Source organism: Tasmannia lanceolata, unplaced genomic scaffold, assembly GCF_043159265.1.
Source record: "Tasmannia lanceolata isolate RefF3 unplaced genomic scaffold, GAP_Taslan_0.1 ptg000037l, whole genome shotgun sequence".
In the NCBI taxonomy this organism is placed as follows: Eukaryota; Viridiplantae; Streptophyta; class Magnoliopsida; order Canellales; family Winteraceae; genus Tasmannia; species Tasmannia lanceolata.
Genome location: NW_027518714.1, coordinates 578091 through 722269, shown reverse-complemented (window position 1 = coordinate 722269; position 144179 = coordinate 578091). Strand labels below are relative to the sequence as shown.

Genomic DNA, 144179 nt, shown 5'->3' with positions numbered 1-144179 from the left:
CCCCTCCCCTTCCCTGCCCTGCATCCTTCGGGGATAATCACTTTACTTTCTCACTTTACTTTGTTAAATGTTAGGTTTAAAACTAAAGATTTGCTAGGGACAATCACTTCAGGCATGTTGCGGCTTGGCTATTGCATGTGAGAGTAGCCACACAACCCACACATAGGCTAAGATTTTGTCTTATTCATTTTATTAACATGGGGACAAAGGTGGTTGCTCTCAGATTCATTTAATTGATCAATAGTCCCTAGCAGATCCCTAATTCCCAATCTCACTTGCCAAAAAGTATTGTACGTGCCACACCATAGGAAGATCCAAACTGTCCATTTGATGGGCACACCATACTACCATAGGCATAGGATGATCCAAACCTTCCACTTGATGGGCACATTGTAGGATGATCCAAACTGTCCATTTGATGGGCCGCAACGTAAGTAGGTTGTGGCCCAAAAATCATTCCCATAGGATAATCCCAACCCTCTAATCTATAGAGGAATTGCATATTATGATACCTTCTATAGATCGGAGGGTTGCAATCATCCTATGGAAATGATTTTTGGGCCGCAATCTATTTACGTTGTGGCCCATCAAATGGACGGTTTGGATGATCTATGGTGTGGCCTGTAAAGTACTTTTAAATTGTAGCCTATCAAATGGACAGTTTGGATCATCCTATGGCGTAGCCCATACATTACTTTTTGAAAAATAATGGACTATACGAGCGCACACCATATAAAATCTCATCACTCATCAGAGATATGTTGCCTTTATTTGGGGGAGGGAGATTTTCAAAGAATTTAATGTTGCCTTATAGTGATGGTTCGATGGAGAGATTTTAGGGATTTCTAAGGGTAATATACTAATATAATGAGGGACAATGCCCAATGGATTATGGGTAAAAGAAAACATAAAAAGCTATTTTAGGGACAAAACTGTACTAATGGAAATTATGAAAATTTTGGGGGAATCTGGTAGATATGTTTTGATCCAAGGGGTTTCTAGTAGTTTTTCCAAATAAAAAAACACTTAAAAAATACAAGAAAAAAATGGCATTAATGCGGGGCGGAGCGGGGCGGGGCGGGGCCAACTCTATCCCTTTCTCCTCCCCTTCCCCGCACCGGGGAATTTTTAAAATCCCCTTCCCCTTCCCCTTCCCCACTCAAATCGGGGAATCCCCTCCCCAAGCGGGGCGGGACGGGGCGGATCCCCGCTTTCCCGGGTGAAATTGCCAGCCCTACTTGGAAAGTGAGCATAGGTAAGGTGGCTGCTCTCTCAGGCAACAGCTGTTCTGCGGTGGTCCCTAGCAAATGCCTTTCTATAATATAAGGGTATTTTGGTTATTTAATGAGCTAAGAGGTATTTTGGTAATTTTCATGAGAAGTGAGATGCAAAATGAATGTGGTAAGCCGCTGTGGTGATAATAATTTAATTTTTGAACCTTCTTTCTTAAGCCATTGACGATCGAGGAGCTCAAGGCAAGCTGCCATCACTACCGCCATCGATGAGGAGCTAAAGTTGCCATCTTCCCACACTACTGCCATTGACAAGGAGCTCAAGCTGTCATGTATTCTTCCTAGCTACCACCATTGACGAGAAGATCATCTTCCGCTACTACCGCCATTGATGAGGAGATCAAGGTGCCTTCTTCCCCTCCTACATCCATTGATGAGGAGATCAAGCTGCCATCTTTCCTCGATTTTGAAGGAGCAAATGTCAGTAGCACTTTTTGGGCTTTTTATTTCTCATTTGCCTCGTCACTAGCTTTCCTTTTCCTTTCCCGATTCGAGTCCAAAACCATTGGTGTTAAGGCACGAGATGCATACTCTCGCACTTACAAATGAGGCCCTATTAATTAGGTATTAGTAGTCTATCTGTTTCTATCAAGTGAAATTTAAGAAATCATCATATTGTAATTGTAATTGAGAAATTACAATAGAAAAAAGGAAAGTTTGTGATGATTTTGAAATCTTTTAGTACTAGATAATTTATTATCCTTACATATCAAGGTAATCAATTCAGGGTTGTGGTCGGTTAAAACTAAGGAAAAGTGATTTTTTTCTAGAATGAATTTTTATTTTTCATACTATTTCATTTTAGGAACGTACATTTTCATATCCAGTCGTAGAACCATCCATTGTTTGTCATATTTCCTTTTATTAGGAAATAGAAACATGAGTTTTGTCGAGCCTACTCACAAGGTGCTTAAGATAAGTAATTGTGTGATAGCTCGGGAATCGGGTCTCTACGGTTCAATTACTATCCTAATTCTTGAATTTATACGTAAATCAAGATCAAGGAAAGGTCGTCTCCGAATCCCTAATCATTGCATGAGCATATATTCATCCTCGAAGCATTTTTCCTCTGCAATATTTTTCTATCGGAGCTTTCCTCATTCCTTTTATTAAGCATAATGACATGAAACTCACGAATCGAGCTTTAATCAGCTCTCGAACCGAGAAGTGCATTGTTGGAACTAGGCTGGAACGCCAAACGGCCTAAGATTCACGATGGTCTTTTTGTCGATGTTGGAGATATAAATATGTCATTTCCTATGAAATAAGTGTTCTAGGATTTTTATTTTTATTTTTCCTATCTCTCATTTTTTTAGTTTTCAAATTCATCATTGATACGCAAATTTTATGTAAAGGTGTTTTGGTCATTTAAATGATATGGGGGTATTTTCATTAAATTCCCATGAGGAAAGGGTATTTTCGTTATATTATGAGATTGGGTTATTTTGGTCAGTTTCTATGAAATAATGGTGTTTGGTTAATTTTGAGAGATTTTATCCCACGTACACTAGCGAGGCATCCACCCTTTCTATTTGATCCAACGGCAGCCCACTTTTTCAACTTTTTAATTTCTCTATCTGAAAAATTATATGGTGGCCGACCTTGAAGTCCCGTCAAGGCAAGGTGGTACAACAGACGTACCACCCTTGATATTTGATCCAACAGCAGCCTCTTAAAAAGTGGGCTGCTGCTTGATCAAATATCAAGGTTGGTACCGTTTTGACAGTACTTGACAGTCGGGCACTATACAAAAACTCCGACAATAGAAACAACGTTTCTGTTTTTCCTGAATTTAAAATCAGAAAACTACGGGGTCATTTGGATACGCGAATTTTAGAATCCTGGATTTTCTCAAATTGTAGTTGGGAGATAAAAGAAGAAAGCGAGCAGCTGTCGTTTTCTGATTTCTAGCCCGCCCTTCTTTCTGACAGCAAGAGAGTTGGCGATCATCCCATGTTTCCAAGTTTTAGAAATCGTAGGATACGTGAGAGATTTCCAAGTTTTACATTGTTTTCAAGCTAAAACCTGGATTCTAAAATCAACGTATCCAAATGGCGAGAAATATGTTTACTATGTAGAATCAAGCTTAACTTTTTACAAGATTTACTCCGTATGCACAGAAAAATCGCACGGATCAATTGAATGTGAAATTTGCTTTCAAATTATTCCATGCAAAGCGTAAGATACACAGCTACTTAGGAATTGATAGACCAGGAAAAATACAACTGCTAAGAGTAGATGCCCGCAGAACTCAAAAAGGATATCCAGGCTATTGCATATCCTTACTCTTTTCTTCCATAAAGAATATGACCTCCCGCTGATCAGCTGAAAAATGACGTGAACAGAATCCAAGTGCCCATTATTGGGAAGGTGATTAGAGCAGAAGCCTGAAAACACACACAACAATTTCAGTCTACATGAAAAATCGGGGGGTAAAAAAGGAGAGGAACTGGAGTAAGAGTATACCACGAAGAATACCAACTCCTGGTTCACAAGAGCTGCAGTAAATTCATTCTGCTCCATCACCTCTTTCACATAACCTTGCAGCTGCAGAAATGATTGTTAATTTCCTCGGGGAAAGGTTATTTTTGCTAAACAATGATCTAAAGAAGACAATCAAATGGGTATTTATATTTCACAGCCATCATATTCTAGAGGATTCAATTCACACAAATTGGGAGAGTTTATAAGATTAGTGGCACTAGAAAATTGGTACCGAAGTGAAACAGCTAGAGAAACAGGAATTTCCAATAATTTCACCAGAGTATTCCCAAGAAGAAAAATAAAACTTAAAGAACAGGAGATGCAATGTTTGGATATCTTTTGGATAAGAAAAACGAAGGAAAAAGAATAAAAAAGGAGAGAAAAAATGTGGGAAAGCACTTTTCGTCTTATGGTTTTGTGAAGAATGTAAATTATTAGAACTTAAGGCATGAAGTGCACTGAGGATGAAATGGTGTTAGAATGTTGTAGGCTGGATTATTCCCTTAGCATTCAGAGTTTTGGGATACTCATATTTGGAGTCTGAAGGTACCAAGTCCATAAGACTAGTCCCTGAGGTTAGCAGTAGATTTGAGGAATACAATTGCAAGACTAAATACCTTCATTTAACACAGTTTCAATTGTAAGCCTAGATAACAACTAATCATTTTAGAGGAATTGACAGTTGAAAAGAAAAACATAACCAAGAGAATGGACATGATATATCACGTTTACTGAACCCCTCAAAAGAAAGAATCCTCAACTAACATATGTCCATGCAGTGATTAAAATTCTTCAAATAAAGCCAGCATAAAGGATTCTTCTGAAGGTATTTAGTCTTGCCATTGGATTCCTCAGTTGCAAGCAGAGATAACAACTCCAGTTACTTTGCAGGAATTGACACCTGACAACCCAATATCAAGAGATCATGGCTTATCATGTTTATTGCAGTAGTTAAAGAAATGACACTGAAACAACTAATGTGCGTTCAGTGATTTAAGTTCTATAAATAAAATGGAAAAAAATAAATTAATACTTAAAGAAGAAACAAACTAACAGCTAACAGTGGAAAAAGTAGAGGTTCACACCTCATGATGATATTTTTGGGCAGCTGACATAATTCTTTTGAATTGATGTGAAAACTGGGACAAGTACGGTCTCAAAACAAAATCGTCCCCAAATAAATTTGCATCCAGCACGCCAATTATTTTTTGGAGATGCCCTCCATGAAAGTCCTTGATGAACTGTATGTCAGCAGGAAGCATTAGGATAGATCTAATAAAGCCAAAGTAGCATTTTTCAAGCTTATAATATAAATAGACGATATTATAATGCAATACCAAGTCCACCACTGCTATCGGTACACCTACTACTGTCACTGCTTGCTCCTACTACTACAGTACTACTGTTAATGCTACTTTGCATGGATGACCTAACCTGGTTGCATGCTTACAGAGACAGGGAAAGGTAAGTCCTGTTCTTCCAGGCAACCGATCTTATTCTTACTCACATGTCACCGCTCTTATGCTTAGTCACATGCCACCAAGCCATAGTTGCATCAACTAGGTGTTCTGTACTTGCATGCACCTTAATGCGTGACCCGGTTTTTTATTTATATGCCTACCTCTATGAAAAGTCATGTGAATATGTTTCCCCATTTTTATTTTTATTTGAAATGGTATGCAAAATGAATATGTAGAAGCTTAGTGTTCAGGTGGTGATTGAGAAATGTCTTTTTTTTTTTTGAATAAAAGAGAAATGTTATTTTGATCTGGATACTCCAATTCAATAAGGATTATCAGGTGGTCACAATTGGTGTTTATCCAATCTTGAGGCAGGTACACAGACACAACCAAATTTTGCGATATTATTGCTCAAAGAAAAAGTTTGTGGAGCATGACTAACAATTTTGCCTCTAAAATTAAAGAATAATTTTTTATAAGGGTAATAGCAGTACCAGACTAGGGAATCATGGGCCAGGTGTCGACGAGCTTCTACTATGGCGGAAGTTCAAGCTATTCTACCAGGCATTCGCTTGCTGGATGTGAGGGAGATGGATCATGTAGAAGTGGGGGGAGATTCCAGAATGTCATTAACTGGATAGTCAATGGATCAAACTACCGTTGGAGGAGTGTAGACACAATTAAAGAAATACCGGATAGATCGGACGGGTACACAGTCAATTTCAGCATATTTGGAGATCTGAAAACAATGAGGCAACCCACTTAGCTCACTTTGGAGTTAACAGAAATGCCCTGGGAGTTTTTGATCCCCGCCCCCCTGGCCCAATTTTTATTTCTGCTTGTTTGTGTTGACCATCTCTTTTCTCGTCCGTTTAGCCTCTTTTTATTTGTCTAATGAATATAATTACCATTAAAAAAAAAATGAAGCCAGGCAATGAACTTTTTATGGCATTCCTTATGAGGACTTGCAGACTACATATGGGTCAAATTTCATCAGCTTTGAATCTCTAACAGAAGAATGATTTCATAGTGTAAGACTGCATCTTGTAGCCGAGGAGCTAGCGACCGGCGGGGAGAGCTGCCGGAGAAGACTACCGTCTCTCTCTCTCTCTCTCTCTCTCTCTCTCTCTCTCTCTCTCTCTCTCTCTCAAAATGCAGCCGAAGGACTATCGTGCACGGTTAGGGGCGCACAATAGCTCAAGGTCTTCGAGCGAGATTTTTGAAAATCGAAATCGCCAGATGGGATGAGGTGGAGAACTTTGTGTGGCATGGCAGACATGTTTCATGACTTGGTGGGGCCCACAAATATGAAAATTATGTTTGGATCCGATACAAGTTAGGCCATTGGGTAATGTAATGGGGGATGGGTAGCATATAACTGATATGTAAGCTAATCCTACTGTATGTAGGGGGACGTTACTATTGTAGCCTGTTAGGGGACAACTTGTCCCTTATTTGGCACCTTTTGGAATAATAAATGTCAATTTTCATTAAAAAAAAAGGACTGCATCTTGCATCTGTGTGACCCAATTTATAAATGCAAAGAACAAAACATTAGTTTTAAGTCTCCAACCAGAGAGGTTTGAGCTTCAAAGAGCTCACACCCTAAACTTATCCAAGGGATTACGTATGTGAGAACCTAAGTTGTCGATTTTTGTTTCATTTATCGTTTCAGTTTGGTTAGTGGAATGGAACATTTCGGTGTTTCAGTAGTTCGTTTCGGAAAAGACGCTACGATTGGAGATTTTTTTAATATTTAAATTTTTTTAAAAATCCAAAAATGAAAAATTGCTAGAAAAGTATAAGAAATTATTATAGGAACCAAATTTAACAAATTCATGTTTGGGGAGGAAAAAAAAAAGAAAATACCCTTCAAAGTTCAAACATTTATAAAACAGTCAAAACGACTAAAAATTAAGGGTAAACGGGTAAAAAACAAAAAAAAAGGCCTTTGAGGGGCAAAGCTGTAATTGTTTTTTAAAAAAATAAGTGTTTCGGCCAAAACAAGGACAACATAATGAAATTCTAGCCGAAATGGAACAGAAGGCTTTTCTGTTCCATTTCTCATGTCGGAACGGTGAGAACTAAGGAAAACCCAAGAAGGCAAAACAATCAAGAAAAAGTTCCATTGGGATTTGTTTTATTGTAGGTATGCTCCTGCATGGGTGCATGACTCAAGTCACTGTTACTTAGCCTTCTGATGTGCAAGCATTGAGAGCCACTGCAGTTTTGGTACATATCGAGTGTGCAATTCTTCAAGGCATACTCTCTGACATTGATACTTAGTCGTTTGAAGTTCAAGCCTAAAGAGCCACTGCAGTTTTGGAGCAATTTGAGTGTGCAATTCCTCAAGGCGTGTGTCATTCCTTTAAGTCTCCCATGAGAAGACAAAAGCATACAGGGGTTACATGGCATTTCATTGGGCTTCCTTTGCAAAGAGGATCAGACTTGGGTATCTTCATAAGGGTTGTTGACAAATATAGAAGCTACCATTTATATTCGAAGGAATTTTGCTGTTCTCATTTTCAGTAAAATTAATTCAGCCTATAGTGGTCACTGACAAAATTTACAGGCTCATATGTTGGAAAACAATAAAAGAATTAGGTGAGCTTGTTCCTAGAGATTCAGTACCCAGGGGTTGCAACCATGAGGCTGTGGGTTTGACCTATTTCTTCTAATATTGTGTTAGGATAGTGGTTTATATAATTTCTGGCGCATAAATAAAACATTTAGACGCACCCTTGACCATAGGCTACAGACTACAGTATTGAGATCATAGGTTTGATGTTTTGAACTTAGGATACCCACCACATACTCAACTCAACTCAACTCAACTCAAATCAACTCAACTAAGGCTTTGTCCCAAACCAGTTGGGGTCAGCTAATGAAACCTTTAGAAAATTTTCATGAAGAAGGTGAAAGGATCTACCCGGGTCAAATTGACTAAGTCTAATCCTGACACTAGTTGGGTTCGTCTGCATGGATCATTTTCTTCCATTCTCTCCTATCCAAGGTCATGTTCTCTGTTATGTTCCTAACCCTCAAGTCTTTTATCACTGTTTCTACCCAAGTTGTTTTTGGCCTGCCCCTACCTCTTTTTACTCCATTAACTTGGCACGAGTCACTTCTTCTCACTGGAGCATAAAAAAGGGAAAAAAAAGATATAACTGTCTGCCTGAAACAGCTCTGATGCGTCTATACAAGTCTGTTAGCAGCAATAAGATGAGCTTTTGTGAAACTGAACTCCAACAACTTATTTTCAGAGGAACTTTAATTTTCTCTTGTGGTATTGCTTCAGTGCATCAAGTAGAGAATGTAGTTTTCTGGCACATACATTGATAGTAAGTGAAAATAGAAATATTAGGGTTGAATTCCCAGTGCTCAGGATTATGCTAAGGCCACACAGTTTGATCCATGGATACCTAACAAATAAGAAAAGAAATACACTTTGCTAGATGCATGAATACACCTTTTCTGGCACATAGAAGAAAACAATCCAGATGCATGAATCCACCTTTGCTAGCAGCTAGAATTTAGAATTTGTTATATTGAACTAACAACTGTGATATGGCTAATTGGAACGACCCAAATTGTTGCAAAGCGAAACTATAGTTGTTATCATGGTAATTTAATATTCAAGTGTAATCATTTCATGCACATGTGGCAATCTACAGGGTATGCTTCTCCCAAATGTACTTGCAGAAAGAATCCTTGGAGGTTTCAACAAGGAAACATAATGAAAATTCTGGGACCAATTAAGTATAGTACCTTAAGGAGTATGAATTTGTCAGACTCTGCTTTCCTAAGAGCTCTTAACATTCTCACCTAATGGAAAAAATCAGCCAGACAAATGCACACAAGAACATTAATAAGCTCATGTAGTTTCAGACTTATTAACAACATATACTACACATATTTCAATTAGAACATACTTGTGTTAGTTGAAGTGCCTGTTCAAGTTGCCGAATCTGGATCCATTGCTCTGTAACAATGTTCTCCATCTGTCAATAAAAAATAACAACATGATGTATAGCCATAGTATATTACCAGTTTTCTCTTCATGACATTATATGTGAGTGAGGCAGTAAGCTTACCTGTTCAACCTCTGAAGCTACCGCTTCTAATTTGTCCTCAGCATCGCTTGCTCGAGCTTCTAAAATATGAAGTTTAAAATTGTTCTTTCTTGACACATCCCAGAGGTGTCGCACCTAAGCATTCTTGTTATCCACTTCCCAAATAAGTGGAATTTTCAGCAGCAACTAAAAGTTTGCCATCCTAACATTTATTGGAAGTAGAACAGGAATACTTTATGAATAAAATTCAATTAATGGAAGCACAGACAAACCTCCTCTTCTAGCTCTTCAACTCTTTCTTTCAAATCTGATGAGCCACCTACCAATTGCTGCAAATATATGATTGAGTCATGTAGATCATATATATAGGAAGCAATGAAGCATGATACAGATAATCAATATTAACATTAGACTCAAATATAGATCAATTAACTTTATATCCAAATAAAATCATATGTTATCCGCGAATGAGACCACAATAATTTTCGAAATCTTAGGATAATATGAAGGGGACTGTGGAGTGTGTATCAATTAGAAGCATGATACAGATAATCGATATTAACATTAGACTCAAATATAGATCAATTAGCTTTATATCCAAATAAAATCATATGTTTTCCGCGAATGAGACCACATTAATTTTTGAAATCTTAGGATAATATGAAGGGCACTGTGGAGAGTGTATCAATTCTGAAAGATATTTAGAGAGGGATTCATTTGGCAATTGTACAGGAATCCCACAACATTTACACAAAAGAATGCACGTATATTAGAAAATTTAAGAATAAAGTTAAACTTTCATAATGAATGTATATAGAAAATTTAAGAATTATGTTAGAATTTCATATTTCATTAAAGACACACATGCCTTGAATGCAACCACGCCTCTCTTTGACCAAATATCCACTCAATTTAACTTCCCAGTCTGAGTTATTTAATGCCTCCTAAGGCTTTGTTCCCAATTTTCTTTTAGAAATGAGCTCATTCATGCATCTTGTAGTTTCCGTCCACACCATTGACATAGAAGATTTGAAAAACCATTTATCTTGATCTTCACGAGAGAAAAAAGTATATAAAAACCAATCAACACACCAGCTGCAATGAAAATCTGATTCAATGGCATAAAGGTCCGCTTCAACCTATGGGGTCTTCCTTAGGCTGCATGCTCCCCTCTCAGTCTGTCACCTTCTGCTAATCTCCGAAAAGTGACAGTACCATATAAAATTCTAGACTCCCAAGGAATAACATTTCATCATGTCTAACCTGGTACAACTGACAGCTTGTTATAGACTAATATTAGCAACTGATAGCTTGTTATAGACTAATCACCGAAAAGTGACAGTACCATATAAAATTCTAGACTCCCAAGGAGTAACATTTCATCATGTCTAACCTGGTACAACTGACAGCTTGTTATAGACTAATATTAGCATTCTTTATAATGCATTCAATTGAGGATTTTTTTAATGATTGGGGCAGGGAGTTCTTCATAAATCTAAAGACAATCTTAAAGCACCCAATAAACCATTTATAAGGGAAGACAAACAAGATCCCATGTCTCATGCTTTTAACGCTAGCCGAATATTTTGTTCTGCACTAACAAATACTTCTAAGATAATGCCTCACACAGGAAGGGAATTGTCAAGAAATGAATAAAGGCAAATGGATCAAGGCATATAGAGGGTATTGTGGGGGAACAAAATCACTCAATTGTAAAATTGGAACACCCTACCTCTAGAAAAAAAAGAAAAGAATAAAGTAGGCCTGATTTTTAAGTAAGAGGAGCAAGGATTGCTGTCACTGTCTGACGACAATAAAGGTGTATGTAGTTTTCTGTTAAATTTTGACAATGTGATGTTTAGCTTAGTATTGATCCTCTGATTTTAGTTAATCATGTTCCTTTTCTTCGCCTTTTCACCAAAAAAACAAGAATCATTTCAACAATTACTTTATCTATTGTTATAGACAAAAATCTTGATTTAGTATGCACCTACTGGCCATCACTTGATCTTTGGTTTTTTGATTGAACCAACAAAGGAAATTTGGACATAAGGTTGTGGAGATGATTTTCACATTTATGGAACCATTATCATTCTAGAAGATGCGGGGTTGCTGGGTATTAAAGTTTAAAGCAGACCTGGAGGTTCAAACTCATCACTTCTGTTCTCCAAGTATCCAATAACATTATCACACATTAAGTTGTACGGGAGGGGAGGACTCTATCCAAACAAGGAAGGTGGACTTTCAATGATATAATTTGTTTTCTTCAAGGTTGGGGTTCATTATAGCTTCTCGCATTTGAAGAGAAGCAGATACATGGCTGATGAGTAAGGATATATATTTTGAATGAGTCATACATTCTGTGATTTAATTACTAGAGAGTAGTGTTCAGACAACCACTTAATACAGATAAACAAGACAAAACCTAAAGCTTCTAGTTACTCCATTGCCTTATTAAGAGCTTCAAAACGAGAATTTTCACTATGTGCAAGAATAAAATCTAAGGCACTAAGATATTCCCACGTGCACAAAAAAGAAGAACAATATACCATGTTCATAAAAGTAGGGCATTTGAAGCATATAGTTTCACATTGCGCCCTGCACTCTCATATCAATACCATTAAATGGGTAAAAAGAAAGAGCACTCTATCAGGGCTCGTGCGAAGGGGGAAAAAAAAGAAAAAGAAAAACAGAGTTCTCTATGCGAATACAAGATGACAAAAGCTAAAACATGTATCAATTTAGCCAAGACAAATTTCACTATAGCATCTCGGAATTGACAAAACAGACCTTAATATCGAGCAGAGCATTTTGAAGAAATTCAATCTTATGAGCCATATCCACAGTTAGCTTCTCTTTTGCTTCAAGATCCAGGGCTTTCATATTTAAATTTTTGGTGTTTTCCTCTAGGATGGATTCTGCATTACCATGTAAACTAGATATTAACAGCTAAAATCAAACAAAGAACATCCATAGGAACGGAGATAACAAATAATTTATCGCAATCAATTGGCCAACCGAATCCTAAAAACCCTAACAGAAATTTATGCCGTCGCATTCATTCATTGTTTAGATTAGGAAAAACTGAAATTAAAGAGAATAAGAAAAAAAGGGTAGGTAGAAGGGAGGGGGGAAAAAGGAAGAAGAATCACCGAATCGAGAGATCTTCAGCTTCGTCTCTTCGAGTTGGCAGGAGATCACGTCGTTGTCCGGATCTCTGCAGACAGCTTGAGGATGGTGGAGAATGGTGGGTTTGATCTCGAATTGAGCGAAAGCGGATCGGAAGACGAAGAGATGGAGGGGGAGAAGAACGAAGAGATGAAACCCCATCAATTTTTTTCTAAACCACTAGTTTGCTACTTCACTTCGCCGACTGAACGATTATAAGTCGGAAGTCATATATTCGCCCCCATTTCTTCCTTGGGACAGCCCACTCTAGTGAAAGTTGTCGTACTGGCGTTGGCGTTCTTGTCCGATGATGCATGGGTAATGGGCCCCAACCTACTATTGTTGTCGTCCATCAAATGGATGGTTTGGATCACCCTGTCGTGGGGGCTGTCTTGTGGTCCATCAAATGGACGGTTTGGATCACTATGGTGTGGTACTTTTTGAAAAATACTAGACCACAAGGGCTCACACCATATAAAAAGTCGTGGAATGGAGTGATTTTATGACTAGTGTTTGCACGGGGGAGTGGCCTAGGAAAGAAAAGAGAAACATGAGGTGAAAGATGGTGAGCCCCACAGCTTGGATGGAGATGGTGCCAGCCATCACATGAAAACATGAGGCATAATATGGGCCCTATTTGTTAGATAAATAATTCTGTATCTGTTGGAAAGAAAAAGCAGTAACCAGTTTGCTTCAAGGCGCGAAATCGCTTTCCTTAAGACAGATTTCGCCCCCACTAGAAGTGTGCAAAGGGGATCCGCGAACTGCCTCCAAGATACAATGAAGCCAGTAGAAATGTCCTACTAATTTGACGACGCTATGCACAAGCGGAGTCAAATCCGAAATGCCCTTAGAATCTTACAAGCCTGAGAGAATCAGTCTAATTTCTGTTACTGCAGTATAACAGTAATTAGATAAACAATAAGAAAATAGTTTAGTAAAACGAATTTTGGTGGGAGCAAGAAAGAGAGTAAAATGCACTAGAAGTCTTAAGAATTTATCCAGAAATGGGTAAATTCGATTGTACTTTGAAATGGTTGGGTTCTGCAACTTTTATAGAGCCTCTGGTGTCTTTTCAGTGTGAAAAGCACCCCTGTATAGAGTCTTTCCAGATCGGTTTGAATTCTGGCCGTTAGATCGCTCCCATACGCGATTCAACTAACCGTTAGATGATCCATCTATGGTACAGATCGCACCCCTTAGATCCTTGACCGTTGGGAAGGGACACAACCCAATGGATCGCACCCACTGACCGTTGGAGCACTGGGCCCACTGGGCCGACCGTTGTGCTCGAATCAAAGCCCAACCCAATCGAACTATTCGACACTGGGCTTGGGCTTGATGGGCCTTTGAACTATTCGGCCCACCCACTAGACCGATCCACAATCGTCTAGATCCAACGGTCCAGATCAGATCTGGAAAAATTAAAGGCTCCAATCGCTCCTCGCTACGATGCGGCGTGCGAAGTGCAAAGTGCGCCTAAAAAAGCGCCACTATGCGCCCTATAGCCCATTGCCCACGCCGCGCGTGCGTATGCGCGTGCGCGAACGGTGCGTTGCACCGTCCCGCGGGTCCAACCATGGGTTCAACCCAATGTGCAATCAAACAAGTAATAGAAAAGTGTAGTGCTTTATAAGCCTTTCTCTTTCTTTTCTCTCATCCGATTTGGGACTATCTTTTCAACTACATTACACTATTCTCTTTCTCTTGCAAAAAAGCAACTATTTCCAAAGAAAAGTTTTTCTTTTTCCAAAACACACTTAAAGAAAATATTTTCCAAAAATTGTTTTGACCAAAAACACTTGATTTTGAAAAATCTTTAACAATCCCCCACCATTTTCAAAATCAAAAAAAGATTTTCTCATCAGGCTTGGAATTTTTATGCATAAATAAAGGTATCTTTCGATTTGAACCTTTACTTAGTGAAAACATATCAAAGTTAACCAGAATTGCATAGTAGACATGTCTTTGAACTAGCGATTCTATTTGGTTAACCGGACACATCTCACACATAAGAATTTATCTCTTTAGGCAATTTCTAAAAAACCGACACATGAATTGGCCTTGTGTCTATATCTTGGTTTCATGAGTGCTCTAGAAACTAGCCAGGTCTCATAGGAAGCGGCACCACTCCCACACTCACATAGGTAGACTTATCAAGAGTGCCCCTGTAACTATAACACTCCAACACTTTGTTATAAGTCTATTAAGAGCTCAAATGCTCAGCCTTTCCCTTTTATACATTACAGGTACCAAGCACTTTACCTTGGGATGGAAATATAATATATATTATAGTGCTTGCAATCACTCCATATGATGTACTTTGACTCATTGAACTCAAGACTTGATATTTATTCAAGTGTTGAGTCGAGGTTCCATCATTGGTGACTATTTGGTAATGGCTTTAACCCCATCCCTAATGATGTTTTACACACCATATCTCTCGCAAGAGCTTTAGTAAATGGATCAGCCAAATTTTGGCTTGATCTCACAAAATCAATAGTTACTACTCCATTAGTAAGTAACTCTCTCACAGTACTGTGTCTAGGTCCTATATGCCTGGACTTACCATTATAAACATGATTATATGCCCTTGATAGTGTGGCCTGACTATCACAGTGGACATAAATCGATGGCATAGGATTAGGCCATAACGGAATTTCCAATAACAAATTCTGAAGCCATTCCGCCTCTTTACAACATGCTGCCAGAGCTATAAACTCTGCTTCCATAGTGGATGTTGAAATGCATGTTTGTTTCTTAGAGGCCCAGGAGACTGCTCCCCCACCAAGGGTGAAAATCCACCCACTGGTTGATGTATGATCTATACGCTCAGTTATCCAACTAGCGTCAGTGTATCCTTCTATTACAGTTGGATACCCACCATAACATAAACCATAGTCTATAGTTTTCTTTAAATATTTTAATACTCTATAGACTGCATTCCAATGAGAGAAATTTAGATTACTGGTAAACCTACTAAGCTTACCCACAGCAAATGCTATGTCTGGCCTAGTACAGGTCATAGCATACATAAGGCTACCAATCACACTAGCATACCCTAGTTGAGAAATAGTCCTTCCAGAATTAATATATAACTTCCCACTAGGATCAAAAGGAGTTGAAGCAGGTGAACAATCAAAATGATTAAACTTTTTAAGAACTTTTTCAATATAATGTGACTGGGTTAGAATCAAACTACTGTTATGTCTTATGATTCTTATACCCAAGATCACATCTGCTTCACCCATATCTTTCATATCAAAGTTTTGAGATAAAAATAATTTAGTACTTTGAATACATTCAAAATCTGTACTAAATATTAACATATCATCAACATATAAACATATAATAACACCACTACCACCTTTAAAGTTACTATATACACATTTATCTGACTCATGAATTCTATAACCATTAGAGACTAACACCTTATCAAATCTTTCATGCCATTGCGTAGGAGCTTGCTTTAGGCCATATAAAGATTTGACTAATTTACAGACTTTATGCTCTTGACCAGGTAAAATGAAACCTTCAGGTTGTTCCATATACACTTCTTCATCAAGTTCACCATTTAAGAATGTTGTTTTAACATCCATTTGGTGAATGTGAAGTTTGTATATGGAAGCAAGAGCAATCAAGACTCTAATGGTAGAAATCCTAGCAACGGGTGCATATGTATCAAAATAATCAATTCCGGGTTTTTGAGTAAACCCTTTGGCAACTAACCTAGCTTTAAACTTTTCTATAGTTCCATCTACTTTGATCTTCTTTTTGAAGATCCACTTACACCCAATAGGTTTAGATCCAGGTGGTAGATCAACTAAATACCAAGTCTTATTACCCATAATAGAATCCATTTCGTCATTAATTGCTTCTTTCCAAAAAGTGACATCCTGTGACTTTATGGCTTCCGTATAGGTTTGAGGGTCACTTTCTACATTTAAATCTAACATTATAGAAGATTTGAGTTTTTCTCTTGTCCCTTCTACTAGGTAAGTAACAAAGTCAGGACCAAAACTCTTTTCACTTCTATCTCTTTTACTTCTTCTTATTTCACTAGGTTCACCATCTTTTGTTTGTGGTTCTAAAGAAAGTTCCACAGAATTACTAGGCTGAACTTCTTTTGGAATTGAAGTGAACCTATTCTCATAGAAGAAGGCATCTCTAGATTCAATTATTGTATTAATTTGTAGAAAATCATTAGGTTCTATAACTAGAAACCTATATGCCTTACTATGGCTAGCATATCCTAAAAAAATACACTCTATACCCTTCTCACCTAATTTTCTTAATTTAGGTTTAGGAACTTTAACAATGGCTCTACAACCCCAAACTTTAAGATAATTCAAGTTTGGTTTTCTTTTCTTCCAAAGCTCATAAGGGGTTACATTATTCTTTTTACTTGGTACCCTATTCAATATGTAACAAGCAGTAAGTAATGCTTCACCCCAAAAACTTTTATTCAAACCAGATTTAACAAGCATAGCATTAACCATTTCAGTTAAAGTTCTATTTTTTCTTTCTGCTACAGCATTTTGCTGTGGTGTATAAGGGGCAGAAGTTTCATGAACTATGCCCACTGATTCACAGAAAAGAGGAAAATGGTATTCACCACCCCTATCAGATCTAAGGCATTTAATGCATGTTTCACATTGGTTTTCTACTTCTGTTTTATAAACCTTAAACTTTTCCAACACTTCATCTTTATGACTAAGTAAATATACATAGCAAAATTTAGTAAAATCATCTATAAAAGTAACAAAATACTTTTTACCTCCCTTGGTAGGAACACTATGTATATCGCATACATCGCTATGTACAAGGTCTAACAGATTAGAAGTTCTATCTACTGAGGGAAATGGTTTAGTTATTAATTTAGTTTGCATACATATTTTGCATTTATCTACTAAATCAATTTCACATTTTGGAATTAAATCTAACTTAACCATATCATGCATTTTCCTAGTATTAACATGTCCTAAACGATTATGCCATAAAGATAAAGAGTCAACAACATAAGCAAAGACATTCACTTTATTGATATTGAGTTTAAACATCCCTTCATACATATATCCCTTTCCAACAAAGGTACCCCCCTTAGAAAGAATGAATTTGTCAAATTCAAATACGAGCTTGAAGCCATTCTTGTTAAGAATGCTTCCAGAAACTAAATTCTTTCGCACTTCAGGTACATGAAAGACATCGGTAAGAGTGAGGCGCTTGCCGGATGTAAATTCCAGTTCTACTTTGCCTCTTCCTTTGACTTCTGCCGTCGACGAATTGCCCATGTAAAGGACACTTCCATCTTCAACCGTTTCATAGGTCGAAAACAGATTCCTGTCTTTGCAGACATGCCTCGTCGCACCCGAGTCAATCCACCAATCATTGCCATCTTCAAGAATATTTGCTTCTGAAATCATGGCCACAAACTTGTTGTTGTCTGTTGGTGTTCCCGACTTCTTATCTTTAAGAAGTCGACATTCACTCTTGTAGTGGCCTGGTTTGCCACAATTGAAACAAGCACCCTTCCTTTTCTTATTCTTATTATTCTTCTTGTCAGGGTGTTTGTTTCTCTTCCGATTGCCTTTCCCTTGTTGGTTTGGTTTATTGACATTTTCCACCAAGTGTATCTTAGAGGAAGAATTCTCATGATCATCTTTATGATCTCTAATCCTTGACTCTTCCTCAATCCTGAGGCATAGAGCCAAGTCATCAAGAGAAATCTCCTCTTTCTTGTGTTTAAGACTTTTTCTAAATTCTTTCCAACTTGGCGGAAGTTTGTCAATAATCGACGGAATTATAAAGGAATCATCAAGTAAAATGCCTTGCAAATGAATTTGACTCACCATGTGTTGGATTTCATGCAGTTGATCAATAACAGGTCTATCATCTACCATGCGATAATTCAGGAAACGACTCACAGAGAATTTTTTGCTGCTAGCATCCTCCGCCATGTACTTCGCTTTGAGTGCGTTCCAAATCTCACTTGCCGATCCCATTCCTGATATATGTCGAACAAAGTATCCGACATAGCATTGAGGATGTGCCCTTTGCAGATGTAATCATCTTGTTCCCATTTCATTCTTGCACGAGCCTGCGCTAATGTCTCATTTTCAACTGTTGTCGGCCTTGGGGATGTGAGAACTCGAACTACTTTGGGCGACGTAAGGATGAAGTGCAACTTCTTCTGCCATCGCTTGAAATTCCCTTTGTCAAATCGCTCAAGTTTGACAAAGTCTTGGGACATTTGACGGATTGAGTACAACGCCATTGAAGCAAAGATAAATCTGTCTTAAGATTGTTAGATAAATAATTCTGTATCTGTTGGAAAGAAAAAGCAGTAACCAGTTTGCTTCAAGGCGCGAAATCGCTTTCCTTAAGACAGATTTCGCCCCCACTAGAAGTGTGCAAAGGGGATCCGCGAACTGCCTCCAAGATACAATGAAGCCAGTAGGAATGTCCTACTAATTTGACGACGCTATGCACAAGCGGAGTCAAATCCGAAATGCCCTTAGAATCTTACAAGCCTGAGAGAATCAGTCTAATTTCTGTTACTGCAGTATAACAGTAATTAGATAAACAATAAGAAAATAGTTTAGTAAAACGAATTTTGGTGGGAGCAAGAAAGAGAGTATAATGCACTAGAAGTCTTAAGAATTTATCCAGAAATGGGTAAATTCGATTGTACTTTGAAATGGTTGGGTTCTGCAACTTTTATAGAGCCTCTGGTGTCTTTTCAGTGTGAAAAGTACCCATGTATAGAGTCTTTCCAGATCGGTTTGAAGTGCAAAGTGCGCCTAAAAAAGCGCCAATAAAGCGCCACTATGCGCCCTATAGCCCATTGCCCACGCCGTGCTTGCGTGTGCGCGAACGGTGCGTTGCACCGTCCCGCGGGTCCAACCATGGGTTCAACCCAATGTGCAATCAAACAAGTAATAGAAAAGTGTAGTGCTTTATAAGCCCTTCTCTTTCTTTTCTCTCATCCGATTTGAGACTATCTTTTCAACTACATTACACTATTCTCTTTCTCTTGCAAAAGCAACTATTTCCAAAGAAAAGTTTTTCTTTTTCCAAAACACACTTAAAGAAAATATTTTCCAAAAATTGTTTTGACCAAAAACACTTGATTTTGAAAAATCTTTAACACTATTTATCCATGTCTTTGAGTGGAGTTGGTGGGATCCATCCTATATTCCTATAAAAAAAATAGTGTTAAATGGTGGGCTCCTTTAATCCCAGCTTACCCATCCAAAACAAAGTTCATGATTTGATTAGGCAAGGCTTAATTTTTTCTCATTTCACTACAAAAAATTATTATTATTTCAAAACGAATTTTCTGCACCCACCACGCGCTTTCAAATTTGAAAAATGCAAGAAAAGTCAACAACACGAATCTGAAGAAGTTTATGTCTCTTCCCTTTTCAACGGTTCAACCCGGTTAATCCGCGGTCAAAAAAGGCAAACGGGAAAAGGACGAAAATACCCACACTCTTTCTGCTTTATGTACGAATTCGCACTCCTTATTCTGGGTAATTTGGTAATTGTAAAGTGCCCACGTTTGTTAGTTTGGGTTGAAGAGAAGAGAGGAGAGAAAGTTTTGGGAAGTTTCCTTCCTGAGTTAGACGACGGTTATCTGTCATTGACAAACACAAACAGAATTCCTAACCCCGAAAACCATATCGAGAAATATCAGAACGCGGTTTGCGGGAAGAAGAAGAAGAAGAGAAAATAGTGATGGCAGATTGCAGGCCTTTGGGTTTCTTGATCGGATTGCCCTTTGCTTTTCTCGCCTTGATTTTGGCCCTTGTGGGTGCAGTCATTTGGGTCCTCGGGTAAGTTTTTCTTCTTCTTCTTCTCTGCTTTATCTAATACGTACACCATCATTCCATGTAGAGTCCCACTCTTATCAAATTATGTTCCCCTGTTAAATTTCCATTACAGGACGGTGCTGAGTTGCTTGTGCCCTTGCTGCATCTGTTGTACTGGATTAGCGAATTTAGCCGTGGCTCTTATAAAGCTTCCTGTTAGGGTGATTAGATGGTTTACTCAACAGATTCCTTGTTGATTTTTCATTTTCTATTATTATGATTTTTAATATGTGACGATGTTGATTATTTATGAGTTTGATTGGTGGGAGATGAGAGGTTTATTGAATGGAAATGGCTTCATGGACGAAAGAGGAGAAAATCTTTGCCAAGGTTTACCATATAAATTTTCAAAATTTTTCATTCATAATAAGATTTTCAGTAGAAGGCATTTTTTGGGTCCTACATATATGTGATGAGATCAAGACCATTGATCTTGTAAAACATTCACAGAGGTCTTGGTCGCTCGCTTGATGATTTTTCTTTTCTTGGCGGAACCCTAAACGAGGCTTGATGGATCAACGACTTAGAATCATCCAACCAGTGTGTTCTCAATGGCATTTGGTCGCACTTTTATGGTTACAGTTGGGATCGACGGATCGGAAAATGCAAACTCCCTTTTATGCCTAAAAGATACTTATGCCACATTTCTGTCTTGTTTATGAGATCATATCTGTTAATCCAAACGATAATCATAAGGCTGGTCAAATGGCAGTTGATTCTGTAGTGGAATATTGGGTTGCCAAGGCCTCAACCTTAACCCAACCCAAAATTAAATCGGGTTTGCTTTTCCCAACCCAAATTAAATTTGGGTTGAACCCGTCATGTTGGGGTTGAGCCCGACCTAAGTTGCACCCCTACATATGTCGCATGTCCATTTTCTTTCCCAATTGCTTGTGGATTGTATGTTTCTTCTGTAGAGATGATCGTACACGAAAATGCTTGAAGGATTGATGCTGTTATGCTCCTTCCTACTTAAGAGACATATAGGGGACCCACTTTTGCCTAGTGTATGTAATCAGATCGGTTGATCCAAATGGCAAAGCTGTGGAGAACACCTTTGATCGGAGAAGCCCCCATCTCTGTTTGGTTGTTGGGTTTTTTTTGGTTCCTGGGATATATGTGGGAGGAAAAAAAATTCCCAACAGATTGGTGGGAAAAAAGTCCTAGAAGAATCCCGGTAAAATAAAAAACTCATATTTGGTTGACCGGACTATGGTGGGGAAAAAAACTTGTTTGGTTGCTTGAACTGTTGGGAAGAAAAAAAAATTTCTCAAGTTTATTTTTGGTTCCTGGGATTATTTTGGGATGGGATGAAAAGGCAATCATTACAAAAGTGGGATTAAAAATTCACCAAACAAGCAATTATTACAAGAGTGGGATTAAAAAAAACCTAGTGCTAAAAGGCAACCAAACATGGGATGGGACCAAAATTTTACTAAAACTGCCTGGGACAAAAATTTAACCGGCAACCAAACGACTTTTATGTTTGGCATGTAGACTCTGCCGGAAGCTGGGTTCCCGGAAAGCCTAGAATCAGGATTTTCAGAAGCTGGAGCCTTAAACGTACCTTCAGCTTCGGCAGGAAGAGGCTTCCGGGAAACCTAAATCCCCAAAGTCCGAAGCCAGAAACCGAAATCCAATATATACATGTGAAGCCAACAAAGAGAAAGGAAAAAAACACACAATTAAATAAAAGAATGAAAAACTACAATGACTTTTATGTTGCTTCTATTACAGAGAAGAAGTGCTTTTCTCTCGATACTGAAGATTAAATTACAAAGTCCTAATCACTATAATCTGAAGAATAGGATGGTGTACCTTCTTCATCCTCATCCCCATTCCCTTCTCCATTTCCATGCTCAATTCCATCATCATCTTCATCCATTAAATCTCCAACCTCATCACCCTCCACATTTTCTTCTCCATCCTCCTCTTCTTCTTCATCACCATCCCCATCCCCATCCCCATCCCCATCCCCATCTCCAACTCCTTCCCCAACATCCTCCTCACTGTCTACCATAAACCCTACTGACTCTCCATTATAATTTCTGGTATAGTCTGTTACATGATCATCATCATCATACTCATCACCTGACGCTTGAGCATTGTTGTCTGAATCAGACGGTCCTGCACTGTTTTCATCTCCCTCGTCTATATACATCTTTTCAGTTTCTTCAACATCCCATTCCTCCTCCTTTCCTGAACTTCTTGGTGATTCCCCGCCACTCATCTGCTTGGAATAGCCTATATCATTGAAACCAAGCAACCCCAAATCTGACACCTTTGGGATCACCTTATTCTCGGGCCTCCGTCCTCTCCTGACCGTGCGGCGACCACGCCTACGGCCGCCTCGTCCACGTGTCCGGCTTTTTCTCCCTTGTCTCTGCACAGGCTTTGCACTATTCCCAGCGTTTCCTTTGAGAGATTCAACTCTTAAGCTAAGAATTCCTCTCTGTGGCCTTCCACCACGACCGCGGCCACGACTTCCCCTAGGACGACCACCTCGCCCACGTGCCAAGCTGCGTCCACTGCTCCCAGGATCAGCCCAGTTATCTTCGTGCTGATATATAGGTTGGTCTGGTGTTTCGGCAGGTTCAAGCTCTTGGATATTCTTAACAACGGCATATCTAGACGGTGTTTTCTGTGAATAGAAGAGGAGAAAATACCATCATGCCGTGACCATTAAAAGATATCTCAAGTTAAATAAATAAAATAAAATAAAAAACAAACTATGACAAAGAACAGCCATAAGAAACCTTTAAAAATGACTAACCTAAAACTTTCTACTACACTTCTGCTTAAAATGGGAAGATGGCATTAAAACAATGCTCAAATTCAAAAGCTCAGTGATGAATTCGGAACTTGGTTTTCCAAGGATCGAGAGTGTGAATTTCAATTCCCACTAAATAAAATTTCATGCCCAATCATTGTGTAAAAATCAGAAAGTTCTCCATTTATTTGGCCAAGGTAAAGTTAGGTTACTATATGTTTTGAGATATTGGCCTTAAAATTTGATAACAAGCACATGTTTTTCCCTTTCCAAAAAAAATACAAAAAAAACAAGCACATGTTTTTTGTATGTACATCCTATGGTTCTTAGGTCCAGTGAAAACAGCCAAATTTTGTAGTGGTAAAAGCGCAATTGCTATTCGTATGAAAATGACAAGGCTGTCGGCAGCTCTGCAAATCTGAAATGTAAACAAAAAAAAATGGAAATTTCAGAAAAATCAGCGCAACTGTTTTTTTCCACCACCTCTTTTTAGCTAAAAGCCATTTTTGAACTCAGAGCAGTTATCTAGAATTAACAACAATACTCACAATGAACTCTCCAGCTTCCCTGTCTTTCTGAGAATCCACCTTCATGTAAATAATGGATGCATCGACTTCCATGAGCCTTAATCCAACAGCAGCTGAGGTTGATGGTACCCACGGGAGCACAGGGACAATTACAGGGAGAAGAGAATCATCAACAGCATACTCCAGTGTAGAGGAACTCATAAGTTCCTTGGTTGTTTCAAAATTTGAAGACAAACAGTCACGTTTGACAGCACCTTCCAACAGAGTCAGGAGCTGCAAGGACAATTGCAAGTATATATCATCTTATCTTTTGAGTTTATACGCCTGCTTGCGACTTAAGTTTAAACAAGCTCGTAATTATAACAAACTAATCAATAAATGTTGAGCTAACAAACACAACACTAGCATTGGCATCACTAATTTTAAAAGATAATGGAGAATGATATTTAAAAGAGGATGATACAAAACAAAAAAGGCCAAGATAGTCCCGCAAAACAGTAAAAAACAACAAAGATCTACAAAATTAGACAAGTGAATCTTCAAGTACTCAGCTTAGACCCCGATACTCAAATGACGGCATTATAAGTCCAACGAACCAAAGTGCATTCAAGAGATTCACTTACGAAATACGAAGGCTGGTTAGACCCATGAAAGAAGCTCCAACATTACTCCAATCAGACTCCAGTCAAGTGAGCTAGCGGGGTGCAAAGTGATTAATGCAAGGAAGAACGCTAGGCCTTCTCAAGGAAACACACAGGAGAGGCTTAGAAACCAAAATGAAAGTCTCCCATTATTTAACACCAATATGAGCAAAAGTATCAATTTGGAGGGTTTTTAATTTCAGCGTCAATTAGAAGTTTAATTAGAAAGTTTCTTCTCTGTATTCGGCGGTGTTGCTGATTTCAACGAGGAACTTTGTTTTTTAGATAAGTTATATAAAGGTTTGGCTGGTAAAAACACATTACTTTTTTTTTCTTTTGAAAGAGACTTAAATAAGACAAGAAAAAAAATACAAATTTACATCATCAGGCAACATCTGCCCATAATACAGTTCTGCCCTTCTAACTCTCCCCTTTGTTTGCTTATCAGCTCCGCCTTTCCCACTTGGGTTTTTGCTAGCTTATCGGCAATTTCATTTGCACTTCTACGAACAGGACAGGACCCTTCAACCACTCCATTCATTTATCACTATCTACTTAATATATTGACCAAGACTTGGTCTGGTTCACAAGGCAACATTGAAGCTGCAAAATTTGTCAGGAAATTGGAGAATTATTCAAGAAGAGTATTCGAGGTTGCAGGTGTATATATACATGGATCAGGTGCAATGCTCATATATTATAATGTGCATATCCAGTATCAGTATGCATTTCTATAAATTATAATGTGCATATCCCTATATTGTGTACATTGGCATGCCAAACTTTTCTCCCCAAAAAAAAAAAAGGAAAAAAAGGAAAGAGCAGGTACAGCATTTGTATGCATTTCTAGAAGTTTTAACATGTGAATTTATGTATTGATGGGTAGTAATTCTGGAGAAAAAATCTATCAGATAATAAATGAAATCCAGCCAAGACTTTGGTCTCAAGTTGGATTATCTAAATCTTGTTGGATTATCCAAACATGTGTCTATGCACATGTGAGAATGTATCCATGCCTGTGCAACAAGTGTTGCAAGTCATTGTATATTATGCGCCTGGCATGGGTACATGAAGCCAAAATGGAGTGTCCTTGCAACAGAGAATCGTTCTACACTTCTGCAGAAAGTAGACATATCATCCGTCAGAGTAGAGAGGTTATCTTGAAAATTAATTAATCATTCTACAAAAATACTTTCTTAACTTCTCCTATAGCACACATCTGCTATCTCGGAACCTCCTCTTTGGTTTTTATAAGGACCAGCTTTAGGGGATACCCAGGACAGTATCCAAATATCCACACTACCCAAAGGTCACAAAAGAAACAAAACAAACTGCGTGAACAGTCTAGCACTCAAGTACATGATCAGAAACAAACAAATGTGTGACAACCTTCAAATTAGTAAAGGGTCGTTGTTGCAAGACACATTTCAATTTATTTTGAACATAATTAACAACAATAGTTGAATACTTGAATACATCTCCCACAGATTTAGAATAAACAAGAAAAGCCAACACACACACAAAAAAAAAGCAGAATTTCAGTGATTAAGCGATATACGTGATCCAAAAAATAATAAAATTAAGCAAATACTAGCACACAAATAATGAAAACCTGAAAAATGTCCTCTGCTGATGATGAACACTGCAACTTTACACCCCAGTGTTTGCGATAGAGTTCTGTCCAAAAAGGTTGAAGAGCTTCTGGGGGAATAGAAGCCTGAGAATTAACGAGTATAAACGCAGTTTATTCTCAATTAGAACTTGGAAAATTTTACACATAAGCAAGAAAAGACTTGATATATCAATGAAAAGAATTTCCCCTCCCACCTCAATTAAAGACAACTGTGCCTTGAGCATTTGGATCCTCACAGGAAGCGAAGAATTTGTAACATGGAAGTTCCAATCAGAATTCACCTTTCTCTTTTCCTCACATTGAACCACATGTTCAGGAAAATTCACTTCAAAATTATGAATGGTCTCAAATGTCTTATGGCAAGAAGGGCAGTGCTTGTCCTTGAAAAGGTACAAATCGTGACAGGCATCACAATTAGCCAGCAGCTCAGGGCATCTTTTTTTTCCATATTTCATGGCACATAATATTAAAGGATTAAAGCATTCTTTCCACAGCCATTTCTGCAAATCTTGATATCTCTTCAAAACATCACTCTTCTCACTCTCATTCCTCCCGAGCTCAATTCTGAATGATGCTGACTGCTCCAATATGTCAGAATTGAGACCGCACACTGTACTGCTAGGGCTGTCAATTCCCATTGGGCAGTCAGGACTGGAAACCATTTCAGCTTCTGCTTTATGGGCAACACCAGTTGGGTCCAAAGTGTTGGTGCAGCGGAAGTACCTTCTAATAGTCTCTCGGAAAGACATCTCTATTTTTTGCAACATCATATACAAATGGGATTCTCTAATGCCACGTGTATCCAAAGAAGCTAAAAGTGCATCAAATGCCTGCATGTACAATAAATTAGGAAATGAATAAACAATGAACTCACACTGTCTCAAAAGAAGCTAAGATGGCATGAGGTTGAAAAATGGCCAAAAAAGGCTCCAATATGAAGGCCTTTAACCAAAAAGTTTTGAACAAAGTGATATATAATAAGTCCAAGACAATATCATATCTTCATGTACAAAAATTTTGGAAAAGCGAAACTACACTTAACGCTTCACATTTTTCTACAGATGCTTAGGTTAGCAGCCTAGGATGCTGCTTTCTTAAAAAGAGTAAGGAATATAACACCATTAAAACAATTAGAACTTAGGCTTCAATGCCACAAAACATTCCCTTTTTCTTATACTTGATGGGTTTCTCTAACATCTAATAGATTTTAAGATATCTGAAGATAGCATCAATATAGTACATCAATTGTGTAACATACGCTGACAGGAAGAAAAGACCATGTTTCTCTTCTTTTTTTTCTTTTTTGAATGGTAGAAAAGACCATGTTTCTCATTCTAACTATTAATATTGTGTATGGAGTTAGTAAACCAAACAAAGAATGCACAGAAAACACTAGCCTGTTGATGAAATAAGTTTAGTGTTATATATTTTTTCATTTTTAAAAAGATAAGTTTAGTGTTATTACAATACAATTCATGCAAACACAATTGGAACTAGAACATAAATATATATAGTAAACATTTCAACATAAACGAAAAATGCGAACAAGTATATTTGGTTCTCCAGGTTATTGCCCAATGCAATTGCACACTATTCCCAATCAGAGAGAGATATAAGGTTGTTGCCCAGATCTATAATAAATAAAAAGAAATTTGCGTGGCCCCTGAGGTTATTTAAAACCTTGTAAATATGAAGTCTTCCTAATTATTAAACACCTTATAAATGTAATTTTTTATATTGCTATTAAATAACAAATATCTTAACCTCTATAGCTATTAAATACCTTACATTTTTAAGCTTTGGCTCTATTCTACCACAAAAATTAGGCAAAAAAATATGTCTTTTTCATATGAATAATGTCCGTGCATAGCGCATGCCATTTTCTTGTATTTTAACCCAACAGATGCAGGATATTGTTTTTTATTCATCATTTCAAGTACAGAGCCGCATGTGAATAAGTCAAAAGGTATAAAAGATACCTCCTCTGAATCTATAAGCCTCCAGCAACCATCTTGGGACTCAAAAAAGATCCTTCCAGAACAAGGATCACTTCTAGAAGAAGATGTAGCAAACTGCCAGTAACGATTACGCCTACGATCTTGACCTAGAGGCAGAGACCTGTATACATACATCTCTTCTGCCTTGTGACCAATATAAGATTTTAACTGTGAACGCGACTTTTCTGCTGTGTATCCATATTGTTGAAAAGAGGAATTATCTGCAGGTGTGGAGAACTCCTGCCCTAACAAGTTCCTCTCCGTAGGCACATTACTAAGATGATTATGGACATTGAGGGGATCAAGAATTTCTTGCATGGTTGCTGGGTTAAGGCATTCATCGCTACCCTTGTTATCAACACCAACCAATGGGCTTTGACTGCCTTCTACTGCAGAACTAGGCAGGTTGGTTTCAGCCTTGATCCCTGTAAAAGATGAATATTGTAACTTTGTTACGTACTCTTCTTTCATGCGCCTTTTATCCAATTGTGCCTCAGCCCACATTTGTTTTTTAAGGGCATTTGCTGCTTCCAAGCGTTCCTGCAGAAGTCATCAGTTTATGTTACAGATGCCAAAATGGAAGCGATCTGATAATGTATCTGAAAAAAGGTCAACAACATATATCGAAAGATTAGCTGAAGGTATCTTTCAAAAAAAAAAAGATTACCTCAAGGATAATGCGGATTGAGTTCCCTTCAATGGCCACACCAATTAAAGCAACAAGGGCATTAAGGCGCTCCTCAACAGTAAGATCAGAATATTCTCCTTCCATCAGCCCCTGAACCCATGGTTCACCAGAGTTGCTTTCATCAATTTCTGTGTCTTCTAGATCAGCAGTACTAGTCCCATGGCAGTTTCCAGCAACATCAAGGGACTGACTGTTGATGGCTCCTGACCTGTGAACATCTTTCGAGACTTCCAATGGAAATGGAGATAAACTCTTCCCAACATTAGCCAGCCCACTTTGCGGAGTTTCTCCAACCTTATCACAGACCGTTTCCCCTTTCTCATTTTGTGAGCAAGCTGCTGCTTGAGCAATTTTTATTTCACTAGAATAGAGCGCCTCCTTGCTTGGACTTCCCATCACTCCTACATCAATTTCAGGATCATCGGCACCATCACATTCAGAATCTTCGTCTCTTTCAACATCATCAGCATCTTCTGTGTCCTTTTCAGCCTCTTCCGAGTCTGAAAGGCCACTTTCAAATATCTGAATTTTCTCCCTGGCCGCTGAAAGTATTGCATCGGCATCAGTGGGATCCTTCCTGAAAGCAGGACGCACACAATACGTTGAGGGAGCCGTCCTTTCAAAAAGGGTTGTGTCCCTTGACAGCGCTGCAGCAATAGATGCCTCTGGTGTCTTGCTTGTTGTAAGGTCCCGAAGTCCAGATTTCTTACAATGAAACAAGTATCAGGGTAACAACTCAAAGAATGTGAAGAAGGCAACCGTAAAATCAAGGTGAATTACCTGAATCTTGTCTGCAACTTCTAATATCGTTAGGCCCTTGCTTCCCTCGAGAGATAGAACATGAAAAGCCGCAAATTTGACTGTTCCAGGTGTCAAGCGATGCCTGGATCTACGATGGTTAGAAAAACCCTTTACTTGCATCACAGCAGCAGCATTTTCAGCGGCTGCACCATTCCGTAAAGTAGAAATTATATCTTCACCATCCTGACCCTGCATCCACAAGAAAGTTAACCCGCCTATGTAGCAGCAAAATGTCATAAATTTACAGATGACATTTAGAATTTTCAGAGGAAGTACATTGGAACAAAGAGACAAAAGGTAATGAAATATTCCTGCGAATTGCATCCTCAAACACTAAATAGAACAAGCTCAAAAAATTTGAAGCCTTCTCTAGTCTTTCGTATTTTCTAAAGTTTTATCACCTAATAACTCAACTTAGTTCTTCGATGGAATCAAGAATAAATTTAAAATAGGTCAATTATTTGACCAACAGTAGCCATGATAGTTAATTACATTATCATAGAATTAGTAAGACTGCAAACTTAGATTTAACTACAATGGAATCAATAATAAATTTAAAGTAGCATTAATAAGACTAGTATTCTAAGTCATAAATGCAAATATCAGACATTAACAAGAAAAAATATGATTGTTAATTTGAATAGAGAGACGTGTGCCTAAAACAAGATAATTAATTGACCAACAAAAGTATACATGAAGTATTTGTGAAGCATCCGAGTATCATGCCACGTCAGACAGGGTACGTTTGGCCTCTAGAAGTATTAAAGTATCATAAGTTTAAACACCTCAAAGACTGCTCTCTCGACCAAGGAGAGAGCTAACTGATCCTCCTCACTATTAGTGGAGTGGGTACCATGCTGGAAAGACGGGTCATGCCGGAAATCCATAACCATCTTCCGCTTCCAATCTTATTGTCGTGTTCTATGAGTATTCTGATGGTTTTGCTTGTTTTGGATTTCTTCATCGAATGGTTATGAAATTCAATTCAACTGAAATCAGCGTAGGTAAATTCCCGCATTACTATTCAGCACAAGATTGGAGAATAAATACACGCTGATCAGTGAATCTGACAACAGTAAGAACTGATTGCTGGAGTTATAAGCTTCTGTTCCTTGATCACAAACACAGGCCAAAACCTACTATAATGATAGAAATCTCTTGTTCGAAATAGGTTCCAAGCTACTGATGGGGCTCAAAACCTTCACATGGGATTTGTAGAACATACACAATGTTTTATCTGTTACATGTGGGGTACGGTTTTAATTGTTGAATATAAATAAAAATTGCTTGATATAATATGCAAACACCTGCCTAGATGTAGGCTCCCGGATTCTTGAGTGAATAGAAATGAATTCAGAATGATTTTTTTTGCCTTACAAGATATATAAAGAAAATAGAATAAGTGCCCATTTTCTAAATCAATCAAGTTGAACATCATAGGAAATCAAATTTCAAACAGATAAAATGCAATAAGAGAAATTCAAAGTAAAATTATTACTTGCTACAATATCAAAGAAACAGATGAACTCGTTAGCATATTCTACCAAACTAAAAGCAGCATCATTGGCAGAAAGTGCAGAACAATATGATGTCTGCCAAAAGAAAAAGGGCCGCACCTCATTGTCATCGCGATAATATGCCCGTTCGACACTCTGTTTCTTCAATAGTGGCCCAAATCCTGCAGAAAGTGCAAATTGTCGTAATATTTCAGGCCAAGTCAATGGATTCAAGTTGCGCTGCCAGCTGCATATATCAAAGCCCCATGCATAAGCCTGCACCAGAAAATAAACTTTTAGCATTGAGATCCACACAGGAAACAGAATTTAGAACAATATATAAATGAATTGATGAGTAAGATGAAGCTGCAGAATACAACGTACCCCCTCAACAATCTGTGGATGCCCACCTCCAGGATTGGCGGCACAATTTTGGTTGGCTCCCAATCCAATAGAGGGTGTCCTTGCAACATCTTCAATGTCTTTGATAATGGATTTCAGAAGAGCAACATGTATCTCACCCAACAACCTTGGATCCTGAAATATGGTAAGAGCAGTTTGAATACCAAAAATCGATGGATGCAGAAAAATCTGGAATGAAGTCTGTAAACAATTAGAACGCAGATCTGTAAAAGAACTTACATAGTCATGAAAAGCTTGAACGAACTCATCGAGAGTAAATGGCCAAAGCCCAAGAACATCAGCAAATGTAATTAAAAACCTCCAAACCTGAAATTCAATCAAAGTCCTAAGGTTTGCCCCAAAAAGAAGTAACTACCAACTAGCACATGGGTTTAACTGAGACCTTGCCAACAAAAAAAAATTCTGTCCTCAGAAGTGAACAAGAGATATGTTGAAACCATCGTAAAACTATAAAACTAAGTCTCCAATGTACCAATAAAATAAACAAAATGTAACATATCCGGTAATTTAGATGCAATTTTGTAAGCACTACCAGACAGCAACATATTTAAATCATTGCTGGTTTGAATATTCACAAAAGTAGGAAGCTTCTTGTAGAAAAGTGACAAACAACGTCATGCTTAATGAATAAAGCGACAAACAACGTCATGCAGGATAAAAAGAGATACCATCAGAAGGTTTCCGATGTTTTCCTCAGAATCTGTCCAAGGCTGAATTGCGAAAGGCCTTCTTAACTTAACTGACTTGGGAGGAAATGTACTCAACATATCTGAAGCACAAAAAACGTGTTATAGTTGTTGATCAGAAAACATGAATTCTCAGGATGTGGATGCCAAATGAAAAAGGAAACCAAAAGCAAAAGATAAAGAAAACATTCAGCATAAAACACACAGGTTCATCAGCAAGACTACACAATGAATAAACCCAAATACAGATATGCAACATGTACCTCTGAATAACTCAAGCTGATCCAAAGTGTCACTGTCAAGGCAAACAATTGAGGGAAGTCCTTTGCTTGACGCAGCGAACTCCATAAGTTCTAAGCGTTCATCTTCAATAAGCTCTGTAGATTCTTTAGCAATTCTACGAGCAGTAGCCCTCTCATTAGCAGCTTTGAGTCTTGCTGCCTCCTTCTCACGTCGCAATTCTTCTTTCTGCCTCATTTTCTCAGCCTGAATTCATTAAGGCAAAGATTATGACCCTAAATCCTTAAAAAAGACATTTTTTTAATCACAATAGTATGTTGTGGTACTCTTCTTACTCTCAGAGTTTCTTTCTGCAAAAACCTCTCCCTTCGTTCATTTTCACGCTTTTGCTCCCGTTGGAATCTCTCCTCCTCTCGTTGCTTTTCACGCATCAACCTCTCCTCTTCTTTCTTTCTTTCACGGTCATGTTTCTCCATTTCTCTCCGCAATTGCTCTTCTCTCTTGAGATACAGAATTTCCAATATCAGTTTGCAATCAATTCACTACATATAAAATAATAAGTTCGGGTTAGAGAAACACCTTTCGCCTTAAAATATCTTGTTTTTCGAGCTCTTTTCTGATCCGCTTTTCATGAGCTTCGACTTCCTTTGCTATTCTTACTTCTTCATTCTGCACGTGCCAAAAATATTTCTGCAAATGAAAATCCAAATATTTGGTTCAAAGAATAGATTTTCTTCTTAAATACTACAAATACCTTTCGCTTTCTCTCAATCCGAGAAGCATCTTCATCATGGCCAACTTGCTTGTCGGATGATACAAATGGACTTTCTTGTCCAACGACTGGGTGAGCAACAAACTGAGTATCAGTTCCAATGTCTGTAAAGGAATTCTTGCGTGGAACACTGTCATACTCTGTTGAACCTGAAGAAAAGACATGGCCTTGTCTTCCTTGTTGAGACAAAAGACTTATATTTGATAGCTGACCTTGGAAACCATAACCTGTGGCCACCTGTTCGTTTCCATGCAGAAATGGTCCTCCAGTGGACAATGAGGAAGCCCTGGCATTTGGAGTATCAACTGAAGAGTCATAAAAGTGAGACGGGGCAACTCTTTCGTAAGTATCAGATCTGACTGGCTGCTCAGGAAGAAACTGATATTCATGGAGAGCTCTTGCACCAGAGTGAGAGTGAACGACATGAACACTTCCAACATTTTGCTTTCTTTTCACACTAGAAGAACTTGGTACAAAACAGTGTTCCATATTGGGCAAGATTGATGATGTCTGCAAACCAGATAGCAGATAAGGTAAATCACATTCACCAGAAAATTAGAAAGACACTTGCAAATAATAGAACTCAAAACCCATCTTAACTATCATAGATAAAATGCCGCAATGCTGCTCACAAGTTAGAGAAAGAAAAATAAAAGATCATAACTATGGTGGCCTAAAGTGCGGCAATTGTAGTAGCATGAGAAAAAGAAGTACTAAATGATAAAAGGTTCAACACAATGTCTTCTGAGAAAGAAATGGAAAAATAGTAACAATGTGGTCACCTTTGACCACAAGTTCTGCCACCATTGCGAACAAGTTTCAAGTCACAACCAATCAACCATGTTTTGATAGAGGGTTGCACATTAGGGTCTGTGTCTGAAGTCTGAACATACAGGTGCAACTTCGATTGCCCAGGGCTTCTAGGCCCATTTTCAAAGACTCACCAGTCACCACCAGTGCTGCATACCCAACAGCGTCCACTGAAGCTTACCAATTGTTGGGTGATTTGCACCTTCACAAACAGAGAATTTCATCTATAACAATGGATGAACTTTTTGATATTTCAGGAACACATATCTTGAACCTGAGTAGTTTTAGACAGGCTTTTGGATCACATTTGGGGTGATTACTGAGTCATCTCAGTACCTATAGAGGGAGAAAGCGATGCAGTGTCTCCACTCATTTTCCAACAAGGAAAATGTTACATATGGTCCAAGCATAGCACTTACTAAATTTAGATTCCTAACCCTTCCCAATTCAAAAACCAAATAAATGAAAGCTTCCCTATGTTATCCTCTAGCCAAGACACAAATTTGAGCCCAACTTGTTCACCAAGCCAATAGTTTTCAATAATAACTTCACAAACACCTCCTGAACAAAGCTTGGTTATTATTATTGTCAACCTTCCAAATTATAGTATCACAATGACAGCTGCTTAGGCCACGCAATAAAGAACTAAACATTGAAGAGAGACACCGGTGTATTGCTATTCAAGGTCTGTTAAAAAATGCCCTACGAATTCCATATAGAAATGGTTTCTTTTCTTCTTCTTTTTCTGAAGTTGGACAAGTGGGACTGTTTTGTTTATTTCTGTTTGGTTTTACGGGCCATCTTGTTCCATCTTAATGATGTGAGCAAGGATAGATACAATGGAGCCCTTGCATAAAGAGCGGCAAAAGGGCTCGTGATTGGATCCACACATCATCAAACGTAACTAATTTTTCTTTTTCAACCAATTTTAAAATGTAACTGAAAATGAAGTGGATCCAATGAAGAGCCCTTTTGCCGCTCTTTATGCAAGGGCTCCGTTGTATCTATCATTGCTCTAATGATGTACAGTTCTTTTCTTATTCTTTGAAAAATCTGTTTTGCTGTAAATCAACGAAAATTTAAAAGAAAAAATCAAAACATCAGTGGTGCACAGCATGCATCAAATCAAATGTGCAAAGAACATAAGTTCTAGGTAATAGAATGAATGCTAATAAAGAATAAGAATAAAGGCTAGTAAATAAGGAAATATAAAAGCTAGAAGTAAAACTAAAACTGAATCAAATGTAAGTAAAACTAAAACTGAAGCAAATGTTATCAAAAGGAGAAAACGAGGGTCTGCCGAGCTCAGTCACGTCAGCTTGTAACCCGAGTGGGGGCCTTAAGGTGTTGTGGACGATTCTTCCCAGTTCCGATTGGGTAGGGTCTGAGTTGCGGTTTTCTGACTCGCCCGTTCCAAGTTGGGTAGCCGAGTCATGTGGCTCGGGTCATATATCTCGTAGAGAGGTGGGTAATGCGCCAGGCTGGTTTCACAGAGCAGCGAAAATCTTCCGCTCTCAACGGTGGAAGGATAGCGAGTCTGTGTGACTCAGTCCCAACACACCCTCGGTTCTGGACTCGATTGAACCACCACTTTTGGCGGTGATCTTCTTCTCTGGCGATTGATGGGTGGCTGGTAAGAGCTTCGAAGAGATTCGGAGTTGGGTGGAATTGGAGTGGGAGTCCTTCTCAGGCTAGCCGTTGTAGCTTGGTCACCTTCCCTAGTTCTCTCCATTTCAGCCTCGAACTCTTCCCTCTCAGACCCTGTTACTGAGGCGGGGAGAACGCTGATTGTGTCCGATAGTATTCCTGGTAAAGAGCTCTCTATTCAAAGTTCTATAGATGGGGCTCTCAGGTGGATTCTAGCTTCAAGAGAAAGAGATGAATAAGAAGAGATCGCTATAAAAGACTTTGAAATTTCTGGGGCTGAAAGATTGGGTAGGAATGAAGAGAGGCGGGTCTCATTTCTATCTGATATTGCAGGGGTTTATGCAGATGAAGCAGGTGAAAATCCATTTAATGTGGATATGGAAATATTCAATGCCATTCAAGAAGCAACTCCCTCGACGGTTGACCCGGAGATCACCGAAAGGGAGATAGGGGAGGTGGAACCGGCGGACATTAGGAATCAAGACTATCGTGCGCTGCATGGGGCGCAGGATAGTGGTGCTATAGCTGGCGGAAATTTTGAAATTCAAAAATCCGATTCCCAGAAGGCTACATATGGCGGAGTGTGTGTGGTCCTGTCAGTGACGTCTCTTCAGGGGAGGGGCCCACTCTTCTGGTAAACAGCTTTTACGATATTATCTCTGCCTTATCCCCAACGACTAGTCGGGATGCATCTCGAGGCACGGGATTTAGGGTGTCATTAGTGGGCCCTCTAGATATTCTTGGAAGCGTAGATATTTCATCAGTAGGCCCTCTAGATATTTCATCTGTGGGCCCTAGAAGCCCAGAGGAATCTAGGGCCTCTTTTTCTCCGGTCGCTTTCAATTGGCCTTGGGCATGGTCTCATCCGGAGTGTGCAAGTGGGCCTGATATTCTCTCTCCTTTTGCCTTAGAAAAAGGTTCGAGCCCTTCCCAGTCTTTTATTCACGATAGAATCCGGGATCGAACCTATGGGTCTCCAGCTGATTATTTGCAGCTTGCAGTATGTGGGGAGGATTTTTCATATGGTTCTCCTTCTTCTTCCTTGAAGGGATCCATGGCTCAGAGGTGTTTTCATGACATAATTCTAGCGGATGTCTTTCGAACCAGATTGAACTTTGAGATAGAAGAGACGCTTGAGGGGGGGGAAGCGATAGGGAGTAGCCTGGTGGAGAAAAGATGAGAGATCAGGATTTCAAATTTTATTCTTCCTGTTGGAAGTTCATTACTTCTTTGCTTTATGGGTTACAACAAGGTGTTGATTGATTACAGTGGTCTTGGAGGGCTGGTGAATTGTTTCTCTGGCTGCGAAAGGGAGCATCCTCTTCGATTTCTAGTAAGGATTTCGCTCGGAAGATTCTCTCATCTCTCTTCTATGAGGTTGTGTAGCAAGGCGGCGTCCTTTTTACTGCCTCTCGTTTCGGAACTTTCTCCTGTTTTCTGAGAGCGTTTTTGGGTCTGGCTCTCATAAGGATGTTGTTGATCTAATGGTTGATCACACCTTGCAAATTAGTAATAAACTGGGCTTAGTTTTTACGGGACCTGAAGAGGAGTACACATGATCTAGTATCAAGGAGGTTGAGCTCAAGGAGGCTGGGGGTGTTACAAGTTGAAATACCCATTTTGAAGCAAATTTGAAAAGGAAGGAAAGAGAGCTATTAAGATTAAAATCTAATATCAATTATGATTCAGGGTGGCTCGGTAAGGGCCCTAGCACATAGAAAAAAGGGAGAGCCTTCGGTGTTAGGGTGGGGAAGATTACCTCTGTTTAAGGTTTCTTCATTATTATCCTGGGATATTAATGGTTTGGGTTCCCAGGAGAAAAGAATCCAAATTAAAGAATTGCTTAAAATTTGGAGGCTTGAAGTTGTGTGCCTTCAGGAAACCAAGTTGGCGCACGTTAGCAAAATAGACATGAGAAGCATAGGGTTAAAAAATGAGTGGGATTTTGCTTTCTTAGCTTCTAAAGGAGCTTCGGGGGGCATTCTGATGGCTTGGGACAAGGTTAAATGGGTCATTAAGGATGTATGGTGTGGAGTTTTTTCTCTCTGTAGCTCTTCGAAAGACGAATGACAATTCCGATTGGTTATTCTCTGGAGTCTACGGTCCTACATTATCAGCTGACAAGAGTCTTTTTTGGGAGGAATTGGCAAAGATGAGAGATCTCTGCTCTTACCCATGGTGCATCGGGGGAGATTTCAATGAAATTTGAGAAATAGGGGATAGGTTGGGGTGCCAGCGAGTCAATCCAGGTATGAGGAATTTTTCTGACTTCATTGCGATCAATGAGTTGGTGGATCTGCCATTGGGCGGTGCATCTTTCACTTGGGCCAGAGGATCGAACAGGAGCAGGCTCAATAGATTCTTACTTTCGGGAGACTGGTTGGCAATAATTCTGGAGGTCTATCAGAAAGCTCTAGCTCATTCAGTTTCTGATCATTGCCCTATTCTCTTAGATCCTAAAATGGAGTCGTGGGGTCCGGCTCCTTTTAGATTTGAGTTAGCATGGTTGGAAGATAACCTTATGGAGGAAAGATTAGTAAGGTGGTGGTCTGAATGTGACTTTGAAGGACCAGCTGATGTAATCATTGGCAAAAAATTAAGATTCCTTAAGTAAAAATTAAAAGAGTGGGCTAAGGAGAAGAAAGAGCTTGACCATGGCAGGAAGTGGATCCCGGAGGATAGAATGCTGGAGCTAAATGCCCTAGAAGAGTGTGGGTTGTCGTCGGAAGAAGACTATGAGGAACGAGGAAGGTTAAGCCAAGAAGATAAAGGGCTGAGGGCTGCTCCTGCATGAAGAAATTTCTTGGCGTCAAAAATCCAAAGTCAAGTGGTTGTCTGAGGGCGACAAAAACACAGCCTACTTCCATGCCATAGCTAGTGCCCGAAGGAGAAGAAATAGATTAGTGGTGGAGGGGGTCTGTGTGACGGACAAGGAGAAGATTATTGTAGAAATTCTTGATTTTTTAAAGTCTTTGTACTCAGCTGATGGGATGCTTCGTCCAATTCCTCAAGAGATTCTGTTTGACAGTTTAAGCTTGGAGGAGTCTGCTAGGCTGGAAATTCCTTTCTCTGAGGAGGAAATTTATGAAAGCATTGTTCTCTTTAGCGAAAGATAAAGCTCCTGGACCAGATGAGTTCTGTCTGGCCTTTTTCCAACTATGTTGGGAAGCTGTTAAAACTGACTTACTAAAAATTTTCATTAATTTTTTGAGGGAGTAGTTCTCGACAAAGGCACAGGCGCTACTTTTATTTCCCTAATTCCAAAGATAGAAGGGGCGTCAAAAGTTTCAGGTTTTTGTCCAATTAGTTTGGTGGGTAGCCTGTACAAAGTTCTTGCTAAGGTTTTGGCGGATCGCCTCAAAGTGGTTTTACCATCGATTATTTCGGACTGTCAAAGCGCTTTCATAAGTAACAGACAAATTCTTGATTGCTCATTGATCGCTAATGAAGCTATCGATTATTACAGAAGGAATGGGGAAGGAGGGATTCTTTGCAAGCTCGATATGGAGAAGGCTTATGACAGGGTGGACTGGGGAGCTTTAGATTATCTGATGGGTCGAATGGGCTTTGGTGATCGATGGAGATGGTGGATCAGAAATTGTTTGGCGTTCGCTTGGTTCTCTGTTCTGATCAATGGCTCTGCTAAAGGATTTTTCAAATCGACTAGAGGTTTGAGGCAGGGGGACCCATTGTATCCTTTTCTTTTTGTGATTGTAGCAGAATCCCTTTGCAGATTGATGAAGAAAGGAAGTGAGTTGGGTCTCTTTGAAGGATTTCTAATAGGCAACAATAGGGTAGAAGTATCGATTCTTCAATTTGCGGACGATACTCTCCTATTTTGCTCTCCGGTTGTTTCCCAGATTTTAAATCTTAAAGCAATCTTAAGGTGTTATGAGATGGTCTCGGGCCAAAGATCTAATTTTGCGAAATCCATGCTGTATGCGATCAACGTTCCCGAGTGTGAAGCTTCCTCCGTTGCAGGTATCCTGGGTTGTGCCTTAGATTTTCTACCTGCCTCTTATCTAGGCCTTCCCCTAGGAGTGGGAAGACCGAACAAAAATTTATGGATCCCCATTATTCACAGAATTGAGCGGAGATTGGACACCTGGAAGCGCAATTTGGTATCCAAAGGCGGTAGGCTGGTTCTCAAAATGGCAATTTTATCAAATATTCCGATATATTTTCTTTCTCTTCTTAAATGTCCTGTGAGTGTAGCTCAGAGAATTGAGCAAATCCAGAGAAGATTTTTGTGGGGAGGATCGAGTTCTTCAAGAGGGATTCCTTTGGTTAAATGGAGTGCGGCGTGTCTCCCTATAAAAAATGGAGGATTGGGTCTTAGGAGGGTAAAAGGTTTTAACAATGCTTTGTTGGGAAAGTGGCTATGGAGGTTTGGCGAAGAACAGTCTTCTTTGTGGGTTAGAGTTTTTTTATAGAGAATTAAATTATCTTCAAGGATTCTTGTCTCTAATAGAAGCTTGCTATATCAAGAAAACGGGAGCAGATAGCCGAGTATGGACTTGGGGCCCTTCTGGCTTCTTTTCAGTTAAAACCTTTTACCATCACATGATTTTTAGTGAAGCGGAACCTCTTTCTTCCTCAATATGGAAGTTCTTTTGTCCGCCGTGCTTTCTTCGGATGGTCTGTTTGCAGTGGACGTATTCAGACAATGGATTTTTTAAGGAAGCATGGAATGTGGCTGGTGGATCACTGTCCTCTCTGCTTATCTGATGGCGAAACAAATGATCACCTTTTCATCCATTGCAAGGTAGCAAGAGACATTTGGGGTCTCATTTTTGCTCGTTTTGGGGTCTGTTGGGTCCCATCCAAAATTATGGCTGACTTCATTAGGAGTTGGGAGTGGAATCCTTGGAGAAAGAAAGGCAGGACTCTCTGGAAAATGTGCCATGTGGCTACTTGGTGGTTCTTGTGGAAAGAGAGGAATGCGCGAGTTTTTGAAGGAGAGGCTAGGTCACCTTATTGGATTTATGTAAAGCTGGTAGCTGCCGTAATATCCTGGGCTAGGAGCCTCCCTTTGTTTCGTTTAATTTCAGCTTTTGACCTTTGGGAAGGATGGGCGACCATTTGCAGGGAAGGGGTCAGCAAAGAGAAAATCATCCAATCTTGACATCCTCCTTCAGATGGGCTAATGAAGCTTAACTTCGATGGTTCTTCTCTTGGTAATCCTGGAGAAGCAGGAATTGGGGGTTTATGTAGAAATGACAAGGGGGAAGTTCTTTGGGCTTACTCGGGGCCTATCGGAGTAGCGGACTCAAATGAAGAAGAGGTAAGAGTTGTTCATAGTGGGATCAAGTATTTAGATAGCTCGGTTTTTTATAAAATCATAGTGGAAGGGGATTCCTTAAATCTAATTCGCTGGCTTTCGGGTGTGGCGATCCCTCCCTGGAGATTTTTGCCTTTTTTCGAGGAGATTGAGGACCTGGTTCAGGGGTCTTCTATTGTGTTTGAACATGTAAGGAGAACTGTCAATGCTGAAGCAGATTCTCTAGCTAGGGGAGGTGTTCTTAGAACAGGTTTAGAGTGATTTGATTACCTTCCTCCTTGACTTATTGTATTTCCTTTTCTTTCCTCTTTGTATCTCTTCAGGACCATCTCGGTTCTGTTTTTTATTATAATTCTGCCTTATTCAAAAAAAAAAAAGGAGAAAAAAGAGATTTGTTTAAATATACATTGAAAATGAAGTCTTAAGATACTCTTGAGCTCCTAGAGAATTTCAAAGATATAACTAGTGGCATGTCAATAAAGGCTGAACAAAGAGCAATACTCAGAACAGAGAAGTAAATAACCAACTTTGATAGATTTGGCTTCTTGTCTCTCAAACACTTTGCTTTCATAAGGCCGTCCAGTTAGCTTTTGCTGCCCCGTGATTGCTGCTTCACAGATTGACAAAAAAGTGAGGAAAAGAGAGAAATTAAAACTCAACTAAAGAAATTACTTGTGTGAGCCGAAATAAAATGTACAAGTCAGTGTACTTTAATGACACTTCAACAAAAAGTCAAAGGAATATCCATGCAAGTGTCCATAGCAATTACTGAATCAAATTAGGACCAACTAGAAGGTCGACAAGCATGTAAGCACCATTAAAGAGAAATGCATGAGAATGATGTGTGCAAGCACCATTAGAGAGAAATGCATGAGAATGATGTGTGTAAGCACCATTTGAGAGAAATTCATGAGAATGATGTGCCAAGTCTCTTTTAAGTGAATTTTATTTATTTTTATGCGAAGTAGTGTTAATATCTTTATACAGACAAAAATACAAGTTTCTAGGCAATATATTGTTTACCATTAAAGAGAGAGAAAAATAAAAGCAACATATGTGACCAGTTTGATCATAACATCTTGTTTTTCTACCATCAATCAAACTCTTCCCAGAAAAGTGTAAGAAAAAACATATAAAGGGCATTTTATGAAAAAAGAAGAATGAGGATGAAACAAGTAAAAGAATACAGAAATAGAAAATAGAAGAAAAAAAATATTATCGAAGCATATCTCCTAGCAAAAGAAAGGACAAAAACCAAAACACAACCTGCCTGCTAAATAATGCATCCTGAATTGAAGAGTTTTTTTTTTGGGGAAAACAAAGAACAATATGTGCCACCGTAATGTTTTTCTAAGAAAAAGAGGTAACCGAAATTCCTATGAACTCTTTAAGTACATTCATGATTGAAGACCTCTGATAAAAGGCCATAGCAGGGACAGTTGGTTATGATGAAACGTAGGAGGCTAAGTTATTGATTCTGTTTCGTCCAGAAAACCGGAACAAAACACCGCCATATTTCATTTCATCCAGAATTTCATCCAGTTTCGATCCGTTTCGCCTTAAAAGGGGGTGTTTCGTCCTGTTTCCGGGGGTTAAGGGATTCGAAACAGGGCGAAATGCTGAAACACTCCCTTTTCTTTCTTTCTTTTTCCTTCTCTTCTTCTTGCTTCATATTAGTTTTAGTCCCTTCTTCTTTCCTCTTCTTAGTATTCGCATGCAAAGTTATTTAAGTAAATGCCATTTACTTAAGATTTACATGTAAATAAGGGAATAATCCCCATTTGGATTTATTAAAAATAGTTTCAAGGCTCAATTCTGAAAGGATAAAAAGTCAACTTTCCGGTTCTAGTATAAAATTCAACCTTCTTCAGTCATTTTGGACCGGGTCAGAATCTTAACTTCAAATGATGGGTCTTTTTACAATTTTAAAAATTCATGAATTTTATCATGTCCAAACATTATTAAATCCAAAAATTCCGGTAAAAAAATCTCATAATTTGGTCTCTAAAAAGTTTTCATCTAGTGAGGCACTCGTCAACACAAGAATTTCGGACGGTGAGTTTCCTTTAAGTAAATGTTGGATCTTTACAGCCTTGATATTATGATGGATTGGGTTGCATAGGACGACCCTGCTGTTCCAATTTCTAGCAATTTCTGATTTTTCGGTTTTAAAAAAAAATTAACTATTAAAAAAATTTCGGCCACCATAATGTCTTTTCCGAAACGAAACACCGAAATGGCCGACATGCCGAAGCGTTCCTTTCCATTGGCCAAAACGAAACAGCGAACGAAACGGAATTCATAACTATAGTAGGAGGCGAGACTTCAATGAGCATACTCCACAGATTTTCCAAAGATCTCAGGGAAGTCCAAAATCAGATACACGTTAGGATTCAATTAGGATTCCTAAGAAAACTAATGGCGTTTAATTTAATGTCTTCAATTTTTCTCTATGGAAAATAATTAGGAAAGGCTACGTAGCTCAAAGAGAAAATACGAGAAAGTATCCTAATGCAGCGAAAACATGCATAATTACACTAGAGAAGTTTATCAAAATTCTCTTTAGTGATCCATTATTGCTCCCCCATAAGCCTTTTGGTCAGACTCAAAACTATTAAGGCCATACAAGCTTGTGATTTTTTGTTGTATGCACTTATTAAGCCAGACAAACATAGTAGAGAAAATAATTATTGAAGAGATGAGCCAATTTGTGTTATAATTATGAGTCTACGAGGACCTCGTAGGCTCATAAAATACTCTAGGCAAAGATTCCTACAAATCCTTAGCAGTTGGAAGACATGATGGTACTAGACCTAAAATGAACTGAAGCTCATCCCACCATAATCGTAGACAACTTTGAGGCTCACTTGTCGTCCCTCAGCATTAGCCGAATCTGGGCCTACGTGGCCTTACCATCATTCAACTGATAGTGTCTGCATGTGTTGTTTCAACTACTAGTCTCAGCCACAGGGCGGAAAAGAACTCCTATAGCGAGCGGTAGTGGTCGGCTGTTAACTAACTGGTCATAGATTCGAAAGAAACCCCCAGGCCCTGGCATTCAAGAATGAAAAAATAAATAAATCAAAAGAAGAAAGAAGATAACAGTACCATCATACTACGCTCAGGGGCGGAGGCACATAGAGCATGAGGGGGGCCATGGCCCCCCCAATGACTTGGAAAACCTCTTTTGTGGTTTTTGGCAGTACAAGCATTATAAGCTAGTTTAGTGGCCATGGCCCCCCCAAATGACCAATGCAGGCAAGTATAAATTAGTTTGGCCCCCCCAAGTGTAAATTCCTGGCTCCGCCCCTGACTACGCTCATAGTATGAGGAGTGCTTTTTTCTTCCTAAGAATATGGTTGAAGCTGTAAATCTAGGAAGGGATCGTCAAGTAATAAAACAGCCTCATCTTCATGATTGTGCATCATGCTGGACCTTGACATTGTGACTTGAGGCCTATTAGCCATCCACGAGCCTACATGCAACCTACAGCGCATTTGAGCCTGATATTGTCTCTGTGTGGCCCTCCCAATACCATGGCGTCACTCGGCCTTGACGCAACCGACTCCAAGCTTGCATGACCAACACCCCCCTCGCAACCCACGCCCACCCAAGTTACATCTCGAACCTATGGGCTGCTGTAACATGTATCCAGCGTCAACAAGATGTGGCCTACAACTTCCAAATTACAGTCTTAATAATCTTATTGATCTTCGGTGATAAAGAGGCATGTTGGTGTCTATGATCTTGCCAAAAAGACGACATGAAGAGTACCCTTAAGCAATTTTAGTTGTGGTACTAATGAGACGAAAAAATAAAAAAATAAAAGAAATACAAAACAAATATCAAAAGCATGCAGTTACAAACCAATGGCAGGAGAAGTCATGATACATCATAACACGCGACAATTGCCTTATTAATCCAAACAAAATAATGTGAACACTCTTAAAAAAAAGAATGAAGAAGAAAAAATTGTGATACCTAGCGGTGCCCCAAATGCATCCGGAGGCAAGGGATCAAACTCGACACCGAGGATGGGACCATCTTCCCTCAACGGCTCCCCTAACTGCGACTCAACAAAGGCAATTGCCCGCAATTCGGATATAGAGTGTGGAGGCTCATAATACCTCTTCATCATGGGCAGATCACCTCCGATCCTCGATGCCCCTCGAACAACAACTTTCCGTGGATCGCTATGACCAAAAGCGCTCGAACCCGAACCAGACCCACCATCATTGACTGGGTCACCCATCATGGCCTCGTCTACAGCCGCCACCGTCTCCTTCCTCTGCCTCTTAGCCGGTGTAACTTTCCGGTCTTTCAGCCGCCTGTGACAAAACCACATCTGCAATTGCCGATCCGTAAGCCCTAGCTTCGTCGAAAGCTCCGCCCGCAGAGTTTCCGAGGGATATGCCTCCACTAATCAGAACAAGAAAGAAGAAAAATCAACACAGCAACATAAAAATTAAAAAAAAAAAGGGAGGGAAAAAACACGAATTTCACGAACAAGCATAGGTTTTCTCGAGAAGCTCCAACTGAGAAGGCGTCTTCATCTTTCTTTTGGTGGATTTATCTTCTTCCGGAGGCTTTTTCTTCTCTGCTTCCGCGACCTCCATTGAATCGGTACTGCAAACCCTAGAAAACGGAGGGGGGGGGGGGACTAGGGTTTCATAAGAAGAAGAAGAAATAAGAAGCGAATAGGAAGATTAAGAAATCCCCAATTTATTTTATGTGGATTTGGAGGAAAAGGAGATACGATTTGTGTCGTGAAGGGTAAGAAGAGATAGGGATGGAAAGGGAATAGATGTGCGGTGCGATTTGTTTAGAGAAATATGAGAGAATAATAATAGTAGGAAGAGTAATAATAATAAGAGGAGAGGAGGATTGGAATTGTGAGGAAAGAGAAAATAAAAGAGATCGTGTTGATTAAAGAGAAAGAGAAACTCCATCTTTCTTCTCTCTTTCTTCCGAAACGTTACGTGATGTGAGGTTGTAATTTTTTTTTTTTTTTTTTTTTTTTTTTTTTTTTTGGGGGTGCGTGTGTGAAGAGCTGCCTTCAAATCGGAAGAACGACTTCGCGAATCCTTTTTTTCTTTTTTTTTTCTTTTTTTCGTGTGTGTGTTGTCGTTGGCCTTCGCTTTTCTTTCCTTTTTTTTTTTTTTGCTTTGTTTTTCCAGGACGGGGTCGGTGTGTTCGAAGATCTTTGATGCGTGTTTTGATAAATAGGAGTTTCTTTTGTTGGAAATCATATATCCGACCCCTTTTCTTCCCCGGTACACCCCCTTTATTGTATTTATGAGTTATGACTACTCTTTTACCGCCCGAGGGGTTGTATTCCCTTCCTTTTTTTTTGCCTTTTTTCTATGTTTCTTTTGGATTGTTATTTTCTGGCTGTCGTTGCTGCTCTCTACCCTTCCATTTGTTCCAACAAATCTAAACCCCTCGTTTCTCGTTTTTATAATTTGTTACGACGATCCGGTTATGTTCATGTCCGTCTCTCAGGTGGGCCCCTCCCTCTCTCTGCAGTAGACATTCAGTCTTCTAAGAAAAAAAAGTCCATGAAAGAATAAAGGATTCAAGGGTCACCCCCTTTTCTTTCTCCAGCCAGCCACCCACCCACCCACCTCTATCGTATTTATGACTACCTCTTTTTACACTACAAAGGGGTGGTCAGGAGAAGAAAGGAGGACTAATAGATCATTTCCCAACAATTACTAATTCATGTAGTCTTTTATCTAATGCACAGTATGTCTTTACGTATGAAACTAAGGCCATGTGGCTCAACTAATGATGTTCTTCAAGATCAACGGTCTTGATTTCATATGCATGTCTCCCCGTGGGAAGCCATAATTGCCTTTTACATTGCGTGGACAGTAGTGACTTTCTGCCAGATGCGTATTTCTGGTTATGTTTTTTGTCTCATGGCCAATCGGTAGATGTGCTCACAGATGGATGATTCTGGCCACCGAAGGGCCACGTGTGTGATGGAAATTAGGCAAGTGCATTGGCTTCTGTTCCGAGGAAATTTTAGGGCATCGTGAATCAAATTGGGCGGCAATCCCTACACTTACGAAGTTTGGATTTGGAAAAATGGAGCGAGGCAGAATTGAAATTCCAAGGAAATTTGGAGAATTATATGTAGGAAAAGTGGGATAAAAAAATACAAATCAATGTTTGGTACGTCTAATTCCTAATGGGTTTCATGAGATCAATTTAAGATTGAGAAATATAAATTATTGGATTGTTTGGCAGAAAATTGTGCTTTTTTTTTTATACATTTGTTTGTTTTTATTTTTTGATTTTTTTATGGGTAAGCTTGGGTTTGGAGAGGGGGGACACCCCTACCTTTTGCATTTGGAGGTTCGTCCTATTTTAGAAAGAAAGAAAAAAAGTAAAAATAAAAGCTTTTTTCAATGAACCCGAGCCATTTTTAAAAAATTTAAGAGTCCATTTGTTTCGTTGTAAAATAGTGATAAAATAAATTGGCTGCTGAAATATGCACCACGATGTTTTGATAATGAGGTGAACTTACCTTTTTTCTTACAATTCTAGCAAAAAAACTCTCAACGGTCATTTAAAAAAGAAAATACCGGGCAATTTCACGAAAAGCTATTTCACAGCTGACTTTTGAAGCCGCGAAATGGTTCTCTGCGAACTTGCCTAGCAAATCCCAAATTAAAATGATTCAAATGGTATCTCATTTTTTAATGCTATGCTTGCCAAATATTGTAACTAAATTTTAAGTCAACCTAGCCTAAATAAATTATCAAACAAAATTAAAAAAAATGCAACATCTGCATGAAGGAGGGCAGGCAAGACCTGACGTCAGAAGATATCAAGCCATACAATAGATCTTCGCATGTATGCCCAATGTCGAGATTAATATGTTCCCCACAAAAATAATATTAAGTGCTCCAAGCATATAGTTCGTCACCATCTATTGCGTTAACATTCCTATGATCAAAAGATTTGTGCTTGCATGTCAGTTTTGTTGGGCTCATGTTTTTCAGTTAACCAAGGGATAAATCATTCCTTCCCCGCCGCGCGCGCGCCCCCCCCACACACACACACGACACACTTTTTACCAAACTTTTTACCAAACTTTTTTTTTGTGAGTGAACCGGGGTTAGGCTGGACCCCTGCCTGAAATTATTGAATAAGATGAGAATTACAATCTGGTGAAGGCAACCCCATGTATAGCCTATAGGAGTCCCTATGTACAATGTTGAGAACGGGGATGGATAAACAATAAGGGGATATCGCTCCCCTGGCATGGACAATCAGGGGGGTGGGATAAAGAAGAAGGGGATCTCTCTCTCTCTCTCTCTCTCTCTCTCTCTCTCTCTCTCTCTCTCTCAGCATCCATGTTCTTACCAACCACTCACGATTGTAAAACAGTGTTAATTTGCTTTTCTCGCCAAGGTGACAACAACGACTTGCTTTTCCCATTTTATGACTGAGGTAGCGCCAGATTTCCATGCCTTACTTGATAGTTGAGAGGCTGCAATGAATGAACCTCACGAACTTTGGCCTGCACTTGTCCTCCTAACACGCCCCAGTTGGTTTCGAGTTCTACATCATGTTCTTTGGAGCGTTGATTCTCTATACTAATTTCTCACCCTGGCTGTTTACATTCCTGATATCCAACTTGTTCTTTGCCACCACAACTCACCATTTGATGGGTCTCACGTGTATATTTCAATTCCTCCATAATTGCAATGAATGAACTTAGCCAGTAGCCATGTTTTGGTCTTAGTCCGCATTTTGCCCTACAAATCAATCAAAATTCCTTCGACTCCCTTGATTTATGACCGCGCCAACTAAGTACCTAGCAGCGTCAACCTAGTACTAGGCCGAGGCACACAGAGCTGCGCCCACTAAGTTTTACTCTGGCTGCATTTTGATCCGCATCCATATTTTAAAAGACTGATCATTTCCTCTCTCATCTCGTGAAATAATACAGGAATACCGTGGTCGCATTCTCTACATCCGGATTTCAAGATGACAGTTCCCATCAGGGAACCCAATCTCAAGATCGAAGACAGTTCCCATCTCCCTTAATTAATTATTTCTGAGAATTGACCCACCATTCGTTTTCTAACATTAGTTGTCAGTTAGCCACTATATTAGTCGCGATGAGCAAAAGTCGCGACTAAATGTATCACCCGAAATATAGTACAGACTAGGGCTGCAACTCGGGTCGGGCGAGTCGGGTTTTGGAGAACCCAACCCTACCCGAGAAATATCTCGGGTCGGGTCGGGTCGGGTTGGGTTTTTTTCCGGAAAACCCACTATTCCCAAACCCGGCCCTACCCATGATGAATCTCAGGTCGGGTCGGGTTTTTTCAAGTTGACGCAATTTTTTAAGGAAAATTCTTGTTTGGCAAGGCAACTCAACTCATAGAAGCAGAAATTACACTCACATTACACTTGAATCAAACAATGATGTAATTACACTCACATCACACTTGAATTAAACAATGCTGTAATCAAACAATGTTGTAATTACAATCAAACAATACTGAATCAACTCAACTCATAGAAGCAGAAATTACACTCACATACAGTAACAGTGGGTGCGTGGGTTTTCACTTTTAACTTTTAATTAACAATAGAAAAAAATGTACATACTATAACTTATGTAACTCGGGTCGGGTCGGGTCCCTTCAAACCTGGCTCGACCCGAGATTCATGCGGGTTTTTGAATGCTCAACCCGGCTCGACCCGAAACCCATGAAACCTGAACCCAACCCAGGCTATTTTTGGGTTGGGTCAATGCGGGTCGGGTAAAACCTGGCTCGAGTTGCAGCCCTAGTACAGACGGTGGCCTAGGAATAAAAGGGGTGAATAATAAAAATAAGTAGAAGAAGTTCAACACTAAACAGGGACAGGGTGCGCAATACGTACTTGTGAAAGTCTTATTGGTAATTCGTCCCTGGCTCTTCGAATGTGCCGGAACTCGATTTGATTCCGTGAGTGTTTTTTTTTTTTTTTTGGAAAATTACATTTACACGCCCTCTAATTTCTGACACATACACTTCTACCCGTGTGGTTCTAAACGTGACACCTACACCCCCTGTGGTTCCATTGGTTTTTTAAAAAAACTGGATGGACTAGACGGCAAGATGGAAATGACCAAAATGCCTCATCTTCCCCAACTGAAAATTAGTGTTTTCAGACTTGAAAACTAAAAATTAGAGTTTGATTCAAACCCTTGTTTGTTTATCAACACAAAGCCTCGATTTAGGAGTTTTATTTGTCTTCATTCACACTAGGGTTGCAACAGGGTCGGGTTGGGTCGGGTTTTTCAAAACCCTAGCCCAACCATGGATCCCATTATCTCGTCCCTAACCCGCCCTAACCCTGAGTCAGAGCCGAAAAACCTCAACCCATTGCCCGCCCTACAGGGTCAGCACGGCCCTGGCCCGCCCTGATTGGGCAGGGCCAGGCCGGGCTGGCCCTGATTGACCCTAGTGCAAATACTTGTTAAGAGGGTCAAAAATAAAGCAACCACATATCATATAGAACAAAATGATCAATAAACAAAGAAATGGAACAAAATAAGGCAATATGAATTCAACAACATGACGGGCCATCAATCCAAGATAATAGAAAACATTAGCAAAAGAAACATGCACAGATGGTTCAATTATATAATAGAAAACTTAGCGTCGGGTCGGGTCAGGGTGATCTGAGGCATTAACCCAGAACCCGACTCGACCCTGAGTCAGGGCCTAAAAAATGAACCCTGACCCGCCCTTATGGTTGGAAAATCCAGCCCAGACTCTGTTCGGGCTCAGGGCCGGTCAGGGTTGACAGGGCCAAACTTGCACCCCTAATTCACACCATTATCATGATTTGCACATAAACCCTAATATTTTAGGGTTTTTTTTGTTTGTTTTTATCAATGTTTTTTTCTTGAAATGTGGGTTTGATGTAGCCATGGGGTGGGGTTTCATTGTCTGTGGTGGAGGTGACGGCGGTGGTCGGAGATGGCGACGACAGCAGTGGCCGGAGATGGCGACGGCGACGGCGACGGTGGCCGGAGGTGCGACAGCGGCGGCGGGAAATGGTGTAACCCTAATCCCTCTGCAAAAAGGGTATTTCTGTCCTCAAAATATTAACCATGGTTAGTTCCAGTCTTTCCGTCAGGTTAAACTGACGGACTATTGACGGACGGGGTGTACTTGTCACGTTTTGAAACCTCAGGGGGTGCACTTGTCACATTTAGAACCATAGGGGTAGAAGTGGATGTGTCAGAAACTAGAAGGGGTGTAAATGTAATTTCCCTTTTTTATTTTTGCCGTTTCCCTTATTCGTCTTTCCTTTCTTTCGTTCCCCTGTTACTTTTACCTGGATATCGAGAAACCCTACAGCTGCGAAGCCTTCTGTAAAACAGACACGGAAATGGAAACCCTACAAGGAAACGTAGAATTGCAGAAATTTCAACAGACAAGGAAATGGAAATCAAAACAAGAAAAACCTAGAATTACAGAAACTCTACTAAAAAACCTAGACGCTGAGTCTTTTGTCAATCGTTTACTCTTATTTCGACTGATTATTTCCCCCACTCATCTAGTTTTTGGGTTCCGAGTGATGAAATGCATGTAAAATACGAAGTTTGATCACTGTTGGTTTGAGCCTGATATTGTTGTTTCTGCATGCATTTGTGTGTCCATCTTACTTGCATACTTTAATTGTAGTTTAAAATCTACATTCATTGTTATTAAAATTCTATCGTGTATAATGTTACGTGCCCACTTGGAAGAAATAAGTTTGTTTAGATTTTGTTGCTTTTGGGATTTCCTTTTTAGTGTTTTAGATAAGTAGGAGTGTTATTGATAAGGGTTAGTTAGATTAGAGATTTTCTATAAGTTTCATGTATGCAGACTTTTTGAGGAATGAAGAAAATTGTTCCACTAAGTGTCTTGTGCACACAGGAGGACGAATCCTTCCCTCGAAGTGGATCAAGAGGCTGATCTTCCCTCTAAGAAGATCAATCCGTTGAGAACCGATTTAGGTTCGTAACATATAATTCCAATATTGTGTATCAAATGATTCGGAATTCATTTTGATTCATATCTGACAAAAATCTCTTACATGCACTCACAAATAGATTGGTGTTGGATTTAGTTTTTTTTAACCGTTTAAATTAATTTTCATCTCATGGACTGAAGGGAGTTGAAATATCATTTCTGGTGACATACTAAGACCACTTGCTTTCATTGACTGATGAATCAAGATGCTCTAGATAAATATCTACAGTAGAAAAAATGCCAAGGATTATTAGAACTTGGCTTGCATTTAATGTGGAGATGTAGAAATATTCCTGATTTGGGATGTTTTATTTATCATTCGTCATGTTATGTTCAAGAATTTTAATTTAATTGTTTCATCATAAGTGATGTAGAATTGTTCCTGATTTGGGATGTCTTTTTATGGTTTACTATCTGGTTTTATCATCTTTTCATGTTATTATTACACAAACAATTTAAATTTCAGATTGTCTGTACCTGTAGTGTATCCTTGTAAGCCTAGGTGGCTAGGTGATCTTCCTGTCATCCTCGTCATTGTTTTGATAGTATTATTCTGTTCATTATTTTATCACCATTGTAGTGCACTAATAGTATTAACCTTACATTACTGTCATCATTTTCGGCATTGGTGCGACTTTGCTATATCTCACTACACGCAGGCACACTGAGCTGATAATGCTAGTTTTTCAAAACGGGTGCAACTGGTTACCCAAAAAGAAGTGCTTGTTTTCTACATGAATAAAGGGAATTAATGCAGCAGGTTCTGATGATTGTCTAGTTCTTAATTATTTTTTCTTTTTTCCTCATGCATATGCTAATAGAATCCTATTCAAAATTTACATTGCTGTTGATTCTAGATGACTTGTGAGTGGTTGAAGCTATTTTCAGTCACTTGGTGTCTCCCTTGAGAGTTCATGAATGGTTGTTCAGTAATCACGAGAAAAAACAAGCTTTTGGAGAATGTGCAAAAAATGGTAATCAGTGAAGACAACTTTTTCTTTAAATGGTGGAGTAATCCAATGAATACTTGTTGGAGGATGGCTTTTGAAATGAGTCCTAAAAACAAGACCCTTTTTCTGGTAATTTCATCTGAAATTTCTCCTGTGCTGGTTAGTTCCGGACTACCATAACCTGAAAGAAGGCATTTTTCACGATCAAATGGTCAAAGCACATCACCCCATTCCAAGTCTACCAGCTGAGAAGAGCAAAACTAGGCCCAAGGGTTCAACCTTGGCAATCTTTTAAGTTATGTTTTGATGGTTTCAAACAAAATTTGACAGCCTATATTAGTTGTTTGTACTAATGTGTTTTATGTGTTAGCAAGCTAATTGAAAATCTTATTAAAGAGCAAAGTCAAGGAGCATGGATCAACGGCTTGGATCGATTTGAAGATCACTGGGGCCAAAGGAAAGTGAAAGTGATCCATGGAAAGGAAAACTTGAAGACGTTAAGAAGAAAATTGAACCCAAGTCAAGTCTTAGTGTCATAGAATGTAAAAGACTGCTCCATCAAGAATAGTGGAACCACTTGTATCCCTGTTTCTTATACTTATGGTACTTTAATTAATGGGCTGTGTAAACTGGGAAACATTAGCAAAGCACAAGAATTGTTCAAAGAAATGCGTGAAACAGTTCGAATCATTTCGATAATAATCAGTTTGATCTGTTTTACCGAGAAAGTCTACGGTTCGAGTCTGTATAGCCCTATACATTTTTGCATTTTTGTATAGTTTTCGTTTCCTCATTAGTGCGTGCTTGCAGATGGCCGGTGGGTTGGTCCATAGAAATGGAATCCTTAAATATCAAATGATTAATCACGACCCGAATCCGGATTTTTTGATTATTTATTTGAAAATTTTCAGAATTCTTGCGAGGCAGTTATAGATGCTATAATGAAACTTCGTAAGAAAGTATCTCGAGAAATCTAATTGGGTCTCAACAGGAAAATCGATATTTTACTACCAATCACAAGTTTCATGTTGGAGTGGAAGGTTGTTCACCCATTGTTGTTCCTTACAGTTCATTGATACTTGGCTTGTGCTGTCTAACAATTGAGATGAAGCCGTGGAAATGCTCAAAGAGATGAATGGTAAAGATATTGAACCAAATGTTGTTACCTACAGTATACAGTTCTCTACTAGTTGGTATTTGCAAAGGTGGGCGATGTCCATAGGCCATGGAGCTGCTGGAAAATATGATCACTAAGTGTCATTTATACGAACATGATCACTTAAAACACATTAGTTAATGAACTCTGTAAAGAAGGAAAGCTTCAAGAAGCCTTGGGAAATTCTTGATAGGATGAAGCTTCAGGGGTGTAAACCAGATGCAGGAATAAACAATAAGCTCATAAACAGTCTATGCGATTCTTTAAATTCCACGAAACTGCAAACTTCCTTGATGAAATGATTCCAAGTGGAATTTCTCCTAATTGTGTTACTCAGAGTGTCCATGCTAAGATGCACAATATTGTGGTTTTGAGAATATTCCAGATCGAGTTTTTCATGTTTATCTGAGTACAAGAATTCAACGTATTTCTACTTAGTCAAAAGCAATTCTTCTTGCGGATTGTTTCTGTAAGAAGATACGCATAAAGCTACACGTATTTTTAATCAGATGGTGCTTGATGGAGGAATTCCTGACGTGGTCATATGGAACACCATTGTGGATGGCTTTTGGGGTCGAACGAAGTCGAGATAAGCAGCCGAGTTGATACACTCTGAGCTGATGAGTGAATTTCTTGGATCCAAAAAATGCTTTGAATTTTGATCATGGGGTTGGAACCCATGTTATCCGAGGCAACAACACTGGAATGTCATGGTACATTTTTTAGACTTTCAATATGAGTTCAACACCCACTTTGGTCTTGCCATTGTAGTTCGAACCCATGCCCGGAATCTTCATAACTTATTTGCTTAATACCGATTTCTATGTAGGGTGACATTGCATGAATGTTCCTTGCTCAGGGTGCCTCTCCTTCAAGGTACTACATATTTTATGGCCTGTTTCTCTAGACTGCAATTTTTTGATGTTACATCTGTTGGCACACAACTCTTCATAAACAGACCTTGTTCTATCTTTGCTCTAGTGGTCCACTAAAATGTTGAGTTTAATGTAATATGAATTACCTTCTAGAGGTATGGAGTATGGCAATACTTCTCTAAATACAATATGTCTGATGTTACTAGGAACCAAATGAATTATCATCCTCTTCCTCGTAAGAGAAATTATATGCACTTTGGTATACATATATTTGCAGATGGTGGAAGTGGCAGGGGAGAAAGGATATATCTGCTCATTTGCAGTGTCACCTGTTTCGATCCTCTATAAATGAGACATGAATGTGTTGGTTGTAAGGCGTTGGTGTGGCCTTTCAATCAATTTTTTCATGGATATGTTGAATACATGTTCATTTACAAAGAAATGATGTCGTTTTCTTTTCTTTCTTTTTACCCTCATCTCGGGCCTCAACTTGTATGGATGTAAATGATGCGTTGCATTGGAAAAGGTCTAGTCATTTCCTTTGCTCCCTTGAAAAGTTCCCCAATATATTAGATCCCACTCTATGGTGCCCTTCACACCATGGCAACAGAAACAACATGGGATTGATGGTGGGCAGATGGAAAGGAATGGGGGTTCTTAAGAGAGTCCTGAAGAGAAAGGAGATTGGGGACTATGTGTGACTATAATTAAGCAAGATGGTCTTAGAAGAATCTATTCATTCCACCTTGAGCAGGACGGGAGATAAATTGGGGAATTCATTGAGATGAAAGTGGCACTCTAGCTGGGGAGGAGCAGGAGGGATAACTCAGAGTTTGCCAGAAGGTCTTATAATTTCCAAAGGGGAATTTTAGCTGTCTCTCAGTCTCAGATTAGTGTATCGTTTCTTACGAAGCTAAAACTAATAACTAGCCGATGCATTCACTTATAAAAACAATAATTTCTGACACACAGGGATTGTGTGCAAGAAAAAATGCTTCTCAATGACAAGAAGGAGAAAGAGGACAGGGGAGCCTAGAGAGCACGTTTAAAACGACAGAATTTTTTTTCTCCAGCTTTTCTATAAGAACTTGGAAAGTAAATAATGAGGTTTTTATAAGGAAAAATTTCCGAGAACAAATTGTTAGAAGAGATTGTCCATTGATTTTTTGTTTTCCCATGCGCTACCAGATGCCAATTAATTTAGGCCCTGTTTGTTTTGGATTTTGACAACTGATTGTGAGCCCAAAACTGATTATTGGGCTAAAATTCATTTGAATTTGAACCCAATAATCAGTTTTGGACTCACAATCGGGAGAAAGTATATGGTGTTAAGGCCTTACAACAACAATGCCCCTGTACGTTGGAGGTACCACCCTTGATATTTGATCCAACAACAGCTTCTCAAAAGTGAGCTGCTGTTGGATCAAATATCAAGGGTGGTACCTCTACCATATTATTGTAAGGCGTTGCACCCTATAAAAACTCCACAATCGGTTCTCAAAATCCAAAACAGATTGGGCCTAAGAGTTTCTGGAAATGTTTTTCCTTTTCTGAACTTATCCTCAAAACCAAACAGGCTTAGTAGAGGACGGAAGTTGGGCTAGACCAACCAAAAAGCCCTAGTAACCAGCCTGCCTTGGGCCCATGTTTTGGCTAACTTCATGTTTACTCAGATTGGGTTTAGTTTATTTTAAAGCCCGAGTTAATCTAGCAAGTATGACATACAATTTTGTATATGTAAAAAGCCTACTGATATCCGCCCGACTAAATGGACTAACTCACCTTGTTTGACATGTTTTAACTCTTAATCACCTGTGTAAGGTGGATTCGATGGTTGATGCCCCTTCTTTTTAGCAAAACGGATTCCCATTTTCTTAGCACTGCTCTTTTGATAAATGGCACTACTTGCTTTAAACTTTTGGGAAAACACTTCTAAAATGGAATCCCGTTTTGCTAGCAGCCCTCAAACTTTTTTCGTTGGCTTTTAACTGGGGTTACAACATCTAATCAGAAGGCTATAAAACAAAGTGAGTAGTGCCATTGTTAAAATATGGTAGTGGGGATATCAGCTGCCCTTCTTAAATATATACTAGGTTGGAAGTCGAGACTAAAAATGGAAATTGAAAATCCTAAATGTCTCAATGTTGTTGATACGTTCATATCCTGTTTGATCCTTCGATCAATCTTTTGTATTTGGTGACTTCAATATCTTAGACAAAATGTCTTGATATTAGTCTCTCTATCCCCAAAATGTCCTCACGAATTATATTGCACAATTTATTTAAAAATGAGAAATGATAAACCAAAGGGTGCACTGGAAAAAAAAACCAGCTGCATGCCTGCAAGGGCGGCCCATTGGTGCATGGTACATTTGTAATGGCATTGAAAAAACACAACTACATTTATAATGGCACTGACTGATAAATGAGGTGGGGTGACGTGGATCCAATGGGATGCCCTTGCGGTTGGGCTCTTACAACTGCGCATTTCAGTTTAGCATTCCTTTTTAAACATTTACACCATCTATGATTTTATTTCCAAAGTATTCCTCCACTTGCAACCTTATTAATGCTATTATATATCTTCAAAATACTCTCCACCCATTAGATTCCAAATCTTCGCCCCTCTATCTCACTCATTCCTAGGGAGCTGAAACTCATACAACTTGTTTGAAAGATAGAGCCCTCTTTTGATTTACCATATTAGAATTTACCGCCATATCTCTCTCTCTCTCTCTCTCTCTCTCTCTCTCTCTCTCTCTCACACACACACACACACACACACTAGATTCCAAATGTTCAAGCAGGACCTTGTAAATAAACTTTAGAAAAATACTCATTCCAATGAATACTGTTTCTTTTGCTTTACAATAATGGACGGGCAGTGATAAATCGACTCCCCAAATGGATAAATCGACTCCCCATGTGTCTATCTCTCTCTAACCTAGAGGAGAGAGAAAGACACATGGGGAGTCGATTTATCAATCCCCTAATGGAATAGCAAATGAATAATGGTATCCATATAAATAATGTGTTTCCCTGCTCCTTCTGATTAATTATGGGATTAGTTAGCAGTCAATGCAGCCTATTTGAGATAATAAAGAAGAGTTGGTCTAAACTTCATCACGACCAAGTTTTGTTGCACAAAAATAGAAGGATTCTTGCTAGTTGACTAACCCCGCATTTCCCTATTGTTTCTTATAATTTGAATGGCTGACTTTGGTGCAATGGAAAAGAGCAGAGGCGACTCCGAGGAGAGCTTCTACTTCACACTTTGCTGGTAGAACTACATTCAACTGCTAACTCCTAAGATCTAAACCTTTGAAGGAAAGGGGTTATATAGTCAAATCTTCTACAAATAAATAATCTTGTTAGTTTAGAAAAGTACGACAAATGAACTCATTTTCTTTCTCTTTTCTCGTTTACAAAGGAAAGATTCTTGTTTCAACTGACCTAAGCCTAAGGGCCTAGGATAACATCAATTTCATTCATATTCAACTTTTTTCAGGGCTAATAGGTCTTTATTATTTATAGGCTATGCAAGCCATATGAAAATTGAAAAAAAAATAAAAGCAAAAGAAAAGAAAAGACAGTTATAAAAGTCCTTGTTTTAAAACAACTCTTAGTATAATTAGGACTCTTAATATACTAAGTTCTCATTAAAATAAAACTATTACATAGACTCTCCTTAATCCAAGCGAATTGAGACTCTTCAAATCAATTCAGACTCATATACTATTACTCGTCATGAAAAACAATCCACATTAAGTCCCACAAATACAAAGAATCCCTTATGTTTCAATGTGGGCTCTTGTGATCACTTTATAACGTAGGTGCTTCATTACAAATCATTTAAAGACTCACATTGCTTAAGACTTTCGTAATAAACATGTGGGCTAAACTTAATATACCTACAACTTAAAGAAACCAAGCAATATTAGTAGAAAAAGACACTGGTAAAGGACTTAAAAAGACTTATAAAGGGCACTTAAAAATTCAAACATGAGCCCTAAAAAGGTCTTCATCAGAAAGGCTAGAGCATTATCCTATTTTTAGTGATGAGATACAACATCAAATATGTTATTTTCCTCCAAAAAAACAAGAGCATAATCAAGAACACCCTTTGCTTTTGATTCTGTTGAGAAAATCCACCAGGCAATCCGATCCGATCGTGCACAAATTAAACGAAAAGTAAAATAAACCAAGCCACAAGATGAACACCAAGATTTACGTGGTTCGGCCAAGCCTGCTCCACAGGCGAGAAACATGATCTTCCACTATGAGAAAAAACAATATACAAGGATTACAATAGATTTAAACCAAAACCCAAAACCCGCAACCCTTTCCTTGCTTCTCAAACCAAGACCGTACCCGAGAGATAACCTGAGAAAAACCCAAGAGAAAGCCCAAGAGAAAGTACCCAAGAGAAAACCCAAAGAAAACACTCTTCTCTCTCTCTCACGCCCAAGGCTCTTGCCGACTCACTACTATTGGTCGTGCAAAAGGACCTCTTCTACCTAGGTTTTCTAAAAATCCCCAAAATGGCAATTTCTATTTCATGCCTTCTACTTCCCACCCAAGCAACCACCGTGGGTGGGAAATAAGGCAACTTTCCAACAGATTCAATTGCCAAAGTTGAAAAAATAGAGCAGCTTCCTCTTACAGTCTAAGAAATGCTCCCAACTCGCACCTTCCAGCCCATCTCTCACTTATGCCATCTTAATCTATCACTTGGAGTTAATAACACAACTTCTCTGGTAGGCTAGTGCGAACCACTTGTAGAAAGACGGCCTAGATTGGGCTTTGAGCTCACTGTTTCTAAGTGATTTCAAAAAGTAACCCCAACTTATCGAAAGTTATCACTTAAACACACCCCCCTGCTTTTTTTATTTGTAAGATTGGATTGAACCTCCAACCAGAAGATTAAAACCCAAATCCTTAACCAATTGAGATATCAACCCCGACTTTTTTTACCACATGAATTTTCCAAGCTGCTTACATGCCCCTTGCGCTGTCAGAATCAGGCCGAACTACATGTCAGAATCAGGCCGAGCGTAGTTCGGAGATCTCACTTAAAATCACTTAAAATCCTACTAAAACAAAAGCTAATGTGGGTAAATAGTTCCAAGTGAATAGTAAACTACATCCCTACGAGATAGATGCTACCAAATACACAGGCGTGCAGTAGAGAATTTAGTACCTAGGTAAAGAAGATTTATTGGCAGACTAGTCTAGCCCTTGATAGAACTTCTTCTTTTTTTTTTTCTAGTTTTAAAGATAGCTACAAAGTCCATTTTCCTCAGACAATAGAGGAGATGGGGGAGGGGAATGTAGATGATTGAACAGCATTTCTTCAATAAACTAGACATGCAATTATTGAAAGGAATAGATTGTTCTTATGCTGGTGGAGGTTTTCTTTTACGTTCAAACTCATTAGGTGACCTGGGTCCCTATCTCGTGCAACTTTTTGTGTCATATGACCCTCACCCACCCATTTCATATAAGCATTTCTTCACCAGCTGTGACATTATATACTTATTTGCTAGCCTGCCTGCCGTAAGTTTAAATAGCAAGGGGTCTACCTTGGCAGTTGGTCTGAACCATCACACATCTATCTGACGGTCTAAGCCGCTATTGCAACATTTGATAGACGATCGATTTTTATTTGTTTCCCTTGGCTATGTTTCTGTTGGCATACAACCCTCATTTTTAAGTAAAAAAATAACTAAATGGGCGCGTTTTACGTTTGTTTGTTAAGAGTTCAATTTAATTGGGTTGGTTCAGGTTGAGCTTTTGCTAAAAAATGAATTGAAATCAACCGGAATCGGACTCGATTTTATGAGCAAAGCTAAACCCGATTTCTCAAAAATCCAATTTTACATTGGAGAGAATTGTAGCCGTATCTTTTGCCTCTTTCGTCACACCAACCTCACATGCACGAGTGCTGAATGTTACTGTGAAAGCGTTGCAAAAGGTATCAGACACAAGGAGAAAATTATTCCAAAAGAGGGAGATAAAGGAGTTAATGAGAGCCTAAGTGTTTGAATTCTTTCGCTAAGCAATACAAAATGGGCCAACCTATATCATGACTAGCAATAGCAGTTGCCATCTCTTTTTACTTTTCCTTTTGTTTCTTGATGATGATGATGATGAAGATGAGTGGGTCTCAGTGTGTCACCACGAGTCCATGACCCATTCCAGGGAGAGGATGCATCAAAGTTAAGCTTTTTGGCTTTTCCGCGAATCCAGAAACGTGGGACCCAAAGTGAGCCACGGATTATATAAAGAGCTAAAGTAAGTGGGCCCACGTTAACTTCATTACGCCTTCCCAAGAAGGATTGGATTTCTGCAATCTCGTTTTCATGGGTTTAATGATTGTACCCATCGCGTGGTGACGTGACGAGGGCTCTCCTTTCAATTGATACTTCTATTGCTCCTGACTTCGAGCCTCTCTCCGCTTAGGAGATATTATCTAGCCATAACAATCTCTGTATGTAATTCAAGGTTTTAAATTTCGACCTCAATCCAAAATTTTGGACCCAAATTTAATTTCGGGCTTCGGTGGAGAACGAAATCAAAATTGGGTTAAATCGAAACGTTACAAAATTTTGATTGAAATTTTGTTTTCCCCAAAATTTTAGACGGGATAAAATATAAAGTTATTTGATTTCGATCGATTTTGTTCGAAATTTCACCTGAAATTTCGGTTTTGGTTTCGGCTAGGACCAAAACGCATTCCGAAACCAAAATTTAAAACCTTGTATATGTAAATAGGGATTTGCTAACGACCATCACATAAGGCATTTTGCAGTTCGGCTGTTGCACTTGAGAGCAGACAACAGGCTCGTATTTTGTTTTCTTCATTTAATTCATCTGGTGGCTGCTCTCATTTTGTTGCTGGGCTGTTGCATGTGAGAGCAGCCACCTGGTGGATGACTTAATGAATAAGACAAAGTATTAGCCTATTTAGTCTGCTCTCTCGTGCAACAGCCCAACCGCACAATTCCTTCTGCGATTGTCCCTAGCAAGTCCCATGTAAATAAATTAAAAGATTGCCTAAAGAAAATTAATTAAGGGCCCTTGAAAAAAATTTCATGGAATATCAACTCTCTAGTTATGAGAATGGGAAAGGAGGGGAAGGTGAGTGAGTGTTTGAGTAAAGAAAGTATGAGTAGGCTAAAAAATAAGAGAAAAAATGACGGATTTGCTACCTTCCATAGCAGAAGGCATTTCGCAGAGTGAAGGCTCACCCTTCCAAGTGGCGGGGGTTAGAACCTCCAATTCCACCTCTAAACTCTTGTTTTCTCAGCTTCCAATCGAATCGGGCCTTTCATTCAGAGAGGGGAGGGGATTACTGGAGGGATTACTGCTCGGCCTCGTTACTACCCTTAGGAGAAGTAATAGGTAGGGATGATCGGATTTGAACCCGTGACGTTTTGTACCCAAAAAAACGTGCTACCAAGTTGGATATGCGGAATCTGAATGGATCAGATCCAATCGGATCTAATAGTAGCTTTGGGTTCAAGTGTCGTACCACGACCGAAACATTCTATTGGATCATACGCTTAAAGAGCTTCGGTCGTCGAACTGCCCATTGCAGCTCCAGAGTTCACCTTGCATGCTCTTCTTTCAATGCCCTAGGATCAGATTCAATAGAAGCTAAGTCAATAGCTGGGATTCCTTCTCCCTCAAAGCCTATTCTGATTAACTTTTGCCCACAAGATTCTTTTTCGCATCAAGCCCTTCTCCTTTTGGTTTTTGCGATCGGCTATTCGTCAAGTAGGTTGGACGTCATACCTAAAAGTCATCCGCTTCTTCTGGTCCCATCGCGGCGCTAGAAGACATTCATTGGTGATTCCTCAGAAGACCCCACAGGGCACACGGTAACGGCTCTTATGCCTTGCCAGCAAAAATCAATCAACCGAGTGACCTTTGAATTTGAGCGGCAACACGAAAGAGCAATCAGTCTTCGTATCTATCTCTGTTGCATGTCAGAGTAGCTATACCAGCTCACTTTCCAACAACTTTAATTCTTTATTCACGAGGTGGCTGGTCTAACATGCTACAGACCATCTGTGAAATGCCTTTTGAGATGTAGGCTAGCAACTCCCAAAAAATGATAATATAAAGGGAGTATATCTTTTTCCGACTTTTTATATGGAGTAAGCAGGTGTAGTTTGGTTTTTTTCCCTGAAAAGTACTGTACATCTCACACCATAGGATGATCCAAACCGTCCATTTGATGGGTTAATAAATAGTTGTAGGATGATCCACCCCTCTGATCTAGACAAGTTTCCATAATATGCAGTTTTTGCTAAAGATTAGAGGGCTAGGATCATCTTATGGAAATGATTTTTTGAGCAGAACCTATAATATTGTGGCCCATCTAATGGATGGTTTGGATCATCCTCTAGTGTAAGCCGTACAGTACTTTTTGAAAATTATTGGACTCTATGGGCTCACACCATATAAAATCTCTTTTTTCCCTTAATTTTTCTGTACTTTTCGTACATATTTACTCCCTCTTAAGTCACTCACTCCCCTCCCTCTCCCTGGAGAGCCTTAAAAATATTCCATGGGAATTTTTATTTTTTTTAATGGGTGTCAAGCATGAAAGTGATCGGGACTGAAATTTTGGGGGCCATGAAAAGGGCATAAGAAAAATGTCGGGACCTTAGTCAAATGTGTAATCTGAACCCATTGACGGAAAGGGGACAATTTAATAGAAAATCTAGTGTATTTGCAATTGCAAGTGCTCTCAAAGTAGAGGGGATCTCCAAGTCCTGAACTTCCCTATCTTAATTGAGACCGTAGATCTTGTAGAACATGAGGCAACCCACATGAGCTTGGTCCCATTCCTACCACACATCTCATAAACGCAAAAAATCAATGGCTTAGCCTTTTTTATCGGGACCAAACAAGACTTAGATCAGAGGCCAGGACTAAACTTATGGTTGTAGTTGTTTTGGATGAACAGTGCTGCTCGGGAGTCCCAATAAGTGAATTTCTTTGTCAGTTAGAATCCTTTTATAGTACAAAAATCAAACGGGGACAGATCTTCTAGCTGGTATTTTACTACAGTGGGTTGGCAAACAACTCCAACTAACAGATACAAGAAGATTTGGTTTCTTCTTGTAAAAGCTTTTTATAAAATTTTACTTATAACACTTTTCACCAGATAATTCTAGACCTGTGTTTCCCAGCTATACACCGAAGATAAAGTATATATCTCTTCTGGTTATTTTTAATGATTTTAAGTCAGTGCGCAAAAATCAACGAGTGAGTAATTAGTAAGGGAGACGAATCTATGGTAATGGAGTAGAGTCATGAAAGGTGTCTTCTGGTGCGAGAGTGACTTGAGTACTGTGGTCTCGCGTGGCGAGCTCCATCCATGTCGCCCTCGAACCACCGACACCCATTACTAATCTTCTTCATTCTGTACTGGTCATATATTTTCACAAGGGAAATGATACACGCCCTTTAAGATTTGATAATGACACTCCTTTTCTAAATTTCCTGGTTAAAAGCCTGTAAACCATATTGGGTCTCACTTTTGACCTATCTGAACCGTTCACTTCATGGCAGCAACCAAGACCAACGATGTGGTTAATCTGGATGGATCGATGATAGTGCCCACCAAAGTAATAGAGGACTGGAGCATGCCGCACGCATCCCTGTCCGGTTCAATTTCCATTCGTATTTTCCTTTTTGGTGGCGTGCAAATGACATTGTGAAGTCTGGGGCCTCCTATCAGACGTCTATCCAAACTCCGAGTCAGTGGGGTCTACATGATCTACTGGGGATTCAAATAGAGGTGGATGCCAGCACCCGCTTCGTACTGAAAAGACACCATCATTCAATCAATCAATGCGGTGCTCGTCTGCGTGGCATTGCATTTCTAAAAGACTTGTAAAGTTGTTATTTATTTCATTAATTCATCTCTTAATCTGGGTCCCTGTGATTTGAAGCTACTTCGGTAGACAGATGAGCTATTAAATGTGCCACTGCTGGTTGTAAAATGACTCTTATATGCCTGCACCTAGTGTACTTTTTCCAGGTCACCTGAACTGCATTCCTCTTAGTATGAATGAGTAAAATAGCGTAAGTATCTCCTCCTCCTTAGTTTTAACGCTGCTCATTTGTTTCACATTATCACGTTCGAGGACAATTTTCCGATTGTGAGGGCCGTTCGGTCATGGAGATACTTCGGATTTGTCCAATTCATGGTGGGGCATACCACATACGTGATCAAGGGTCTATAACTGAATAAGGACTCCAAAAACAAAGTGATCCATTAATTAGGGTTTTGCTAACGAGTGTCCGGGGTGTTGTGGAAAGTTGCCTTATTTCCCTCACCACCGTGTTACTTGGATGGGAAGGCATAAGCAAGAAAATAGAAAGTGCCTTTTTTAGGTTTTGGGCAAACGTAAAACATATTAGGCAAGAGATGTCTCTCTTTGTGGGGTTCTTAGGGTGTGTCGGCTGCCTCAAGGAAGAGAGAAAAGAGAGAGAGAGAAGAAAAGGCGAGAAGGGAAAACAGAGAGAGATAGGAAGAAGAAAGTGTTTTCTTTGGGTTTTCTCCTAGGTACTTTCTCTTGAGGTTTCTCTTAGGTTTTTCTCAGGTTATCTCTTGGATACGATCTTGGGTTTGATAAACAAGGAAAATGTTGCAGGTTTGTGGGTCTATGATTAATCCATTGTAATCTTTGTATTTTGTTTTTCACATAGTGGAATATCGTGTTTCTCGCCCGTGAAGTAGGCTTGGCCGAACCACGTAAAATCTTGGTGTTCATCTTGTGGCTTGCTTGTTTATTTTACGTTTCCATTTAATTTGTGCACGATCGGATTGTTTTACCGGACGGATTTTCTCAACAAGTGGTATCAGAGCTCAGGTGGAGCGATCGTCGAGACCGGATAGAGTGATCGTGGGTGTTGTGGTTGGATCGCGATTTGAGTGATCTTTGGGAGTAGAAAAATTGTCCAGAAAAGATTCTCGTTCAAGGTGGAGTGCTACACCGTGAAGTGCGGAGTAATATGAGATGGCGGTAAAATCAAGTTTTACTCAATTCAACATCGACAGATTTGACCGAAAGGGGAGTTTCACCCTATGGCAAATGAGGGTGAAGGACATCCTAATTCAACAGTGCTTGGCTAAGGCGTTGAAAAGAAAGGATGGGAAGGCGGAGAAGATGACGAGTGCCGAGTGGGAAGACATAGAGTCGAAGGCAGTCAGCACGATTCGGCTATGTCTGACAGATAGCGTAATGAAAGAAGAAGATGTGCCTAAATTATGGGAGAAGTTGGAAAAGCTTTATATGTTAAAAAGCTTGGCCAACCGGTTGTATCAGAAGCGGCAATTGTATGGGCTGAAGATGCAGGAAGGCAGAAATCTTCTGGAACACATTACAGTGTTCAACGGGCTTGTGGATCAACTCTACAAGGTTGATGAAAAGTTGAAGGAAGAAGACAATGCCTTATTACTTCTTACTTCACTTCCTGATTCATATGACAACCTGGTGACGAATTTGTTGTATGGTAAGGATACAATAAAGTTAGAGGAAGTCATGCCATCGCTCTTATCGAATGAGATGCGAAAGAAATATGTTCTTAATGCAAAATGAAGACCAGGGATTGGTTGTTCATGGTGGGAATGAAAGAGGAAGGTCGTCTAACAGGAGATCTGAAAATGCAGGTCAAGATCCAGGGTCAGCAGAAAGGGCGTGAAATGTTACCGTTGTAAGGAATATGGCCACATCAAGCGAGAATGTCCAAAGCGAGCTGACCAGGTAGACAATGGTGCTATGAATGCTGCGGCAACGGTAACAAATGAACAGAGTGAAGATGTTGAATATGTTCTCACAGTATCTACAGGTAATCACACTTCTCATGATGAGTGGATTTTATATTCAAGTTGCTCTATTCATGTATGCTCCAGGAGGGAATATTTTAATACGTTCCAAGAGACAAGGGCGGGTGTAGTGTCCTTGGGTGATGGGTCTACTTGTGACATCACGGGAGTTGGAACGATGAAGATCAAAATGTTTGATGGAGTGGTTCGTACTTTGGGTGGTTTGGCGTTTGTCCCAAAGATACGGAGGAATCTAGTATCTCTTGGCCGGTTGGACTCCAGGGGTTGCAGGTTTTCAGTTGCAGGTGGAGTCATGAAAATTACACGCGGTTGTTTGGTTCTGATGAAAAGCGAGAAGTGTGGCGGATTGTATCGTCTGGTCGGGAACACGGTGACTAGTGTTCCTAAGATCTCGATGGCTAGTTGGAAACAAGGTAATGATGTGCGCACACGTAGGGTCTCTTTTGCAGTTGGTACAAAGACAGATTTCCGGATTGCAGACGATGGTGAGAGGATGATAGTACCTGCGTTGGGGAGGATGGATCGAGATCCATCTCCAAGGTTGACTAGGGGAGTCAACGGGTTGGCAGCTACACATGTGCATTAGCCGTGTTGATCGAATCGGAAGGAGTCAGAACCATGATTGATTCGAGGGTGTGTAGCTAGTACTTCGGAAGGCCAATGGCAGGTTTCGCGGTGACAGCGGACTGGTGGCGACATCATCAGAAAACTTTCAGGTGGCTGGGAAATAATCCAAGCTGGAGATTGCTGAGGAAAGTTGCCTTATTTCCCTCCTACCAGCGTGTTGCTTGGGTGGGAAGGCATAAGCAAGAAAATAGAAAGTGCCCTTTTTAGGTTTTGGGAAAACCTAAAACATATTAGGCAAAAGATGTCTCTCTTTGTGGGGTTCTTGGGGTGTGTTGGCTGCTTCAAGGAAGAGAGAAAAGAGAGAGAATAGAAAAAGAGAGAGATGGGAAGAGAGAGAGAGAGAGAGAGAAGAAGAAGAAGAAAGTGTTTTCTTTGGGTTTTCTCTTGGGCTTTCTCTTAGGTTTTTCTCGAGTTATCGCTTGGGTACGATCTTGGGTTTGAGAAGCAAGGAAAGGGTTGCGGGTTTGTGGGTTTGTGATTAATTCATTGTAATCTTTGTATTTTGTTTTTCTCATTGTGGAAGATTGTGTTTCTCGCCCATGGAGTAGACTTGGCCGAATCAAGTAAAATCTTGGTGTTCATCTTGTGGCTTGTTTGTTTATTTTACTTTTCCGTTTAATTTGTGCATGATCGGATTGTTTTACCCGGCGGATTTTCTCAACAAGGGGCACTCATAAAGGTGCATTGAAAATGTTAATGTACAATAAATGTTGGACTGAAATGTAAATTTACAATAAATTTACATGGCGTTTGAGCATTTTTTTTCTCAAACAATGTGTACATTGACATTTTCTGTGCACCTTAACAAGTGCTCCAGGGGCACCCGTTAACAAAACCCTAAGTTTAAATGCAGGTGGGTTATGTATATCCAATGGGAAGCCCTTGCCATTGGGTTTTTACATCTCAGACTTTACACCCATTTTTTCTTTTTTCTTTTGTCTGTGTCAATAATTTAAGGGGGATTAGCTTGGCTATTTCGAGGGAAGCCATTTTGCAGCTCACTTTTGTAGGAGACAACGAGAGAACAACCACATGAGCTCGTGTTTTAGCGTATAGAAATCCTAAGGGGGTGTTGTCTTGAGTCGTACCATAAAAGGGGGATTAGCCAGGCTCGTTAAGCTTAATGAGACGAGCCTGAGCTAGGACAGGCTCAGCTTGGCTCATTAAGGATTTAATATATTTAAATATATATTATATATTATAATATTAATATCTGCACTAAAAGGGTTGTCCAGGGAGTGAAAGGGGGAGGCAAAATATGCCACTTCTTTTTGGAACCCCATTTGTTATTTGGACCACCTCTCATGGTGTAAAAAGAGTAGTCAAATTACACTGGCTATCCAGGGAAGATGAGGGGTGTGAATATATCATTGCCCTTAATGTAACCCGAGCTCGATAAGGCTCGTGAGCCCGAGCAGAGCTCTTGAGCTTAATGAGCTGAGCCGAGCTCAGCTTGGCTCGTTTACACCCCTACCCCCCAAGTGTAAATTCCTAGCTCTGCCCCCAGTTGTACATGCATGATTGGCCAGTTTAGTGGCCGGACCCCCTAATGACAAATTCTTAGGGAGTGTAAATTAGTCCGGCCGCCCAAGTGTAAATTCCTGGCTCTGCCAGTGCATGCAGTGGGTTCGAAGAGCTAGGGTCATCCTAACCCTGTCATTATATTTGTGACCCCGTGTATTGAACCTGTGTCTAACTCGGGATTTGCTAGGGAGCATTGCATAAGCCATACGGCGGACCAACTATCGCATTAGAGAGCAGCCACATGCACTCATTTTTGTCTTATTAATTTAATTCATCTTACGTGGCTTCTCTCTCATGTAACAGGCAATGTCTTCTACGATGGTCCCTGACAATTTGTTTTGACCAAAAAGCCTTTTGAGGTGTACAGATGACTTAAAGATATTTATGTCAGTCAAGAGAATTCTGTGGGTGTAATAGTAATTTGGGTGACCCATAAAAGAAAAGAAAAGGAGGATGGAGGAATGAAAGCATGACACGTGCGGCTATTAGATCGGACGGTGGAACGTTGTTCTCGGGGGACGAGTGACATCCAAGGGTGGACAGTTCTCTCTCCTCAATCCTCAATCCTCATTACGAGAGCCGCCACCGTTGGAAATTTCAAATTATTGTAATCTTTCTCCAACCGCTTTTCAGTCATTCAAAGTCTACGAATTACGACCGGACCCACCAAACCTTACACGTGAAATAATCTGATTTCTCTATTTTATTTTTTTCTGTATTTTCTTACTAAAAAGACAAGGGAGAGCGGTGAAGGTGTCGGATGGAATCTATCTATAAAACTACTGAAATGTCGGGTTCCAAGCAAAACGGGACTCCAGTTTGGGAAAACAATACGAGAGCCTTTCTCGTGACACGTGCGCAGGAAGACAAAGAAGGTGGCACCACAGTAGTTTCCCAAAAATCAATTTCAAATTGCCCTAATCATCCGTTATTTCCACGTCTGCTTTGTTTTCTAAACGGGATCCCGTTTTAGAAGTCCCACATTGGTCTCATCCACCAAAACTGACGGCTTCAGAATTTCATGTTTCAGCAACGCTGTTTTACACTGTTTAAATGTCTGGAATTGTAATAGCCTTTCACCACCGGTCAATAATAAAAACAAGGTGAGTATGCTCCCGTTATCATTTACAAATCGGGGTGCAACTGGGGTTGATTTTTAGGAATTCGGTTTGAGCTTTTATCCTAAAATCGGGGCAGAGTTAACTTCAATTCATTGTTTTTAGCAAAAGCTCAACACTACCCCTACCCAAATTGCAACCAGTTATCAAAGGCTACCACTGTTGGCACTAGCAAGTTTGATAATAGCACTAACCTATCTTGTCTTCTATTATTTAAGCAGCTGTTGTTTCCACCATTTTTTAATCATCCTTTTATGCCAAAGCAGTTGCATGCCACTTGCCACTTTTCTAGAAGATGGAGGCAACCATTAGGAAAATGATAAATGCGCCCCTTTTCATCACAACCAAAGGGAGGCTTAGCCGACCGATTTTAACGAACAAATGTAACCTATAAAGACGATTATACTCCGGTTGTGAGGCTTCGCCGGCTGAGAACACAGGCCTCGCCGCTTGAGAGGAAAACAAACCTCTCCCTAAAACTCTTGTTTGCAAAGCTTTCCTCAAGTGAGTGAAGTGAGGTCCTTGGGGTTAGGGACTGAACTGAACGATCCAATCATAAAATTTTACAGTTGCGGTTTTGAGCTGCATTGTACGTGGCAATCAGGTCACTTCATTCCTTCAAGAAGTACATCAGCCCCTTTGCAGTCATAGATACACTGTAGCTGGGTCTTCCAAGTAATGAAATGGGGCGCATTTATCATTTCCCAACAATTATCCCCCAAGAAGGGAATGTGTGAATGTTCAAAGCTAAGGTGGGTGGTTATTGCAAATTCCCCTCAAAGGACATCTAGCGGTGGTGATCAGTTAGAAGATCTCCACTGAAAGACCTAGAGTAGTGGCAGGCAGTTATAGAAGAAGGCTATATAAAAGAACGACCGCCTCAGAGGAAGAGTTTCAGAACAAAATCAAAACATGTCTTAGCATTCATCTTTTATCATTTACTTTTCTGCACTGTCATTTATTTTTTCGAGTTGTAAGTGAGTCTCTCTCTCTCTCTCTCTCTCTCTCTCCTGATGATGATGGGTAAGCAAGGGTTTGGCAGGAACCCCAACCGGTTTATTGAATAAAATGACAGTACAATCAAGTGCGAAAAACACCAACCCTATCTCAAAGGTAGAGAGATAGGGGAAAGCAAAATGACTCAAATGATTCAATAACACTATTGACCTATGAGGAGACCGATGGTGCTTCCATTTTGCCAGGTATCCCTCGCACCGGTGTTTGTCTGTGTTATTCTATTAGTTAGCTACTCAGATGATCTATTAATCCTTAGAGTAATTTGCATTCCACTTGCATCGACAACATCGTTTGCATTATGCACAAATCGATGTTGCTTGCGAGTCATTCACATTATGTGTGCCTCGACATCCCCACATTTGACGTCACGTCATACTGGAAAAAGTATTTTCCATCTGTGTAAAGGCTATATAGCCCAAGGAAGAAGTGGCTTACCTCTTTTCTTCTCAATTGCCTGAAATTCAATCCAGGGGATTGAAACTTTTTGGTTGCGACCTCTCGAATTGAGTTTCTATTTGCCTCTTTAGGAGTTTGGCACGCTCGCGCGTTCACCATTCAAGCCCCCTCCCCTCGAGCACTCCCACATCAGGTGCATTGACAGACCATGCCGGTCAATTCTTCAGAAAGCTCATAGAATCCAATTAAAAAAGAAAAGACTAGTTGAGTTTGTGCAATTATGAAAACATGCTTGAGCGGATAATAATAGATATTTGCACTACCAAGTTTTGAGAACAAAGTGAACTTATCGTGTCCTTTATTTTAATTTGGATGGGAGCATTTTGAGAATTTTAATAGCCTTCGATGGTTGGTTAAATAATAAATGACTAGGCGAGTTTGCCCCAAGTATTGTAGTGCAAATTTCAATAGCCAACATTTTTCTTAGAGAAGAGATCCTACTCCCTAGAGTAGGTAGCTTATCTACTCCATGGGCATAAACTATAGTGGGGACCACATTGTTTGGGTGATCTAAAGCATTCATTTGATGGGCCCTCACATTGATAGGGTGTGCCCCAAAAATCAGCTCCATAAGATCATCCCAACCCTTCGATATGTGGAGGCAAGAAATGGAATAGCTTTTTAAAAGCATCGATGATCTCCCCCTCTCTCTATCTTAAGAGCGCTCTCACCTCTATTTTCAAAGGGTAAGAGCCTGTAAAAAGGGCTTGGGCGGGGGAAGGCGAATATAACTCTTTGTTTCCCCTCTTCTCTATCCGGGCCCCACCTTTCTATTCAATCCTATTTCCACGAGTCTTTTCTTCCGCAACAATCTCGCTTTGCTCAAACAGAAGTCAATCACTCATTTGTTTGGGGGCCTCCCCCGTCCATTTTTTGCCTCTACAAATCGAAGGGTTAGGATGATCCTATGGAGCTGATTTGTTGGGTACACGTTTTGTGAGGACCCATCAAATGAATGCTTTGGATCACCCAAAAAATGTGGCCCCCACTGTATTTTCAGCTCGTGGAGTAGATAAGTTATCCAGTCCAGGGAGTAGGAACCGTGGTTTCAAATTTTAGTTTGGAATGCATTTCGGTCCTCACAGAAACTGAAATTTTGAAATTTCGGACGAAATCCGAAAAAATACAATAAGGGCCCTTTTGGGTGCCGAGAAGATTTTGATTTGGAATTCTCACATTTGCAGCCCTTTTTGCGTTAATAGTTGGATCCTGATCAAATCCTTGAATTTCCAATTTAGTGACTGACAGTGAAAAAAATGAGATTTCCAAATAAGCTGTGGAAATAAGAAATTGGAAATCCACACATCTGGCAATTTCCTTCACCCTCTTGGCTCTTCAATCTCTCCCCTGCAGCAGGAATTACCCCCTTCCCTTGCTGTCTCCCTCAACATGACCTGGCATATCTATTCATTTGTACTGAAAACTCAATTCCAAATCCAAATACAAAATCTGAGGTATCCAAACGGGCCCTAAAAGAATATTTTATCTCGTATAGAATTTCGTCCAAAATTCCGAGAAAATATTCAATACTTATAAAAAAAATGTGAACTTTTATGAATGGCATCTCCAATGGCCAAGACCCATTACTCGATGGCAATGGTAGCCATCAGACCAATTTTTCAGAATCAATGCCCACATACTAAAGGATGAGGTCCAAAGCGAGATGAAATGTGAACTTTTATGAATGGCATCCATTACTTGAACCAATGGAATTGGTCTATGTTCCCACCGGAGAAGAATCCGTTGGATAAATGAAATATAACACATTTTTTCATTAAAAAGATGAATCTCTTTTCTGTCATTTCGTAGAGAGAGAGAGAGAGAGAGAGAGAAGATTTTTGAAATATTCTTGACAGTCTCGAACTCCGGGCAGTGCATACAGACTATACAGTCAATTTTCCTATAATAGCGTTTAAATAATACTGACCGTATTGACTTTTTAAGCTCTTGAGACTTGAACTTAGCGAGGACGAGGGTAAGAAGTAAGAAGCACTCTGTGCACTCTCGATCAGTTTCTTTATCCGGACACAAGAAAGAAAAAGAAACCTCCTTCCGATACCAACAAGTATAAGCGGTGCGTACTACACACACCCAACCTCCATGAACTAGTGTGTTCCAGTTTCAGTTCAAAATTGCAAACGCCCGTACACGGAAGTAGCTGCTCCCCACTAAAACTTTTCGTTTCTATTTTGTTTTGTTTAACCATAGAGATACAGAAAGAGTAAAAAAAAAAAACGCATGGGTGCATGCTCGCTTTGCATGAGCTTTATTATTCTATGTTTTTATTGCTCATAACTCTCGCACACCCCCAAAAATAAGATAAAATAAATAAAATAAATGTTAATGATTTGTAACACACTGTTTTGATAATGGCACTCCCCTCTTTATTAACAACTTTCCGGATAACCTAGGGAATTGTAAGAAAATGCTACAATAATAAACTTGGCCCTTTATCTACACCACTGTCCCTCTCAATATCATTCTTAAAGAAAGGGACCCCGAAGAGCCCCTTTTATACTCTTCCTTTCATCCTCCGCCACCACCACCACCACCTTCCACCTGTCTAAACTTGAAGACAGAACCTCTTCCTCTTCCTCTCCGTCTCTAACCATGTTTCTCCATTACTTCCTCTTCCTCTTCCTCTTCCTCTCCCAAGTTTCGTCCCTCAACCAAGAAGGCCTCTATCTCCAACGACTCAAACTGGGTCTGGACGACCCTAACAGAGTCCTCTCTGACTGGAACCCAAGAGACGCCACTCCCTGCAACTGGACCGGTGTCACGTGCGACTCGCTCTCGCATGTGACCCGCCTCGACCTCTCCTCCACTGCCATTACCGGCCCTTTTCCCACCCTCCTCTGCCGCCTCAACACCCTCTCCTTCCTCTCCCTCTCCAACAACTTCATCAACTCATCCCTCCCCTCCGATATCTCCACGTGTCAAAATCTCACCCATCTAGACCTCTCCCAAAACCTCCTCGTCGGAACCCTTCCCCCAACCCTCTCCCACCTCCCTAACCTCCTCTACCTCGACCTCTCCGGCAACAACTTCACCGGCGCCGTCCCCTCCACATTCGCCGGATTCCGCCGTCTCGAATCCATCTCCCTCGTTGCAAATCTCTTCAACGAAACCCTCCCTCCTTTCTTCTCCAACATCTCCACTCTCAAACAGCTCAACCTCTCTTACAACCCTTTTTCACCTTCAATAATCCCGCCTGAATATGGCAACCTAACTAACCTGCAAACCCTCTGGCTGGCCGGATGTAATCTCGTGGGTCAGATCCCTGAATCACTCGCAAACCTCAACAATCTGATTGATCTAGACCTTTCCCAAAACCACCTCCATGGCCCTATCCCTCCAACCATCACTTTGCTTTCCAATGTCGTTCAAATCGAGCTCTATTCAAACTCCCTCTCCGGCGAGTTTCCGGCCGGCATGTCGAAATTGGCGGCGCTGCGGAGGTTTGACGCGGCAATGAACGACCTCGAAGGACACATTCCCGACGAGCTCTGCGGATTGGAGCTCGAGTCATTGAATCTCTATGAAAACCGTTTTGCCGGAAGCTTGCCGGAAAGCATTACAAAATCGCCGAATCTGTACGAGCTTCGGCTTTTTGGGAACCGGCTGTCCGGGCCGTTGCCGAGGGATCTCGGCCGGAATTCTCCGCTGATGTGGGTTGATCTGTCCGGGAATCAGTTCTCCGGAGAGATTCCTGAGGGACTCTGTGAGAAAGGGGTTTTGGAGGAGCTGCTTCTTTTAGATAATTCATTGGAAGGGGAAATCCCCGCAAGTCTCGGTCAATGCCGGAGTTTGACCAGAATCCGGCTGAAAGGGAACCGGCTCTCTGGCGAGGTACCGGTGGGATTATGGGGACTTCCGCACGTCTCGCTGCTAGAGCTCGCTGGTAATTCTTTTCACGGTCAGATTTCTCCGGCCATTTCTGGTGCTTTAAATCTTTCCATGCTTGTTATTAGTGATAACCTGTTTACCGGAGTCATACCTTCCGAGATAGGTTCTTTGGAGCAATTAGTAGAATTTTCCGGTGGAAATAACCAACTAACTGGATCCCTTCCAGCTAGCTTAGGAAGTTTGATGCGGCTGGGCAGTCTTGATCTTCACAACAACGAACTCTCAGGGGAAATCCCTTTAGGAATTAAGTGGTGTAAGAAGCTTAGCGAGCTTAATCTGGCTGACAATGGAATTTGGGGAGGAATCCCTAAAGAAATTGGGTACTTACCAGTGCTAAACTACCTTGATCTCTCTGGGAATCGTCTCACTGGAGAAATCCCACTTGAATTGCAGAACTTGAAGCTCAATCGCTTCAACCTCTCAAACAATCGCTTCTCCGGGAAGCTCCCTCCCATGTATGCTAATCAAATCTACAGAGAGAGCTTCCTAGCTAATCCGGGCTTATGTGGGGATATAATCGGATTGTGTTCCAGTTCGCAGGAGGAATTGTCGAGGAATCGTGGATTTGTTTGGTTGCTTCGGTTGATCTTTGTAATCGCAGGTCTGGTTCTGATTGTTGGTATTGGGTTGTTTTACTGGAGATATCGGAATTACAACAAGGAGAAGATGGGCGTGGACAAGTCAAAATGGACGTTGACATCGTTTCACAAATTGGGTTTCAGTGAATATGAAATCTTGGATTGCCTTGACGAAGACAATGTGATAGGAAGTGGGGCCTCGGGGAAGGTTTATAAGGCGGTTCTTAGTAATGGAGAGGCAGTTGCAGTGAAGAAGCTTTGGGGAGGATCGAAGAAAGGTGAATATGAGGACAGTGATGATATGCGACGTATTTCAGATGACGGGTTCGAAGCAGAGGTCTGCACTTTGGGGAAGATCAGACATAAGAACATAGTGAGGTTATGGTGTTGCTGTACTGCTAGGGATTGTAAGCTTCTTGTTTACGAGTATATGCCGAATGGGAGTTTGGGGGATCTTCTTCATAGCAGTAAGGGAGGTCTGTTAGATTGGCGGATGAGGTATAAGATTGCTGTGGATGCAGCAGAAGGGCTTTCCTATCTGCATCATGACTGTGCTCCCCCAATTGTTCATAGAGATGTGAAATCAAATAATATACTGCTGGATGGGGAGTTTGGGGCACGGGTGGCTGATTTTGGGGTGGCAAAGATTGTTGAGGCAATTGGAAAGGGGCCTAAATCGATGTCGGTGATCGCCGGTTCTTGTGGATACATTGCACCAGGTCCGTGGTATCAGAAGTGACTTGTTTTTCATTTGGGTTTTGTTTATTTCTATTTTGTTGGTCATGCTGCATGTTGTTGTTCATGTCTGAAACTTCTTTTGTTTTTTGTTATCTTTTTTTACATGCATGCTCTCTCTGTTCTATTTTTCTTTCTATCTTCTCTTCCTCATTATGATAATTTGTGTTTCTGGTCCTTCTTTTTTTTGGAGGTTTTCTGATATATTTGATACTAGTTTTAATGTTGTAGTGCAAAACATTGCCTTTCAATTTCACATGTCTGTGTAGTGTTAAGACCGAAACTTCAACATAATCTTCTATATTGGTTTGCTCTTCATGATTCCTCTATTTGTTTGCTACTATGGATCCTTTTGTTTGAGGAAAGCTATATTAAACCTTCACTATGGAAATGAAGTTTTTGTGGTGTTGCCACATTATCAATTTTCCCTAATTGTTCATATTAGTTGTAGGAGTTGATAAATACAGAACCTCAGATGAGGGATTTGGTTAGTTCCTTTCGATCATGCCTTGTTTTTTTTGTTATTAATAATTTTTCTTCTATTTGCTAATTGCTCCTTACAGCAATATTGCACATGTAAACCATGATATCTGTCTTCTTTGTTGTTTTGCCTGATGCTCTTTAGGCTGTTTCTCTGCCATATCCAGAGCCAATCTACTGTTTTTTTTTTCAGACCCTGACCTACATGGTCATGTCTTTAGCATGCATGACATTTGATAACATTTTCTTCTTCCTTGTTTAATTTGATTCTGTCTATTCGGCTATGAATTCATGGCTTACCATTGGCATTCTGTCGTATATGCTGCAGAATATGCATACACACTTCGGGTGAATGAAAAGAGTGACATTTACAGCTTTGGAGTGGTTATCCTGGAACTAGTAACTGGGAAGCGCCCGGTTGATCCTGAATTTGGAGAGAAGGACTTGGTGAAGTGGGTTGGCACCACCTTAGAACAGAATGGGGTGGAGCACATACTTGATCCCAAGCTCGACATCTGTTTCAAGGGAGAGATGTGCAAGGCCCTCAATATTGGCCTCCTCTGTACCAACCCACTCCCCATAAACCGTCCATCAATGCGGAGAGTGGTGAAGATGCTACATGAAGTGACCGCCGAGAGCAAGCTCAACCCCACAAAAAAGGATGGAATGCTTTCGCCCTATTATAGTGAAGATGCATCTGATCAAGGTAGTGTCGTGTGAGGATAGAAGATGAAGAAAGATCAGCTCTTTCGTCCTGTTTGACTATGGCTCATCTCCACCTCCAGGTGTTTGGTTCATGGGGTGTCGAGGGAGAATAGCCGAAGATGGTTTCTGATCAGAGTGCAGTGGTTCTTTTACGGAGATAGAGAGCTTTTGAAGAGTTGGTACATTGTAAATTAATTCCTTCCAACATTTAAACTATAATTTTAGGAAAGAGAAGCTATAGATTTATGTCTAATCCTACTTGGTAGCTGAGATTGTTCTAATGTTATTGCTGGTCTTCTGAACAAGAGGGTTTGAGCTACTTTTTATGAAATATGAAAGATCCAAGTTTGGTTGTTACCTTTAGATATTTTGATTTTGGCTTTTTCCAGCCAAGTTTATTTTGAATGCCTTCACTGCTGTCCTGAAAGATTTTCAGTGCTTTTAACATGTATACCTAATAGGCTAATATCCCTATCAGACAGTTCACATTTATTCAAGAGGGCCTCCTGCTGTCGCACCCCATAAAAACATCCAAACATTTATTGATATTCCCAGTTTCTACTTGTTTGAAATGGTCATACCCCTTTTTTACAAAGGGTTTTGCTAACGAGTGCCCTTAGGCGTTAGCACCCTTAGGGCACTCGTTACCCTTAGGCATTTAAAGCACCTATTTTCATGCACCCCCACGCTTTATTACTGGAGCAACGATTGTAGTCGAGATTTTATTTCCATGATTACAATTTCAACGAAGAGGCTTGCGTTTGGTTTTTACAAAAATACCCCACCATGACAAAATAACAAGAATACCCTTATCTCATAAAAGATAACGAAAATATCCCTACTTAAATCTCATGAAAAATGACAAAAATACTTATATCTCATATAAAGTGTTAAATACACCTATCTCTTTGGAAAAAAAAAAACTCATATATCATGGAAAATAAAATGACCTTATCTCATAGAAAATGATCAAAGTACTACTCACTCATAAAAAATGACCAATACACATAAATCTCATAGAAAATAATAAAAAAGACCTATCTAATGCAAGACAATTTACATGGTGGACGGCTCTGCACTTACGTGCAACCCAAAAAAAATACTGGTGGCCGCATTTTTTTGGTGATCCAACCATTCATTTTGTTGGGCCCTGATTTTATTCTCTAATTCAGATCTAATTTTATTCTCTAATAAAATCTTCTCCATAGAATGATCTTAACCCTTTGATCTGAGAAGGTTTAAAATGGACACCGCAATATAAAAAAAAACTACACAGATCTGGGTTAGGATTGAAAAACATTTTCTGGGCACACCCCCAACAAATGAAAAAAATACGTGTGCCGACATTGTTTGGGTGGGTGATCCAACCATTCATTTGTTGGGCCCTAATGTAGATAGTGTGGGCCCGTAAAATCTTCTCCATAGAATGATCTTAACCCTTTGATCTGAGGAATAAAAAAAAATGCATAGATTGGAAGGTTAGGATCATCGATCTTATGAACAAAATACACTATCTCATAAAAATGACAAAATACACTATCTCATGAAAATGACAAAAAAAACTTATCTCATATAAAATAATAAAATATTTCAATCTCATGGAAAATGGGTTAAGGTACTTCGGCTTATGACATAGGGGTATTCTTGTTATTTTCTCGTAATAGAAATGAAATTGTGGGAAACAGTTCTCTAATAATAAATGTGTTCTGAGGATAAAAGTGTGGGTACATGAAAATAGGTGCTTTAAATGCTCCTTCACGTTAGGGCACTCGTTAGTAACGTTAGGGCACTCGTTAGCAAAACCCTTTTACACACAGCTAAAAAGTTTCTTTTTCTAAAGGGTTTTCCCCCTTGGATGTGTCGATGTGATGAAGCATTAAGAAAAATCTTGCTACCTTACTAGATTAGGTTATCACGAAGACACGAACTAGAGTTTATATGCTGTGTGCCTGCGTGAAGTCAGTGCTTTTCAAAACGTACAGTGGGGCACACTTCACAGGATGATCCAAACCGTTCACTTGTTGGCCCACAACTTAAGTACGAAGTCCAGTAAAGTAGGGCCCACTTCATAGGATGATCCAAACCGTTCATTTGTTTGGCCACAACGTAAGTAGGCTGTAGCCGGTAAATCGTTGAGGAGGATGATCCTTGTGGCCCAACATATCAATGGTTTGGATCATCCTATGAAGTGGGGTCCCACTGAACATTTTGAAAAATACTGGATTTCACGCACACAGCATATAAATTCTCATCAACAACAACTTGGAGTAAGGGCGTCAATGGACTTAAGAGGGTCTGATGAATCCGGAGGGATATAATGGTTAATGGACACGATTTGGTCACAACAGCACATATTTTATTTCCATTGAAGAGGCCTATTTTTGTACATTTTATGATAAGAGAACTACCATGTCTTGATATTTCCGCTAAATCATCTTGTCTTTTAGGGCACGTTTGTTGCCATGGATTTTTTTTCATGAAAAATTGGGGTCTCCAAGTGGAGACGAGGGTTAAGTGGCTAAAAATTCGTAAATAAAATATAGGAAACTAGTGTCTCCTGTGGTGAGAAGGGGCTAAAAATTTGGAAGCAAAAAATGCTATTCAAAATCCGATAGACTGTTTCCTGATTTTTTTGGCACTTCTCATCACCGGAGACACTAGTTTCTTGTTTTTTGTTGATATTTAGCCACTTCACCTTCATCTCTACTTGGAGACTCTGTCGCGAAAAAAAATCATCTAGCCAAACGTGCCCTTAGTATTTAAAGAGATGTCAAATGGTGATTACGGTTCCCAGAAAGCTCTCACAAGCCCTTTGAAAAAACAAAAAAAAGGCTAGGACCGCCCAACTATTAAAACATAGTTGTGCTGATATCATTTCCCTATTTTATTTTCTTGCTTTTAATTTGATGGTCCCCCCCCCCCCTCTCTCTCTCCTTCGAACCCTAACTTTAATCCCCAACTACGTTCAACTTATTTGAAAGGGGTTGGGACCTTTACTCCTTGACTTCCAAAATAGGATCCGAAAGCACCTAAAAAACAGATCCGACTGGATCGTGATCAAGACATAGGTTTACTTCCAAAATAAATTGATAGAATTTTCTCTATAATTTCCTTAGGCCACAACAATGGATCAGGAGGTTTGTGTCACAATCAATTTAGTCGATGTGTTTAATCTGTTGGGCACGGGTTATAGGATTACTGCAAACTTCAGGTTTGTGTGGGAGATTACTGTTCCATTATATTCCATTAAAGAACTCCCTCTCTCAATATCTCCAACCATGGAGCTCCGTTCTTAATCTTAGAACAAAAACAATAAAGAAAATATTTCTTGGGCTTAATACCGACTCAATTGAAGGAGAAAATGCTACAGATCATGAGTTGTTGGAAAAACTTTTAGGAAAGCACAAATTAACTTAGGATGGAGGGATCAAGCTCTTGAATGTCTTCCACAACTTACAATGTTCAATTGAGTGTCTTTAACAACTTCTCTTGGCAAAAAACTTGCATTACTTGCTCGCTAAAAACATTTCGCTCACTATTGCTAGGGTGGGCATCCTTTTAGCTTTCATGCTTACTTTGAGCTCAGAATCATGGAGATGTTGGAGAGAAATCACTAAACGTGGGGAGAATATAGAAGCCCTTGTCCCTTGGCGGTCCCCTCCTGAGTTCGTCCATGAAGCTAAACCCCGATCGATCGTGTTTGGGCAACGGAGACCCAGATGGCATAGAAAGCCTTCTTTGAGATGATCAATGGCTGATCAGATGAGGCTTCTCTGGACCCGTTGGGATCACATATTCCAATGAGGCGGAGTTGAGAGCTGTCTTGCAAGGTGTAAGAACAATCAGAGAGAGGGATTAAAGCAGGTTGATTGTTGAGGGAGACTGACTTAGTGTCATCAGATGGCCGGTAGTATCCATTTTTAGCATGCTAGAGGTCGGTTATCAGCGACACAGACATATTGGCATGTATGGACATATCGTTTATTTTAGAAATCTTGCCTTCTCCTATGGCCTAAAAATCACCCAGTGGTCCAATTATTACATCAAATAATGTGTTTTATTTGGTTGAATATGGATAGTAAAAAACTATATATAGCCAGTGATTCATATTCAACAATAAAAAATATCTTGTTTGGTGTTCAAATAATGATGGAAAATTTTCCATAAAATCCGCTTGGAATAATCAATCTATACCCTCATATGGTATAAAAATATTTGGAATAACAACCCTTCTAAGATCAGAGAAATTATATGATTCAAGTCACGTGAAGGTGATACTTCAAAATTACCACCCTTGATATTTGATCCAACAGAAGCATCTTAAAAAGTGGGCTGCTGTTGGATCAAAAATCAATGGCGGTACCATTTTGACGGTCGGGCACCATATAAAAACTCCTCAAATCGACATTCTCATGTGGAAACTATTAAATAGAGCTGTGCGGATTGATGATCGCATTACAGCTAAAGAAATTCAAATTGCCTATGTAACTATTGTGACACTGGAAATCTTAAACATTTGTTTATAGAAACGATTTGGCTACTTAACTTTGGAGCTTTTTTTTTTCTAGCATTCTGAATATTAACTTGATCCCTAACCAATCTATTAAAAATAGAATTCAGTCTTGATATGAAAAGGCTAAGAAAGGCAACTTGTTAGGCCTAAAATCGGTAACAGATACGGCAGTAACGTAAGAGCTGATCTGGAGGATCCGAGGAGCCGAAGTGAAGGAGGTGAGCCCTGCACAGGAGCAAACGAGGTCAGAAGACCAACCCGGAGTCGTTACTCCGGACAGGCCCTTCGACACTCAAGTCAGTACGAGCAGGAGTGCAGAGCGAGTTTAAGAGTGGTGGTTGGGAAGTTATTATTTCTGATTTGAGCCTTAAAAGGCCTTTTATAGAGGAAAACCTGGGGTGGTTGGATTACCTACCCCAGGACAGGTGTCGACTTTTTACAGGTTCAGGATTACCTACTCTTCAGGAAATTACCAGATTGCCCTTGTGCAACAATTGGGCTTGTGGTGGGCCATCCCGGGGCCACGTGTCGACAGCTAACTGGCTGCTGTTTTTCATACCCCATCAGTTGCCCCCAGTTCTCCAAGTCATTGTAGTGATTTGGAGAAGTGTGGTGAGTTACATTTCTAAACGGGGAGAGTCTGTCCAGTGAAGCCGTTTGTTCGGCCAGGAAATCAGTCCGGAAATTTCGTCTGTCCGGCCTGGGAATCAGTCCGGAAACTTTGTATGTCCGGCCTCCGGCCAGGGAATCAGTCCGGGAATTATATCTGTCCGGCCAGGAAATCAGTTCGGAAACTTTGTCTGTCCGGCCTGGGAATCAATCCGAAAATTCTGTCTGTCCGGACAGGAAATCAGTCAGGGAATTATGTCTGTCCGGCCAGGAAATCAGTTCGGAAACTTTGTCTATCCGGCCTGGGAATCAGTCCGGAAATTCTGTCTGTCCGGCTTGGGCCGGACAGATTTTTGTCGCTTAGCGGACGCGCCATATTTTGTCCGGCTTGGGCCGGACAGATTTTTGTCGTTTAGCGATTGCGCCATATCCTGTCCGGCTTGAGCCGGACTGATTTTCTCTGTGCTCTCTTCTGTGGCCGTCACTTTGGACATATTTTTTCAAGCAGCCCCGGCCAATCAGCAGCTCGATTTCTTCCTTGAGCTGCCAGCATTCGTCTGTGTCGTGGCCGTGGTCCCTGCGGAACCGACAGTACTTCGACTTGTCTCTCTTATTTCCCTTAGAGATCATTCTGGTCGGCCACCTTACGAACTCTTCTCCTCTGATTGCGGCCAGTATATGTCTGCGGGAGGTGTTGAGAGGAGTAAAGTTCTCTTTTCTCCTCTGGGGGGACTTCTCTCTTCTGGGGGCCTTATCGTCCCTACGCTGCTTGTTAGGGTTCTTGTCCTCAGAGGTTCTCCTCCGATTTGAGTCCAGGGCTGCCAGTGTTTCTTTCACTGCTATATATTCCTCCGCTCCAGCCATCAGATCCGCGAGTGAGTGCGGATTTTGGCGAGCCACTGACCGGCGGAAGTCGTTGGATCTACGGCCTGCGAGGAGCGCGTTCATGGCGGCTGAGGGATCCAAATTCGGCACTTGGAGTGCCTCCCTGTTGAAACGGCTGACGAACACCTTCAGAGGTTCGTTGTCCTCCTGCCGCAAGGCCATCAAGGATGTTATTGTTTTCCTTGGCCTATAGCTGCTCATGAAATGGCGGACCAGATCATCCCCAAAGTCTTCAAAGTTATTGATGGAGTTCGGTTTGATCCTTGAGTACCAGTCCCGGACCGCACCAGTTAGTGTGGTCGGGAATGCTCTGCAGAGGAAGCCATCGGACGCGCCGTGGAGGAGTATCATCGTTCTGAACGTTTTCAGGTGGTCCACAGGGTCAAAGGTCTCGTCATATTGCGGAACGGTTGGCATTTTAAACCCCCTGGGCGCTGGGGCGTTCATAACATCGTCGGTGAACTGCGTTCTGCTTGAGAACGCCCGCGGAGCATGCCGGCTCTGATATTTTGCCAGCTCTTCTATGTGGTAGTCCATTTCCTCTATCCTTCGTAGCATCGGATCAACTCTAAGATCTGGTCGGTCCAATGACCTGTTTCTCTCCACTGATGGGCTCGCCGCTGAGCCGGACTGACTTTCTGGACTCCTTCGACGAGGCTGGGATTTTTCTTGCGGCGCGTGGTCTTCCTGGGCTCGATGCTTTCGTGTAGAGCGGGACCGAGACCTCCGGCGGTGGTGAGGTTTTGTATGGGCATGCCTGGCTCTGGAGTGATGGACTTGTCTTGAGTGGTGAGTCCGGTCTTCACCGTGGCGCGCTGACTCTCCCCTGTGGATATTCGACCTTTCTTGTACAGGTCGTGGAGTTTCTGGAGGATGTTGGGGAGGCGCTTGGAGTAGCTGTTGGTATTGACCGACAAGAGCCGTCATCTGTTGAAAGAGAGCTTGAACTTGATCCGGAGTGGGAGTGGGATTGAGGTGTTCCGAACGAGCCGGGCTTTGTTCTGCTGTAGCAGAAGTGGCCCCCACCTGTGAGGCGATTCGCTAGCTCCGGGTCCTGTGAGGTAGCACGGCTCGAGTAGTTCGTGCGGTTGGTACCCGAGCATTCCTCCGTCCTGGCATTTTGTAAGGGGATTTGAACAGCTTTTAGTTCATCGTCCCACGGATGGCGCCAATCTGTTAAGCCTAAAATCGGTAACAGATACGGCAGTGACGTAAGAACTGATCTGGAGGATCCGAGGAGCCGAAGTGAAGGAGGCGAGCCCTGCACAGGAGCAAACGAGGTCAGAAGACCAACCCGGAGTCGTTACTCCGAACAGGCCCTTCGACACTCAAGTCAGTACGAGCAGGAGTGCAGAGCGAGTTTAAGAGTGGTGGTTGGGAAGTTATTATTTCTGTTTTGAGCCTTAAAAGGCCTTTTATAGAGGGAAATCTGGGGTGGTTGGATTACCTACCCCAGGACAGGTGTCGACCTTTTACAGGTTCAGGATTACCTACTATTCAAGAAATTACCAGATTGCCCTTGTGCAACAGTTGGGCTTGTGGTGGGCCATCCCGGGGCCACGTGTCGAAAGCTAACTGGCTGCTGTTTTTCATACCCCATCACAACAATGCTTTCTTGCAACAGCCAGCCGGAAAATGCGTTTCTGCTATAGTCCCTAGCAAATTTGTTATTTGATATTAGGATTGCTTGATTGCGTGCTTTTTGGGCCATAAAAGGCTAATAGAAGGTGGAAAGGTCCAAAGGTCCGGCAAACCAAAGCAACCTAACCAACTCGTCATGATGATTCTCATGTGTTGGATTGAAATCTAAGCTTACTACTTGTTTATAGTACCTATTTGAAACTAGGGTTTGAATTTTGTCTTAGTGAATCGTTAAAGCTTTGCTAATTGGTAGAAGGTGGCAAAAGTCAAGACCTTACACGACCATTCGTCAATCTTCTTCTCATTTTGTAGCTGGCTGTCTCATATAGTCCTTTTTACAAGATGAGAACACATGTAGGCTGAGTTAGGATTGACGAAATGGGAAAAAAAATTAAAATAAAAAACAGAATGGAAAAGATATTAAAATTAAAAAATATGGTTAAAAATTTCATTCTGTTGGGGCGGAATAATAATAATAACACCTAGGACCGGAAATGGATCCCTGTATTAATTTTTCTCCCCGTAGTTTCATTTTTCTGATCCCTGTAATTTTATTACGATTGGGCAGAATCAGATAGGATGCAGATCTTCCATAAGGAGTACGCGGGACCTTGTTGGTTTGCATTATTGCATCAGCGAATGGGTGAGACGTGGTCATCTATTATATGCTCCAAAATAAGGGCAAGGCATGCACAAAAAGAGCTGGTAAGATCATTTTTGCAATCAAGATATCGCGGATATTTGGGCCTTTGGATTTTCCCCTCCCCAAAAGGAAATATATGATGAGATTTTATATGGTCGATCACAGGCCATGCACGCGACGAGTGGATAGAAAATTACAATAAATTATGCTGCGTGCAGAATATAAAATATATCTCAATAAATTATTGGTTGCACTCCCACTAAGGAACAAAAAATTATCCCCACATATTTTCTTCTTGCAAATATTTACGATAATTAATTTTACGATATTCCCATGCAATATATTATATTTTCCAGAACTATATATCATAATAAACACGCAAGACCACAAACTTAAAAACTCAAAGATAGAGAAGAGATCTCACTTCAATCTAAGTTTTCCTCTAAACTAATTCTTACAGAAAACCCTTTCATATATCAGCGGATAAAGTGGATGGACTGAGCCTTCCTAATTTTCCTATTAAGTAGTATCTCTAACAATAGAAAACCGTATATCGGATTTTATCGGCCAGTGGTAAAAGACTTTGAGTTCATAAACGATTTCTCTTTCTTTTTGTCCTTCATATATAAGAAACGTTTCTCAAAAAAATTTAAAAAAAAAATATATATATATATATATATATATATATATATATATATATATATAGCAGAAGAGAAAATGAGAGAATTTTGTCCATTTAACACGTCGTCGTGTGAGTGACGGCCTACCCTTACTTATACCTTCATTTATTACATTGCCATATAAATACGTAAACCGAAAATTATTGCGTACGAATCAAAGACTGATTTGACCGTTGATTCCACCAGCAGCAACGACCTGCATGAGAGAGATATATTTCGGCTCCAATGTCATCTTACAGTGTCTTTAAAGATATACACAAAGGGAAATCCAATTTTCATTTCTTCACGTACACTTCTCATGTGATGGAGGGAAGCTTCTCTCTCTGTAATTATATTATAGTAAAACATTTCACACGAATCAGGTTGCCCCATCTCCACTCAACCCATTTCTCCTTTTCTTTTCCTTTGCCAAGTTTACATATCAAACAAGCCTTTGGACAAGTAAAAGACCCAAAATAGCATTTATTCCCAGCGTATATACAGCATGGCAAACTTGAGAGCCAAGCAACCTATTATATTTCAAGAAAACGAAACTCTACTAGTTTTATTTTATTAGAAGATAGGGCAGCTGTTGAGAGGCTTCTTTTGTATCTTGAAGAAAGAAGGAAGGAAGGAAGGTGAGGAGAAAAACTAGAGAAAGCTTGCCAAAGAGGAAAATAAAGTGAAGGAGAATTCAATTCCCTCCCAAAGCTCAACAAGAGGTCGAGAGAGGGGAAACATGCTTTAAAAGACACAGGCTGCTTTCTTCTTTTTCTTTTCTTCCCTCTTTCTCTTATTAGTCTGTCTTTTATTTTGAAGAAGTGGAAGAAACCGGGGAGAAACGTTTAGTGTGGGATGGGAATAAGAGAGCGAGAGAGGAGATGACATGGACCAAAGGATGCAAGGACGATACAGAAATTGATATCAAATCGGACGAGAATCGAATCAAAAGCTGCCCTTCATGCGGGTATCGGATCCAAAGCCCGGAACAGGTCTTCAATCAATTGCCTTTTTTTTGTTCCTTCTTCTTCTTATTGTTCTTGGAAATGAACGTTGCATGGTACTTACTGTTTCGGTTGTCATGTTTTTGGTAAAAATAAATAAAACAAAATAAATAGGCAGGGATTCATGAATTGCCGGGTCTACCTGCGGGAGTGAAGTTCGATCCGACAGACCAAGAGATTATGGGGCATTTGGAGGGGAAGGTGGGGTCGGATACTCACCCCCTCATCGATGAATTCATCCCTACTCTCCAAGGCGAGAACGGAATTTGTTACACCCACCCAGAGAAGCTTCCAGGTGATCTCCTTTTTGCCCAATAACCAACATATTTTAAATTTAAATAGATCATCTCTCTCTCTCTCTCTCTCTCTCTCTCTCTCTCTCTCCTCGCCCCCTCCCCCCCTAAGGTGATCTCATATAATACATATTACATATAATTGAACAAAAGGAAAAGAAGTAAAATCAGATTCAATGTCATTTGTGTCTCATAATACCATTTCTATCATCTTTAACAAACCTTGCTCCAATGAGAACCGGAATCCAAGTTGTCCTATATGTAAAATAGGACTCGAGTAACCTTCAACAAGCCTAATTAGATTTTTGGCACCTCCACAAATCGAGGGGTTAGGATAATCCTATGGAGATGATTTTTTGCATACACCCTATCTATGTCAGGGCCCATAAAATGAATGGTTTGGATCACGCACACAATGTAACCCTCGCTGTATTTTTGGTCGACAGACCTGGTCGATCTACCAGATAATACAGTATATATATATGAAGAAATGGTTTGTGAGAAGCTGCTCAGATAAGCATATTTTTTGGGGTCCAAAGCATTCATTTGGAAGGCCCTTCCATGGATAGGGTGTATACCAAAAATCAGCCCTGTGGGATCATCCTATCCCTGCCATTTGTGGAGGGAAAAAATGGGCAGAAACTTGGACACATAGTGTCTGTCCATTTTCCCCTCCACCTTTGATTGGGTTAGGATGATCCTATTGATCTGATTTTTGGTACAAACCCTATCCATGGAAGGGCCTTCCAAATGAATGCTTTGGATCGCCTAAAAAATGGTGGCCCCCTATGGTTTGTGAGCTCTACTCAGATATGCTTAGGGGTGGCCAGAACCGAACCGGAACCGAACTGTAAAAAAATATTTTTGGTCCGGTTCGGTTCCACTGATGAAGAACCGAAATTATTCGGTTCGGTTCCGGGTCTAATGTTCTCGGTTCGGTTCCGAAACCGAAGAACCGAACTTTGAATATATATATATATATATATATATATATAATATTTTTATATTTCTATTATACATATACTTAATAATATAAATTACTTATAATATTAATAAGTAATAGTTAATACTATTCTTATAATAAGAAAGTAACTTATATTATAACTTTAATTAAAAGTTTTTATAAATTATAATTAATAATTAATAATTAGCCATTAGAATCGAAGAACCGGACCGGACCGGATCGAACCGATTATGTTCGGTCCGGTTCGGTTCTTACGGTTCATGGAACCGAGAACCGAAAAAAAAGAAACCGAGAACCGAACCGGTTGGCCACCCCTAGATATGCTTATCTGAGCAGCTGGTCACAAACCATTCTCTCTCTCTCTCTCTCTCTCTCTCTCTCTATATATATATATATATATATATATATATATATATATATATAGGGAAAGGTGTGCGTACTCGGTCGAGTAAATAAGCTTATCTACTCGGTCGGGTTAAAAACAGTGGGGGCCCACATTTTTTGGGTGATCCAAACCATTCATTTGAAAGGCCCTTACCTAGATAGGGTGTCCACAAAAAATCAGCCCCATAGGATCATCCTAACCCATCCAACAGTGGAGGGGAAAATGGGCAGATTTGTGGACAAGCTGTGTTTGTCCATTTTTCCCCATTTTTCCCTCCACTGTTGCATGGGTTAGGATGATCCTATGAGGTTGATTTTTTGTGGATATCCTATCTAGGTAAGGGCCTTTCAAATGAATGGTTTGGATCACCCCAAAAATGTGGGTCCCCACTGTTTTTAACCCGACCGAGTAGATAAGCTTATCTACTCGACCGAGTAGATAAGCTTATCTACTCGACCGAGTAGATAAGCTTATCTACTCGACCGAGTACGCATATATATATGTACGAGAAATTATATGATGCCCGACCGTGAGAGTGTAAAGGGCAGAGGAGACAAAACCTGCTGCCTTGGTTTTTGAACCAAGGAAAAGTCAAAACGGGGCTTTCTCTTGGATTTAAAATCAAGGGAGAGGGTTTTTGTCTCTCTCCGCCCTTTATATTCATGGTTGGGCATCATATAATTTCTCTCTCTCTCTCTCTCTCTCTCTCTCTATATATATATATATATATATATATATATATATATATATATATATATATATATATATATATATATATATATGAGGAAACTGTTGGTGCGCTTAAGTTCACCAAACTTTTGATGAGCTTAAGCGCCCCAATCACATGGGGGCCCACTTTGTTAGGTGATCCAAAGCATTCATTTTAAAGTCCCTTACATGGATAGGGGGTGTACCAAAAATCAGCTCCATAGGATCATCCTAACCCCTCCATTTGTGGAGGACAAAAATGGACAGACACAAATCTGCCCATTTTTGTCCTCCACAAATGAAGGGGTTAGGATGATCCTATGGAGCTGATTTTTGGTACACCCCCTATCTATCATAAGGCATTTAAAATGAATGCTTTGGATCACCTAACAAAGTAGGCCCCCATGTGATTGGGGAGCTTAAGCGCACCATAGGTTTGGTGCGCTTAAGCTCACCAACAGTTTTCTCATATGTGTGTGTATATATATATATATATATATATATATATATATATATATATATATATATTAGCGTCCATCTATATATATATATATATATATATATATATATATATATATATATATTAGCGTCCATCACGGAAGGCATTTCACGGATGGTCTGTTGAATCTGATGGCAGCCACCTCGTCAATGAAGATAAAATCTGCTGAAAAGTGAACCTGTGTGGCTGAGGTGATCCAAAGCATTCATTTAGAAAGCCCTTCCATGGATAGGGTGTGTACCAAAAATAGCCCTATAGGATCATCCTAACCCTTCCATTTGTAGAGGGAAAACGGGTGGCAGAAACGCGGACACACAATGTCTGTCCATTTCCCCCTCCACCTTTGATTGGGTGATGATCATATTGATCTGATGTTAGGTACACACCCTATCCATCCTATCCATGGAAGGACCTTCCAAATGAATGCTTTGGATGCCCCAAAAATGTGGGGCCGCATGTGTGTGTGTGTGTATATATATATATATATATATATATATGGGGAAAAAGGTTTCTGAGGTATCGCTCACCGTGAGCAGCTCTCTAGATACCCCATTTCCCATAGTTGGTTGAGTCATCCAACCCATTGGTTCTGTAGGTTATAGGTAGGATTAGGGTTATGGTTATGGTTAGGGTTATGGGTTATCATTATGGTTATGATTGGTGGAGGTTTCCAAATGGATGGCTGCAAATTAAACTCCTATAAATCGAATGGTTAGGATTATGGTATGGAGGTCCTATAAAATGAATGGGTAGGATGAGTCAAACAACATGCAGGTGATGTTTTATAGAGGGCTGCTCACGGTGAGCGATACCTTAGAAAACCTTTGCCCATATATATATATATATATGGGGGGGGGGGAGGTTTCTTAGGTATTGCTCAGCCTGACCAAGCCCACTATAAATACACCATCTCCATGTAGTTTGACTCATCCAACCCATTCATTCTATAGGACCTCACATATAAGATAGGGTGTTCCTAAGAAACCATCTCCATACTATAATCCTAACCACTCGATTAATAGGAGCCTAATTTCTAGGCATCCATTTCAAAACCTCCACAAATCATAACCCTAACCCTAACCATAACCATAACCATAACCTATAGAATGAATGGGTTGGATGAGTCAAACAACAATGAGAGATGGTGTATTTAGTGGGTTGCTCAGGGTGAGCGATACCTCAGCAACCTCGCCCTATATATATATATATATATATATATATATATAGAGGAAACTGTTGGTGAGCTTAAGCTCACCAAACTTATGGTGAGCTAACTTGCCCAATCATATGGGGGCCCACTTTGTTAGGATGATCCAAACCATTCATTTGAAAGTCCCTTACATAGATTTGCCCAATCACATGGGTCCCACATTTTGGGGGTGTACCAAAAAATCTGCCCCATTTTTGTCCTCCACAAATGGAGGGGTTAGGATGATCCTATGGAGCTGATTTTTGGTACACTCCCTATCTATGATAAGGCCTTGCAAATGAATAGTTTGGATCACTCCCCAAAATGTGGGACCCATGTGATTGGGCAAGCTAGCTCACCATAAGTTTGGTGAGCTTAAGCTCACCAACAGTTTCCTCATATATATATATATATATATATATATATAGGAGAAAAGAGTTCTTACTCCCCGGAGTAGATAACTTATCTAGATCGTGGGCTTAAAATACAGTGGGGCCACATTGTTTGGGTGATCCAAAGCATTCATTTGGTGGGCCCTCACATAGATAAGGTGTGCCCAAAATATCAGCTCTATTGGATCATACTAACCCTTTGATTTGTAGAAGCAAAAATGGACAGATTTGTGAAGACTTATACTCGTCCATTTTTGCCTCTACAAATCGAAGGGTTGGGATGATCCTATGGAGCTGATCTTTTAGGCACACCCAATCTATGTGAGGGCCCATCATGAATGCTTCGGATCACCCAAACAATGTGGCCCCCACTTTATTTTAAGCCCACGAAGTAGATAAGTTATCTACTCCGAGGAGTAGGAACTCTTCTCTCTCTCTCTCTATATATATATATATATATATATATATATATATATATAGAGAGAGAGAGAGAGAGAGAGAACGGTTCCTACACATGTGTAGAGAGTTCTCTACACACCAGCTTAAAATACAGTGGGGGCCCACATTATTTGGGTGATCCAAGCCATCCATTTTAAAGGCCCTCACATAGATATGGTGTCTACAAAAAATCAGATCCATAGGATCACCCCAACCCTACGATTTGTGGAGGTAAAATGGATGTCTTTAAACCTTTACAAATTAGTCCATTTTTTGCCTCCACAGTTCGAATGGCTAGGATGATCCTATGGATCTGATTTTTTATGGACACCCTATCTATGTGAGGGCCTTAAAAATGAATGGTTTGGATCACCCAAATAATGTGGCCCCCACTGTATTTTAAGCTAGTGTGTACACATACGTGTAGCTAACTTAGCTACACCAACGGCTTAAAATACAGTGGGCCCACATTGTTTGGGTGATCCAGACCATTCATTTGATAGACCCTCACATTGATAGGGTGTGCCCAAAAAATCAGCTCCATAGGATCATCCCCACCCTTCAAACTGTGGAGGCAAAAATGGACAGATTTGTGAAAGTTTTTACGCGTCCATTTTTGCCTTCACAAATCGTAGGGTTGGGATGATCCTATAGAGCTGATTTTTTGGGCACACCTTATCTATATGAGGGCCCATCAAATGAATGGTTTGCATCACCCAAACAATGTGGGGCCCACTGTATTTTAAGCCTTTGGTGTAGCTAAGTTAGCTACACGTATGTGTAGCTACACTGTTCTCTCTCTCTCTCTCTCTCTATATATATATATATATATATATATATATATATATATATATATATATATATATATATATATATATATGAGAGAACGGTTTCTACACACAAGTGTAGATAAGTTATCTACACACTAGCTTAAAATACAATGGGCCCACATTGTTTGGGTGATCCAAGCCATTCATTTTAAAGGCCCTCACATAGATAGGGTGTCCACAAAAAAAATCGATCTATAGGATCATCCCAACCCTACGATTTGTGGAGGTAAAATTGAACTCTTTAAACCTTCACAAATTAGTCCGTTTTTTGCCTCCACAGTTCGAATGGTTAGGATGATCCTATGGATCTGATTTTTTGTGCACACCCTATCTATGAGAGGGCCTTAAAAATGAATGGTTTGTATCACCCAAATAATGTGTGCCCCCACTGTATTGTAAGCTAGTGTGTAGATAACTTATCTGCTCAAGTGTGTAGGAACCGTTCTCTCTCTCTCTCTCTCTCTCTCTCTCTCTCTCTCTCTCTATATATATATATATATATATATATATATATATATATATATATATATATATAGGGAATTGCTAGCGTCCATCGCAAAAGGCATTTCACGGCTAGTCTGTCGCACGTTAGACCAGCCACCTTGTGCATGTGTGTATGGAGACAAAAGTTGTTGTCTTCATTCACGAGGTGGTTGGTCTGACATGCAACAGACCAGCCGTGAAATGCCTTCTGCGATGGACCCTAGCAAATCCCGTATGCCGTGAAATGCCTTATGCGATGGACCCTAGCAAATCCCATATATATATATATATATATATATATATGAGAAAACGGTTCCTACACATATGTGTAGAGAGTTCTCTACACAGTAGCTTAAAATACAGTGGGGGCCCACATTGTTTGGGTGATCCAAGCCATCCATTTTAAAGGCCCTCACATAGATAGGCTGTCTACAAAAAATCAAATCCATAGAATCATCCCAACCCTACGATTTGTGGAGGTAAAATGGATGTCTTTAAACCTTCACAAATTAGTCCATTTTTTGCCTCCACAGTTCGAATGGTTAGCCATTGCATGAGAGAGCAGTCACCTTAGATGAATTAAATAAAAAGAATTAGCTGAATTGCAGGCGAGTCCGCCGTTTCGGCTTCCACAATAGTGTATTCCATCACCCCTCGTTCTTGGAAAGTAGTTATTTGATTCCATCCGTAAATCCATTTTCTTCCCTATGAGTTCCAGTATTGATAAGAATTCTAGTTCTTACTCTTCATATGTTATGGTATGAATATACCATACCAATTTGTTATGTATGGATGATGAGATTCCATTGATACAGAGCCAATTCCAATAGACTTATTGAACATTCCCATTGGGCATAAAATAAGAAACAGCCTCTCCAACGCATAAATGGTTGGGAGCTTTTGTTCTCATCATCTTTGGTAAAATCAAGTCCACCGCGGAGAAATTCATAAACCGCTCTACCATAGTTCTTGGCGGATAACCCCAATTTTGGTTTAATAGTACATCCCAATAGGGGACGACCATACTTGTTCAATTTATCTCTCTCAACTTGGATGCCATGGCGTGGGCCTTGGAAAGTTTTGACATATGTTGGAGGAATTCGCAGATCCTCCAAACATAGAGCTCGTAGGGCTTTGAACCCAAATACACTACCCACAAATTCTTTTCCTCAGGATTCTCGCAAGTAGAAATAGGGAACGAACTAACTAAAAGGATTTTTTAAAATCCCCTCTTCTAGAGGGATCATCTAGAAAGTGAGTTGTTTTGTATACATTCATATTCATACAGAAAAACTGACATAGAAGTTATGGATCCTTTTTCCGATATACGAAATAGGGGACTTCACTAAGTCAATTCTTATGAAATCTAGAATCAGATCATTTGCCCTGACTTCAACAATGGAAGCCATTCTAAGGATTCTTGCAATTCCGGAGGATCCAGCTACAGGAGAACCATGAACGGGGAGCTCTCCCCCTTTTTTCGCCAGACTCATTGGTCTTAAGAATGTTGGTTTAAAGAATGAGTGATTGTGGGTCATTGATTTGATTTATCAATAGAATAAAATCAATAGTCAAATTCAATTGTGAGATTCATAACTACAAAATCCCACTATTTATACTTCTACCCGTCCAGGGAATTCGATTCCTCCTATATTCCAATACAACTATTTACAATTAGTTAATTTCAAATTCTCAAATGATGTACTAGCAGTGCATCAAAGATGCAGTCGTCGATTTTCTCGAAAGGCCAACAAACCACCAACTTTGATTTCACGCTTCTGTGAAATATATACGCGAATCATTTCTGGATTATAACTGGAACACTCCCGCCTCCTTCCTTTTTCTGGATCCATCTCACATCACTAACTCGACCCTTTCTGCCTATAGGTAATTTTAGACAAGTTATAGATGATGATTAATAAAGTTACTATTAATTTCACGAATAGAGTTACCATTAATCTTGTTTATTTTGTAACTCATTATCTAGGTGCTCCTAGTTATTCTTGACCATGGAAATCTTGCAATACATTTTGATCACTGATAAAATTTCCTCAATCATTCTCATATTCGCCCCCGTTAATGGAAACAGTAACATTTTTAATGCCTTGGCAAGTAGGTTAATACCAGCTAGAAGAAGCAGCTGGTAAATTTAAAGTGGGTTAATACGGGAATGATAAGTAGCGAAATAAGGTTCATGTCTTGCCCCTTTTGGTCATTGCAGGAGTAGGTAGAGATGGCTTGATCCGTCATTTCTTCCATCGTCCATCCAAGGCATACACGACGGGAACTAGGAAGAGAAGAAAAGTGCACACCGATGAACATGGTGGCGAGACAAGGTGGCATAAAACAGGCAAGACAAGGCCAGTCTTTGTGAGTGGAAGGGTGAAAGGTTACAAGAAGATCTTGGTGCTCTACACCAACTACGGAAAGCAACGAAAGCCCGAAAAAACGAATTGGGTGATGCACCAGTACCACCTTGGGTCCAACGAGGAAGAGAAGGATGGAGAGTTAGTTGTCTCCAAAGTGTTCTATCAAACACAACCTAGGCAATGTGGTTCAGGTACCAAGGATTCCAAGGGTGGACAAGATAGCCATGATAACCCCCCTCTCAAGGAAACAAGCTTTGTCGACTACTATAATTCATCACTCATCACCTTTGATCAAAGCAATCACAATAGGGCAAGCCCCCCTCAGCTGATACCTAATTTCGTTGTTCATGGTGATGTCTCTTCCTTTCTTCCTTAAGGATCATTACTCGTGCATAAAATGAAAAATAAGATTGATTTGTAGAGGAAGAAGAGGATGGGAGGCACAAGTAATTGTTGCCAACTAGTAAAATAAGTTTGAAGCTAGAAAGGTCAATAATTGATAGCTTTACAATGGCGGCAAAGGTAGGAATATAAAAGATTTTTCTTTATTTGAACTACGAGTGAATGGATAACAGGATTTCTTCATGCAAGCTCTATATAATAAGAGGGTGCAATTTACATTCATTGGTGTTAAGAGGTGAGTATTAGATACTTTGGTCTTTGCATATCTTCAAGAAAGGATGGTCCTTGTATAGTAGAGTGCTATGTAATGAAAGAAAGTATAAATGTGCCTCATTTGGTCAGGAGGCCAAAGCAGGTTTTAGTTTTATTACTGTCTAACTATAGTTTTATTTCTGGAAATCTGATGGAATAAATGTAAGTAATCCTGACTCTCTCTCTCTCTCTCTCTCTCATTTTCTTTATTAAGAAATGATACGAAGATATGCCCGTGCTTAAACCACCACCTTAATAATGCCAATAGTACCAAAGTATATATTGTATCAAATTAAAGTTTTGTCCTCAGAAGATGCACCATAGTATAAGGGTCAGGAACTGGCACTGACCAGTCTTCCTAGCAGTACTCTTTTCCTTAACTATTTGTATATCTGAAAACAAATAACTAATATGATATCTAGAAAGCTTCTAATGAAAGCTTTTTGTCAAACTAATTTTTGTGATGAATTCAATTCTTGTATAACATGTGTCAGAAATAACTTTCTTTCTTTCATGCCATTATTGTGATGAATTTAGAGCCTGCATATAAAATTCTATTTTCCAAATGGATGGGATCAAAGCCCGGTGTCCCAATGGCTTCAGTGGTCACGCTTTTTTATACTTGAGGAGTTGATGTGTTTGCTGCTGTCAAGAACTTATTTGTCAAGGTGAAAATGTTTTCTTAAGGCTCCCTTTCTTTTGACGTAAAATGGTTGCAAAATTTGTTTTGCGACCATTTTACGTAGAAAGAAACATAGCCAAAGTGAATTCCACCTCCACCTTGATGTCCCTAATACGAAATCAGTGCTTCCACTCCGAAATAATTTAGATCCATCTCCTCTGGTATAAAATAATCTCCCAAACCCTTGATAATCGGCTAAGGTAGTTATGGGAGTCTTATTCACCCCAGCCAAACTGCTTTTAAAGAGACAAATCTCTGATAATATTCTCCTCTCCCATTCTCATGGCCTTGTGTAAACCATAACTCCCTTCTTTTGACTTAATGCTTCTTCACGGTTTTTATTTGAAGTGGTGCAAATGGGTTGCCTCCTATATCAGTGCTCCGAAATTTGGTGCTGGTTAACGGCTCACTGATGGGGAAATTCCAGAGCAGCAGTGGGCTCTGGCAAGGGATCTTCTATCCCCTCTCCTCTTCTCTATTTCCCTGGAGATGCTCTCCATCAACCTTGATGAGTGTCCTCAACAAGAAACCAACAATCCTTTCCAGAAGGGCAGTGTCCCCATTTTGCAGACTATTTTATGGTGATGCCTCTGCAGATACTACTGCACTCTTGGAATCCTCTGCTGCCTTAATAAGATTCAAAGACCAATCAGGCCTTGAAGTTAACGTATCGAAGTGTGATATAAAATTTTCACATGTCATCCTGTGCATAAAGATCAGATTATGCACTGCATAAATTTTCCATCCAAGTACCTTGGCCTCCCCTTGTTCACTGTTGGGCTGTCAATTCAGTGCATAAAAAAAACTCTCCCCAACATTTATTGCAAATATTAAAGAAGAAAAAATGAAGGAGCCAAACATACAAAAGACAGTGATTTCTGTGGAAAACAATTCATGGTTGCCAGACATGGCCTTCAAGAAAGACAAAACCTACGCAGAGAATCCCTTTCATAGTTAAAGAAAGATCCGACCCATTAGAAATCTGTTTCTTGATACAAACCTCTTTTTATCCAACCGACATCAGATTAATGGTTCAATAGATGCATTAATTAAGAGACCACTTAGATTCTGGATCGAAGAAGTGCAGATCATATGATGTTACGTGCACATTTACCGCCCTACTTTACATAAAATACCCCCACACACAACAGATTGAAGACATTTCCCTCACAAGTGACTGCAAATTTAAAACTATTTTGTATGCGTACCTCGTACAGAAAAGAAAATGATGTGTACACGAGTATCATTCAAAACATGCACAAATGCTCACACACTCCCTTGAAATAAATTTGGTATATTTTTCTAGGTTAGATCTCAAATAGACACGGCTCTACTTGTTTAGGACATGTTTCTCGTACAGAGCAACTATATCCTTCTTGTTAGAATACCTCAATTGCAGCAGTTGTGCTCCAAAACCATGTTTTGTAATCTCCTGCTTTAGTTTCGGCACAGTGAACTTGGTATAGTCTTCCAATTCCGATTCTGTTTGACGACTGTGGTTGTCATCCTCATCCCCTTTAAATATGGAACCCCCATCTTCAGCTGTCGGAGTTTTTAAAGGGCTAGTCGTGCTCGGCATTTTTAAAGTGCTAGTCGTGCTCTTCGATCTCTTTCTTCCTCTGATAAGCTGTTCATCAACGTCCATATCTTGGACGGATTCCACACCCACATGGTCATCTATCCTCACGCGTTTCCCATGAGAAGCGGTCCTGAGCTTACCATCCAGTGCAGTTTCGTTCACACGTACAGATGTTAACTCCTGTTGGAGGGAATCCAGTTTGCCTTGGGTGGACTGTAATTGCAGAGACAGGGCCTCCGCTCTACTGCTTGCTTCTGCTCGAGCTGCTCTTTCGGTTGTTAATAAGCTCTCAAGAACTTGGACTGTGTTTGCTCTCTGTTCACTGTTTGATTGCAGCAGCATCTCAATTTCATTCTGCCGCTCCTCAAGCTGTGATTCCAGCAATGCAGCCTTGGAAATAGCATTGGCTTCAGCGACACGCAGGCTCTGTACTTCAACCATCAGATCGGCTTTCTGTCTCTCTAGACTTTCACCATGCCTTTCCGCTCTCTCAATCTGGGCTAATCTCTCCACTGCCAATCGCTGAACCTCACTCTTTTCTTTTTGAGCGGTGACTGCTTCCGCCCGAGCTTTATCAGCCAACTCGGTCACTCTTTTTGCTTCCTTTTCCGCAGCCATACACCTTTGCTTTGCTTCCTCAAACCTTTGAAGCTCAGATATGTACTTCTGCTCCTGGTGAGTCTTTTCTTGTTCTAGTATCTGGGCTTTATTCTCGTATGCTTGAGCTGCGACCTTGACAGAATCTAAACTCTCACTTAACTTCCAAATTTCACGTTTCGAGGCTGACAATTTCAAGTCATAATTCTTCAGTTTTGCTTCAGTAGCCTGCATATAAATTACCAAAGTCATCATGATCACCAACCACGCAAAAAACTTACACCTAAAGTCACTGATAGACTTGTAAAGTGTATTATTACCTTCAACTCTAAACTCACACTTGTCAGGCGAGGCTCAGCACTCTCAATCTTTGCCTGCTTATCCTTAATTTCATTTTCCTGTCATGCAATATAGAAAGAGTGTAACTATCCATTTTAGAACCCAAATACTGTAACAAAATGGAGGAGAGAGGGACAAGGTTTCACCTTTTCAGCTAAAGTGGCAGAGAACTTTTCCCGCAGTTCATCTTCCCTTTGTTGGATCTTCTTATTGGTGTGTTCCTGTATCACCGCTGCTTTCTCCAGAGCTGTTTTGGCTTCTCTAACAGCAATGTCATATTTGCGCTTCCACTCGGATGCCTCCTCCAGAGCAGACTGCACTTGTTCGCGGGTAGCAGCCAATCTCGCCTCGGCAGCATTGCTTATGGACTTGAGAGCTGCTATTTCTGCATTGGCCTGCTCTTCTTCAGCTGTCTGTTTTAAAAAACTCTGATCGCATTTCCTTTTCCATTCAGAGCATTCCTGCCTGGCAGAATCTAGGGTTTTCAATAAGCTCGAACATCTTTCCTCCAAGGAGCTGCACTTGCTCTGCAAATTACCAATACGGTTTGTATACTCATCTGCACTTTTCTTCTTCTCACTGATAGCCTCCTCATAACGCCTCAAATAGTCAGCTTTGTACTTCTCATTTGCCTCGAGTTGCTTGTTAAGTAATCCCAATTTGTCTTCAGTTGAGCGGCATTTCAACATAAGAGCACTCCTTTCTGATTCGATTTGATCTAATTGCTTCTTGGCAAGGTCAAGTATAGGCCCTTCTAAACTGCACATTTTACAAACATCAAATGATAGGCAGCAGAAAAGCAACAGTTGAGACGTAAATCATAATCACATGGAATGATGAGACATACCACTGTTGCAAAAAGTTGGCCAACTTTTGCCATTTTCCTGGACCATGAGATGACGCTCCGTACTCCGAGAGCAGACTATCCAGCACCTGTAGAGAATATTGACCATATAATAATCATCATATTATCAAATTAACTAGAACATAAATGCATCTTCTGACCTATCGAAAAAATAAATGCTTCTTCTAGTAAAAAAATGTAATCCCAATTCTGCTTCCTGTAGATTTTGAAATAAATGACGATGACAATCAATCATACGGAAATTATTTCCTGGAGAACTGCTTCTCCTGTTTGGAACCTTGCTGCCTCAAAATAGTTAAAAGAGCAGTTCACTTATACTAATTAGTGATATACCATCGGCAGTGGGGCCCACATTTTATAGTGATGAGTAATATACTAGTGGAGCCCATATAGAAGGCCTAATGGCCAAAAAGAAAACAATAAACCCTAGATGTATACTAGTCAATGATCTACTAGCGAGGCTAAGATGGAGGGCCCAACTACCAAAAACCATTTGGGCCACCTGTAAACTAATAAGTGATCTAAGGCGTAGGTAACAAACATAACATTACGAAGAAAATCTCTACCAAGAATTTTGAAGAAAATATCTACCCAGAATTTCACTGCAATAGTTTCTTGAAATGTCTATTAAACACCTGACGTCATTCATTCCTTTACATTATAAGTCACAAAGTTCAGAAATTCTCAATCATTCAAAGAAAAAAAGTACAGAAATTCTGAAGCCCAACTTTCAAACTCCAAAAGTCATGAAAAGGTAATGGTTTTTAAAGGGTTTAAAGTGGTAAAATCCAACCAGGAACACAAGGGATTTAACATGACACTGACCAAACAGAATCCACCTAAACATTATAATCCAGATTGTTGGGGATGAATGGATGTGGATGAGGCTTATAAGGGCTTGGGCACACTCCTCTTAACGGCTAGCTTTCAAGGGTGAGTTCTACCTGGGTCCCAACAAGTGGTATCAGAGTAGGGGTGTGGTAACTTCGGTTTGCCCTTCAGGATGAAGAAAAATCCCTCAAGGAAGATCTGGTTTGCCCTTGAGGGCAGAAAAAATCCCTCGAGGAAGATCTCAAGTTCCCACATTGCTCCTGCGTGGAGGGGGGGACTGTTGGGGTTCCACGCGAAAGCAAGATCCCACACCAGGAGAGGGGGTTAGGGCTTGGATCTTGAGAAACAAGATAAATGGGTAAAGAGGAGAGAAAAATTGGTTTGGAGTTTTCCAAGGGTATTAGTCATTTTCCAATACTTGGGAAAATGTGTGTGAAAGATCACACATAAATATGTGGTACATAAGAAACCATTATGGCAGCCAAATCAATGGCTCCATTCAATATAATGTATGTCGCACTCGGATTCTATTGAGTTATTCTTACAATTACTTTTATTTGTGTGTGCCTTGGCTGCACCTGGAAATGAAAAAATGAGTAAGGAGAATGCAAGCAGCAAAGTAATGGGTCAATGTTTTAACTGAATCAAATTCGAAATAAAGATGACCACACTCCACAAAAGGCAAATAAACATGGAAAACACAAATCCATGGATTTATTAGGTCAACGTTTTAACAAAATCAGACATGGACTATGGAGAACAAAAGTATTATCTGATAGCAAGAATAGCTCACCCTAATGACAATATCAAGTTGGGCATCAGGGACATGACAAGCAGCTCGCAATTTCTTTTCCATGCCGTGTATAGCATTTGAACACCTCATATCTGCCTCCATAAAAGCATTCCTTTTGTAATCCTACATCAGAGGTCAGATAAAATCAATGGTACCACAAGTGTAGCATGGACAAACAGATCTATGCAAGAGCATGCATACCCAGTATTGACTTAACAGTATGGGAAACCCCATTAGATACTCATAAGAAACCAAACTGCAGAATTTTAATAAAGGTGGCTAGCAAATATGTTTACTAAGACACCAAAAAGTTGGTTAATAAGCAATATTGTGACAGGATGAAGCAGAAAAAATGGCTAGCAAATATGTTTACTAAGACACCAAAAAGTTGGTTAATAAGCAATATTGTGACAGGATGAAGCAGAAAAAAGAACTGGGATACTCAAACCTAAATTGAACTTTCAAGTGTCCATGCATAAATGCTATTCACTCTTCACATTCCATATAAGGTTATCTGTTTTTGCCGCGTACAAACATACCACCAGCCAACCCAAACAGACATACCTGGGAAAATACAATTTACTTTTACATGGAACATTTACTGGTATAGGAAGAAAATGAATCAAATGATGAAAGTACACCTAAATCATGGTTCCGCTCTACATAAAAAGGACACCAAAGTCATGGTTCCACTCCTCCATCTCTACAACCATGGTTTTAAATTTCGACCGAAATCCGAAATTTCAGACCGAAACGGAAACGTTCCGAACCGAAATTGGCGAAACGTACAAAATTGCGGTCAAAATTTCGGAAACTTACGGCAGAAATTTTTCGTCAATTTCGGCGAAATTTGGAAAAAAAATATTAATTTTTTCGGCCAAAACATCAACATTCCATGCATCTTCACCAAATTTCGGTATTTCGGCTGAAATTTCGTTTTCGGCTAGGTCCGAAATTATGCTGAAACCGAAATTTCAAACAATGTCTACAACTATCCAAGGAGTTGACAAATTCATTGCCTTTCTCGTCGAGGGTGGTTGATACAATAAAATAACTTAATATAGGCTGATTAGTAACAGCACAATAAGGCTTAATGAGACACTATACGGTACCCCAAATGATATCCCCTAGGTTTGAAGAGAGGAAAAAATATCACCTTTAAAGCATAGAAACTGCAAGGTTTTTTACTACAAATGGCATACATTTCATGGGGACACTCATGCAGGGATAATTTACCGAAAGGACTTTGAAAGCTGAGTAGGTAACACTTGTAACAATCCTTCTTTTCACAAGATTAAATAATAATGTTTTAACCGTGTACGAAGCCTTAAAAAGGATAAACAAATTTGAAAGTAACTTTGTTTCACACCAGCCATCCTAGTCATAATTTTACAATCATTCGCAAGAACAAGGACCACAAAATTAACATGTCAAACCAAAATTGATTCTCCAAAGGTTTACTAGATTTGTGATAGTAGTGAAAATGTTTTCACCACAAATGAACTATAGTTTTACCCCACTCAATAGAAAAAGGAATTTATTTGATCATCTCCATGAATTAAGTTTCCCTTTGCTCAATAGAGAAGGGAGTTTATTTGATTGATAAGGATCCACATTCCAGTTTCCAAGAAACAACTTTTGCATTTTACATCCATATAGGAAAACCTCTGACTAAAAGTGACAAGTCTCCCTTGCGGACCGTAATTTAATAGTGTGTACCTGTAGTGTCTCCAATAACACTAGTTTAACTATAGGAAAGAGTGGAGTGGAGTGGGCCCAAAATGGTCTTTGCTCTTCCAGGAACGTTAGAAAAGTGACAAGTGAGTTGTCGCACGACTTATGTTATAAAAGGTGGGTTAGTTCTCTTTTTCACTTTTACTCCACAGCTCGAGTGGTATCCTCCAAATAATTCTCTTTTTCTCTTTTACTGTAACATTGTATCAGAGCAAGATTCATAGGCGCCTTGAACTGATTTTTGTGTTCCTTCTTTAAAAACCCTAGATTGATATTCTTCTCTCTACCTCTTCATCCATTAATCTCTTGTGCTGAGCAAAACCTAGGTATTTCTCTCTTCATTGTGCAGAAAAAAAACCCATGATTCACGAGGGTACAGGCAAAACCTAGGTATTTCTCTCTCCATTGTGCAGAAAAAACCCATGATACTCTTAGTGTCCCTTGAACCCTCGTGTCTACCAATCACGCTATTCTTCTATCAGTGATAATCTGGGAGGAAGATGTACAGACTAATTGAATTTCATTGTGAATGGATTGTGGTGTTGCTGTGCGTAAAGTGTGGACTGCCCTTCTGTGGATTCATTTGCCTAATTGTGGACTGACATACCTTCATCAGAAGATAACATCCTTCCTGTGGCCTACAGTGTTTAAGTGTGAAATGTTTTGCCTGCATGCAAAGGAATCCTCTCTTAGTGTGCACTGCTATCCCTTAGTGTGGATTCGGGTAGTCACTGGTCATGAGTTTGTTTCTACTGCAGACTGTGAAGTTTGTGAGTTGGGAAAACATCATAGAAATTACTTTTATTCTAGAGATGATAAAAGGAAGTTCGCACCTTTTTCAAAAGTTCATTCTGACATTTGGGGTTCAGCTAGAATTTACAGTGTCATATCATATGTAATTTGTTATTTCGTGGATGATTATTCTCATGTAACTTGGTTATATTCAATAAAAGAAAAATATGGGATTTTGTCTATTTTTCTAGTGTTTTATCAAGAAGTTCAAACTTAATTACGAAAAAATGTGTGGCTTACGTTCAGGATGCCAAGGAGCATATGTCACAAGAATTTTAATTTTTTTTTTTCCATAATCAAGTATTGTTCGTCTACCATCTTATGGATATAATCAATAGCAAAATGGAATAGTCTAACATAAACATCGTCATGAAGTTGCACAAACTTTGTTACTTAAGATGAGTGTTCCTAAGATAGATTGGGGAGATGCATTATTAACTTCATGTTACTTGATTAATCGAGTACCATACTCCATCTTTCATGATAAGTCTCTTCACTCTATTTTATTTCCCAATAGCATGTTGTATCTCGTTTTCACTTAAAGTGTTTGGTTGTGTATACTTTGTTCATTCTGTGAGTCCAAGTACAAATAAGCTAGATCCTCGTGCATCTGAGCATGTCTTTATAAGATACTCTTGTACTCAGAAAGGGTACCATTGCTATAATCTTGATTCAACCAAAGAGTTTGTTTGTTTGTGCAAATACTACTTCTTTGAAAATTATTCAAAATTTCAAGTTCAGTGCGTATGACAGTTCTCTCATTACTAAATGTACATAAATTTTCACAGAAATTGGTAGGCAACATCATTGAACTGCACAACAAAGTAACCGTATTGTATGTATGGGATGTCAGATCAACATTGGGCCAATAATACCCCGTAAATCTGTGGTATTGACATAGAGTTGGGGTCTTTCGAGGTGAAACCAGTCATTGTACTTTATTATACTTCATTACATTGTACTTCTTTATTGACTTTACTGTTCAAGATATGTGTGACAATGCATGTCACTAGGCGTTCGATGTGATTAAAGCTATTTTATTTTTTTTGAATGCCGTGATTAAAGCTATTATGGAGGGCTTTCTTGCTATGTGATGATTTATACGTATGTATTTGTGCTTATTCTAGTATTTCCCAAAGTTTTATCTTAAAAATTCATCATTTGCATATGTTTCCATGATTTTACAAGATTTTCACCGAAACCGAAATATTTCCATTTCTGTGCCGACCGAAACTAAAACCGAAATTTAAGACCTTGGCAACAAGTGGAACATATTACTATTGCTACTATTGCAGACGACTGTGATACAAACATCGATGTTGATGATGTTGGTGGAGTTGTCGGTGTTGATAATGAGGGCTACCATTCAATTGAGTATAATGATTCAACTTACGAAAGCCCGTTCGAGATGAGAGATTTGAACAATTTCAAACTTGATGTTTGTAATACTTACAGCTGGCATTTGGTATGCCGAATGACGAGTATTATTGATGTTTTGTAATAAATTTGATATTAGGTAGGCTCATCGAGAGCCAATTTCATGCCTATGTTAAATGTTTTAAGTACTAAATTGAGTCTTTCTGTTAAATTAGGTTAATATAATGGTTTCTTATATATTTCTAAATATATATATATATATATATATATATATATATATATATATTTTTTAAAATTTATAACTATTTTAAAAATACCAGTTGTAGCTCCTTTTCCGAAACAGAACACCAAAATGGATGAAACACGGATACTCTCAATTTCAATGACCTAAATGAAACGCCCACCGAAATGGTATTCGTAACAATGTAAACTAAAATGAACATCGTGAAAGGGAGTCCACACGCATTGGTCTCTAGTACAGTTGGACTAGAATTCTTTCTGGATACGTGGTGCATGTTTGGGCACGCAGGACCCTCACAGCCCCATGGATACACACATGCATGCATAATAATTAGCAGCTCCCAATGAACTTTTATACACTTAAGCACCAGGTAAAATGGATAAACAATTGACTTAAACCAAAGAGAAATTACACAAATCCAATCATCACCTCAAATGCCTTTCTGAAAAAATTGTGAAGAAGCTTTTCATACTTTTGCCGTACCGAACCAGCTCCTACGGCACTTGCATTAAAAGCAACAAGTGATTTTTGAACAGCATCTTCATGTGCTTCTCTTAGAACAACCTACCACAAAGAAAATTAGTGAAGAGTAGAACTCACAAACAAGTTGCATATAGCTAATGCAGAATGCTTAAAATAGAGACACTGACCTCATCAGGAGGCTTTGTGCGGTCAAAAGCAGACATGTAAACATCAGTGGCCGATTCATATGCCCTCCGACATTCTGCTTCTTCAACACTCTGCAGAAAAAGCAGCATTGACAAAATACTCCAGCAAACTAAATTAACTAAGCACTTCTAGTTTAATAACTAAGCACTTCCTAATATCATTTCAATTTTTTTCTTAGAAGTAAATAAAAACAGTATCCATTAGTACAAAATGGTGCACATAGTATACAGTAAAAGGAGCATTTCCTGGGTGACCATGAAACAGGGACTACACAATGTGGCATTACAGTAGGATCATCCAGCTTTCAGCAGTAAAAAAAACGAGAAAATGATGTAAAAAACACAAAATTGTGAGGAAAAACAATCAAATCTCTGTAGATGAATTTTGCAGTGTGTCAAAGAGACAAAACTCCCTGCAATAATGAAAATAGGACCCTCGGGATTTTGCCCATATCTACTGCAATAATGAGGAAAAACAATCAAATCTCTAAGTTGTTGAAGCTACTGTATTTTACATGACATATAAACACAATAATTTATATCCATTTGCAGTTTTCCGCACATGTTAAAAGATTCATAACATGAGATATCATAGTTCCAAAGGTCGTAACTTAACCTGTTAATATGTTTGTAAGAGGCTATAAGTTTGCAAGTGGCTAATTTGCAACTGAAACTCAACAGTCTTGGGTCAAATGCTGAGTTTTGTCTCAGTTCTGATTCATCAATTTTATACTTTTCCCAGTTGTTATATGTTCAATAGTTTATGCATTCCAAGGTTTCCCTATAGTGTTCCAAATACTTCCAATACAATCATAACCAGCATCATTTCTTGGTTCCTTCAGTAACATTATTGAACCATTTACACATAATTAACCATTGATTTAGAGACATGGTTCACCAATTTTAGGAAATCACTGCCAGATTTTAGGAAAGCTGTCATTCAAACCATTTCTTTATTTTTTCTTTCTAGACTGGCACACCCTAACGTGGATTAAAAGGGGATGCCCATTGAGAGCCAGAGAAGGATTCTGGGAAACATGAAAAGTAGTCAGGGGATTAAATCTAAATGAAAGACCACATGGACACATGGGCAAGGGATGACAAGCAAATGACACAAAAGAAGCCCCAATATCAAATAGAAACTGAAAAGAAAGTTGTTGTATATGGGGGAAAGTAGGAGTGCGGCGAGATTTTCAACTACAACAACAACACAACAAAGCCTTTGTCCCAAACTAGTTGGGGTCGAGATATTCAACTAAATAAGAAAAAAATGCAAGAGGTCAACTCAAGGACTAAACAAAGGACAGTATAGGAAAAAAGCTTAATCACATACAAGCATGACAAAGACTAACAAAACAATTGACTGGATGACTTGAGAGTTGAGACACTCATAATAGGGTTCTCAAATGCAAGGATTCCTATAAGAACAGAACACACAATTAAAGTTAACAAACCACAGGTGCGGAGAGGGTCAACAGAGCTCTTATCAACAACGCAAAGTGCTTTTGACCAGAGAAGCAGGATTCGTACCTGGAGTTGGGGATTCGCGAATCCCCAAATCGCGAATCTGAACCGTGATTCGATTCGAATCCCTGATTCTGGGAAACCCCGATTCCCAATTTATGAAAACCCCGATTCCCACTTTATAGGAACCCCGATTCCCAGGCGATTCCCTGCGAATCCCCAGGGAATCCCAACTCCCCACGACTCTCAGCGATTCCCTGGCGAATCCCTGACGATTCCCCGACGAATCCCCGTCGACTCTCTGGCAAACCCACGATTCCCACTTCCAACCATCCCAGGAGCCTTCGATTCCCGCTTTCGAATCCCGAATCGATTCCCGCCTTGGCAACCTTGCTTTTGACAGTTGTCTACTATGTTCATTTTCCAAAATTCCTTGATTTCATCCTTAATATAAGATTCCACAAAATCAAAAAAGTAGTGTAGGCTGCGTAGAAAGGAAGGTGTATAGAAAAAAAAAATCAGGAGATGAAGACGAAGCTTTATACAGAGCCCTATCGAATCAGACCAAAAAGAGTGTGAGCAGTGGGCCCACAGAATAAACAACTCACTAAAAAGGCTACTAGTGGACGTCTAGGGAAGATAACAAGTAAAAAGGGAAACAACAATTTGTAGACTCAGATTCAAAGAAAAACATAAAAACTGATGATGATAGAGAGCATAACATAAAAATGGAAAATTAGACAATTTCCTGGGCAGAAATTACTAAGATAAACAAGACATAAAAATAAACAAAACAAGGTACTTAACCCCAATAATATAAAGGCCTGAGCAGGGAACAAGGATTCAACCATTTGCATGCCAAAACTACTAATCTTATGTTATGAGCTTTGATTTTAAAGGAAGCATACAAAATTAATATTTCAAACAACTCAATTTGGAAGTCAGTTGGATTTTATGCAGTTATCAATCAATTGATCTGAAATTCTGAATGACGGTATAACATGAAATTGTTTACGTGTCAAATCATTTACTACTGCACTATGAGATTCTGATTCAAAAGTAGCAGTACAAAGCCAGCCTCCATGATAATTCAAAATTTGGGAGTCAGTAAATGAGTTCTGCAACCATCAAGTGATCAATGGTAAAGGCTTTGTTCTTCAACCTAGAGGTCAGTCTTACCTATAATAAAAAAAAGAAAGATTGGACAGTGGTTTCTATCCTTTCCTTCTTTTTATCAAGAGATCTAACAGTATTTCAGAGCCTGGAATGAGAAAATGTGAAAGAAAGTACAGACTACAAAATTTCTATCCTTTTTTTTAAGGGCTTTACTCTCTTTGTGTACCAGTCTTGAGCCCTACACCTCATGGCAACAGAGTACTTATTGCCTCTACAACAGAGCGTGTAGGAGATTGGTACTACAAAATTTCTATCTATTCGCATAATTGTCTGTAGTTCAGCACTGGCATCAGTTCAAAACTTAAAGAGTATCTAAGTTTTGTAAAAAGTTAAAAGATTTACACACAGATGTATTAGAGGTATACCGGACTTTGAGGCATGGTTTTAAAATATTTTGGTTTCGTTGGAAAACGAAACGAAATCCACATTGAGTCAGAAAAGTACCAAACTTCGCCGAAACGTTTCGGAAGGAAATTTCGGTGAAATTTCTGAAATTCGGTGAAACGTTTCGGTGAAGTACAAAATTTCACCCGAAATTTCAGAAATTTCGGTGAAATTTTTACGAGATTTCGTCCAAAATTTCGTACCGAAACCGAAACGTTTCAGTTTTGCTGATGACCAAAACCGAAACAGAGATTTAAAACCTTGCTTTGAGGTGAATGTGAAATGTCAATGCTTTAACTCATGAATAGAATAGCTATTTGAGGGGTTTTAAATCTGCCAACTGATTTATCTTTTATGCTTAATAATGTTGGATAGATGGCCTAAACATGATGCAACTTGGTCTGACAAATTGCTTACTGGATAGCTAGCTGCAGACACAAGGTCTGCAGATGCACAATAAACACTTAAACCCAACAACAACATCATAGTGAGTAATGGTCCCTGTATTTAGAGGTCGTCCCTGTATTTAGAGGTACAACTACAGGACTTGCGATAGCAGCTAGCATGCGCACACATATCATTGAATAGGAGAACAAAACAAAATGGAACAAACCAAAAAAAAAAATGAAACTTGTAGATCCACTACAAACCTGCCATGAGGAAGTTATTGTCGGCACTGCACCATTATTTAACGCATCAAGGAAAGATTGTGTAATGCTAGCAAGAATGGGGCCAGTCATCATTACAGCTCCAACTTGCTTAGGTCTGGTTCTCTCTAAAACGAACTTTGTCAATGCATCCAGCCCAGATCTAAATTCAGGTCGTAGTCTGTCCAACTGCACATGGAATGTGACACTTTTATATACTAACAGAAAAAAAAGAAGATCAATAGATAAGAACATAGAAAATAATAACGGAATGTGCGGACTTACAGAGATTTGATCTAGACGTTGGAGATCATTTTCATTGTTCAGAGGTCGCACAAGGGTGAAGCATTCTCGGTCTGGAAAAAGAGCTCGAATGGACTCCCGAATCTATTAATCATTATTTTTCTAGAATTATTAGCACCATAACTTGGAATAGATATCAGCAACTGTCACTAAGAAAGAAAAGAAGCATCCAAAAACAAACTCCATAATATACAGCAGACCTCAACTGTTTAAAATGAATGATGAAGTGACGAGAATAGGCAAATAGAAAAAATTACGGGTGTAACCAAAAGAAAAACCTCATATGATAAACATTACAATATTTCTTATTTTACTACACAATACTAATCCATTGATTAACAGTTAAATTTCAAATAATTAGAGAATAAATTGTTGATAACATAAAATAAATATATAAGGTGCAGCACCAAATTACATATACTATGTAAATATTATCAACAGAGACCGAAATCAATCATACATACGAATCTACATACCTCGTTTTTTGCAACCATATCTTTTCCTTCTCCTTGCATGGGCCTCAACGCTAGCTCTAGGTAATCACGAGGGGTTATTTTCCTATTATCCTCTGCTAAGTCCAAATAGAAGTCCTACAAACACAATTGACAGGGTTAATTGTATTGATCACCAATCTGACACATCCATGCTTTGCACCTAAGGAATAATAAGCATGATAAATAGAAATGAAATTGGTATGATTATTCAAAAGTGTCAAACTACCAATTACTCCAACAGCTTAAGCTGTTGGAGAAAGGCGTTATATATTCTTTTATACTTTAACACTCCCCCTCACATGTGGCCCCTCTTTCTAGGGTTGGCCTACACGTGGCATATGTGGCCCCTCTTATGGGTTTGGCCATTGCATGTGGATTTTGCTATCAAGGAAGTTTGAACTCAGGACCTTCTGCTCTGATGCCATGTCAAACTACCAATTACTCCAACAGCGGGAGGAAGGCGTTATTTATTCTTTTATACTCTAGCAAAAAGCAAACTCCTATTAATAAATCCATACACAAAGACAAAATAATATGATGATATAATCACCCTCAAAAGCCAAACAAAGACTGGGGAGAATTGCCCAAGCTCAGATGCTGTAGTCCTTCCAGATGCTCTAACACGGATGTGTTTTGTCATTTCAGTAACAAGAGACAGACGATCAAGAGCAGCTTCATCTATGCCCCCCATCTGATTAAAAGAATAGAATGATAAGGAAGAAGAATTGAAGAAATGGAATATCCAGGATGCAATGGACAATGTTTCCTTAGTTTTCAATAGAAGGATGTTACAAAAGGAGAAAAAAAGGATTAAAAATCAAACCAACAATTTAAAAATAAATATTTAAATATAAAAAGTCCCAAATATCACACACACACAATGTCTTCCAATAAAAAGAAGAAAGGTGTCAACTTGAAATAAACCAACCTGGTTATAAATAAACATGCTTGATAACAGAACAGCCAAGGAGAAGATTTGTGTGCTGTACGTCCCCTGCCAAGTGATCCAGAGAGCAAGGAAATAATTAGATAACATAATTGCAAGTATAAGAAGGAAAAAAGCAGTCTTACTAATACATGGTTGAACATGGATCCAGTCTCAATGACGATGAGAAAAAACAAACATATGAATCTGTTAGACGAAAGTTTAGACAGAGAAAATAGAATGAGTTAGGGTTATCTCCCCCTGACTCATATCTTTATCCTAAAACATAAAGGGATGTACAAAGTCCTAAATGCCCTTAGGCAAGTTACATATTCCAACACTCCCCCTCAAGCTGGAATGTAGATATCATACATTCCTAGCTTGTTACATATATCACTCAATTTTGACTTATTTAAGGACTTTGTAAACATATCAGCTAATTGGTCCCCTGACCGAGTAAACACAGTGCAAATCTCTCTTTTCTGGATTCTTTGACGGATAAAATGACAATCCACTTCAATATGCTTGGTGTGCTCATGGAAGACTGGATTGTTGGCAATGTATATTGCAGCTTTGTTGTCGCAATAAAGCTGCGAAGGAGAAGATGAAATGAAGCCAATTTCAGAAAGAAGTGAACGTAGCCAAATAAGTTCCGTGCTTGTCTGTGCCATTGCCCTGTATTCAGCCTCTGCACTGGACTTAGCTATAACATCCTGCTTCTTACTCTTCCATAAAACAAGATTGCCACCTACAAATGTACAATACCCAGCGGTGGACCGTCTATCTGCTGGGGATCCAGCCCAATCTGCATCAGAGAAGCCTTCAACTTTCATATGGCCATGTCTTTTGAACATCAATCCCTTCCCTGGAGCCCCTTTCAAATACTTGAGAATCTGTGTCACCGCAGCCCAGTGAGAAGTACGTGGAGAGCTCATATACTGACTGACAACTCCCGCAGCATATGAAATATCTGGCCGAGTAACCGTGAGATATATAAGTTTACCGACAAGCCTGCGATACCTGCTAGGATCCTCCAACAACTCTCCTTCTTCTGGAACGAGTTTCACATTAGGATCCATGGGTGCAAAAGCTAGTTTAACTCCAAGATTGCCTGTTTCTTTTAGCAAGTCTAAGACATACTTTCTCTGTGATAGGAACAAGCCTCTAGAAGAACGAGCAACCTCTATCCCCAAGAAATACCTGAGCTGACCCAAATCCTTAGTAGAGAATTCCTTTTGCAAGAAGATTTTCAAACGTTGTATACCTTGTGAATTGCTCCCTGTGATGATTATGTCATCCACATAAACTATCAACAAAATACACCCAGCTGAAGAGTGATAACTAAAGACTGAGTGATCCACTGCGCATTGTTTTATGCCAAAGCGCATGACTGCCTCACTGAATTTCCCAAACCACGCACGCGGAGATTGTTTGAGGCCATAGAGTGACTTGCGTAGGCGACACACGTAGGAGGAAGTCTCCCCCTGAGCAACAAACCCTGGTGGTTGCTCCATATACACCTCCTCAGTCAGGTCGCCATGGAGGAAAGCATTCTTCACATCCAGCTGATGAAGAGGCCAGCTATGATTAACAGCAAGAGACAGGATCACACGGACAGAGGGAATTTTCGCAACGGGACTGAAGGTCTCAATGTAGTCAACACCAAAAGTCTGAGTGTATCCTTTCGTGACTAACCGTGCTTTTAAGCGCTCGACAGTACCATCAGGGAGGTATTTGATGGAGAAAACCCACCGACAACCAACAGGACGGGCACCAGGGGGTAGAGAAACCAGATCCCAAGTATTATTACTATGAAGAGCGCCCATTTCTAGGTTCATAGCATCACGCCAGCCAGAAGGGTCAAGAGCCTCAGCCACTGACTGTGGTAAAGACATAGAAGACATGGAGGAAACAAAGCTCTGGAAGGTACTGGTGAGCTTATCATAAGAAACAAAACTCGAAATAGGATGTGCAGTGGAACGGGATCTCGTACGAGATGCAATAGGAGAATCAGAAACAACAGAGGAAGGCGGAAGAGAAGATACCTGAGAGCGGGAGAGAGAGATCATCGGCTCAGAAGATGATTGTGCGAGAGGAGGTAGAAGAGACCTATCTGTAACTTGGCGCCGCTGATACTGTTGTGTAATTTTAGGTGGAGCTGGCTTCTCCAACGTGGCAGAAGAAGTAGAAGCTGCAAAAGCTGGCCGCACGAAAATAGGAGATGACGGAAGAGAAGCAGGTAGATCTGGTAAGGGAAGCAAGACCTCGGACTCGAGAGAAGGGGTGAAAGATGCCGCGTCATGTTGGAAGAATACCTCAGACTCAAAGAACGTAACATCGGCTGAGACAAACCAGCGACGCAGACGAGGACTATAGCAACGATAGCCTTTCTGCGTACGGGAATACCCCAGAAAGACACAACGCTCAGACCGGGGATCGAGTTTGTCACGGCCAGGTCCAAGGTGATGAACAAAATAAACGCATCCAAATACACGAGGTGTCAGAGGAAACTGTTCCTTACTAGGAGATAAAATCTCGAAAGAAGAGGCACCCTCTAAGACAGAGGAAGGAAGGCGATTTGCTAAGAAACACGCCGTGAGAAGGGCATCACTCCAATATGCCTTAGGAACACTCATCTGAAAAAGAAGAATGCGACCTACTTCAAGCAAATAACGAAGTTTCCTCTCAGCAACACCATTCTGTTGAGAGGTATACGCACATGAAGACTGATGTAAAATCCCATGTTGGGAGAGATAGGATTGAAAGCCATTAGTATCAGAAAAATATTCTCTAGCATTGTCAGTACGAAGACATTTAATATTGCAATTATATTGATTCTTAATTTCAGAATGAAATGTGCGAAAAGCAAAGAACACGTCGGATCGACTCTTCAGTAAATATAACCAGGTCATGCGTGAGAAGTCATCAATAAACACAATAAAATACCGAAAGCTAGTAGTAGACGCGACCCTAGAGGGTCCCCATACATCAGAATGGACTAATTCAAAAGGACTAGACACTCGACTAATGATCCGGGACGGAAACGACACACGACGGTGCTTCCCGAGTTCACAGGACTCGCACTGAAAACTAGAAAAAGGTCCGGGAACCAGAGAAGTCTGTTGCAGTCGCTGAAGTGAAGGATGCACCAGGCGACAATGCCACTGAAATGTATCCACATAGCTATGTAAGACAGTAGGCGGCCGGCAGTCAAGACGATAGAGTCAATCTACCTCACGACCGTTCCAATCGTCTTCCCGGTCGAGGGATCTTGAAATAAACAGTAAGATGGGAAAAATGAGACAGAACAGTGAAGAGATTTAGTAATTTGGCTAACTGAAAGTAAACTAAATGGTGATTTTGGTACACATAAAACAGAAGATAAGGTAAGAGCAGGATGAGGGGAGATATCACCAACACCAGTGATAGGTGTAGTGGACCCATCAGCAAGGGTGATAGACTGAGAGGGAGACGAGAAAGAGCGAAAAGAATGAAGCTGAGAAGAGTTACCAGTCAGGTGATTGGATGCGCCAGAGTCAATGATCCATGACCCTGAGCTAGATAGAAGCGTAGTGGGTGAACTACCTGGCTGGGCGAAACCTGCAGAGGGAGGACGAGAACTGAGCCGCAGACGCTGGAACTCCTCATAATCGGCACGGGATAATGTATAGGTGGAATCAGCTGGTGCAGGAACAGAAGCAGAGGGAGCGCAATCTGAAGCCGAAGCAGTAGTAGCACCCATGTGAGCCGAGCGTGCCTGACGAAGCTCGGGATGCAGGGTATAGCAATGGTCAATATAATGTCCCTCGCGCTAACAGTGAGTGCAAAAAGAACGGCCACGTCCACCACCATAACGACCACCACCACTGCCGGCACGGCCACGACCAGAGGAGGCTCCACCACGAGGCGGGCGAGTACTGCCATCATAGGTCGCGAGAGCAGAACCATCAATAGGAACAGATATCATTGGATCACCAGGAGAGCACTGCTGAACGCGGGAGTAAACCTCAGTAAGGGAAGGAATAGCGCCAGAACCGATAATCTGCTGACGAAGATGCTGTACTCTGGACCCAAACTCTCAAGGTACTGCACAACACGGATCTGATCCCTCTGACGGGCAGCCTCTGTGAGATCCGTGGTAAGTGGCATGTAAACATCAAGCTGCTGACAAAGGCCAACGAATTGGCTGTAATGGGTGGCAAGAGGAAGATCACCACGACGGAAACGCATCCACTCGGAATAGGTAGAGCAGATCCGACTAATGTTTGTCACGCCAGAATAAAGAAGAGTAACCTGATCCCAGATCCGTTTCACAGTAGGCAGAAGCATCAAGGGCCCAGAGACATGAGGGGCCATACTCTGCCACAGAAGGGTACAAACAAGAGCATCCTCCTGTTCCCATCGATCAAAAGTGGGATCCGTCGTAGGAGGAGGATCACGACGAATGACGTGGGTTTTCCCACGCGCGATAAGATACTTCTCGACGGCTGCTTTCCAAGTAACGTAGTTTGCCCCATCCAACTTAACAGTAGTGATATGTGGGAATGATCCATCTACACAAAGAGATGATGACGAAGAAGACGCCAGAGAGGGTGTCGGACGAACACCAGGAGCCACTCCTGTGGAAGGATTGTCAAGCACCTCCTCTATAACAACAAGCAAGAAAGAAAACAGACAATCCAAACCAAGACGAATAACAGGAGATAACAAAATAGGTGGGCAAACTAGGATACGCCAAGAAAGCTAGACGCGGCTCCAAGAATGACGAGCATCGACGAAGCTTGACAAGAGGGAAGCCATGAGGCACAGAGGGGAGCCGCAAAGACAAACGAGAATCAAAGTAGGGTAAGAGTAAGAGATGAAGATCTAACACATAATAACAAGGAGAAAAGAGTGGTAAGGTTTACCAAGGGATGAAAGGGAGAGGAGGAAAAATGATGGGGGTTGAAAAACTTGGGGTGTGAGGCTTACCAGCAGACCTACGAATTGGGGGCTGGAAAAAAAATAATTTCTGGTGGGGGGGGGGTGCAAATCCTCGTTCTTGGAAAATAATTTCCACCCTGTGTGGAAAATGTTTTAGGGGTTGTTGCGCGGGGGTACAGGACCAGGAACTATGCGCGGGGGAGGAGAAACGTGGCGGGCGTGACTCGTGAGGGACGGGGACGGAGGGCCTAGTGCCTTCGGCTCGGAGGGAACGACTCCTTCTCAGGAGGAAAAAGGCAGCGTGACGGTATGCCTCGAATGAAACTTGGCCCGGAGTTGGGTTTCGCAGCGAGAGGGGTGGGGGGTGGCGGAGAAGATGGAGGCTGATAGAGAACTCTAGGGATCAGAAAACCCTAAGGCTCTGATACCATGTTAGACGAAACTTTAGACAGAGAAAATAGAATGAGTTAGGGTTATCTCCTCCTGACTCATATCTTTATACTAAAACATAAAGGGATGTACAAAGTCCTAAATGCCCTTAGGCAAGTTACATATTCCAACAGAATCAAACAAATCAAGAATCAAGTGTTACTGTATTTTCTGCTAGGTACTAAAAATCAAGTATTAGATTACTAAAAGAGTGACACGTAAAAAATACCAAATACCGATGTCTCTACATCCTTGATAGAAGAAGACTTCCACCAAGTTTCTTAGAACACCCTTCAAACAAGTAAAAAACTATCCCAGAAAAATGCAAATATGTACAATCTCAAACTCAAGGTGAAGTCATCACGAAACACACATCATTTATAAATGTAGAACAAATTTACAATTGACCCTTTGATACACAACTTCTAACAAAAATAAAAATCAAGCTCTTGGTTGCATATATCAACAAGAAAATTCAAATATGGAATCAATTAAGAACTTAAATCACTGCAGAAAATTTCAGCAACTAACCTTCATTTGATAACTACTCTAACATAATGAAAATTTGAAGCAGAAAATAGATCTAATCTAGATAGATGAGAATTGTAGATCAAACCCACAAAAATCCTACAGAAATAGCTGAAAAAATCTTTGCAAATTTAGAGTTTTCTTCTCCAAGAAAACCCCACAAACAGTAAATGGGCAGTAGAACCCTAATTCATTTCTTATTCCAAAAGATGAAAAAAAAGTCTCGAAAACCTAAAGTAAATACACACACACATATAAATATATATATATATATATATATATATATATAGAGAGAGAGAGAGAGAGAGAACAAAAGAACCTAGAAAGCTCTAAAACCCTAACATAAAAACTCTTCACTTTAAAAAAAACTCTTAAAACTCCCTACAAAACTCTGTGAATAGTTACGCGAAAAGAGTAGTGAACAGTAACATGAATAGTGGCATGGATGGCATCATGGGAGTGAAGTGAGCCTTAATTTATTTTAATTCACTTAATTGACTCCAGTGAAACTTTATATATATATATATATATATATATATAGAGAGAGAGAGAGAGAGAGAGGAAATGGTTTGTGTGCAGCTGCACAGATAAGCTATCTGTGCATGGCTGCCTTATCTGTGCAGCTGCACAAACCACACATTTTTTGGGGGATCCAAAGCATTCATTTGGAAGGCCCTTCCATGGATAGGGTGAGTACCAAAAATCAGCCCTTTAGGATCATCCTAACCCTGCCATTTGTGGAGGGAAAAAATGGGCAGAAACAGTGTCTGTCCATTTTCCCCTCCAACTTTGATTGGGTTAGGATGATCCTATAGGGCTGATTTTTGGTACACACCCTATCCATGGAAGGGCCTTTCAAATGAATGCTTTGGATCCCCCCAAAAATGTGGCCCCCACTATTGTTTGTGCAGCCATGCACAGATAGCTTAGCAGCTGCACACAAACCATATATATATATATAACTTATCTGCGCGATACCTCAGATAAGTTATCTGAGCAAGAGCTCAAAAAATCATGTGGGCCCACATTGTTTGGATGATCCAAAGCATTCATTTGATAGGCCCTTACATAGATAGGGTGTGCCCAAAAAATCAGCTCCATAGGATCATCCTAACCCTTCGATTTTTGGAGGTTAAAAATGGACGGATTTGTTGAGGTTTATACCCATCCACTTTAACCTCCACAAATCGAAGGGTTAGGATAATCCTGTGGAGCAGATTTTTTGTGCACACTCTATTTATCTTTGGACTATCTAAATGAATGCTTTGGATCATCCAAACAAGGTGGGCCCATATGTTTTTTTGAGCTCTTGCTCAGATAACTTATCTGAGGTATCGCACAGAAAATGCTTCCCTATATATATATATATATATATATATATATATATATATATATATATATATATATAGAGGAAAGTGAAGCTACACTGCCGGTGTAGCTAACTTAGCTACACCGCCGGCTTAAAATACAATGGGCCCACATTGTTTTGGTGATCCAAAGAATTCATTTGATTGGCCCTCACATAGATAGGGTGTCCACCAAAAATCAGCTCCATAGGATCATCCCAACCCTTCAAACTGTGGAGGCAAAAATGGACAAATTTGTGAAGGTTTTTACACGTCCATTTTTGCCTCCACAGTTTGAAGGGTTGGGATGATCCTATGGAGCTAATTTTTGGTGGACACCCTATCTATGTGAGGGCCAATCAAATGAATTCTTTGGATCACCAAAACAATGTGGGCCCATTGTATTTTAAGCCGGCGGTGTAGATGATCCTATGGAGCTGATTTTTGGTGGACACCCTATCTATGTGAGGGCCAATCAAATGAATTCTTTGGATCACCAAAACAATGTGGGCCCATTGTATTTTAAGCCGGCGGTGTAGCTAAGGCCCTCACATAGATAGGGTGTCCACAAAAAATCAGCTCCATAGGATCATCCCAACCCTTCAAACTGTGGAGGCAAAAATGGACGTGTAAAAACCTTCACAAATTTGTCCATTTTTGCCTCCACAGTTTGAAGGGTTGGGATGATCCTATGGAGCTGATTTTTGGTGGACACCCTATCTATGTGAGGGCCAATCAAATGAATGGTTTGGATCACCAAAACAATGTGGGCCCATTGTATTTTAAGCCGGCGGTGTAGCTAAGTTAGCTACACCGGCAGTGTAGCTTCACTTTCCTCTATATATATATATATATAGGAAACTATTGGTGAGCTTAAGCTCACCAAACTTATGGTGAGCTAGCTTGCCCAATCACATGGGGGCCCACTTTGTTAGGATGATCCAAACCATTCATTTGAAAGTCCCTTACATAGATGGGGGGTGTACCAAAAATCAGCTCCATAGGATCATCCTAACCCCTCCATTTGTGGAGGACAAAAATGGACAGACACAAATCTGCCCCATTTTTGTCCTCCACAAATGGAGGGGTTAGGATGATCCTATGGAGCTGATTTTTGGTACACCCCCTATCTATGATAAGGCCTTGCAAATGAATGGTTTGGATCACTCCCCAAAATGTGGGACCCATGTGATTGGGCAAGCTAGCTCACCATAAGTTTGGTGAGCTCACCAACAGTTTCCTCATACATATATATATATATATATATATATATATATATATGAGGAAAATGATTGTGAGCTTGAAGCTCATATAGCTTATATGAGCTTGAGGGCCAAATACATGTGGGCCCACATTGTTATGATGATCCAAAGCATTCATTTGACAGGCCCTTACATAGATAGGGTGTGTACAAAAAATCAGCTCCATTGGATCATCCTAACCCATCCAAAAGTGGATGGCAAAATGGACAGACACCGTTTGCCACAAATCTGCCCATTTTTGCCTTCCGCTTTTCGAGGGGTTAGGATGATCCAATGGAGCTGACTTTTCGTACACACTCTATCTATGATGGGGCCTTGCAAATGAATGGTTTGGATCACCACAAAAAATGTGGGACCCATGTGTTTGGGCCCTCAAGCTCATATAAGCTATATGAGCTTCAAGCTCACAATCATTTTCCTCATATATATATATATATATATATATATATATATATAGCAGAAGAGAAAAGGAGAGAATTATTTGAATTTCTCCCAAAATTCTATGAGAATTACACATCACTTTTTTTGACTTTTTTTAACAAAGGCACCCATTCAACCCACATATTTTCAATCCTACCCCCTTCTTTATGCTTTTTAACAAAGGCACCCGTTAAAGCCACATAATTTCAATCCTACCCCCCTCCTTCATGCTTTTTAAATTATGGAAACCTCTATAGATTGGAGGGCTAGGATCAGCTTGTGGAAATGATTTTATGGGCACAACCTATTGATGTTGTGTTCCATCACATGGATGGTTTGGATCAACCAATGATGTGGTCCGTACAGTTTTTTGTCGGCCCGTGCATCGCACGGGGTTTTTTACTAGTGTGTGTGTGTGTGTGTGTGTGTGTGTGTGTGTCTATATATATGAGAAAATAAAGTATGTGTAGCTGCACAGATAAGCTATATGTGCATGGGTATAAAAATCAGCCCTATTGGTTCATTACATGGGGATCCAAAGCACTCATTTGGAAGGCCCTTCCATGGATAGGGTGTGTATCAAAAATCAGCCCTATAGGATCATCCTAACCCAATCAAAGTTCGAGGGGAAAATGGACAGACACTGTTTCTGCCCATTTTTCCCTCCACAAATGGCAACGTTAGGATGATCCTATAGGGCTGATTTTTGATACACACCCTATCCATGGAAGGGCCTTCCAAATGAATGCTTTGGAGCCCCACGTAATGAACCAATATGGCTGATTTTTATACCCATGCACAGATAGCTTATCTGTACAGCTGCACATACTTTATTTTCTCATATATATATATATATATATATGAGGTATATGATTGTACGCTCGACCGTACCTAAAGTTAGGTACGGTAGAGTGCCAAATCCCATGGGTCCCACATTTTTGGTGGGCATCTAAACCATTCATTTGCAAGGCCCCATCATAGATAGGGTGCATATTAAAAATCAGCTCCATAGGATCATCCTAACCCATCCATTTGTGGAAGCCAAAATGGACAGACAGTGTTTGTCCACAAATCTGCCCATTTTGGCCTCCAGTTTTGGAGGGGTTAGGATGATCCTATGGAGCTGATTTTTGGTATGCACCCTATCTATGATGGGGCCTTACAAATGAATGGTTTAGATGCCCACCAAAAATGGGGGACCCATGTGATTTGGCACTCTACCGTACCTAACTTTAGGTACGGTCGAGCGTACAATCATATACCTCTATATATATATATATATATATATATATATATATATATATATATGAGAAAACGGTTTCTAAACACATGTGTAGATAAGTTATCTACACACTAGCTTAAAATATAGTGGAGGGCATATTGTTTGGGTGATCCAAACCATTCATTTGATTGGCCCTCACATAGATAGGGTGTCCATAACAAATCAGCTCCATAGGATCATCCCAACCCTACGATTTGTGGAGGTAAAATGAACGTGTATAAACCTTCACAAATTTGTCTATTTTTTGCCTCCACGGTTCGAAGGGTTAGGATGATCCTATGGAGCTGATTTTTTGTGGTCACCCTATCTATGTGAGGGCCAATCAAATGAATGGTTTGGATCACCCAAACAATGTGGGCCTCCACTGTATTTTAAGCTAGTGTGTAGATAACTTATCTACACGTGTGTAGAAACCGTTCTCTCTCTCTCTCTCTCTCTCTCTCTCTCTCTCTCTCTCTCTCTCTCTCTATATATATATATATATATATATATATATATATATATGTAGCAGAAGAGAAAATGAGGGAATTTTTTTAATTTCCCCCAAAAATCTATGAGAATTACACATCACTTTTTTTGACTTTTTTTAACAAAGGCACCCATTCAACCCACATATTTTCAATCCTACCCCCTCCTTTATGCTTTTTAACAAAGGCACCCATTAAAGCCACATAATTTCAATCCTACCGCCCCTCCTTTATGCTTTTTTAATTATGGAAACCTCTAAAGATTGGACGGCTAGGATCAGCATATGGAAATGATTTGACGGGCACAACCTATTGATGTTGTCTTCCATCACATGGAAGGGTTTGGACTTCGGATCAACCTATGATGTGGTCCGTACAGTTCTTTGTCGGCGGGTGCATCGCACGGGGTTTTTTACTAGTATGTATATATATATATATATATATATATATATATATAGAGAGAACGGTTCCTACACATATGTGTAGAGAGTTCTCTACACACTAGCTTAAAATACAGTGGGGGCCCACATTGTTTGGGTGATCCAAGCCATCCATTTTAAAGGCCTTCACATAGATAGGGTGTCTACAAAAAATCAGATCCATAGGATCATTCCAACCCTACGATTTGTGGAGGTAAAATGGATGTCTTTAAACCTTCACAAATTAGTCCATTTTTTGCCTCCACAGTTCGAATGGTTAGGATGATCCTATGGATCTGATTTTTTGTGGACACCCTATCTATGTGAGGGCCTTAAATATGAATGGTTTGGATCACCCAAATAATGTGGCCCCCAATGTATTTTAAGCTAGTGTGTAGATAACTTATCTACACATATGTGTAGGAACCGTTTTCTCATATATATATATATATATATATATATATATATTATTCAACCCACATATTTTCAATCCTACGCCCTCCTTTATGCTTTTTAACAAAGGCACCCATTAAAGCCACATAATTTCAATCCTACCCCCCTCCTTGATGCTTTTTTAATTATGGAAACCATTATAGATTGGAGGGCTAGGATCAGCCTATGGAAATGATTTTACGGGCACAACCTATTGATGTTGTGTTCCATCACATTGACGGTTTGGATCAACCTATGATGTGGTCCGTACAGTTCTTTGTCGGCCCGTGCATCGCACGGGGTTAAAAAAGTGGACAAAGTCAACATAGTGACGTTTTTTCTTTGCAAAATTACGGATTGGGTATATATGTTAAATAATGCTACGTATTTTTGTGAACATATTACATAATACTACGGATTCAAGACGCCTTCAAAATATTGACGAATTCCGGGCACCTTAAGAGAAACAACATATTATGGAAATCTCTGTAGATTGAAGGGCTAGGATCATCCTATGGAAATGATTTTATGGGCACAATCTATTTCTGTTGTGTTCCATCACATGGACGGTTTGGATCAACCTATGATGTGGTCCGTACAGTTCTTTGTCGGCCCGTGCATTGCACGGGGTTTTTTACTAGTATATATATAAAGAGAATAGTGTTTATGAGCTTCAGATAAGCTTATCTGAGCTCGAGCTCAGAAACAGGTGTGGGCCCACATTGTTGGGGGATCCAAAGCATTCATTTGGAAGCCCCTAGTGTTTCTGAGCTAGAGCACAAATAAGCTTTTCTGAGCTCGAGAAACAGGTATGGGCCCACATTGTTGGGGGATCCAAAGCATTTATTTGGAATCCCCTATCATAGATAATGTGTCCACAAAAAATCAGCTCCTTTGGATCATCTTAACCCTTCCATTTGTGGAGGGAAAAATTCTCCACAAATGGAAGGGTTAGGATGATCCTATGGAGCTGATTTTTGGTACACACCCTATCCATGATAGGGCCTTTCAAATGAATGCTTTGGATCACCCCAAAAACATGGGCCCACAGGAGTTTTTGATGCTCGAACTCAGATAAGCTATATGAGCTCGAGCTCAGAAACAGTATTCTCATATTTAACCCCTATGACTTGAAACCTTATAAGAGAATCATTTGGAAGCCTATAACTAAAATTTAAAAAATAAACAGTAACTTTGGTACTAATGAGCGCCCCCCTCCCACCCCAAACACACACACACCACACACACATCAAAACTTGTCTCAAAAAGAGTAGCTTTTTCCTTCTTCTTTAGCTCATGCCATTGGTCCAATTCCAGGTTACGAACAGTCCCATCTTGGCTCTCCTATCATAGGTATTAACAACCTTTGGATGGTCCCTCTTTCACACATGCTGATCCACATCATTTTTAACCTTAACATGAGATTGCACTAATCAGTTACCCCCTCATGAAAAAGAACTCACCCTCCAATTCTCGCCTTCATGCTCCCCATAATAAGGATAAAGATACTTGATGTTGAAAGTGTTACTAACGCGCAAATCCAGATGCAACTTCACCTATTTCTATTCATGAGAATTTCGAGGAAAAGAATTTTCTTCCACTTGTAGGCGTTGTCGTTAATGATCTTCAAAACTTCGCACGGACAAATCTTCTGACGCTTGAGTTTATGATACTCATCACTAGGATATCATTCTTTCAAAAGATAATCCATACTTTGTCACCAACTTCAAACGTAAGCACTTGGCAATGACAATCAGAATTCTCCTTATACTTTGCATAGCCAGTGTCAATATCAGCTCTGACTTGGTCATGAATAGCAACCAAATCTTCTAATGTCTCATTTCAAACCCATGCCAAAAATAGACATACTATACTCTTTCCGTTTCGGAATTCGAATCGCCTTTGAAAGGCATCCAGCTGAACTTCTCATCGTTCGTGTATAAAGTGTAGTATAGGCATTCTTTCTACCTTCATATATAGCACCCCTATCGAATTGTCAAGGCTTCCCAAAGAAAAAATGACATGCATCCATAGGTACTATCACACCACACTATCTTTGCACTTATTTCCTATAGAAATAAAACCAAGCACCATTGAGAGACTCATCTCATTAGAGTTACTCAACCAAGCCAACTTGCAATATTGAGGGTGCGCTTCCATCTTCAAGTTGAGCTTATTCATGGCTTCTTGAGAAATCACATTCTTGCAACTAAAATCAATGATGAGTTTGGCTCCATGTTCTCTAATAGATAGAGAATATATTATGTCTCAACTCAACCAATGTCTTTCTTCCTTCTTAGGACCATATAAAAGTCTTCTACTCAACAAGCTAAAGACTTTTTTTAAAAAAGAAAAATGGGCATTCCTCCACAAAAATCGACCCCTTCACACCACGTCCCAAAGGAACGGTAGAAAAGTGGCGATCATGATCTTCATAAAGAATATTACGCTCTTCTTCCAAAACAGGTCGATTGCATTCATCAAGTTTTCTTGCATAGCTTTGCTATCCCATTTCTTCTTGTGCTAGGAGTTGTTTTCTAGTTGTGCTGTGCCCCATCTTCCCACACTGAAAACACTTCGCATTTTGGCTCTCTAAGGGACTGTTTTGGAATTTGGATGAAGTTGCTTGTAAAGATATAGAAGTATTAGTGTAGGGTTTAGAGGCCTAAAAATACCTTGATTCAGATCTTGTTGGTGCAGGCCGGCAAGAAAGAAGGTCCACTACTGCCTGAAAATCAAGGTCTAAACACACCCCTTTTTTATTCCTTTGATAGCTTCACCCTTTACTTGATCTTCAAAAATAGTTTCTGGCTTATGGATGTGCAAAGGGTCATGGATAGATGATTTGAACTGGCTCAAGTACTATGCAATTAGTTTCTCTTGGGTATCTCAAAACCAATTTCCAATAACTTGTAGAACTCCATGTATTGAGCAACCATCTCCATACCCTGAGTAATTTTATAGTCGTTCATATAATGCTTTCTAAAAATTGAAGGGTAGGAATTTCCTGATATCAATCTTTTCATTGATCCAAGTAGTAATTGTCGGTTGCAACAATTGAGCACGTCATCGTACAGCGTTTAAGTCTCAAAGCAACCAATGGCACCCTTTTATGCATTGGCACTTGTAATGAAGAACTTCAGCCACAGTTGTTACCCAATCAGGATACTCTTCATGTTCTAATCCTCCACAGAATTCGAGAATTTCAACCTTAATTCCATGTTCCCATCGATTATTTATTTGTAAAGTCTGATTCACATGCCGGAATTGTTAACGAGGGGGTACCAATTGGGTGGAGCTTTATATCTATGGTTTGCCTCTTCTTCAGCCCCTCTCAGGTTGGTCTCAACATGTTTTGACGCACCTAGAGTTTGATGCAACTCTCAATTGTGTATGAATTGAGTAAGAGCAACATTAAATCGTGTGAATCACACTCTAATCTCCTATAATTAAAATAAAAAGTCCCTTTAGTACTAAGGTGTAAGAATGGGCCTCATTTGAGTCAAAACTTGTCTCACAAACAATAGCTTTTCCCTTCTCTAGCTCATGGCATTGGTTTGATTTTTGCGTCACAAGTAGTCTTCATCTTGACTCTCCTTGCATAGGTTTTAACAAGCTTTGGATGTCCCATCCTTCGCACATGCCAATCAAATTTATCTTCAGCCTGAACATGATGTCCTGTATCAATATGCCACAGTTCAACATATTCAAGAATCATCAGCACAGTTACTACTTCCACAAGTATCTGAGAACAACCTTCAAAAAAAGAAAACAAATATTCCTCACAAACGCATGAATAATCCAACAGATATATGGAAGAAGTATAGGAAAGGTTTAGAGGATTATAGGGCACTCCTTGCTTGCTTACTTGACTAGATTAGAGGTTAGATGTAAGAGGATTCCCTTTCCCAAATATGATGAAGTAATTGATTGAGCTGATAACAGATGAAAAATCAAGGGTGAAAGACTGAAATCATCCCAAACATATAGCATATCACAGCTAAAAATACTCAAGACTCAAGAGTTGGTATTCATCAACACGTTCCTAGTGATGAAATTTCTTATTTCTTTTAAATGAAAGATGGCTGATGAAAAGGACCAATTGGTTAATATGGAACCATCTTCCCCTTCATGTTATATTTCATTTTGTGATTTGACCCGGTTTTTGGTACAGTGTTTAAAAACTTGTATTCAGACTCGGACAAGTTAAAAAGGAATATGACTTGGCCTAGTCAATCATTGATGCGGTCAATTTTTAATTAACTATGGTGACTCAAAGAAGTCTTTAATTGAATTGGTAGGTCAAAACTCAGCTCCTGAAAAAAAAAAAAAAAAAACTCAACTCAAAAGAGGACTCGGCCAAGGTAAAATCATGATTTTAAATTTCCATTGAAACCGACACGAAACAACTGAAATGTTTCCGTTTTCATCCCCACCAAAACCAAAACGACCGAAATGCATAAACCAAAATCGTAAGTGTAATAGTGGTATGCTATATTAGTATGTATTACATAATTATATTTATATGAATTGCATGCAAAGTGTGGGGCATGTATTATGTATAAATATTTATATGAATTAGGTGTGAAATTTGGTATGTGATAAATGATCAGACATGCGTCAGAGTGCATATCACTAGGTGTTTGATGATTTATAGTATTATGGATGGTTGTCTTACTTATGTGGTGGTTTCCAGTGTTCTAAAAAGCGTTGGGCGGAGCTGGGCGGCTGACTGACCTCCCAGCGCACAGGCCGCTCAGGCGGCGCCCAGGCTTTTTAGGCGTTTTTCATTTTTTTTTTAGATATTCATATATTTTCATAATATCTTGCATTTTTTTATATAAAATATAAATACTTGAATACATAACAATCCAAACCATTTTATGCATAAGCACTAAACATTAAATAATAACAAAAAGTCAAAAACATAATAAGAAATTAAGCATAAAGTACTTAATAATTTAAGTATTTAACAATACAACACAAATCCATGACAAAAAAAAGATTAAAATCCAAGCACTTCTTCAGTCTTCACCAATCATTTTCCTCTCCCTCCAAGACCAAGACTCTATCTCCATCTGAGTCTTCAAACCCGCCCTGCCCAGGCCCACGCTCATCGCCTGGGCGGCCGCCTAATAACGCACAGGCGGTGAAACCGCTTTTTTAAATGCCCAGGGCCTGGGCGGGGCGTTTTTTCTGCGCCCAGCACTTAGGCGGCGCCCAAGCGGCCTGGACGGCTGCCTTTTAGAACAGAGGTGGTTTCTAAGCGTGTATTTGAGCTTATTCTAGCATTTCCTGAAGTTTCATCTTTAAATTCTATCATTTGCATATGTTGCCATATGTTTCCTTGGTTTTACATGATTTCCACAGAAATTTCCAATTGAAACAGAAACACCTCTGTTTCCATGGAGACTGAAACCGAAACGGAAATTTAAAACCTTGGTTAATATCCAGTCAAGCCAGGCTAGTCAATGATTGACCCAGGGAGTTTTTAAAAGTCCTTTGACGGAAAGCCCACATGTATACATTTAAAATAATGAAACTTGTAAGTTATCTGCAATTTAGTGAGATCAGTGTCACAACCTATTGCTTAAAAAGGCCATCTCGATAACTTCAGACGTGGTTTAGTATTTGGGGCAGTTAAAGTGTTGTCTTGGATTATTTTACTCCTAACAGCACCTAGGATTACCAATAAATTAACTGCAACAATCAATTTCGTGAAATGGCCTTGCTGATTTAAACTAATGTCTGACCCCTTACCAGTCCATGGGAAATTTTTTGTGTAAATTTTCACAAACAAAAGAGGGAGGGGGTGGCGCATATGTCTAGACTGCTATTTCTGGTTGTATTTTGAAGATCATCAGAATATCATAACACACAATGAGAATCAATTTTTCATCTTATTGGACAACATCTATGTCTCACATTGGATACACACCAATTTTTTGCCAAACACGTGTGTTCCCATGATCCGAACAGCGACACTGCGAGAAACGTGACTGATAAAGTTGCATTCTTTCTGGACTGGGTTTTAACCAAAAAATAATCATGCACTATCATATATAGGTATGCGTCATGAGTCAAAAAGGTGGGTCAGAACAATAATTGAGCCATGTCAGACACTCCCACTCAGTGCCTAAAACCAAAACTTGTGTCCATATTGCTGCAACACTAGCTGGACTTCGCTGTTCATTACATGCAATCCTGGACAAATTAGCATGTCAGATGATGACTGTGAGAACATCAATTGCTTATTAGAATTCTTCAAAACAGTGGCACTTGTCTGTGATGCCTTTCACTTGTTTTGTGGGTTAGATTTGTGTTCATTCTATTCATATTAGTATACAGAAATGAGTATGCCAGAAATTAGAACAATTTTTAAGTAGACTGGCCTTGCACATAGTTTTTTGAGACGAGTCTGACGTGCCTGTGTTGGTTTTCACTGTCTGATGGTTTTCGAGTTCAGATATCTGTGCAATCTTCTCATATTAATATACAGAGATGAGTCCAATTAGAAATTGGACCAATTTTTCAGGTTGCACTAGGCTTGAAGGTTGCTCAAAATTTATACCCAAGTCTACATTAAGCAGCTATCTCTTATCAAATTCATATAAAAAAAATAGAAATATGGGAATGTGTAGGGGGTTTTCATAAGAAAAGAGGGCATTTATTTCATTTTTTTTCTTTATGAATGGCAAGAACAGGTACGATTAATATCAGCTCTATATCACTGGATCCTCAATCGAGCGAAGCTTGTGTGGGGTTTCTAAATTTGCTTCCCCTTCGGCCTCATACCAGGGGCAGCCTGTGCAAAAGCCAGCCCTGGATCCGCCTGGGGATGGTCATATTACAAATGCTGACCTATTAAATATCAATAAATAGAAATAGATAAGATACTGCCATCAATTCCAACATGTATATTAGCTCATCTATTATTTATATCAAAATTATATAAGGCACCCTGGCTTGTAGGCTCACGGTAAGAAGTTCAAGATGGTAGAGATTAACCTTCACGTGAATTTGCAAATGCCAGAAAATAAGATCCCATATCAAAATCACAAGAACATTATGTTGTCTCCCAACATAGAAAAAGACATTTTTCAAATCTTGTTGAATTTCCCACCATCTAAATAGGAATATACGGCTCACAACCTAAGAGACATAAACACGCGAGTAGGATAGGGGAAGGCTCTAGAAATTCAACCATGGTTCTTCAATCACTTCCCATTGTCCAGCTGTCCAACAAACCTAGTCTATTTGATAGAATAGCAATTGGAAACAGCAGGTGACAGACTTTCTACTAATTCTGAAAGGTCACAAATATTAGGTCGCCTCAAAAAAGGAATATGGGAAAGCATCAAGACGTCAATATACAAAGAGAGGCATCCACTTAACCTAAGATAATCTCAGAATTTAAAGATGACCAATTTTCATCTATTCCAAATCGAAGATCCATCCATGAGCCTCCAAGACAGAATATATGACTTGTACTGACTTCTGAAATATCTTAGACAAGGGAACTTTCAATATCCTCCACACCAATCATCAAGAAAGTTAATGTAAATCTTGGTTCTATCAAGATAGTAAAACCCTATCGCTCAGGCTTCAAGATTTCCTCCCATGATGCCAACTTGACCCTTCGCATACCTCTCAAGCCATGCAAATAAACAAACAAAATAACTAAATATATAAATTGGATTGAAACCCAACTAGAATAGACAGCTATTAAAGAGACCAAAAATTATATATATTAGTAATTATATTAGATACAACAGTGAGGAAAGACTTGAGTGCTAGGAACATAACAGAGAACATGACCTTGGATAGGAGAGAATGGAAGAAAATGATCCACGTAGACGAACCCAACCATTGTCAGGATTAGACTTAGTCAATTTGAGCCGGCTAGATCCTTTCACTTTCTTCATGAAAATTTTCTAACGGATTCATTAGCCGACCCCCACTAGTTTGGGACAAAGGCTTAGTTGAGTTGAGTAACTATATTAGATACAATACCTGAACATGCTGGATCACCCGTCATGATATTTAAAGAGTAGATAAGAGAACAGCAAAGTATCACAGCCTAAAAACCAAATTCAGATAAAGAACCACTATGAAACAAAAATGGCCGTTGGCAAATAATGAGCAGTTTAGAAAATGATATCCTCTTTCTTTTCAAAAATAGGGATTCTCAAAAAATTAAAATTGCTAAAAGAAATGATTATAAAGACAATACAGGAAGAGGTGTCACCAATCAAGACTGACTTTTAATAGATTGATCACTGCAATTGGCAAATGAATGTCACTTTCTAGAATAAAAGAACATGGATCACATGCAAGGAATAATTGGTGGCATTCGAGTGAAGATAAGTTTCACAAAAGGCAAAGACTTCTTAATTTGTTGTCTGAAAGCGTAATGTATTTCAATAAACTGGAAAAGAATAACATGAGCACAAGCAATGAAATTCCAATCAGACATGACAAAATTGGCCAAACCAGCTTAACTTTTGCTTCAATGCAAGCAAATTACGCAAGAATTTAAGAAAATCCTATAAAATCATCATGTTTATGTTCTTAAGCTAAAAAGGTTAAGGCTAACCGTTTGATCATAAGCATCAATGCCTTCACTGTCCAAAAGTAAAAGATAGTATTCAGTTCCATCAAGAGCAATTCGCCTTAGCGGTGCACTCCACATCCAAAGCCCTTTAGTGCATGGTCGGTGGGTGGATGCAACTTGGAATCCATTGCTCCTCCCTAAAAGCTATCACATACCCATACAAGAAACACAGTTATGTTAAAGAAAATGATATATGAACTACATACTTAGCAATCCTTTACCATAACAAAGCCAAATTAAGTATCTGTGATGCAATTAATAGTTAAATAGTGACAAATAAATGATATTGTAATAAAATTTTAGTGTTTTCATACAAATCTGTGTTATATTATCAATGTTTTATTTTTTTTGACATTTATTCCATTAGTCTGTGTTATATTATTAATGTTTTTTTTATAACATGGAAGAGCATGATAGAAAGAAGGATTGCTTTAGCTTATTTTTTTAATTTTTATTTAATATGCAAGAACAACATATATGTATGGATTCAGCATTAGAACATACAAATATAACCTTTTTAAAGCCAAGATCCGTCTCTTGGCTTTTTATTATTTTAGTTTTTTTATAATAATATGTAAAATGTCATAGATGCAGTTGATGACATCCTATTTGACACAGGAAGATCAACTTCAGTGTATTTTATTTTTATATTTTACTGGTAGGAAAAATATCTTAAAGAGAAGAAAGGAAAAAAAACTGCCAAATGTCTTAGCTAAAGCTGAATGCTTAGCTGGTTCTAACAAGCATAGGATTTTGGGATGTCTCTCTGCCATCCTTCGATCGAAAGATAGGAGCAGACATGTCAGTGGGTGTCAATTGCATCCATGTGGCAAGGTCAGGGAAGAGATCTATCTTGGGGCAGTGACTACAGATCCAGAGGAGCGCCCCCCTGTCAACCTCGGATGCTACAGAGATGTACTCAACTTTTGATCTTACCGACAATAAGTGCCAGCTTGAAAGCCTTCCCAGATCGGCCAACCTGGAGCTAGTCAGTGTGGGACCACCAATTGAGGGAGACGAGTTGCCCTGCCATGTGGAGGTGGCCTAGAGGTCAGGTAATCATAGATCCAACAGGTGAATGACTCTAGGTACGTCCTTTCACTTTTCTTACTGATTTTCTTTTGCTTTTCATTTTATTACTTTGCTTGGCAGCGGTCACATGCCCAATACCTCCTCTGGTTGGGTCGTTGGAGCAGTGGGTCAAAACTCAAATCCCTACTAGATATGTTACTCTCTGAAGACAAAATTGTAGCCTAGGAATTACCCAACTCTCAGAATAGGTTTCAATGTGTTGAATCTGGATGTGAATTGATTGAAGAACAAAGTCATCGTGTGAAGCATCCCTAGTGTAGAATGTTCATGATCGTCAATCATCCAAGGAAGCGGAGATGGATCTCTAGTGGGTGGAAGTTTGCGATCAGGATAGTGAGGAATTTGCCCCGATGACGATGGAGTCTGAGGAAGCCGATCCCTTATCTAGGAGCTGCAGTACCGGCACGAGGGAGGATATAGCCAAGGATTGATATTTCGGTTTCGGCCTCAGCCGAAAACGAAAACCAAATTTCGGTGAAAATCTTATAATTTCAGCCGCAATTTTTAAAATTCAGTTTCTTTTTAAATTTCAGTCCTGGCCGAAATCCGAAATTTCGGTATTTCGGCCGAAATTTAAAAACATGGATAAACCACATTGGGCTGGTTCTTTATGAAGATCCTCATTCGAAACGTTAGAGGATTGGGGTCCTCGATTAAAACAGCCCACGTGAAGGAGGTCCTTTGTAAAAAAAATACCTATTAGTTTCTCCCTTCAAGAAACAAAATAGGTCGTTTGGGACCGAGTAAAATTGGTCCTAGAAGAGGAGTTTATCGGGACCATTACAATCTCTGTTATGCTGAGAAGTCTAGACGAAAATTCATTCACAGTGTGCTTTGCCTACGGTGTATGTGCCAATCAGCTGCCCTCTTTGTAGGAGTTTGTAGGCGGAGCTGGAGCTGTTTTGGATGCAGTAGCAGATTCCATGGTGCAGAGGAGGCGACTTCAACATCACGAGGTTCTTGGGGGAGAGATTAAGAAGTTCGAGGATTTCTTCCGGAATATTCGGCTTTTCAAATTTTGTTGGAAGGAATGTCCTAGACTCCTAGTTGATCAGCCTCTTTCAGGGGTGCAATTTAACTGGAGAGGAACTATATCAAATCTAGATGGATAGATATCTCATTTGCCCTTAGTGGAGCAAGTGTTTTCTTGGTTTGACCCAAAGCAAAGATTGCTCTCCCTAGACCTGTGTCGGCCACATGCCCCTCCTTCTCGATCCTAAACTTGACTTGTGGGGGCCCTCTCCTTTCTGCTTTTGAATTTGCATGGCTGGAGGAACCTACTTTGAAGGTTAAATTAAAAGACTGGTGAGAGGAAGACAAAAGAGCTGATAGGCAGATGTGCGTTTGGGCCTAGATTTGTTAAGTCCAATTTGAGAAAATTATCCAGAGAGGGGGCAAGGAGAAGTGAGCCTAAGGAAAGTGAATATTCTAGATAGGATTAAGAACTTGATGGGTTAGATGAGACTAATCCGGGGGCAGAGTTTTAAATTTTTACCGGAACCGATAGGAAACGAGCTAAGAGCCCAATGACCAAAGAGGTCAATTACAAAACTAAACTGAGAAAAGGAAAAAAAAAACTAAAAAAGTATGAAAACAAGGATGCAAAAGCTAATCAAGAAGATATGGGACACGTCCGTGGATTTTCAGTGTCAGGTCATTCGACTGTAGTATCGCATTGTCCTCGTCCCCATTGCACTTGCATAGAGTTTAAAACATTGCAGTATCACCGAGGCTCTATGCGTTTGAATGGGCAGGGTTCTAGGACGAGGTCCTAATGGCGGTCTATCACCTTTGGAACCAATATGTTCTAATTGTGGATCAGTACGCTATTTTTGTTGAGGCAAGAGAGATAGTAGACCACTTATTTATTCATTGCAGGAGTGTTAGAATCATTTGGAGCTAGATCCTTATAGGATTCGGCATGGTTTGGGTATTTCCACTCTGATTATATGAGCTACTTGACAGTTGGGAGTTCGTGCCTAGGACATCTAGACGAAGGGCCCTCTAGAGAGTGACATTGCTAGCCAACCTGTGGGTCCAATGGAAGGAGAGAAATAGACGCATGTTTAAAGGCAAGGTTAGAGGTCCTCAATTTTTATTCGTGAAGATAACGTCCCTTGTCATCCATTGGGCAATATCTTCTTCAGACTAATGGGGCAATTGGAGGAAGATCTACACTAGCAAGGATAACTAGCAAGGATCGGAGGGAGAGACCCTCTCCCAGATGGTGTCTCCCGAAGCAAGGCAAGGTCAAACTTAACTTCGATGGTTTGAGTATCGGTAACGTCGGCCCGACCAGGATTGGTGGCTTTTTCAAGGATGAAATGCGCCTGACTGTGTGGATTTTCTCGGGGCCAATTGGGATTAAGGACTCGAATGAAGCAGAAGTTAGGGCATTCTAGCAAGGTATTAGACATACCGCCAGAGGTGATTAGGGTGTCCTAATTGTGGAGGGTGAATCTTAACATGATAAGATGACTGGATGGGAAAGCCCTTACCTTTGGAGATTTGCAGACTTTTTGAGGTGATCTAGGATCAGATTGAAGGCTTTCAAATCTCATTTTGCCGCGTAACGAGGTCGGCCAATAGCAAGGCGGATCGGTTAGCTCGTGTCGGGGTGGATCGAGCATCCATTGAGTGTCTTATTTCCTTCCACTGTAATTTTGGTGTATTATTTAGTTGTATGCTTTTCTCTTGTTTCCATGTATCGATCATCTCGGTCTCTCATTTTTTTTGTTAATAAAATCAAATCCTTCATAAAAAGGTAATCAAGGGGAAAGACGTGGACTATAAAGAACTCAAACACAAATGGCCTTATTGAGTAGCTGGATCAACTCCTTGCTCACCTCTGATCAAGCGAGAGCATCTTCCTCTGAGTTGTCTGACCACCAAACACGAGTGGACACATGTCCCTCTAGAATATCCAGGATCTCCTCAATAGTGTTTGGATGTTCACAGATCTACATGGATGTCTGACATCCACTCTCAACCATCTGACCACATTGAGAGAATCTCTCTCAATGATTACCTGCTCCATCTGTGATTGATCCAGAAGCTTTACTCCATAAAGGATCACCGGCACCTCAGCCTCGTTAGTCTTTGATCTCTATTGGACCAGAAGACCACAAATACTCGTTGGACCGGGGTTATCGAGACTCGAGCCATCAAAATTCAGCTTCACTTTCGTTGGAGGAGATGATTCCCACCTGGGCCACAAGCCTTCCTTCTAGCAATTGCTCAACCTGGTTTCCTCCCACGATCTGAAAAAAGTGGACACCGAGATCCCTCTAAAAAAGAAGAGGATAGATGCCAACCGAACGACTACCTGTAAAGGCTGCTGGCTGACACTCCTTGAGGTACCGTTGAAGACTATTCTGTTTCTTTCATTCCAAACCAGCCAAAGGATGACAGCAAAAAAAGGCGCCAAAGAATCATTGTTCCTGGAGGCCAAAGGGCGGAAGCTTATGAGTCTACATGGTCCTCAATGCGACCAACGAGAACCCAACAAACTCCAAAATCCAAATTGGTAGAACACAGAGTGCCAGAGCGCATGGATAAACGTACAATTTATTGGTAGGTGATCTACAGGCTGAGCGTCAGTCAGGCACAACATGCAGTGATTGACAATAATTGTATGTGTGTATTTGTACTTATTCTAGCAGTTTCTGAAGTTTCATCTTAAATGTTCAGTTCACCATTTGCATATATTTCCATAAGTTTCTGTAAATTTATACGATTTCCACCGAAATTTCTATCTATCTCAACCCGATATGTTTCCATTCCAATCACGAGCGAAACGTATGGTGAAACCGAAACTTGAAACCTTGTTCGCTAGAGATTGATGAAAATTGGAAAGAGAAGAGCATAAGGGAGAAGAGAATTGAATCAATTTACAGGACGCGATGAAGTGAAGAGAAACATCCGTATCTAAATGTGTGGAAGAAGGGAATAAGAATACAGCATACTTTCACAGTATTTTATTGCCACATGACGACGCAACAAGATCAACTCACTTGTTATTGATGGGGAAAGGGTAAGGGTGGAGGATCACAATTCTATTTAGTTTGAGATGCTTCCATAGATTCTAAGAGGATGTCGATTCAAAAAGACGAGGTGGAAGAATTCGATGATGATCCGTCAATGAATGGAAATCAAAATGGTTCGAACAAGTGGTGAAAACAACAATCATCACATTGAATTGAGAAAATGACTGTTTTTTTTTCCCTAAAATAAATACAAAGGAAGAGAAAAGAAAATGATAGGGTTTTGTTTGGAAAAAAGTAAAAAGTAAAACCTGATTCAAGATGAAGCTTTTGCCCTGACGGGCGCGGCCGCAAACAGAGACGACGCCGATGGGTCCTTTGACGAGTTGGAGAGTGGCGACGGCCTCCGGGTCCATGCGGAACTTCCCATTTTCGTCGCAGTAGACGAGTCGGAGGGGTCTGCCGAGGCCTGAATCCACGGTGGTCGACGGAGAAGGGGTACGGTTTAATCTCGGAGAAGAATCGGCGCCCTCTTTCGAGGCAGAGGCTCGTCGTAACCCAAACATGTTCATCCTCCTCTTCTTCTTCGGAACTCCTCCTATTTCTCGCTTCGTCTTCTCCTCCCTTTTTGTTTTGACTCTAAAAAGAGAGTCGAGAAAGGAAAGGTGCAGAGTTTAAAATGGAGAGAGGGAAGATGCGACGCTTGCTTTTGGGCATTTTTCCTACACTTTACCAAAATGCATTTACGAGAATGCCCATGTTAATTGTACAATCTTAATCCAAGATATTTGGCTATTTTTGGCACTCTGTTAAATGTTTGTGTTCATCTCCGATCCATAGAGCTCGGGCCTTTTGGAACAAATCTATTTTAGCAGCTAACAAGTACATAATTACAACATAAAAAAGCAAATCATTCACATTCAATGGACTAAACCTCATCTATAGTGCCATTTTATCTCTCATGATGGGAGCTATAATACAAACATTTGTCATCTCCAATTCAAGTGATGTTCGAGATTCCTAATTATTTTTCTCCGTTGAAAATGTAAAACCTAATGGCCCAATTTGGTTTGCAGTAATTTTTTTTTTTTTTAGAATAGTCGGGAAAAGAAGGAACTTTTCCAAATTTTCATGCTTTTCTATTGTTTGATTTGATTATATATGAAAAAAGGGATTTGCTAGCATCCATCATGAAAGGCATTTCGCGGATGGTCTGTTGCATCTGACAGGTGCCACCTCGTGAATAAAGACAAAATATGCTAAAAAGTTAGATGTGGCTGCTGTACCATCCGCAAAATGCCTTTTGCGATAGATGCTAGCAAATCCCATGAAAAAAAGTGACCTAACACCAGCTCGTGATTTTTCACTAATAATAATAATAATAATAAGAGGGAAGTGTTCTTGCGCAGTTGCGCAGGGAGTTTCCATTCGCTTAAGTGGCTTATAAAGCCACCGATTGGTCTGTATGGCGGGTCCACCTTTGCGGGGTCCACAAAAAGCTACCAATCGGTGGCTTTTTAACCCACTTAAGCGCAAGGAGGTTCTTGCGAATGTACACTTTTCTCTAATATTAATAATAATAATAATAATGATAATAGGGAAATGTTATCAGCACTACTGTCTTTTGATGAGGGCACTCCTCACTTTACTAAAAGTACGGTATGGCCTGTACCATAGGATGATCCAAACTGTCCATTAGAGGGGCCACATCCTAAATAGGTTGTGCCCCAAAAATCATTTCCATAGCTTAATCCTAACCCTCCGATCTAAATGTTAGAGGGTTGATCCTAACCCTCTATAGATCGGAGGGTTAGGATCAACCTATGGAAATAAGTTTTGGGGCATAGTCTATTCAGGATGTGGCCCATCTAATGGACGGTTTGGATCATCCTATGGTGCGGGTCATACCATACTTTTAGTAAAGTGAGGAGTGCCCTCATCAAAATACAGTAGTGCGGATAACATTACCCTAATAATAATAATGAGAAGTGTGCATATAAGCACACAATTGTTATTTTAGGGTGAAATTCACACTCACGCGAGAGTAAATAATACAAATGAAAAATATAGAGAAAATGCAGAAGACGAGAACACAAATATTTTGTGTGGTTTTCAGTAACGGTGCTTACCTCTACAAGAGAACTCCATTTATTGTTCTTCACTAAAATAAAAACATGTTACAATACTTTGTGCTTACGTATGAGGATGATAGACACTCTTGATTAATAGTGGTCCTTGAGATACTTTGTGCTTCCACATTTTCTTAGATATTGCTTCTAAGCATAGGTTTTGTTTTTGTTCTCTTGGTCTGTATCCCTATTCCTCTGATAGGGTTAGTGTTTTATATGTTGATTGTAATATCTTTCTCATTCTAATAAACCGGTCCTAGCTTACCTATAAAAAAACATATTACAAAGTATTCAACAAGGTCTCACACCCAATAACCCAACTCAAAACCCACGTACACCCCCTCTCTACCAGTGAAGATCTCACAACTTAACTTTCGAACAAAAAACCTCATTCTCTCTCTTGAGACTCTATTCTCTCTTGCCGTCTTGGTTTTTACATGAACCCTAGTCCTGGTCTAACTAGGAAACTAGGCATATGTACGCAACAATGTCTATCGTGGTTTGTTTTTCAACCACCTTAAATCTTTTCTTATGATGTCTCCGAAGGATCTCAAGAACCGAGATCAAAGAAGAGGAGAAGTAGTTGGTTATGGAAGGGGAACTACGCTCACTTATTTGGGAGCTATTGCTTTGAGATGATATCCTTGGGTTGGATTTTTTATCTATAAATATATATAGATCACAAAGGCAAACACCCTATTTAATATCAGCATGTTTCTACGCCCCGCTTTAATTGCCGCCTATACCGCGACATTTCAACAGTCTCCACTGGTTTGATGTCATCGCAGTCATTGGCCTTAAAAGCACTAGATAAACGTACTATTGAATTAACTCTATTAGACTGAACCCACATGACACAATCAACATAGTCAATGCACTTGTACTAGCCCACGCCAACTTATCTAGTTAACACTAGAGAAGAATCTTGATATGTCATCTCCTAGTGCAAGAATCACCACCACACCATCATTTGCAACCTTCAAAATCTGTCCACATGTATCCTTGTCCTAATTTTGAAAGAGACTCCACACAAATGCTTGTTGTTTTGGGCACCTCGTCTCAATCTACCATCAAGACATTAGGAATAATATTTAACATTGCATTCCCCATCACACGGTGTAAAACAAAATCAAGGCTACAAAAGTAACCGTCGATTTGTGGTCCAATTGTTGATTGTTGAACCAATCATAGAACCCCAAACATGAGTCGGGAAATCGATTGTCAACTTCGAATGTTAATCTCGAAAGCTATTAAGTTGTAGATCATATAAAATCCATCCAAAAATATGAGTAGTGTCGATCATTTGTCAAAACACAACCAATATTGATTGACACGTTGATCAGAATCGTAGATCACAATTGAGAGGCTAATTTTTGCTCTCTACCTACTATATTTTAGAAATAACAAACACGATCAAGTTTGATCTAGAGCAAATCAAACCCATCTATAATTGACTCCTTAAACGAATGAATTAAAGGGTCGGGTCCTATAATACAGATGGTGTATTAGTTGCGCTTAGGAAAGCTAATAGTAATTAAAAAAAGTTAATTTCAGATTTGTAAGGTAGGCTAAATTTTAGACCATGTATCTTCTTCACATGTAAGTGTTTTCAGTGAAATTTGAAGGGTTTTGAGTAAAGCAACAACTTTGGTTACTTTCTTTGTGTGTTTGACATCAAGAGAACATTCTTCTTCTCTTGAAACTCTTCTTCTCCCTCCAACCTCGTTAGTCTCATTCCAACAAAGTGGTATCAAAGCATAAGTTGAAGGTTGATCATGGCTTCCACTATGTTGCAACCTCAACTTCCTCGATTCAGTGGAAAGAACTACAACCAATGGAGCATTCAAATGAAGGTTTTGTATGAATCTCAAGATCCATGGGATATTGTTGAGAATGGCATTGAAGAACCGGAGGATCAATCGGCTCTCACTCCATAACAACTCAATGAGTTGAAAGACAATTGAAAGAAGGACAAGAAGGCTTTGTTCTTTATCTATCAAGCGGTGGATGAAGTCATCTTTGAACGAATTTCATCGGTGACTTCGGCAAAAGAAGCATGGGATACACTCTATACATCATACAAAGGAGAAGACAAAGTAAAGTTGGTAAGATTACAAACCCTTAGATGTGAGTTTGACGCATTAAGGATGAAGGAATCGGAATCGGATGAAGATTTTTACAATCGTGTTATTTCTCTTGTGAATCAATTGAGAATAAATGGTGAAGATATTCAAGATCGAAGGATTGTGGAGAAAATACTTAGAAGTTTGACTCGAAAATTTGAGTATATTATTGTTGCAATTGAAGAATCAAAGGATTTAGCTACTTTATCCTTAGAAAGTTTATTGCGATCGCTCCAATCCCATAAACTACGAATGAAGCAATTTGATTCTTCTCCTCTAGAACAAGCTTTTCAAACTCAAGTATCTTTTAGGGGAGGCTGTAGAGGAAGATGAAGAAATTCTTTTCGTGGAAGAGGAAGAAATGGTGGAGAAAGAAATCAAGAATATGAAAAAGATGAAGGAGGTTCTTCTACAAGAGGAAGAGGGAGAGGAAGACCTCTATCCCAAATTCAATGCTATCATTGTCAAAAATTTGGTCATACCATAAAGTACTGTAGAAGAAGATTGCGGAAGAAAGCAAGAAATAATCTACCTTCATGCATGAGAAAGATGAAAGTAAAGAAGAAGATATTATTTTTCTTGCTTGTAATGTGCAAGAAGTTGCTCTATATCAGACGTGGTATCTTGATAGTGGTTGTAGTAACCACATGATTGGCAACAAAGGTGTGTTTGTAAACTTGGACGAGTCTCTCCAAAGTGAAGTTTGAACGGGTGATGACAAGAGGCTTTCTGTAAAGGGAAGTGGTGATATTCTTGTTCAAACAAATAAAGGCGTCAAGAACATCTCCATTGTTTTCTATGTTCCCGGTCTAAAGCACAATCTCTTGAGTGTTGGAAAACTTCTAATGAAAGGGCACGATGTTCATTTCAAGGAAGATATATGTGAAATCAAAGATAAGAATCATGTTCTCATAGCCAAGGTGAGAATGACTCAAAACAAGATGTTTCCTCTAAAATTTCAAAGTGAAGGTCTTCCTTGTTTCAACACCATTATCAAAGATATGTCATGGTATGACATCTTCGCTATGGTCACTTGAGCTTTAACACTTTATCTCTCATGAACAAGAAGCATATGGTGAGAGGCATGCCGAACATCGACTGCCAAGATCAAGTATGTGAAGGTTGTGCACTTGGAAAGCATCAAAGAGAATCTTTTCCTGTTGGAAAGGCTTGGAGGGCATCAAATCCTCTTGAGCTAGTGCATTCGGATTTATGCGGGCCTATGCAAACAACATCAATTGGAGGTAATCGATATTTTCTCACCTTCAATGATGGTTATAGTAGAAAGACATGGGTTTATTTCCTTAAAGAAAAATCAGAAGTTTTTGGATGTTTTAAAACTTTCAAGAGCTTGATTAAAAAGCAAAGTGGTTTCATATTGAAAACTTTGCATTCCGATAGAGGTGGTGAATATGTCTCTCGTGGGTTTGAGAATTTCTTGAAAGAGAATAGGATTCGGCATCAATTTACCACTCGATACACACCTCGACAAAACAGGGTTGCCGAAAGGAAGAATCAGACGATTATGGAATTGGCTAGAAGTATGTTGAAAGCAAAATGGATGCCTAATATGTTTTGGGCGGAAGCCATTGCATGTGCTATCTATCTCTTGAACTGGGCTTCATAAAAAAGTATTCAAGGTATGACTCCTCAAGAAGCTTGGAGTGGTCATAAGCCTTGCGTTTCTCACTTGAGAATTTTTTGTAGTATTGACTACTCTCACTTGGCGGATGAAACACAAAAAAAGTTGGATGATAAATCTGAAAAATGCATCCTTTTTGGGTATAGTGAAAGTTCAAAAACATACAAGTTGTTCAATCCAAGAAGATTGTCATAAGTATGGACGTGAAGTTCAATGAAGAAGAGTCTTGGAATTGGAATCAAAGTGAG

General features: G+C 39.8%; 6 protein-coding genes and 1 pseudogene across 10 annotated transcripts; 4 read left to right on the top strand and 3 right to left on the bottom strand.

Annotated features, from left to right (window-relative positions):
- Nucleotides 1-3405: 3405 nt before the first annotated feature.
- LOC143861908 (myosin heavy chain-like protein) lies at nt 3406-12688 on the bottom strand. 3 transcript variants are annotated; one of them, XM_077372873.1, is made up of 9 exons: nt 12462-12685; nt 12100-12227; nt 9582-9638; nt 9331-9444; nt 9169-9237; nt 9005-9061; nt 4862-5017; nt 3759-3839; nt 3406-3679 (listed from the first exon to the last, which is right to left on the bottom strand). In XM_077372873.1, exons 1-9 carry the CDS (start codon nt 12637-12639, stop codon nt 3614-3616), a joined length of 906 nt encoding a protein of 301 aa, XP_077228988.1. In that variant the 5' UTR covers nt 12640-12685; the 3' UTR covers nt 3406-3613. The 3 variants fall into 3 exon arrangements, with proteins under 3 accessions (XP_077228988.1, XP_077228990.1, XP_077228989.1); XM_077372875.1 differs by lacking the exon at nt 4862-5017 and having other exon boundaries at nt 12462-12688; XM_077372874.1 differs by lacking the exons at nt 3406-3679; nt 3759-3839 and adding an exon at nt 3847-4677 and having other exon boundaries at nt 12462-12686.
- A 7387-nt stretch (nt 12689-20075) lies between these two features.
- Nucleotides 20076-20692, top strand: LOC143862486 (signaling peptide TAXIMIN 2-like). The gene is made up of 2 exons (XM_077373539.1): nt 20076-20312; nt 20422-20692. The coding sequence occupies exons 1-2, from the start codon at nt 20215-20217 to the stop codon at nt 20543-20545; spliced, it is 222 nt and encodes a 73-aa protein (XP_077229654.1). The 5' UTR covers nt 20076-20214; the 3' UTR covers nt 20546-20692.
- Nucleotides 20693-22011: 1319 nt separating this feature from the next.
- Nucleotides 22012-45879, bottom strand: LOC143861732 (homeobox-DDT domain protein RLT2-like). 2 transcript variants are annotated; one of them, XM_077372623.1, is made up of 18 exons: nt 45268-45879; nt 44742-45179; nt 41288-41370; nt 33005-33532; nt 32830-32919; nt 32586-32750; nt 32274-32496; nt 31993-32093; nt 31544-31630; nt 31286-31438; nt 31022-31177; nt 29385-29594; nt 28584-29309; nt 27899-28456; nt 26114-26749; nt 25899-26003; nt 23667-23918; nt 22012-22989 (listed from the first exon to the last, which is right to left on the bottom strand). In XM_077372623.1, exons 1-18 carry the CDS (start codon nt 45374-45376, stop codon nt 22132-22134), a joined length of 5478 nt encoding a protein of 1825 aa, XP_077228738.1. In that variant the 5' UTR covers nt 45377-45879; the 3' UTR covers nt 22012-22131. The 2 variants fall into 2 exon arrangements, with proteins under 2 accessions (XP_077228738.1, XP_077228739.1); XM_077372624.1 differs by having other exon boundaries at nt 41288-41367; nt 45268-45876.
- Nucleotides 45880-50752: 4873 nt separating this feature from the next.
- On the top strand, nt 50753-54564 carry LOC143860241 (uncharacterized; annotated as a pseudogene).
- Nucleotides 54565-73848: 19284 nt separating this feature from the next.
- On the top strand, nt 73849-78154 carry LOC143860434 (HAESA-like 1). Its single transcript, XM_077371080.1, has 2 exons — nt 73849-76590; nt 77415-78154. The coding sequence occupies exons 1-2, from the start codon at nt 73998-74000 to the stop codon at nt 77804-77806; spliced, it is 2985 nt and encodes a 994-aa protein (XP_077227195.1). The 5' UTR covers nt 73849-73997; the 3' UTR covers nt 77807-78154.
- A 9152-nt stretch (nt 78155-87306) lies between these two features.
- LOC143862391 (NAC domain-containing protein 73-like) lies at nt 87307-97130 on the top strand. 2 transcript variants are annotated; one of them, XM_077373435.1, is made up of 4 exons: nt 87307-87463; nt 87561-87733; nt 87860-88040; nt 96148-97130. In XM_077373435.1, the coding sequence occupies exons 2-4, from the start codon at nt 87623-87625 to the stop codon at nt 96669-96671; spliced, it is 816 nt and encodes a 271-aa protein (XP_077229550.1). In that variant the 5' UTR covers nt 87307-87463; nt 87561-87622; the 3' UTR covers nt 96672-97130. The 2 variants fall into 2 exon arrangements, with proteins under 2 accessions (XP_077229550.1, XP_077229549.1); XM_077373434.1 differs by having other exon boundaries at nt 87327-87733.
- Nucleotides 97131-98562: 1432 nt separating this feature from the next.
- On the bottom strand, nt 98563-138756 carry LOC143860648 (uncharacterized). Its single transcript, XM_077371395.1, has 14 exons — nt 138349-138756; nt 132945-133106; nt 112844-112909; nt 112466-112606; nt 111898-112011; nt 111404-111505; nt 111122-111307; nt 107430-107519; nt 107209-107343; nt 102636-102758; nt 100994-101079; nt 100293-100905; nt 100128-100205; nt 98563-100035 (listed from the first exon to the last, which is right to left on the bottom strand). The coding sequence occupies exons 1-14, from the start codon at nt 138607-138609 to the stop codon at nt 98962-98964; spliced, it is 3231 nt and encodes a 1076-aa protein (XP_077227510.1). The 5' UTR covers nt 138610-138756; the 3' UTR covers nt 98563-98961.
- Nucleotides 138757-144179: the final 5423 nt, after the last annotated feature.

What these genes read in the sequence shown, in the direction of transcription:
- LOC143860434 (XM_077371080.1), top strand. Translation starts at nt 73,998, where the DNA reads ATGTTTCTCCATTACTTCCTCTTCCTCTTCCTCTTCCTCTCCCAAGTT. An exon ending in TTGTGGATACATTGCACCAG is followed by an intron (nt 76,591 to 77,414) that starts GTCCGTGGTATC and finishes TATATGCTGCAG; the next exon opens with AATATGCATACACACTTCGG.
- LOC143862486 (XM_077373539.1), top strand. Translation starts at nt 20,215, where the DNA reads ATGGCAGATTGCAGGCCTTTGGGTTTCTTGATCGGATTGCCCTTTGCT. An exon ending in GCAGTCATTTGGGTCCTCGG is followed by an intron (nt 20,313 to 20,421) that starts GTAAGTTTTTCT and finishes TTTCCATTACAG; the next exon opens with GACGGTGCTGAGTTGCTTGT.
- LOC143861732 (XM_077372623.1), bottom strand. Translation starts at nt 45,376, where the DNA reads ATGGAGGTCGCGGAAGCAGAGAAGAAAAAGCCTCCGGAAGAAGATAAA. An exon ending in ACATCGGAAACCTTCTGATG is followed by an intron (nt 31,631 to 31,992) that starts GTATCTCTTTTT and finishes ATTGAATTTCAG; the next exon opens with GTTTGGAGGTTTTTAATTAC. An exon ending in GGGAAGCTGGAGAGTTCATT is followed by an intron (nt 22,990 to 23,666) that starts GTGAGTATTGTT and finishes TTCTATTCACAG; the next exon opens with AAAACACCGTCTAGATATGC.
- LOC143862391 (XM_077373435.1), top strand. Translation starts at nt 87,623, where the DNA reads ATGACATGGACCAAAGGATGCAAGGACGATACAGAAATTGATATCAAA. An exon ending in GGATCCAAAGCCCGGAACAG is followed by an intron (nt 87,734 to 87,859) that starts GTCTTCAATCAA and finishes CAAAATAAATAG; the next exon opens with GCAGGGATTCATGAATTGCC. An exon ending in CCACCCAGAGAAGCTTCCAG is followed by an intron (nt 88,041 to 96,147) that starts GTGATCTCCTTT and finishes TGGTCATTGCAG; the next exon opens with GAGTAGGTAGAGATGGCTTG.
- LOC143860648 (XM_077371395.1), bottom strand. Translation starts at nt 138,609, where the DNA reads ATGAACATGTTTGGGTTACGACGAGCCTCTGCCTCGAAAGAGGGCGCC. An exon ending in CAATAACTTCCTCATGGCAG is followed by an intron (nt 107,520 to 111,121) that starts GTTTGTAGTGGA and finishes CTTTTTCTGCAG; the next exon opens with AGTGTTGAAGAAGCAGAATG. An exon ending in GCACAAAGCCTCCTGATGAG is followed by an intron (nt 107,344 to 107,429) that starts GTCAGTGTCTCT and finishes TCTTTGTGGTAG; the next exon opens with GTTGTTCTAAGAGAAGCACA.
- LOC143861908 (XM_077372873.1), bottom strand. Translation starts at nt 12,639, where the DNA reads ATGGGGTTTCATCTCTTCGTTCTTCTCCCCCTCCATCTCTTCGTCTTC. An exon ending in CCCAAAAATATCATCATGAG is followed by an intron (nt 3,840 to 4,861) that starts GTGTGAACCTCT and finishes TCATTTCTGCAG; the next exon opens with CTGCAAGGTTATGTGAAAGA. An exon ending in AGGAGTTGGTATTCTTCGTG is followed by an intron (nt 3,680 to 3,758) that starts GTATACTCTTAC and finishes GTGTGTTTTCAG; the next exon opens with GCTTCTGCTCTAATCACCTT.